Genomic DNA, 139,122 nt, shown 5'->3' with positions numbered 1-139,122 from the left:
GCAGTGTGGTCCTGGGGCCTGTGTGCTCATCCATGTGCCCACCTGGGGGCATCCACCAGGTCACCATCAATGAGAGCCTCCTGGCCCCACTCAACGTGGAGCTGGACCCCGAGATCCAGAAAGTGCGTGCGCAGGAGCGGGAGCAGATCAAGGCACTGAACGACAAGTTTGCCTCCTTCATTGACAAGGTGGGTCTCACAGGAGGATAAGATGGTCTGGTGAGATGTGAGTGATTCCTTGCTGCCTGGGAGTGCCCAGGGCACTGTGGGTGGAAAGGTTGCTGCTGGACCTCAGGAAGGGCTCCCTGATCAGAACAGGAAGAACAGAACTGTGAGCTGGGTAGCACAGAGGAAGAAATGAATGTGTTGCTTTCTTTGGGGATTTTACAGTGAAGGATGGGAAATTGGCCAAAGGGTAGCCCTACCTTGAGAAAGAAGCCATGGAACTCCGGAGGGCAGCTGCATGCATCTCTAGCTCTTTAAAGAAGATAAAAGGCTGACAGAATCAACACTATTCGGAGGGAAGGGCTCATGGTGCAGAAGAAACACCTAGCTGAGACTTAGGAAGTATCTCTTGGTCAGGCAAGAGAAGAATGTGTGGAATCTCCATCTTCAGTGAGTTTTCAGCGATTGGTTTTGTCCAAAAAGTTATGGAATGAGCACTTGTAAAGGATCTAGTTTGCCTGGAATTTCATGAGTGGAGAGTCAGGACTGGAGCCAACAACTTTAGAAAAATCTGTATTATCTGGGGAGGTAGTGGTGTTTGTCCACGGGACACGGTGTCACCCACTGGGGTTCCAGGTGCGGTTCCTGGAGCAGCAGAACCAGGTGCTGGAGACCAAGTGGGCGCTGCTGCAGCAGCTGGACCTGAGCAACTGCAAGAACCACCTGGAGCCCATCCTCGAGCGCTACATCGGCAACCTGCGGAAGCAGCTGGAGGCGCTGTCCGGGGACAGGGTGAGGCTGGACTCGGGGCTGAGGAGCGTGCGGGACGTGGTGGAGGACTACAAGAAGAGGTGAGTGGGAACCATCAAAGGTCATGGGTCATGGTCCCAGGGCTCCTGCACTCACTCAATCTCTGTGCCACTTATTGGGAAGGGAGGGAGCGAGCACCAGGGTCAGGGGCTCACAGCCCCACCTCTGGCTGCGGGGGAAGGACCCCACCTGTCTGGAGAGGACTTCCTATCTGGGTGATAGGAGGGAGTTCTGTGTTTGTTGATCCACTGATTGGTTCAGCAGCCAGTTTGAGGCACCTGCATCTCCTAGGATCCAGAGAGTGGGATGGAAATGAGGCAAGTCAGGGTCAGAGGACGGCCACCATCAGCCTCTGCACTGCTCGCCTCCAGGAGGTCCTGCGAGACCCTGCATCTCGAGCACTTGCCTGGCTAGGGGGAAGAGGTGGTCACTTGGCCGAAGGAGCAGAGGCCTCTATTATCTTCTCTCCTTGCCGACAGGTATGAGGTGGAGATTAATCGGCGCACAGCAGCTGAGAATGAGTTTGTGGTACTCAAGAAGGTAATGGAGAAAAGAGCCTATGGGCTTTGGTCTCTCTTGCACCCCCATCCTAACCAGCCCTGCTCAAGACCCCAGCCCCAGTCTCCTGGGGAGGGGCTGGTACCTAAAAGGGGAGGGAGTCATATTCCGGCCTCTAGAAGTTGGAGAGGCAGGACACACACCCAGGAAATGGATAGTGACAGACAGGAGAGAATTCTGGTCTGGGAATCAGGAAAATCTGGTCCAGCTTGACCTTCCTGTGTGACTTGAGGAAACCCACTCTACCTCTCTGAGCTTTGTTTTCTCCAGGTGTAACACAGGAAGAGCTGGTCTTCTCCTTTCCTTATTCCCAAAGATGCAGTGAATCTAAGAGAAAAGCAGTATTGAGGGATTGTATTCATCAACATGCTTCCTTCTGTGTGCAAAAATTAGGAAATCAGACAGCTTTGGGGGCAGGGGCAGCCAAGCTGATGGGATGAGGACTGTATTGACTGATGGCTCTGGGTGCCTCTTGGCAGGATGCAGATGCGGCCTACACAGTCACGATGGAGCTTCAGGCCAAAGTGGACTCTCTGGACAAAGATGTCAAGTTGCTCAAGTGCCTGTACGATGCGGTGAGGACACTCCTACCCCTCCCACACCCTGCCCTTTCCATCTGAGGGCTTCACCTGGCTCTTCCAGGGAGACACCAGCAGGAGGGGTTTAGGATAAAGAGAATGAAAGATGACTTGATGGAAGGGTGCATAATTGTGCACTAGGAGACCATGGGAGTGTAGGATTCTGGTCCCCAGAGGCCATACACACAGGAGACAATCCTCTCGGGGCCACATTAATGACCTTGCCCTCAGGCAGGAAAGAATGAACCATGACATCCAAGCACAGATTCTTGATTCTGTGAATTGTAGGCAGTTTGTCCCACAGCCTGCTGCCCATTTGGGGGTGTATGCTGCCGTGTGAGCCTCTACCTCAGCTCCGACAGACAGATCTCCAGTGGGCACTTCTTTTCCCCACTTTGGCCAATTCTGCCAGGGGTCACAGGCCCAGAAGACTGATGGGCAGAGAAAGGAGGCGGGGAGACCTTGACTCTGTCCTCACCTCTCAACTCAGGAGATGGCCCAGATCCAGACTCACACCAGTGAGACCTCCATCATCCTGTCCATGGACAACAACCGGGACCTGGACCTGGACAGCATCATCACCGAGGTCCGCGCCCAGTACGAGAAGATCGCCCTGAAGAGCAAGGCCGAGGCCGAGGCGCTGTACCAGACCAAGGTGGGCACCGGGTGGGTCTCCCTCCTCCACCAGCCCTCCTTTCCTGGGACAGGACTGCTCCACCAGTGAGTGTGAGAGATCCCTAAGTAGATGTGTTGAATGAAAGAAGGGTTATAACCAATGCTTTAACGACATTCTGCTCAAAAAGGATTCTTGGCAGAGACTGGTATCAAAGATAAATCATAAAACTGGTACAGATGGGCATTTCCAACAGAGGGGACAGGCAATCTTCTGATGGAGGAAAAAAGGGAGGTGTTCCTGCTATAAAACAGGGAATAGGGTCATGTCACCATGGGCAGGAGAGTACCAAATATGGAGGCGAAAGGCTGCAGGTGACCTGGGATGGGGCAGGGAGTGAAGACGAGGATGCTGTGAGCTTTCCTCTGACCAGCATGGGAGGACTTCCAAGAGGGAAAAATGGAATTCTAGGAGTCTTCTGGGGAACAGGAGTTACCCTTTGAAGTAAAACCCCTCTGGGCTGTCACAGAGCAGACCCTTTACGTGGGCACTCCCCAGGGCTTCACACCTTCCTGGACATGGCCATTAAATCCCGCCAACAGCAAGGATCACAGGTTCCTTGGTCCCCTGTCTGTGGCTGTGTCATCCCCTCTCCTCTGGAGGACTGGTCCAGGGAGAGGGGAAGATCTGAGCTGTAAGTCCTGAGCCGACAATCCCAGCACCCTCTAGGGTACATGAGGTCTTTGGCCCAGACCCTCCGAGAAAGGGCTACAGAAGGATGGAAGTTTCATGGGCCCAGAGACCTCATCTATCTTGCCCACTGCTGTATCTCCAGTACTTGGAGCAGAACCTGGTCTTTAAAATATGCCTCTGTAAAGAGGTGTTAAATCAGTCAAGCGAGTCAGAATTCTTCTAATGTTTTCAGAAGTGTTCAATAAATGTGAATTGCTTCTTCCCTTGATCCACCGTAGGAAAGACTGTAGGCAGGGAGATGAGAAAGGAGGGTAGGCCCAGCAAATAGGTTCTACTTAGAGAGACAGGTGGGTTTCTTGGGCAGAATCAGCACCAAACAGCTGGAAGGATGCCCAGATCCTGGCTCCATGACCTGCTCCAGGGCCACCTCCTCGGCTCGTTCCACTGGTGGAAGTATTTGATCAGGACCCTTCCCCTACCTCGGGTGGGTGGGAGTGGGAGGAATACCTGTCTCCTCATCCACTTTCTATTTCTGGGAAACCAGATCCAGCAGCTGCAGCAGGCAGCCGGTTGGCATGGTGATGACCTCAAACACACCAAGAACGAGATGTCGGAGCTGAACCGGCTCATCCAGAGGATCCGGTGTGAGATAGCAAATGTGAAGAAGCAGGTGCGCAGCCACCCCGCGGAGACCACCGAGGCTCAGTTTCGCCCTCTGTGATGGAGAAACTGGAGCCCTCCCTTAGCAAAAAGCAAATCTCCCCCTCCTGGCTTGGGAACCCCTGGGCCACCCACAGCCCCTCTTCCCCACCCCTGCGGTCAGAGCTGGCACCCTGCTAAGAATTGGAGGGGCCTCAAGCTGATTTCATCTGACTCTGACTGTTTAGCTTAGGAAACTGGGCTGGAGAGGGAAAGGGACTTGCCCAGGGTCCCCAGCTGGTTATTAACAGAGCCAGGGTTAGGCTTCAGACGTCCTCTTTCTTTTTACCATCTTTCTCAGACTTTGGGTGCAACAAACCTGCCCCATGCCCCCTTCAGTTGTGCCCCTCTGAGGTTGGGACCCACGCCTCCTTCTCCCACTGGACACTCAACATATGCGCAGGGTGTGGGGCGTCCGTTTGGGACCACATTAAGTTCCTGCCCTCCTGGTCCTGGTGGCCAGTGAGGATGCCTGCAGATGCAGCTGTCTTGGGTCCCCTGCCTTGCCCTGTGGAGCATTGCCTTTCTGCCTGGTGGGGGGGGGGGGGTCCTGTCTTACTTACCATCTGGTTGGTACTTGCCATCCCAGTGCTGCTAGATGCTCGTTAGAACCCAAAGGCTCTGTCTGAGGTTGTGGGTATAATTTCAGACCCTCAACCTCCTGCTCTAAGGGAAACATCCCTTACTCATTAGACCAGACCTGAGGAGCATTTAGACAGACTCTCCCTGCAGAGTGCTGGAACAGTCCAGAGCCACTCACTCTTGGTGCTAATGAGTAGGAGGTGTCCCCTCTGCAAGATGTCCTACAGGCAGGAATCCAACCACAGTGGTGCCTCGCCGTGCTGTCTGATCCTTGGTGGCGTCCTAGCTGGGGTCTCAGTATGGTTCTCCAGGACCTGGTAGACTTGGAACCTACAGTCCATTGGTGGCCTCCAATGGGGCCTTCCATGGGGATTCTGCTACCTAACCTATAAGATCTAAAAATTATTTTATGTTCCGATGATCTCCTCGTTCTTTGCTTTTTAGTGCTCCAACCTGGAGACAGCCATCGCCAACGCCGAGCAGCTGGGGGGACAACGCCCTGAAGGATGCCCGGGCCAAGCTCGATGAGCTGGAGGCCGCCCTGCTCCAGGGCAAGGAGGAGATGGCCCGGCTGCTGAAGGAGTACCAGGAGCTCATGAGCCTGAAGCTGGCCCTGGACATGGAGATCGCCACCTATCGCAAGCTGCTGGAGGGCGAGGAGTGCCGGTGAGGGGGAAGAGGAAGGGGAATGCTGGGTGCCAAGGGAGAAGGGGCTGTAGGTGGCTCTCCAATGGGCTGAGGGGCCATTTGGGAGGCAAAAGGTGAAAGACAGCAGTGCTGGTGACATGAACACGGAAGGGATGCTTTGACTGTTGAGCTCAGTTGCAACTTCCTACAAGGGGAGGTCAGACACGAACCATGAAGCACAGGAGGTTGGGTGGTGGAGTGAAAAGAGCCAGTGGGGTCAGATGGATCTGGGTTTCATGACTGGCTTTGCCATATACCAGCTGTATGGTCCTGGTCTCTGTGCCTCTATTAGCTCATCCATAAATTGGGGATTATAATCTCCATCTTGTGGATTGTTGGAAGGAGAATTCAAATGATAGGCATATAAAAGCAGGAGCCCATAATATTTAGCAGAATCTAGACACTTCCCTGTGGGTTTATCTTTCTCTAATTTTTGGAATTACAGGATGTCTGGTGAGAATCCCTCCTCTGTGAGCATCTGTGAGTATGCCTGGAAAACAGGTTGGGTTGGGGATCCCAGCTGGATGGGAAAGCTGGGGACCCTAGGAAAAGGCGATGCCACCTCCACTCATTGTCTCCGCCCATTCAGGAGCTTCTGGCACTGTCTTGTGAAGGTTCTCTGACTTCAAAGGAAGCCCATTTGCCTTTTGTCCCAGGGAAGCAGTGCCTGAGGTCATGCACACACCATTTCCTTCCTGTCTTCCTTCTGGGCTCATCATCATCTTGGGCTTGGGAGCCAGATGGCTTTAGAATCTCCAGGAGGGCAGAGACCGTGTCTGTCCTGTGCGGTCCTCATCTCACAGAGCCGGCCATATAACTGGGTATTGATCCACCTTTGTGGTGTTTCTTGACTGCTGAGGGCTGCTGTGGGATGAGGCGGTGGCTCACTGACTGACACTGCCCCCCTCCTTCCCCTGTTCTTGGCTCTCCCTCCCCAGCTGTCATCAGCAGCAGTACCAGCGGCTTTGGCTACCACCCTGGCTCCTCGGAGAGCGTCGACCTTGGGGCCAGCGCCACGGTGGGCAGCTCCGGCAGTACCCGAGGCGGGCAGACCAGGGCCAAAGGAGCACGAGCGGGAGACCCCGAGGACTCCCAAGGCGAAAGCGCCCCAGTCACCGGCCCGGCCAGGATAGCCACTCCGTAAGCCCCACGTCCCCACTCACCTCAGCACCTGGGAGAAGAGACGCTCCTGCTGCCGCCCTGCCTGAAGATGTCTGCCACGCCCACCCCTCCCTCCGAGTCCTGGGACCGCTCGGCCACCTGCACACACCATGGCTTGTCTCCCTGTCAAGTTCTGATTGGCGCCATCACCTCCCCATTTCCTCTGGTCCCGTGCGGACTTTGTGACTGCCCCTCTCCCCTGCTGCCTTCAGCTGGTAGGAGGCTTTGGGGCACAGGCTGTAATTACTTCCTTGGCCCTGGGAAGCTGTGATCATCCCTGGAGAGAGAGAAGAGGAGGGAGGACAGGGAGAAGGAGGGGTGGGGCAGGAGAGTCGGGGTAGTTTCGTTCTGTGCTTCGGTGGAGTCAGCAGTGGTGCACAGGCTTACTTCCGGTGAGCCCGGAGACGTGCAACCAAGAGGTGACAGCTGCTCCTCTATGTTAAGCTCCCATTACATGCCAGGCTCCCTGTTTCCACGGCCTCTAATTCTCACCCAATCCTGCAAAGTAGACGCAATCAGCATCCTTGGGACAGATGAGAAGCCCCAGCCTCTGAGAGGCCGCAGAGCTTGCCCCCATCACTCACTGTCTGCCAGGGTCAGGAGTAGAGCCCAGGAAGGGCCGACTCCAGGGTTATGCGCTTTCCATGGCACACTCGCGCCTCTTTAACAAAGGGAATGTCAGATTCATGGTTCTTCTGATGAGGGTAGCTGACTTAGGTTGCCTTTCTGTTAGTGGGTATGTGGTTTCTCTTTGGGCCTCTCTCTGGGGCTGTGTCCTGTAGAAGCTTCTGATTCTCAATTCCTGTTGCCAGAAGCTGTGTTCAGTGAAGGGAGTTTAATCTGTCTCTGGTGGTACCGCCCAGTCCAGAAGTCCTAGCTCTTGTTGTAAATGTTTCTAAGAATGGCAACACTCAGTTCCTCCTTTGCTTGAGTGAAGAACTCTGAATTTCTGCTGCGTATTCAATAAACTGCCCTGGAGTAATGTGAGAGGTGCGATCCTGTCAATGTGTCAATCTCTCCCAATTGCCCAACCCCTGATTGTGATGTGCCCCACCCAGAACATGCGCACAAGCCTTTCGGGGAGCCAAGAGGCAGACCAGAGCATGGAGGCTGCTCTGGAGGTGATCTTAGCCTGATAGGAGAAATGGACAAGTATGCAAAGCCGCACACTCATACAAATCAGGGAAGGGCAGCCCAGTGCGGCAGTGCTGAGAAATGATGGAATGGAGAAGCTAAGCAAGGAAGGCTTCCTGGAGGGGGAGGCATTTAATCAAATAACTAGAAAGGTGGGCATATAGACTCCTGGAGTCAGAATTTAAATCATACCTCACAATGGGTTTGGGCACAGGTTTTGTGGGCTTGTTTTGGGGGGTGGAGGGAAGGTGGGAGGTCTCAGATTTTCTGAAGTTGGAAGTAGAGTTTGGCCAGCAGAATTCAGCCCTCTTGTCAGCTTTCTGATCAGTCTTATGGTAAGGGTGTGACCAGAGATACTTTCCCCTGCAGTCCTCAGGGCAACGAGGTGGGGTCTTGTAAGGGCAGGGCCTCTGGTCCCAAGCTGCCACCTCCATTGACCTCACTGTGCCTTTTAAGTATTAAGGTGTGAAATCTGTGTCCGTCAGGATATAATAAACCTCGGGAAGCACAAGAGCCCAGGAGTATGGAGGGATTCCTGCCCAAATGCCTCCTTCTGATGTCACTGCTGTCATCACTGTAGGTACTAGGAATAGTGCCTCGGGGTCATGGGGGTTCCGTGGCTGCTCCACCACTAACCAGTCGCCTGTCATGCTCAGAGCGAACCAGTGCTTCTCAACCTTGTGGGTCATGGACCCTTTTGAGGTCTGATGAAAGCTACGGACTTTTCCTCCTGAAAAGTCTACAGAATATGTCTGTCTGCATGTTCAGAAGTTCACAGACCCCTGAAGCCCATCTGTGGACCCCCTGGGTCTCGTACACCAGGACAAGCTACCCCTAAGGCCTTCCAAGCACTGATGCTCTGCCTTTCCCAAAAGACCAAATTCCTAGTGATCCAGTAAGAGGGGCTGGGGTGAGGGGGTGAGTGGGACCCATACCCTGAAATAATCTTTAGAGGAATCTGTGACCCATCAGTGGATGGTCTCCCCCAGGGTCCCAGTGCAGGCATCCCTTGACTGCTGGGCTTGAGGCCTGAGTGCTGCGCCCAGCCCCGGGTGCGTGGTGAGCAACCCAGAGACTGCGGGATGTGCTTTGGGGGATGGAGGTTACATGTCCTGTGCTGGGGTGTTGAGGAGGGCAGAGGGCAGCCCCCTTTATGCAGCTTATCCGCCTGAGAGATGGGGAGTCTTTGTCATCTGGGGCTTAATTAGGATCCTGAGAATTGTGCAGGGTGCCTGTGCTCTTGCTTTAGGACTCAGCTTGGAGGTTCCTTTGAAGCCCAAGACAGAAATCATGGAGGTGGGACCAGTGGCGATCAACTTCAGGTCTGTGGGTCAGACTTCAGTGCACAGGGCAAAGAGACCGGAAGGAATGGGCACGTGTGGCAGTGTTGGTAGGAGAGCAGCCCAGGGCAGTGAGGGAGCCCCACACTGTCTACGAGGGTAAGCATCTGCTTCCCTTGCTCTGTGTAGACCTCCAGTGAAGATCCCTCTGGGAGCTGAGTCATCTGGCTGGATGATGCTCATGCCCATCTGGTTCTTGTGCATCCACTGCCATTCACATCTTTTGTTATTGGACAACTTTTACTCTTCCTTTGAGATTCTGTTCAGGTATTCACTCTACGTGGAAGATTTCCTGAACCCCCAGGCTGAGCTGAGTGCTTATCTTCTAGGATCTTGCAGTGCGCAATGTTCACCTCCACCGTAATACTTCCACAGGTGATTGGGATGATCTCTGTGTGTGACTGATTCCATCACTACCAGATTTGGGGGCCCCAAAGGCAAGGACTGCTCTTATTCTTTGCCGGGCTTAGCAATTTGTAAGCACATAAAAGAGCTTCATCAAACAGACACATGCAGAGCATGATGTTCCTAGAATCTTTCTATCCAGCACAAATGTGTTTAAAAGATTTTGGGGGGTTAAATCCATACATCTATGGCCATTTTGACAAGAATACCAAGACCATTCAATGGAGGAAAAAACAATCTCTTCAATAAATAGTCCTGGGACAAATGGATTTCCACATACAAAAGAATGAAGTTGGACTCCTATTTCACACCATATACAAAAATTAACTCAAATTGGATTAACAACCTAAATCTAAGAGCTAAAACCATAAAACTCTTAAAAGGAAATGTAGAGGTGAATCCTCATGATCTGGGATTTGGCAGTGGATTCTTAGATATGGCACCAAAAGCCCAGGAAACAAAAGAGAAAATGGAGAAACTAGATTTCATCAAAATTAAAGATCGCTGTACATCAAAGGGCATTGCCAAGAAAGCTGACAAGGTAACTTACAGAATGAGAGAAAGTATTTGCAAATCATATATCTGATTAGGGTCTAGTACCTAAAACACATAAATAACTCTTACAACTCAATAACAAAAAGACAGACAACCCAATTTTAAAATGAGCAGAGGAATTTAAGGGACCTTCCTTCAGAGAAGATACACAAAAGGCCGACAAGCAGACGAAAAGATGCTCAACGTGATTAGTCATCAGGGAAATGCAAATCCAGACCTCAAAGCTGTGCTGCTTCACGCCCATTAGGATGGCGGCAATAAAAAAATAATGGAAAATAAAAAGTGCTGGTGAGGTGTGGAGAAACTGGAACCTTCGTACAGGAGGGAATGTAAAATGGTTCAGCCACTGTGGAAAATGGTTGGGCAGTTCCTCTGAAAGTTAAACATAGAAATATCATATAACAGAGCAATTTTACTCCTAGGTCTATATCCAAAAGAGTTGAAAACAGGTGCTTAAACATATATATGTATGTGCATGTCCATAGCAGCACTGTTCACGATAGCCAAAAGTGGAAATAGCCTCTGTGGTCTGAACATGTGTGTCTCCCCAGAATTCATGTGTTAAAATCCCACCCCCAGAGATGATGGTATTAGGAGGTGGGGCCTTCGGGAGGCGCTTATGTCACGAGGGCGGATGCTAAAGAGAACTGGCAGTCACAATGTCTGTGCCCTGTCTCCTGGAACCTCCTCCGCTCTTTCCTGCCCCTCCTCCCTGCACCTCTCCTTCCGCCTTTGACCTTTCCATTTCCTGATCTTTGTGAACATTCCAAGCTTAGTTCCAAGCGTGGTATAGAGTAAGGCTTTAACTGACTCATCCATGTTCATTGGTAGAGAAAGTCACACTGAAACGGATGCTCTGAACTTGAGAAGTGACCTTGTCCATCCTCCTGCCTGTGGGAAGTGATAATCTTTCCGGCGCAGCTAAGTAGAACCTCTCCTGCTTTCATGGTCTCAGGGACGTTGAATGAGTGAATGAATTTGATTCTGTCAGTTGGTTTCCAGCTGGGAGTCACCACATCCCCCAAGGCTATTATTCTAAAAGAATATAATAAAAACAGGACAACTGACTCTTGCTAGTTGCCCCTAATGGAGAGGAATGGAGACATGGACGTCTGAGGGCCATAGCTAATCCAAGGTGGGGCCCAGCGTCAGGTGGACTGTCATCAGAAACCAGGGACTCTCGCATAGACACATGCTCATCCACTCAAGTGGATGGCCCAAGTCTACAGAAGGCACTCAAAATACTTAACAACTGGTACAATCAGGCACGAACCCATCACAGTAGGTGTCAGCTACAGACAACCAGGACAGCTATACTAGTCCCTACCGGGTGGACAACATCCTGCTCACGTCTGTGTTCACAGTCACTGGCACACAGATGTGCACCCCCACATGGCCTCTGACACGTGTGGGAGCACATCTGTCGGCTGGCCAGCAGAACTCACAGTTCATACCACAAGCCCCAACCTCAGAGGGACCTGTTTGATAACTTTAGGCTGGAGGGATGCGCACAGCTCCTGGGCGATAGGGTTGTGTGCAGAAAGCTGCAGCTGACCCAGGCAGGGCTGAGGGGAGGTCTCTTAGCGGAGGGGTGTCTTGGTTTGTCTTTTTAAAGATATCTTTAATAAAGTTTTTTTTTTATTGAAGTGTAGTTGATTTACAATGTTGGTTTCAGGTGTATAGCAAAGTGATTCAGTTATACCTATACACACATACATATTTTTTTAGATTCTTTTCCATTATATGTTATTACAATAAATTGAATATAGTTCCCTGTGTTATATAGCAGGTCCTTGTTGCTTATCTATTTCATATATAGTAATGTGTATCTGCTAATCTCCAATGCCTAATTTATCCCTCCCCACCATTCCCCTTTGGTAACCATAGTTTGTTTTCTATGTCCATGAGTCTGTTTTTGGCTTGTAAACAGAATTTGTATCATTTTTTTAAGATTCCACATATAAATGAGATCATATGATATTTGTCTTTCTCGGTCAGACTTCATTCAGCATGATAACCTCTAGGTCCATCCATGTTGCTGCAAATGGCATTATTTCCTTCTTTTTATGGCTGAGTAATATTCCATTGAATATATATATCACATCTTCTTTATCCATTCATCTATCAACGGACATTTAGGTTGCTTCCATGCCATGGCTATTGTAAATAGAGCTGCTGTGAACACTGGGTGCATGTGCCTTTTTGAATTATAGTTTTCTCTGGACATATGCTTAGGAGTGGGGTTGCTGGATCATATGGTAAGTCTATCTTTAGTTTTTTAAGGAACCTCCATACTGTCCTCCACAGTGGCTGCACCAGTTTACATTCACACCAACAGTGTAGGAGGGTTCGGTTTTTTGGTTTGTCTTAAAGAAAAGAACAAGTCTGGGACACCAGCCCAGAGCATGTCATCAGGGAAAAGCATGATGCATGTGAGAAACATGCAATGGTCTTACGAGCACTCCTCACCCAAGCCCTGAAATTGCCTTCAATTGAGCAATTGTCTTCAAAAGAGCAAAGCAGGCTGTGAAGGGGAGTGGGGGTCAGATCCGCTGGCTGGAGGGCCTGGGGCAGGAAGAATAGTGTGGGAAGAGCAAGTCTGTGCTGGGGAGCTCAGTTTTCTACCCTGTGGTTCAGGTGTCGGAGGGAATGGGAACCGGGCTGTGGGAGGCTAGAGTCGGCTGTGTACACCTGGAACAGGGCAGGCACCTGCACTGGACATTCACACACAAGAAAGCCAGGACCGGGTGGAGGCTGAGGATGCAGATTGCAGTCAGGCTGCCTGGGTTGGACTCTGGTTCAAATCCTGGTTCCGCTGCTCACTAGCTGAATGAATGCGAGTAAGTTACTTAACTTCCTTGTGCCTCAATATCTTCATCTGTAAAATGGGGATAATAACAGTACCTGCCTCACAGGGCTGTTGTGAGGATTAAATGAGTTCATATATGTGTAGTGCTCAGAGCAGTGCCTGGCAGAGCTCGCACTGTGTGTTAGCTGTTATTATTATTATTATTACTGTTATTATCACTATTATTATTTACCAGGTGCCTCCCATTCACCTCAGGGAGTAGGTGGAGTGGATGTTAGTACCCTCCTTCTTAGAGATGTTGAAACAGAGGCTTAGGAAGTTGGAAGACCTGCCCATGGTCACACGGCAGGACCGGAACCTGGGTCCTCAGAGTCCCAAGTCCACATACTTCGCCAGAGGCTTGGGGTGGGGCTAGAGGAAGGAGATGGCCAGAAAAGCTCAAAGGGGATGGTCCCGGCCACGGAGCTGAGCGAGGAGAAAATGAGGGGGATGGGGTTACCCTGGCAGCCAAACGGCAGGATGGGAGAAGAGCCGAGTGGCCGGCAAGACAGCCTTCCTCCCACCTTTATATCCCAGCTCCTCTGGTGAGGTCACCTTTGGCCTTGCCAGCTGCAAACCTGCTGACAGCTGTCCTTCCCCCGATGCGTAGCTTTGATTGTGGCCAAGTCCCCCTAGGAACTGCGCACCGTCCAGCTGGCTTGGGGGTACGTGCCCTGCCCGCCCGAAATTACAGGAGGATGTAGGGGGATGAGGAGGGGGAATTGTGGGGGATTCACAGACAACAGGCTCATTTCCTGGGTCCATCTGCTGAGGAGGGCTGGCTGGGCCTGAGCTGATGTCATCCAAACAGACTAGCTCATTCTCTCTAATTTTGGAGACAATTACTTACTCAGAGAACCACCTGCCCTTCTCTCCGTGCCTGCAGCCTCTCTGCATGACCTCTCACTCCCAACTCCTACCCACATGGCAGCTAGATTCTGCTTTCTCAAACATGTATCACTCAGGCTCTGTCTGGCTCCAGAGTCCTCAATGGTTCCCTATTGCTCTCCCTGTCGTATGTGCAGCTTGGGATCTAGGATCCCTCTACCCCTTTACTCATAATTACTCCACCCTGAAGGGTCTTTTCCTCACAGATGCCCTTCCTCCTGCCAGCCTGGGCTGCTTTCACCATTCCTCACTGCCAGTCTACCCAAGTCTTTTTCACTTTAAAGACTGGAATCCAAACCCCCTCCTCCAGGCAGCCCTTGTGGATTCAATGTCCCTGGTCTTGCCTCTCCTTTGTGCGTTCCCTTTGCCTCTCACCCAGCAATTACTCTCGGGTTGTACCAGATTTTCTCACCCTTCCCTCTCTGAGACCTCCTCTGGAGACTTATCAGACCCCAGAACAATGAGAAGGGGGAGTCAGTGGGTCCTGTTGGAGGCCGTGGAGCCACACAAACGTGCCAAACTGATCATTGTCCAGAAGTAAACACAAAACTACAAAGAAAGCGACAGATTGTGTAAATGGAATAAAACATTTTGGCCATAAAACCAAGGGCCATACAAATGTAATTTATTTGACAAGGAATTTAAATTTTCCTTGAATCTTCAAGCTAGATATTCCTGATAACTTGAGGATGTGATTCTCTGATCTGACACACTTCGTCCCACCAATTCACAGGTGGGTTAAACTGCAGCTCAGAGATGCCCGTACCTGGCCAAGCATCGCTCAGAATCGGATTCCCACCTCAAAAAGGTGGGCGACCCTGGTACTGTGGAGGGCGTCAGGGAAGATGAAGCTGGAATGTGGGACATTGTAGATCACACCCTCTGAGAGGTCTCCCAAAGCTGGGGGCTCTGTTTCCTCCTGCCCCTATGTCTCCCCAGGTCTCAGTTAAAGTGAGGGCAGGACCTTTGGAACCTTGGTGACCTGCCACCCTGTCCTGGTTTTCTTCAATCCCTCCCTTCCTCCCTCTTTTCCTCCAGGAAAAACACAAGCACCCCAGGAGCCCCACCTGGGCCCACCCTTCCTGTGGGTGGCCCAGAAGGCCTCTCCTTCCTCTGCTACCATTATCCTCATCAACAACATTGGGTGTTTCATTCCTAATGGTCACTGTCTAATTACCTAGTTTATGCTAAGGTGTTAATGACTTGTTCATAGCTTGATGAGAGGTTTTTCCCAAGGATACCTGTGTTTGGACAGATCCAGAAAGCTCTCTGAGGGCAGAATAATTTGTCTTGCCTCCCTCAGCACTTGGTGGGGGTTCAGTGAGTTTTTGATAAAAGGATCAATTCCAACCCACTTCATGTTTGAAAAGGGCTTCCTGCCGAGTCTTGTATGTGGGAAGTACTTAATAGACAGTGTCTATTAGTGTTTCGAATGGTGAATTTTCCATGATCATAGGTGGTCTGAGTGGAGACATTCCTTGAGCTTGGGACCTCTGGGAACACCAGCCCTTCCTGGTCCCCCAACAGCAGGTGTCACTGTATGGGACTGATCTAGACACCCTCTGCCAGAGGAGAGGAAGGAGGGAGAGGAGAGGACAGGCCGATTCCTAAATTCTACTTTATGCTCTCCTTTTGGTCATTGATAACATTTATGGAACACTGAATATGTACCAGGAACTTACCAAGGCTTTACACGAATTAACACCCGTAATCGTCACAGCTACCCCACGTGGAGATATTATCCCAGTTAGAATTGGGAAGCTGAGGCTTAAAGAGGTTACGCACCACTGGGTGGTGGAATTCAGACCCTTAGAACCAGCTCCCGGAGCCTGGGTTCCTGCCTGGTGCCATTCGAGGTGGATGCAGACCCAGGAGCTTCCCCAAAAGGCACCAGCCCTGCCGTTTCGCTGCTGCTCCAACAACTGTCAGTCCTCTCGCACCTGGGAAGGGATGTCCAGAGGCTGGTCACGGGCCCTGAGGGAAGCTATGGAAGGAGGAGTCGAGTGGGGGACATGGAACCCTCACCCAGGCCCCTGGCCCTAGGGAACATGGCTGCCTCCACACAGGTGTCAGTGGACAGAGGGGTTCAGGGCACCGGGAGGACATGGGGCTAAGTCCACGGTTTAAGCAGGATGTTGAAAGAGCAGAAGAATTTGGGTCAGAAGAGACGGGATGAGAAGGTGCTCTAGGCTGAGTAATAATATTTTGGCAAAGTTTTGGAGGTATTTGAAGATGAGGCCCATGGGTGACCTGGCCTTGGCCGGAGTAAGGCGCACATCAAACACACAGCCAGCAAAGCCATCGAGGGGACCATGTGAGGACAGGGTTCTACGAGCTGTGACAGCCTTTGGTGCTATAGCACAAGCTCCTGTGTCCCCGGCACTGGGCACAATGACTGGCACACAGTAAGTGCTCCCAGAGGTTTACGGAGGGAGAAGGGGAGGGAGGGAGGCATGCAGTAGGTGGAGGCTGATCTGGGACCCTTCCACTCTCCCCATAAAGGAAGCTGAGATGACATGTGACGCAGCCTTCAGAGGAAGCTCGTGGGAGCTGCCCACAGAGTCACATGCCAAGAACACACTAGGGGCTGAGGGAGATGGGAGAGTCAGACCGGGGAAATGATGACCTGGGAAGACCTCCGGGAAGAGGGCAGGACAGGGGAGCAGCGGAGCAAGAAGGAGACAGGGAGAATGGACAGAAGATGGAGAGGAGGGATGAGGCTGGATGGAGACAGGAGAGGGGAGAGAGAGAAGTGAGGGAAAGAAATGCTGGTGAATCAAGAAGACAAATCGGCAGGGGGAAGGCTGGGGAGGAGCGCAGGGGAGGGGGAAGGAAGGGATTCCAGGTTAACCCCCTAAACAAAGTGAGAGAGGACACACCAGCCTGGCCCCAGATTCCCCTCCATCCTGTGGTCACACTCAACCCACCCACAGGGCCCCAGCAGAGATCTCTGGGCAACGGCAGTCTCTAGGAGGAGAGCTGGCCGTGGGCAGAACAGGGGCCACAGCAGCAGCGACGATCATCGGGGAGCACTGGGGTCCACTGCGGGAGCCAGTGACCCAGCAGGGAGGGGACGGCAGGCAGTCTGGGAAGGGATCACAGGACTGTTTGGAGCAGGAGGCACCGTGCTCACCGGGCCACCCTTCTTGGCCAGACCTGCACTCCTGGGGAGGCCCCAGCCCGCCTGAGTTCTTGGCTTGCCTGGGTCCACAGGGATGTGACGAGTCCAGTCTCATCTTCTAAAGACACAGCTTTATTCAAACTCTAAACAGGTAGTTCCTGTCCTCAAGTTGCTCCTGGTCTTATTAGCAAACACACATTGGAGGAAAGACAGAAAGAATGACATGGACCCCCTAGATGGCTTCGCCTGAAACCCCAGGCCCTGGGTGAGCCCCTCTCTGCTGTATCTGCGCCTCCTCCCAGTTGACTCCGGGAATTTCTCAGCTACCTGCCCAACTCTGTCCTCCTCTTCTCTTCTTCATTCTGGCCAGTGCTAGCAGGGCTGGATGTCACTTGTCCCTTGAGTAGCCTCTAGCCTGCCTTAGAATGGGAATTGGGAAGAGATAAAGTTTGGCGATCCCACTTCCTGGAGAACTTGCAGAAGCACCAAGGTCCCCTGTGTCCTCAGCTGGCTCTCGCCTGGGATGCTTATGACCCAGGGAGAGAGAGGGCCACTCCATCCCTAATAGCCACCCCAAGAGGGCTGCTGTCCTCTGTGGGTTAGGAGAAGAGGCCAGCAGTGGGGTGTGTCTCCAGGAGGCCTGGGGGAGGGGTGAGCAGCTGAATGAATGGCCCTTCTCCAGGAGACAGGAAGACACAGCTGTGGCTGCAGCCCTCACACACTCTACCCAGCAGCCGGCCCTGTCCAGGGCAGTTCATCCTCTCCTGGACCCCCAAGAGGAAGCCCACAACCGAGAGAAGTTTCATCAGGAGAGGGATGGTGACAAGCCAGTGACATCCCCCTGGAGAGGCTGGGGCCTGGGGCAAATTACCCTGTAACAGCAGGTTAATTAATTAGATAAGACCCAAATTACATGAGCAAGGCTTGCAAGGCCAGCAATTTGAAGGTTTCGTGTTGTCTCAGAGGTGGAGAGGCTTGATCTCTGGCTCAGCACAGAGAAAATGACTTCTTGCTCCCAGGCAAGCCAAACCCACGAATTAAGCTCTTGACTGGCCAGCCACGAGCCCCAGTGCCCAGCACATATAAAGGAGGGCACCTGCCAGTCCTCACTGCAACCTGCAGAACCGTGTGGGAGTTTGCCTTCGTCCCTCCTGCGTCTGAGCTCCGTCTCCACTGGAAGCATGAGCCGCCAATTCACCTGCAAGTCGGGAGCTGCTGCCAAGGGGGGCTTCAGCGGCTGCTCGGCTGTGCTCTCGGGGGGCAGCTCGTCCTCCTACAGGGTAGGGGGCAAAGGGCTCAGCGGGGGCTTCGGAAGCCGGAGCCTGTACAACCTGGGCGGCGTCCGGAGCATCACCCTCAACCTGGCCAGCGGCAGCGGGAAGAGCGGAGGGTATGGATTTGGCCGGGGCCGGGCCAGCGGCTTTGCTGGCAGCATGTTTGGCAGTGTGGCCCTGGGACCTGTGTGCCCGACTGTGTGCCCGCCTGGAGGCATCCACCAGGTCACCGTCAATGAGAGCCTCCTGGCCCCGCTCAACGTGGAGCTGGACCCCGAGATCCAGAAAGTGCGGGCGCAGGAGCGGGAGCAGATCAAGGCTCTGAACAACAAGTTCGCCTCCTTCATCGATAAGGTGGGTCTGCTAGGACCTGGGGGAACTGTGCACAGCCCTTCTCTTTTCTTCTTGAACACAAACTTTTGTTGCAGCAGAAGGGATTGGGTTAGAAATGAGGAGGCACTTACGGTGGACAAGGCAGATACTTTCTATCCTCAGAGTGACTTATGTAAGATTCCCTGTGTAGTCTTTCTTGTGAGAAGACAGAGGTAGGTCAGTTTCTACTGGCAGGAGCTCCAGAGAGAAGGCCCCTGCTTCTTACTCTTGAGGGCTGGCTTGCCGCCATAGCTAAGCTGGGGCCCATGCAGGCTGGCTACTGAAAAAGCCAGCCACGGGGATCTGTTCCAGAGTGACCAGGGAAGCTGTCCTCCTCCCAGTATGTTGCAGGCTGATCTTGTCCACTAGTCATTTGACTGCTGGATTGGAAGCATCAGTGTATGGTCTTCATGGGTGGCTTGGCCACTGGCATTAGTTCTGTTCAGCTAAGGACTCCCACGAGAGGCAGAACAGTGTGATGGAGAAGAGGTCTCCACAGTGCCCCAAAGTCAGACCTGCCTTTGACTGCGGCCCCATCACTTACCAGCTGTGTGACTCTGGTAGCTAAGCTGGCCACATACCAAGCTGTGTGATTGTGGGGAGAGGCATTCATCCCGTCTGTGCCCGTGTTTCCTCATATCTACAGTGGAGATAATAATCTACCTCTAGGGCTCATTGTCAGGTTCATGAAAGGAAATGCATATGAAGATCTTGGCATAACACCTGACACAGGCTAAGTACTCCTCAGACGGCAGTCATTGTGATTATCATTTTTATCTCTGAGAGCTAGGGGAGGGGTGTTGAGAAGGAGAGGAATCAAAGGGTCTGGAAGAGGTCTCACAGGTTCTTGACTTTCGGTGATAAGAAATAATTGCTCTCATTTTGCGGGTCAGCAAAAGAGTGGAGGTAATGCCGTGCCCAAGGTCATCTCGTAGAGAAGGGCAGGTGAGGTTGGACACTCAGCCTCCTGCTTCCAGACCCAGTACTGGGGACTGGAAAGCTACGCTGACTACATGACAGTCAGGCACCAAGAATGGGTCAGCCCAGGACATGGCTTATTTTGAGATGGTCAGTGGCCGTCAGACCCCTGCCCCCCCAGCTCCAGACTCCTGCTCAGAGGATTCCCTGCTGGCCCTGAACGGTCTCTGCAGCCTCTTACCTCTAAGCTTTTTCACATCTAGAAGATCACAGTGTTCTGAGGTTTGGAGTCTGGAAGGATACGAGAGAACTGACCTTTGGCTGGGCTGGTCGAACCTCATTAAGAAGTAAAGTCTGGAGACATGGAAAGAAAGACAAACAAGAAGACAGTCACTTCTGTGGAAACGGTGGTCTGCCTTGGGTCGGGGGAAGCAGGCTCAAAGGCCTGGAGAGTTCCCAAATAATTTTAGTCTCTAGAGGAGGACAATCCCATAAACCGAGGCAGCCAGAGAAGATGGGTGCATCCTGTCTGCATCTGGATGTGGAGTCCTAATGTGTACTGCGGTGTCCTGGGTGCAGGGTTTTCTCTGTGGTCAATGCTAAGTCTTATGGACAGACATGGAAAAAGTCAGGACTGGTTAAACCAAACCTAATACTGGTTGATCTCCTGGAGGCAGGCTGTTTGGTGGCCAATCCCATCTCAGCACTGAATTCCAGACAGGTTTTTGATGTCTTGTGTTTTAACTTTAAGGAAAACAACCTTATTTAAACAGTAGCTGTGCCCATGGAGGATTAAGGGAAATCATATTTTTAAATTGACAACCCCCCAATCAAAGATCTACCCTCTCTAGTGAGTTTCCTGGCCCAGTGAGGCCACATAGCATGGGGAGGTCTGTCCGTCCGTCTTGCTCCATGTGCCATGCTTGCTCTAGGGAAGATGGTTCTGAGGAGAAGGACTAGGAAAGAAGGAAGAGGCCATAGCAAAGATGGACTTGGGGCCCAATGCAGGAATTTAGGATACTCAGAAGCTCTTGAACTATTGAGCCTGGCTGAGCTTGAGATGTTATAAAATGAAGAGCAGACTCCCTCCTTCAGAATGGTCAGCCTTTCCAAAGATGGACCCAGCCCGACTCTGCCCTGGCATTTTCAGGCCCACTCCTGACCTGGGCTGGTTTGGTCATGGTGGGTTCCAAGTGACCAGATGCATGGGTGATGGAGATACACGTCTGGGTTTAGTTCTGACCTCAACCAATTATTAAACCGTTGGACCTTGGAAAGAGGCTCAACTTCTCTCTGCCTCAGTTTCCTTTCCATGAAGCAGGATTAACAATTTGCCCACCTCAGGTGGCTGTTGTGAGGGGTAAAGGAGAAGACACAGAGAGAGCTCTTTGCCCAGCCCCCAGGGAGTGACAGGTGTGACTGTTTCCGTGGGGCTCAGCACTGATGGTTGTTGAGTTCCAGGTGCGGTTCCTGGAGCAGCAGAACCAGGTTCTGGAGACCAAGTGGGAGCTGCTGCAGCAGCTGGACCTGAACAACTGCAAGAACAACCTGGAGCCCATCCTCGAGAGCTACATCGGCAACCTGCGGAAGCAGCTGGAGGCGCTGTCCGGGGACAGGGTGAGGCTGGACTCGGAGCTGAGGAGCGTGCGGGACGTGGTGGAGGACTACAAGAAGAGGTGAGCGGGGACCCCCTGTAACTGCATGACTGCCCCGTGCCTCTGAGCTCATCTTGCAGGAGTGGGCCCCTTGGGGCACCGGAAGCTCCCCCAGTTTAAAGTTTTTGGAGGTGGGGGCAGTGTTCCTCATACCAAGCCGAATCATCACCCCCCCCCCCCCCAAAACACTGGAACTTGCTCCCTGCTCCTACAGCCTGGCACTTGGGACAAATGTGAGATTTCCCACAGGACATTTGCACCACATGCTCCTTCCTCATTTTTGAGGCTGGATCTTTTACAGTCTCCTTCCAAATTTGATGATCACATCCCTTCCTCCTGGAAGTCTTCCTTGCCTGGTTGGCCCCACTGGCCTTGGACTCTGCAGCCCCTCAGCACCTGTGCCCTCTGACAGACACACTGCCCTTGCTCAGGGTCTTCCTGGGCAAACGAGAGTTCCCAGTGAGATGTATTAACTGACCGAGTCCCAATATTCCCACAGGTACGAAGAAGAAATCAACAGGCGGACGGCTGCAGAGAACGAGTTTGTGCTGCTCAAGAAGGTGAGGGGTAGGCAGGCCCTGGTCTGGGGCTGGTCCAGGACCAGGAGGAGCTGAGCCTGCTGGTGTGCTCTCCTCTCAAAGAAGGTGACCCGATCCAGAAATAGCAAGAGGAAGGCAGGGGAAGACCACAATGTAGGACTATCCAGGGAAGGGACTAAAATGGCAGAGAGGATAAAGGCATCCTTGAAAATTTAATAAGAATGGGGTTGACTGCAGTGAGGAACAACAGAGGAGGACACACAGGGTCTTCCTCTGCAGCCTTGGAGCCTTGCTCGGATGTCATAGGGATGACTGACAGCTTCCCTTCCTTAGAGGGGGACATGTCCCTGCTGCGGAGGGAGCCCATTCTTAGGATGGGGCAGGGCTGGGGCTTTTGCTCTGTCCTCCCCTTTTCCATGAGCTTCCCAAAGAGAAGAGGTGGCTATTTCCCCATTCAGGGGACCCAGGTTGGGGTGCATGTTGCCTTCTTGGCTGCACCAGCAGTGATCTGGGGATGGTGGGGGCATCTTTCAGGACGTGGATGCGGCTTATGCCAATAAGGTGGAGCTGCAGGCCAAGGTGGACTCCATGGACCAGGAGATCAAATTCTTCAAGTGTCTCTATGAAGCTGTAAGTCTGTCTCTCCACCCATCCCTCTGAGGGTGGTCAGTGGGGAAAATTCTATTCTGGGGCTGGGAGGGTCACCCGGTACCTCAGGGAGGCTTACCTGCTCAGCTGTTCATCTCCATTTCGACCCTGAGAGGCTCCTCATCTCCACCCTCTGGGTGAGAAGGAAATGGCCCAGGTCCTGGCTTTATGGTGATGGAAATCTGTCTGGGGCCCAGAAGGAACTGACTTTGCTCAGGGAGCAACAGCCTTGGTTTGGAGCCTCTAAATTGGCACCACCAGGATTTGCTCACCTTGCTTGGGGGAGGTTGCAGGCCTCTGACAGTCAAGTCCCAAGACCGTCCCTGTTTCCCCTGTAGGAGATCGCTCAGATCCAGTCCCACATCAGCGACATGTCTGTCATCCTGTCCATGGACAACAACCGGGACCTGAACCTGGACAGCATCATTGATGAGGTCCGTGCCCAGTACGAGGAGATCGCCCTGAAGAGCAAGGCCGAGGCTGAGGCGCTGTACCAGACCAAGGTGAGCTGGACTAAAGGCCTGCCAGGAAGGGTGGCGACCTCAGCTGGCATGAGGGATGGTGCTGATCATTCCCAGAGTGGAGGCAGTGTCCAGTTACATGTCCAGCGTGGCCTGCCCACATGGCATTACCAGCCCCGAGCCACCATGCATGCCCACCACATGGGACCCATCCATGACTCTGTGCTTTGGGTCTCCAGTTCCAGGAGCTGCAGCTGGCGGCCGGCCGGCATGGGGACGACCTCAAAAACACCAAGAACGAGATCTCGGAGCTCACTCGGCTCATCCAGAGGATCCGCTCAGAGATTGAGAATGTGAAGAAGCAGGTGAGGTGACCAAATGCCCGTGGCCTCGGGCAGGCAGGCACAAGTGGAGAGGGGAGGGGCGGGCCGAGGACGTCAGCCTCCCAGATCTCTACCCATGAGAGGAAAGGAGCCAAAGGGATCACTGTATCAAACCCTTATAGCAAGGGTCCCTGGGGCACCTCATCCGCTGTTCACCCCAAGGATCTCTGCTTTGAAGCCCCCTCCCCCAGAAAGCCTTCTCTCATCACCCAGAGTGAGCTAGGACCACATCCCTCTGCCCTTGCTGACACGATCAATGTGCTCTCCCAGCACCCATGCCTCCCCTGCACTTGTCACGCTTCTGTAACTGCCCAGCACCTGCCTTTCCTTCTTCCACTGGACTGGAGGGAGGCAGGGAGCTGGCTGATTTTCTCCCATTGTTTTCCCAGCATCTAGTACAGGGCCTGGCACATACTAGCTGCTTAATAAACATTTTCTGATTAAATTGTTACAGAGAAGGAAACTGAGGCTCAGAGAGGTTGAGTGGGTTGCATAGCAATAAGTGGCAGAGTGTGATCTGAACCAAGGTCTCTTAGCTCCCAGTCCAGTGCTTTTTCCACTCTCCCATGGGTTTTAACTCTCCATAGCTCTGGGACCTTGGGCAAGTTACTTGTCCCTACTGCATTGGGTGTTGTTAGGACTGGATGAGCTAAGGTATATAAAGGGCATGTGTAGGGCTGAGCATAGTGTCAGGTGTATGGTAAGCACTTGGGAAATAATAGTTGGTCCTAGAGAATCGCCTTCCCGGTGCCCTTGTCTGTGGTCCCAAGCATCGGGGCAGTCCCTGTCATGCCTGTGACACCGTATCCCAGTGATCTCTCCTCCTAGGCTTTAAACAGCTCAAGAGCAGAAGGTCAAGTTTACTTTTCCTCATTTTGTGCCCTTAGCACAAGGTGGCCAGGTAAATGAATTTGTAATGAACTAAAGTGGTGCTAAGCTGACCATCATCTCAGGAGGGCAGGATGTACTACTGTTCATCACCACCAAAGTCTAAACCCAAGGGAGTGGAGATAAAGCTAAGGAAGGGGCTCCAATCTAGAAGAGGATCAGGGGGTCGGAACGGTGGAGGTGGGCATCTCTGCCCCAGAATTTCAAAGAATGAGTAGGATTTGGATGTGCATGACTCCAATGAGCCCTTCCAGTTTCCAACTTCTCCAATTCCCCATTTAGGCTTCCAATCTGGAGACGGCCATTGCTGACGCTGAGCAGCGGGGGGACAATGCCCTGAAGGATGCCCGGGCCAAGCTGGATGAGCTGGAGGCTGCCCTGCACCAGGGCAAGGAGGAGCTGGCTCGGATGCTGCGCGAGTACCAGGAGCTCATGAGCCTGAAGCTGGCCTTGGACATGGAGATCGCCACCTACCGCAAGCTGCTGGAGAGCGAGGAGTGCCGGTGAGGGGGGAAGCTCTGGCAGGAAGGCTCCAAGGGTTTGGGAAGGATCAAAACTCATCAGAAAAGAAGAGTTTTAGGGAAGAGAATGAGTAATGATGCTAGAAATAATAACAGTAATTAATAATACCTACCCAGCTGTGAGTGCTTACTTCATACCAGGCAGTGTGCTATGTGGATTGGCTCATTTATTCCTCATGACTTCCCTGTGTGGACCTGGGCACATTCCCACCCTCCATTCCTCCATCTCTCCCCGCCCCAGAAAAACCCATTACTATATTAGGCCTTTTTGTCCTATCTTCCTTACCTGTCCAGGTACAAGATGAGCTTGTTGGAGATGTCCCAGAGAAGCCACTCCAACTCCCCAATGTTCTAGGAAGAAGGAAGGGCTCAGTGGCTGGGCCTGACCCTTGGGAGGTGTACATGCCACCCCCACACTGTGCTCCTAGGAGAACAACTGTTTTACTTCAATTATTGCCTGGTTACCCCAAAGATTCAGGGGGCCCCACAGTTTCTCAGGCTCTGCTTGTGCCAAAGAAGCCCTGAAATTTTCATGGGTTCCCACTGAGTTCAGAAACCCACTTAGGCTGGTGGGGGCACTCACTCTGAGGTTAATAGACTGTGGGTTGGATAACTGTTTGCTCTTATTTTATTTCTCCCCTAACAGGATGTCAGGAGAATTTCCCTCCCCCGTCAGCATCTGTAAGTACTTGTACGCTTGGACCTAAAACTGTGGAATCTGTGGACCGTAGAGGGCCTTAGTTACACCTTGTGTGTGTAGATGAGCAATCTAAGGACCAGAGAGGGAAAAACTTTGCCTGAGATCACACAGCCAGATGGCAGAGGCATGGCCAGCAATCAGGCCTCCTGATTCTCAACCCAGGGCTCCTTCCCCCTTATGACTCGGTCTCCCTGTTTCCAGGGGATGGCAGCCACAAGGATATTATCTTGGGGATGGGAAATCAAAGGGCACGGTGCAAGAAAAGAGCATGGGTGTGTGTGAGGCTTGGGGAACCAGACCTGTGATCAGACCTGGGCTGGGGAATTAATGAATGGGGTACCTCGGAGGTCAAGTTGACAGTGTTAGCTCTCTGGGTATCTCAGCAAGGCTAAGAATTCAATCAGAGCTTCTGAAAGATGCCATCTGTAGAACAGCTGGCAGGACGGAGAGGTCAGACGGTGGGAAGTTTAGAAAAAAAAAGGCTAATAGAAGAGGAAGGAGTGTCCAGCATGACAGGCAGGTCTATCGGTACCTGGACCAAAGAGATGGACTTCTGCGAGTTAAGAATGAGCTAGATTGGGTACAAGCTGGGCAAGGCAAGGGCAGGGCGTGGGGGAAGCTGTCTCCGAGATATTTTCCCCAATGGGGAGGGGCTTGGCTATGACCAGATCCCCCATCCAACCCACTGTTTCAAGAAGAGCCCCATCTTTCCAAGGGGCAAGGTGGCCTCCTCTGGCCCTGCCCCCTGCTCTGCCTGTGGGGAGCTGACCCTGCTCTCTCCCCTGCAGCCATCATCAGCAGCACCAGCGGCAGCGCTGGCTACGGCTTCCGGCCCAGCTCGGTCAGCGGAGGCTATGTGGCCAACAGCAGCAGCTGCATCTCCGGAGTGTGCAGTGTCCGCGGTGGGGAGGGCCGGAGCCGGAGCAGCACCAGCGACTCCAAGGATGCCCTGGGGAAGGGCTCCAGCCTGAGCGCCCCCTCCAAGAAGGCCAGTCGGTAGAGAGGGCTGCCCCATGCCCCTCCGCCATCCCTGTGTCCCTGCATCTGGCTCCCCCAGCCACTGTCAGCCCTACCCCAACCCTGCCAGCCCTGCTCTTGTACCTCTGGTGCTGGACTTGGCCACCCAGTCCTCCCAACCTGTGTCTTCCCCAGCCTGGATGGGTGTGGACGACTAAGCTTGGTGAAATTCCTCCCTGCACCCGCTGGTGTTTGCCTCCTTGGCTGTGGTCCCCTAGCCATGCCACCAGAGCAGCCCCTGGCTCCCAGCCTTCTGTCCTCTGCACAGCTTCTGGCTCAGTTGCTAATTACTCTGTCTGGCTCCATGGATCTCAGACCGAGACCCCCTTTCACACTGGGGCGTTTGTCCCAGCTCCTGCCCTGTGAGGGGAGCTGGTTCTGTGTTCAGGAAAAAGAGGGCTGGAGGGTAAATGACCAGGCGAGGCCATCCGCACCCCACCCTGGCTGTCTCACGGCTCATTCTGAGAGGACCAAGTGCAACCCAGGGTCTCTTTCTCCCCTCTCCTGCTTCCACAAGCAGAGAAGAGGAGGCCCGTTCCTTTCTCCTTTCTTCTTAAAGGCCCTCCCACTGCATCCTCAATAAACAGCAGAGTCTGATGGCTTGGTCTCTGAGTAATCAAGGTGTGCACGTGTACCTCAGTTCAGCTGCTCACATGAGCAGGTATCACACAGCCACCCGGACACACACAGAACAGCGCTGCGTGTCGCCTGTGCACCCCATATTTCAAGGGTAATCTTCTCTGTAAGGCAGAAAAAGAAGCTTTCAGAACACACACGGCAGAGGGGCTGCGAATACCATTGGGGCTGCAGGGAGATGAAGTGCGGAGCAGAGTTTGAGAAGAGGGATGGAGAAAGGGTGGGGAGAGAGGAAAGGAAAAGCATGGAGAGGTGTGTGTGAGGTCTCGTTTGTGACTTTCAACAGAAGTGTTACCTGTGTCCACTGGCAGAAGGGGTCCTGCTCCCAACAGGAACCCTGGCCTCTTTATAAGAACTAGATCTTTCCTAGAGGAAAGGTAGGGGCTTGATGGACAGGTGTCTGCATTTATTCCACTTGCTCCTCACTTTCACAGATCTGGCCTCCTTGGGGGGGTCACCCCAGATGGGTGGAGCTATGGGGGACCCCATACACTGGACCCTTCTGCTAGAAAATCTAAGGGAACAACTTCTTGGAACCTGAGGCTAGACTGAGGAGGAGTGAGTTGGGGGTGGGGCAGGCTGTGAAATTTAGTGATGATGCAGTTAGCCAGTCCTGCCCTATGGTGAGGAGAGGTGTGAGGACAGATGGACAGATTCCCCAGCAACCAGCCGTGAGCCAGCAAACCTCAGCCAGGAAGTCCTTGGAGGCCCGAGGGGTTTCCAGCAATGGAGGTGGAGGGGCAGCCACTATGTTACATGAATCTATGTGGTCATTGGATTGTGGTTGCCAAGAGCAGTGGTTCTTTACATCAGTTGAAAAATAACCTGGAAACTTCAAAACATACTGATACCTGAGCCTCTCCTCCAAGCTGATTAAGTCAGGCTACTGGGGTGGGGCCCACGTTTCATTGGTATCTTCTGAAGGCTAGTGAAGGAATTCTAAGGAGCCACTGGCCTAGAGTGTGGATCCAGGATCCAGAGGGGAGGAAGGGCTGATGGATTAGTAATGCCTGCCATGGCCACGGGTGGAGGGAGTGGTGGCACACGATTCCCTCTCTTGTTGGTGCCCACATGTGGCTTTGCAGTTACCAAGTACATTCACACCCATTGTCTAAACAGTGCTGAGAGTGACGGAAGGGTGCTACTGCTCTTTTACAGACAAAAAGATTGTTTATCAGGTCACCCATCTATCAACAAGCACCCTGGGCTAGAGAAGACCCCAAAGGTGCCCTGTGGCTTGCCTGCCTAATTTTAGGGGGCTGAGGTGGAGAGTGGGGGCAGGGCTCTGGCTCCAGCATGTGAGTGGACAGGAGCTTGTCCTTGGCAGTGCTGCCACCTGCCTGCTCCTCCCTCCTGGCAGGTTCCAGGAGGACATCTACTGCAGGGTGAATGTGGAAGAGGGCTCAGTGATGCCCTGGTTCCTCGCACAGCTCCCGCGTCCTGATGTGTGGGGCCCTCTGTATTTGCAGCAGGGGCCTCTCTATTTCACCAGTGAAGGAACTGAGACCCAGGGAGGAACAGGGATCTTGTCTAAGTTCACCTAGGTTGTCAGGGGCAGAGCCAGGCTAAGACCCCAAAGTCCTGTGCTCTTTCCAACACACCCATGGCAGGATGGCACTGTTCTCCAATACGGGCGAGGGGTCCTGCCCGAGGTGGGCAGGTTAGGGACCTGTGTAGTCTCGGGAGCAGAGGGGCTGCTGGACAGTCAGACAGAGGCAAGCACTTGGCAACATTCAGTGGCATCAGTGGGGTGGAGGGGTGCAGGTGGGCCTGTATCACATCAGGGGGGCAGAGGGAGGAGGCAGCATGAGGTGTGGTAGGAGGTAGGGCAGAGCTGTCTGGGGAAGCCAGAAGGTATACTGTGTACAGCCAGTCAGTTCTTCCCCAATCAGGCCTCTGCTCCCTCTATCCAGTTCCTTCCCTCTGCCTGGGAGGAGCAGAGGGAAGGGACAGGGTCTCTGGAGGCATCTGAGGCAGAGGAAGAGATGCTGGTTCACACGGTGGTAGGGATGAGGCCCATGGTCCTTCCTACCCTCAGAGTGTGGAGGAGCCTTCAGTCGGAGGGTGGAGGTGGAGGTCCAGTTGGAAGGGCTGTGCAGGAGACCTGCTTCCAGGGGTCGCATCGGGGCTGGCCCTGGGAGTCTCGACTGAGCCGGTCCTGATCTCTGCCTGGACGACACGGGCCTGTGGGTGACCTCTGGGTTAACAAGGGCTTCATTTCCCTCTGCTGCTGAGCCGCTTCCATCCCTACCCCCGCCCCCAGGATCACACCTCATGCCCATTTCCCACTCACATATGCTGAAACTGAACCTCAAAGGGGTACATGACGGTGCCTGGCCCAAGCCGCTGACCCCAAATCCACTGCTTCTGGGCTATTACTACCTGTCATAACAATTCCTGCTGGATGCCCAAAGCCAGCTGGTATGAGCGCCAACAGGGCAGAGGCTGCTCATGTGCACCCAGAGTGTGAAGAGTCAGGGTGTTCCTCGTGCTGCTGTGTGCGGAGAGCTGGCCTGTTAGCCTAGGGCTGGGCTTCCTGCCACTTTGCAGAAGGGGACCAGCAGGACTGGGCCTCGGACACATCCGTGTTCCTGTCCACGGGCAATAAGCAGGTGGTGGACCTGGCTGCATCATCCCAGTAGGAGAACATGGTCCGGGGGAGGGAGGCCCAGGCCCTGTAAGACCAGGGGGGCCCCCACAGTGCTCTCTGGCTGGGCTCCCTCTGCCTTCTGAGAACTCCAGGACAAAGGTCAGTAGTACTAAAATCCAGGCTTAAAAGACACTAGGCAGGAAGATTAATAAAAATTGGGCAGGAAATTCACTGAAACGGGATCTCCCTTGACCTTCTCAGTGGGATTCTATGGGTTTGGGCTTGGAATGAATTCCTGGGGTGATTGCTAGAGGTATTGAGTCCCTGGAGCCAAGAGAGGGTGAAAGTAAGGGATGGGACCTGGGGAAGCCGAGGACAAGGGCAAAGTGGGGGGCCTGTGCATTGAGGACTGGCGGAAACCATACTCAAGATGGGGTGGGCTGCTTTAAGAGATAGGGTGTTTGCCATTATAAGAGATACTCAAGAACAAACTCCGATGTTATAGAGCACTTGAGAGTTGGATGGACAGTTTGATTAGACCAACGCTTCTCACGCTTTCACTGGCGTATCAGTCTTCTGGGAGTCTTGCTAAAATGCACCTTATGTTTCAGCAGGACCAGCTGGGGCCCAAGAGTCTGCACTTCAACCAAGCTTGTAGATCAGGTTGATGCTGCTGGTCCTTGAACTTCACTTTGAGTGGCATTCAAGGTCCCATCTAACCTGACAGAATTAAATTCTATGAAAACTGAACTATTTCTGCTCCAACTTGGCTACTAAGTCCCAGCAGGAGATTTTACTGAGAGAGCCAAGCCCAGAGGGAAGGGATGAAGGGCATTTATATCCAGAGCAGTGTCCAGATTTGGACTCTGTTTTCCTTCAGCTTCTTCACTGGAAATTTGTTAAGTTTCCGTACAGTGTAAGTTTCATCTGGGCAGTTGGGCATTTCCCCGAGGGGCTGGGACTCTTCTCAGGGAGAGGAGAGAGGACAAGAATCACCAGGGGCCACCTTGGAGGCTGCCCACCATAGTGACGGCGGGTAGTTGAGGAATAAGAGGGATAAGCACATAAGTGTCCAGGAAGACACTGGGGTTTCTAGCTTAGGTGATGGGCAGTAACACCATTTACAGGGAAAGGGAATATAGGAAGAGGATTGGGTTCTGAAAGGAAGATGTGGAGTTCAGGCTTGGAGAAGCCGAGTTGGAGGTGCCTGTAGTATTGTCAAGGGGAGATGGTCAGTAAGTTATTGGATTTTTTCAAAAAAAGGTCAGGGCTGGGATTCAGATTTGGCAATCAGAATTGGGGGCCAGAAGGCACACCCAGAGAGATCATTACAGGGTCTAGAACAGAGCCCTGGGGCAAAGGGAAAGGAGACTGGGGAGGAGTAGTCAGAGAGAGAGGCGGAGAACAGGAGAGGGCATTTGGGAATCAAGAAAGGAAAAATTCTTAGGGTGAAGAAATGGATCGAGAGGGACTAATCTGCAGAAAGGCCAAGAAAGGGCAAGATCCAAAAGGTGGCTTTGGGTCTAATGATGAGGGTGGGAGGGGACCTCGCCCAAGTGGGCTCCGGCAAGAGTAAGGCAGAAGGCCTATTGAAATGGGAGTGGGATGGGTCAGAGTCACCTTGACCATGAAGGGAAAAACAGAGATGCGGCAGGAGGTAGAGAGTAATGAGTGCACACAGTGCATATTTAGAGTCTCCAGGAACGTGATCAGTGGAGAAAGAGGTTCAAATTCCAGCCAACATAGGAAGGTCTTGGAATAAGGGAGTAGCGATGGGATCAAGGGACCACAGAGGGCAGGATGAGCTCTGAAAGGGACATGGGGATGGAGAGCTGAGAAAGCTCATACCTAAGAGCCTAGTTTTTTTGTGTCAAATAAAAGGCATGGCCATGTGCTGAGCGATGGTGTGGGGGTGGGGCATGCGCATAAGCAGAGGGTGAGGGGCAGGAAGGGAGCTGATCCCAGGGGTGGAAGGGCATTGTGATGAGCCTCAAGTCCTGGCCCCACATCTGTCCCCATTTACTGCCTTCCTCACATCGAAGTGATGTTCTGTGGAGTGGATGCAGGAGAAAGAGAAAGCAAGTCATAGTCCCTGCAGTCAGGAAGCTTCTGGTCCTACAGGCAAGAGGAGCCACTCGGGAAGGGTACAAGTACAGGAAAAACTGGTGCAGATGAATAAAGTGTGAGATGCACTCGCTCGTAGAGGCTGAGCCCAGAGTGGGAGCCACAGAACGCTACGGGGCACAGAGCTGTGTTGCATTCTGACTAAAGGGCCAGATCAGGGCCCAAGACATGTTAAATGGGCTCCCACAGTGGGAAGGGGGTGAGCAGGGGAGGCCCACCTGACACCCAGTCTCTGAGACTGCAGAGAGGAACTGAAATATCAGATCAATCACCAAGTGTGATGGAGATGCTGGAGCATCTCTTGGGCTGGAGACTGGCCCAAGGCAGCCCTGGAAACAGCTAGAAAGCTCCACTGGATAGAATGGCTTGTGCAAGAGGGAGCTTGGAGTGGGCACGAGGGGCAAGAACAGGGCTGGGGGCCATCTCAGGGGTAGAGGTGCTGTGGTTGGCCACGATTATGGGAGAAGAGGAGAGAGAGGAGTGTATTCCTTTCCTCAAATGCAGATAGTGAAGGCCTATGATACTTGGCAAGTGTCCCTTGCCTTCTGAAACCTTGTCTCTGCTCCCCTACCCACCTTACTCATCCCTTCCATCACCTCCCCCAAAACGAGTGACAGGGACTGAATTGTCTTCACCTTTATACTCCTGTACCTGGCACGTCATTTGCACTAAGCAAGATCTGGTGGACTGCCCATCCCCCAACCCCCACAGGCTGCCACTGTGGCTACTGATGGGAGCCGGTTCTTGGGACACCCCGCTGGAAGCCCCTGCAGCAAAAAGGCCAGACATAGCAGCAGCCCAGCTGGGGGACTCTCAGGGGCTGTTGGGAGTCAGGCTGGCTGTAGACGGGGATGTTGGCACCCTCAGGACATCTCTAGAGGGCAAGGAGAGTAAAAACGGGTCCCCCACCGCACCTGCAGATCCTGCTGAGGGGCTGAAACTTCCTGACCTTGACCTCAGCTCCTTTTTTTCATCTGTGAAGCCTCATCCCCCAGACCCTTTCCTGTACTTCAGGCCCAGAGTACCAGGTGGAGCTCCAAGGGGAGGGACTGGAAATTGATGTTCATGGAGCTCCTACTGTGGACCAGAGTCTCCCTGGGCTGGGAACCTCTCTCTGAGGCAGGTGTTGTTATTCCTGAGATAGACATGCTAAATCCTGGGCCGCAGAGCCAGTACTTGGAGCCAGGATTCCATGAGCCCTGTCTCTCCAAAGCCCACACTCTTTCCACATCACCATCCCGCCTCCTGGTGTGGGAACTGCCTGCCTCTGCCCACCCAGCTGCTGTGTGTTCGTTCCCACCCTACCCTGACATCCCGCGGGCTCCCTGCCCATTCCCTATTGGAACTTTCATCATATTCCATCATCTGAAGCCTGATGTCTCTGGGTTCCTAGGTACTGGGCTAGGTTCCCTTGTCACTTCCTGGTTGCCATGTAACCTGTCTCAGTTTTACAAACTGCAGGCTTCCTGCAGAGGCTACGGCCCTGTTGTCACCTGTCAATCATAGAAGCCCATCCCCTCAGTGATAGAGGTCAACAAGGCAGTACCTTTATCAAGCTCCTCTTGAAGTCCTAGTCTCCAGCACTAGAGGGGGCCAGGGCAGTGGGGTGGTGCTGGCCCTGGAGCAGGAGCAGGAAGGGTTGAGGAGAGAGGCTGAGAGGAGGTGGGCTAAGTGTAAGGGAGCAGGGGTGCTTTTGGAGGGAATGGGGCTGAAGCAGACTGGGGCGGGCAGTTTATCCGGAGAAGCTGGCAGGGCTCTGTGAGCAGAAGCATCAAAATGAAATCCTAGACCAGCTAGAAGGATCTGGAGATGCATGAAGGAGACGGCCTGGCCATGCAAGTTGGCTTTTCTGGGCACTGTCCTTTGTCCAGACATCAGCATGATGGCCTGTCCATCCAGCAGAAGATGGCCACCACCTCTGCAATCACCCCTGACAAAGGCATCTCCACTTTTACTGAGCACCTTCTGGGGAGACTCGAGTCCTCATGTCCTTAGAAAAGTTCTGCTTCGTGTCTGACCATCCCCCCCACCCCAGCCACACTGGACTCTGACTCCTTACCACGCATGTGTTACCTTGCCCAGCAATGAAGACTATTTCTTGTCTGCCTCACCCACCAGCTGCCTCTCAGGGCTGGAGATTTTCGGGTCCTATAGCCTGACCCTGCTGGTCCAAATCTCTAGGTTCCCTCATTCAGCTGTGGGTTTACCAACACCAGCTTGAGGAGAGGTGATGTTTCCAAGTCTAGGTGTTACCCTTTCTCTGCCTTAATTATTTCTGTTCTCCCCATTCTAGACTGAATCCGATCACTGTCCACTGTCAGCGCTAGCAGAAGAGGAAGAAAAAGTCATCCAAAAGTGAAGACCAGGCCACAAAGCAGCTAATTCAGAAGCATAGATGATCCAAGGATTATTTTCATCACAAGAAATTAAAAAAATATATTTGTCCTCTAGAGACTCACTCTCCTCACTGGGTCCTGATTTTTTTTGTTTGCTTGTTTGCTTGTTTGCTTTTTTGCTTGTTTGAATAGTCTTGGAATCCAGCCAAGCCAGGGAAGAGGGGCCTCAAGGTTGCCGTAGAAAATCCTCAAGACAAATAAAAGGTGGATGAATCATGGCTCTGATGGCCCGAGGGATGGCTGGGACAAGGATGGATGGTGGGAAGATTCCTGTTCGGTCCCCCACCTCCCCACCTCGAGTAAGCAAATTGACTGTCAGGCAAAGGGGGCCCATGCAGGCTGAGGCAGGTTTGAAAATGAGAGTTGGTGGAGACATCGCATTCTCTGAAGCCAGAAAGACTGGGGTGTTCCTTCCTCAGCTGGCAGGAGGGCCCAGACGTCTCTCTGACGCCCCTTTCTCCATAGTCAGGGCAGAAGGAGGTTGAGCCCTACCCTTTGAGGTTCCTCTGTATTTTCTCAGCAGCTTAGGTGCACTTGGTTAATTCCCCCGCCCCCTGCCCAGAGGAAGTGTGTGGTGAGGCAGCGCCAAGCAAGCCAGGATGCGCCAGGCCCAGGGTCCACGACCAAGCAGCGTTTCAAATCAGATGCTAGGGCTGCCAGCCTCTTCTGTTGCCAAAATGGGACATAAAACAGACAACAGTGACCATCTCCTGCCTTCATCATTTCATAAAAGAAAGGGCCAATTTAATAGGAGGGAGGACACACTCTCAGAACAAGTCCAGTCCTCGAGGTTAAATGAAGTCAGCCCCCCGAGAAATGTACAGCATGGCACTGACTTTTCTCCCTTAGCTCCGGACCAAAGAAAGCTGCTCCCAGAGCAGGCTCTGCCTCGGCATGTGTGGCGCAACAGCTTCCTGTCTCAGGTCCTCATCCAAACAATGAGAATAAAGCCACTCTGTCAACTACACGACAATGAGAAAATCATCAAAAGGAACAACAAAGGGGGAGCCTGTGGGAAAACAGCCTGAGATGAGGGATAAAGGAGAGATGATGATGGTGATCCTGCAGAGGTGGTGCTGCGGGGCCCGGGGCGCGGGCGCTGGTCCCAGACTCCGCCCTGGGGGCTTCGCTCTTAGCAAGTGCATCATCTCCTGTGTCTGCTTTCTTTTCAGCAAAAACCGGAATCATAATAACCATCTCTTGACATTGTTGTGGTTGAGACATAAAATGCTGGGCCCATGATAACTGTTAACTATTATTATTATTGTTACTGTTACTATTAGAGACAGTGATAGCCAGGAAACCACGGGTAATTTTTAGGGGTACCCTGGGACTCTGATCCTAATTTGATTTCCTAGCAGCAGGAGTGCTTGTCCCCTCCTCTCTTGGCCTTGTCCCCTAGACTGATGTATTTGCGCCCACGTTTCTGAAACTGCCTCTCCTGGGGAACTAGCCCAGGTGTTCAGAAACCATGGCTTCCTTCTCAGTTTCTCCCCATCAGAATGGAGCTTTTGCCCCTGGGCTTTTCCCCAAACCAAACCCACGGAATCTCCTCCTAAAACCCTGCCTGGCTCCTGACGCGTATATGCTGCCGCGTTTGTGGTTTACTTTAAGCAGGAGTTGCTACTTTACCCTCAAGGGCCCCTTGGCCTATTCGTTAGTTGTCTCGGTGGAGGTCTTTTCCTCTGAGATCCCTGGTGGGCACAGCCTGGGAGGTGCAGTGTTTTCCTCTGCGGATTTCAGGACAGAACTGTCCCAAGGCGAGCTCTGTTGTCAATGATGGTGGGAAGAAGACGCCTGCAGAGTCGTGTCCCCAGCGCTCTGAACACCACTCACCCGCACCGCTCTTCTCTGCGACTCAGCCACCCCTCTGCCTTGCTCTTTTCCTTTCTTTTTCTTTTTTTTCCGAGACAGGTCTGGGAACTGCCACCTTTCATCCCTGAGGGCCAGGTGTGTCAGGAGTCACTGCCAACGCTGACTTCCAGCTGTGAGGGTCTCAGGGCAAGAGCAGGCAGGCAGGGCTCGGGCTAAGTGCCAAGGCCGGGAACAGAATCTCCGTGGCACCGTGATTGACTATTCAGAGCTGGTGTCGGGAAACTGGGGTGTGGGCCAGGATGGGCAAGAGGAGAATAGGCTGAAAAGAGGCATCCTGAGTGGAACAAAGCGGGGCCTGGGGAAGGGTCCTATGGCTGAGAACTACTTATTTACAAAGTGAAGGATGGGGAGGGGCAGCTAGTGCCACAAAGGGCAGGACCTGGTGCAGGAGGGTCGTAGACAGTGGTGTGCTGGTAAATGTCTACATAGCTTTTTGAAAAAAGTGTGTATACGTAAATATCCAGATACACACATGCATGTATGTGCATATGTACACACGTACATCATGTTTAACTGATATAAAAGCTGTGTAGCACACAGTTTACAAATAATAATAAAATATACAGTACTCTTTTATTAATTGATGTAAGGTCAGGTACAATATGCAAACAGAACAAAAACGCTGAGTAAGAAGGAAATTTGCCAGCTTGACTATGTGAGCTGGGACATCGGTCTTCTCCCTAGAACTGGAATTTATACCATTGCTTCGTTTAGTTCTCCGGCCTTCAAACACAGACTGGAACTACACCACTGGCTCATCTGGGTCTCCAGCTTGGCAACTGCAGATCTTGAAACTTCTCAGTCCCCCTAATCACATGAGCCAATGCTTTATAGTAATACACGTGTGTGTGCGTATAGGTATAATACATTGAGGTCCCATCTGGCACAGGGCTGTGCTGGAGAGCTGGTTCCGGGCGGGGGTGGGGATGGGGACTAGAATGAACACAGTATGATTCCAGCCTCAGAGGTCTTGTGACCTAAGGGAGGTACAGAGACCTACAGAGACAGTATGTGCAAGCTATAATGGTGCCCTGGTGGTTGTGGACCCACAGGTGGAGAGGTTAAGGGCCATTTGTCTCTCTCTTGAGGTCACTTCGTCATTTTGCCCTCAGTTTCCTTGTCTCTTAAATCAAAGGGCTGGGCTCAGTGAATGGCCAGATCCCCTTCCAGCTCTCCAGGTGCTTCTCACAGGATGAGTTGGGGTGATAGCTTCCTGGATGCAGTGACATTTAAACTAGCCTTTAAAAAGTGGCTTTCTCAGCGCATAAAGACATGAAAAAAGGGACTCCTAGGTGCCCTTATCCTACAGTATAAGGAAGGGAGAGCAAAGAAAGTAAGTACCAGAGTTTTAGTTTTATCTAGCAAGATACAAGAGGTACCTGAGGTTTAGAGAGGTTAAGTAACTTGCCCAAAGTCACACAGCTAGCAGGTGGGAAATCAGACCCCTGTAACTTGACATAGATAAGGATATATGTAATCTATGCATTCATGTCCAAGCTCACACACGTATATAATTATCCCACTTAGCAACTTGCTTCTAGATGTTTGGGTCTAGGATAATCACTGATGAAAATGAACCTAAAATCTTTCACTTTATATAAAGATGCTTGGGTCCAAGACTCTCAAAAAGGCATCCTCAGAAAAGGGCACGGAACATGGGGAGAATACTAGGAAATGCCTAAGGAAAAACAGTGAAAACATCTGATGAGATAATTATCTTATATTAGCCTCTGAGAGGAACTGGGTATTTGGACACCTTGGCTTTGCTGTTGCCACTGCGGAGACGCCAGCAGCTTCCCTGTGCATCCCAACCCTTAGCCAGGGACCTGAAGTGTCAAACAGAGTACAGTCTGGAGTTCTCTTGAGAGCCCCAGGCAGTTCCCAGGCACCCAGGTAGCCCCGATCCCTTCCACACACTAAGCCAAATCTTCCACTTCCAAAATGTCCCTATGCTGGTGGCCCAGGAGCTGGTGGAGATGATCTTATTCCTACTGAAATGTGCAGGCTTTGAGTCCCCAACAGACAGACCAGCAGGTCAGGCTCAAATGGAACATTCTTGACTCCGCAGAGTTCCAGGTCAGAATGTTGCAGCAGAGAGCACTCCCAGCTCCCGCCTGCCGCCTGCCCCGTTCTCTTTCCAGCCCTGGCTCTGTCCTCACTGCAAGGACCTCATGTAAACCCCAGTCTATACTTCCAAGCTCCAACCATAACCTGCAAGCAGCCTGAAAGAGTGCCCAACTGCAAGGCAGTCTGTGTTCCAAGGATGCCCTGCAAAGAGGCGTGCACAGGCCTGGATGTGGGCTGGGGCTACTGGGCAGGAGTTCTGGAGTCTTAGTTATTTAAGCTGGTCTAGAAGGGGAGTCTGGCTACAGATGGCGGAGCTCGTCCCTGTGGCCCTGCAGACTCCTTACTCTGTGGGGAGCAGGGCCCATTAAAGACCAAGTATAAGGTGCTCCTGGACACAGGATCCACACTCGGGACACTGACTGGAGCCGAACCAGGCACCTAGGCTAAGCCCTGGGTGTCAAAGGACAGGAGGATGAAGAAGGCCAAGGGGCTGTGCTGAGCCCATCAAGGAGATGGAAAATTAATACTGAGAGAATACCTTCTTTGAAGGTAGAAAAATGATCATAGCTATTGTCTTTTGAGGGCTTCCTGGGTGTCAGGCCACAGGCAAGGCTCTTTAAGGATGTTTCCATAGTAAATCATCATCAACAACTCCACTGGCACCTCCATTTTATATGAATGAGGAAGTCTTGGGCCAGAGAAACTATGAGATGTGCTTAGGGTCACCAGGCAGAAGTGGCCTCCACACTCTCCTACCCTGCTGGGGAGCAGTGTGTGGGAGAGGGGACAGGAAATTCACTGTCCCCCTTGTGTCTGCTCCAGGATCTGGCTCTGTCTTCAGGAACCAAGTCTGAATCATTGGTATTGGGAGAGATGTTCCAGAGAAACTGCAGACTCTGTGTGGGACCAATGATACAGGTCTGGGAGGGCCAACGGTGAGGCTGGAGCCAGCACTGTGGACTGGGTGGGACAGCCAGACAAGGTCAAGGCCATGCAAGGGCCAGAATGTCCACGTGTCAGGGCTGTCCTTAGTAGGTGGCCAGTGTTATGGTCATGAGCCTGGTGCTCTGGGGAGGGGGCAAATCCCTGGGGGTGAGAAACTTTTCAGGAATTTCTCCTGGGTCCTGCCTGAGGCCATCGAGGGTACTTCTCAGCATCTCTAGCAGGTGTTACTTGTCTCAGGTAGGGTGGGCTTGGGCCCCTCAGCCACCACCCCTCCACCTCCCTGAAACTTATCTGGGCCGAACTGCCCAAGCCTTGGTTGTTTTGACTGCCTGGTCAGAAGCTCCCACTAGCTACACTCACCTTCTCGCCCTCTAAGGGCTGTAATTTGGCTTTCTAAGTGCTCATTTGTGGTTTGCAGACACTCTATGGTGTAATTACAGAAGTGGACTCTCCACCTCCCTGACTCTGGGTCAGCTGTACCTGTTGGCGTCACAGCTGGATGTTCTGAAAACGTGAAGTGGCCCAGGCATTGCCTCCGCCCCGTCTCTCCTAAGTGCCACAGAGGGAGGGTCACTCACTGCTCGACAGGAGATGAGACCTAAGAGCAGAGAGCAAGGCCTGGCTTTATGGCTGTAGGACGGACTCAGGGAGCCAGGAAACAGAGGGGAGGGTCTATTCCTGCTCCTGAGGCCCTTGGAAGGAGGAAACCACAGGCATGTTAGGGAGGAGTCTGGGGCAGAGGCTGGAGGAGGGGGATGAGGTGAGTGGAGAGGGACCCTGGAACACATGATGTGTTAAGGCTGCGCTTCCAAAGCAGAGACAGCTAGTGCCGCGGGCACACAGAATCATTTCAGGCTGTTTCGTAGTCCTGGCCTTATTTTGATGTGTATTAGAAGAGATGTCATTCAGTAGTTAACAAAGTTGCCTTATAATATAAATATGCTAGGTAAACAAGCAAACCAGTAAAGAAAAAGTATTAAAAGAAAATAACAATGCAGGTGGTTTGGAGATGGGCAAAATCCTGACGGTGGCTTGAATGACTATAGTTTGGGAAACGTTTAAGGAGACATATATAAATTATTAGAGAGGAGCAAACAGGTGGCTGGAGAGGCCAGAAATCGCAGCCCAGGGTTGGGTTGGCCATGGGGGCTACAGTCAGCTCCCAAGGCTGTGAGAAGCGCAGGGCCTGGCAAGCCACTGCAGTGTAGACAGCTTGGGATATAACCAGATTATTCCCCCCTGGGAGTCAGTGTCCTCTGAGTCAGAGAGGGAGGAGTGATTAAGTAATGACCCCAAAATAAAAAAATTTGCCAAAGGGAAAGTGAAATTGATCTTCCGTGTAGCTCCACAGAGCAGAACCGGAAGTTGGAGGGAGGCTGATTTCCGCTCACAATGAGGATGAACTCTCTTCTAATGAGACCTGTCTGAAATGGGCCAGTAGGTCTGGGGACAGGAGTCCCCTCACTGACCCCCAGTGGGGCTGGGGAAGGGTGCCCTCTCTGGTCCCTCCAGGCAAGTACAGTGTGACTTTCCAACAAAGGAAGGTGGGAGGGAGACCACCAAGATTCTCAGGGGCAGGTGGAGGACAGAGTCAGTCAGGTAGCTGCTGGCTGTTGTTCCCGGGTGCCTGAGGGGAGATGCTTGACAGGCCGGTTGCAGGCCAGTTCTGGTTGCTGTCAAACCTGATAGAAGGGGTTCCCTCCTCAGCCCTCAGGAGATTTTTGAAGGCAGACCCTGCCTCAGCCATGCCAGGATTCCTGTCCACGGAAAACAACCACAGCCTGGATCTGCACACATCAGATTGAAGAACGTGGCCAATCTGCCGTCCAGCCTGAGGCCCAGCTGGAATCGGGTACCAGACTGAGGCAGCTAACTGATGGTGCTGCAGGCTTTCGGAGGTGCCTACCCAGCTGACTCACCAGGTGAGGCCCAATTTGGGAATGTGAACCCGATGCTTGGGTGTTGGAATGTCCGTGCTGGGTCGGCTTCCACACGCAGCCAACTCAAGACAGAGCCTTCTCTGCTCCTTCTACTTCCAGTGGGGCTGCCTTCACCTGGGAGGAGCCATAATCCAGCTGCTCAGTCCCCCGCAGGGATGGGGGAGGCGGGCAGAGGTTGTGGGAATCCTCACGAGGGTGTAGGTCAAGGGGAGGGCAGAATTCCCTAGCAGCCTGGAGCTATTTTCAGGGGAAGGGCTGTCTTACACTTGGGCTCCCAGCTGAGTTCATTATGAGATAGACCTATCGGGCAAGCCCCCGTTCTCCTCCAAGACTACATCTCTGTCCAAATTCTAACACAAAGGCACTCTCTGTCCTCACTAACCAGGAAGGCTGTGGGGCTTTGGGCAGGTGGACAGAGCCCATACCACTTGGGGAAAGCCCTCTGGGAACTGTCTGGGGAAAGAGTGTCCACCGCCTCCCTCTCAAGGAGCTGGACCATGGGGAAAGGCCAGCATTTGTTCACCAGGCCAGCGTCTTCAGGGAGACACTGATGGTGGTGTCATCTTCCGGGGCAGATCCATTTTTATCAGCTTGGTAGAGACTCTTTCTGACAGTCTGCCATCTTGCTTTTCTTGGCCTCACCAGTGTGGAGACCTAGAGGTGGCAGGGGATGGAGGGAGAGACCAAGGTGGACAAAGGCAGCAATGGGGAAGGTTAACCGGCCAGGAAGTGGGCCACTTGAGTTGCTGAGAGACCAATAGTCTCAAAAAGACAGGACAGAGCCTGGTGAGATGGAGTATTCTTCACCAAGCAGCCTGTGCCCACCCTAGGAGGCCAGGCCTCTCGAGCAGGCATGGCTTACTGGCTCACTCTCATCAAATAGCAAGCAAAGGATGGGTCTATTCCAATCGAGTTCTTCCCACCCTCAGCTGTGAGACCCACACGCATCAGTCTGCACCAGGCACTGCCCCTGCTGGGCCCTGGGCAAGGGGATGTGGAGGGGTTGGAGGGAAAGTAGGTACTGAGGAAGGTGGGCTTGGGGACCCAATGCACACTGAACTCCAAACTGAGACCAGTGGACAAAATGCACACAGACCCTGGGGCGGAAAATCACGCATCCAGCAAAGGACCCCCAGTAGATGGTGACTAGCCTGTTAGCTATTGTCCCATAGACCCAGTCCATTGCCTGGTGGTACAACTTGTGGATTGGACAAGTAAATGAAGTAACAGGAGAGACTGGGCAGTGGACGGATTTTGGAGGGAAGCTGTGAGGAACAAAATGCAGCAAGAGGAGTGGGCAGGCAGGGCTGGGTGGAGAGGGCAGGGAAGAGATCTTAAAGTTGGGAAAGGGTAACCTGGATGGAGAGGATAAAGAGTAGGTTCCCTTCCTTGGTCAAAACAGAATCTGGAGAGTAATGTGTATTTATTTCCTGTTGCTGTTCTCACAAACTACCAAAACCACAAATTTGTTAACTCATAGTTCTGGAGATGAAGGACTGAAATGAGCAGCAGTGTGGGCAGGGCTGCATGTCTTCTGGAGGTTCTAAGGGATAATCTGTTTCCTTGTCTTTTCCACCTTCTAGAGGTGCCCACATTCCTTGGCTCACAGCCTCTTTCCTCCCTTCTTCAGAATCAGCAATGGTAGTCAGGTTTTTCTTAGGTGATATCACCCTAACTTCCCCTCTTCCACATTTAAGGGCCCTTGGGATTACATTGAACCCACTTAGATAGATAATCTAGGGTAATGTCCCAATTTTAACGGCAGCTGATTAACAATCTTCATTCCTTCTGCAGCCTTAATTTCCCTTTTTCCTGTAGAGTATGTATTCACCAGTTCTGGGGATCAGGGTGGGGACATCTTTGGGCGCCATTGTTCTGTCCACCACAGGTGGTAGGAAGGATGCTGAGGGAAGGGCACTCAGAAGAACGCATTGGTGAGTTTAAGGCCAGTGAGAAGCTACTTCATGTCCTTGAGCAAAAGAAGGCCACGCTTCACCAAGGGACTGGCAATAACCTCGGTTCACAGGGTTAATGTGAGATCATTTTCCAGACTCAGAACACTGGAGCCATGTTCTGTCTGAGGTCTTGCAGACCATAACGTGTTATTGTTATCTGCTGAGGGCAGTGTGCCAACCTTCAGGAGGCCATGGCTGGCGCCAGAGTAAGAGGCCCCAGCCCTCAGGGATGCCCAAGTCAGCTGGCAGCTGGAGGTTGCCCAAGAGGCTAGATAGGTCGTGACATTCTGGCTGCAAGGCATAGAGAGCCATTGAGTGTCTCCCCAGCTCTGAATGGTGGAGCTGCCCCTTCTGGGGAGGCCTGGAGGCTGAGGAGGCCGATGGGTGAAACGAGTCCTTGGGGCAGACTCAGGAACAAGTTGGGACTCCTGGGCTGCTGACGAGGGAAGCAGGGTATGGTAAGGGCAAGGGGCAGGTCACCATGAAAGGAGCTTTTGTTCACTCCTTGGCATATACCCTGCCTGGGGAGGCGATGGATCAGTGGAGAACGTTTGGGCCTCAGAGATCCAGAGAACTGGGAAGTTCCATCTTGCGGGGCATCCTAGCATTGATGGCCTGAGTGGTGCCTTCAGAATTTCTTCGTGGTTAGGGCTTGGGGTTTAGGGGCTGTGCTCTAGAGAGTCAGCGGAATTGCTAGGGGGCACACTGCTTTCATTTAGGTGCTATGTTTATCTGGGGAGGCTTTGGTGTGTGGGCCGCTGATGGAGCTTCTCAGGGTCCCCTGGGTACCACCACTTGTGTACTGGTGGAGAACACAGCTCTAGGACAGCCAGGCTTGGGGTCAGCTCTCAAGTGTGACACTTATTGGCTGTGTGGCCTTCGATGAGATACATTTCCTTTCTGAGATTCAGAAAATGGGGATAGTCACAATGCTTTGTCACCTATTACATTTATTACGTAACATACACAATATACACCTATTATGTTTATTATGTAATACGTTTATTATGTCTATTATGTTTATTATGTGAATGGTAAGGAAGACAATGCACGTTAAGTCTTAGCACAACATCAGGCACAGAGCAGGACTCCAATAGCCATTCACTTCAAAGAGGGGCTGGAAGAAATCAGGCCCAGTGTCACCCAAAAAAATGAGGCCACCTCTCTGAATGAAATGGGTTCATTTCTTTTCTGAGCAGGGCAACCTCATGGAAGGAATTGGTATAATCCTGTAAGGCCACTGGGAAGCTTGGCCCATCCCAAAGGATTAAAAATGCCAAATAACCCCCAGGCTGGGTCACCCCATTTCATCCCCTCCATTGCACCCAGAGCAGAGCTCTGCAGGGCCCTGTCTGGGTGTCTTGGCCATAGGGAGTTTTGGGGTTAGGGGAGGTGAGAAATGGAAGGAAAAGCTGAAGGCTGACCCAAGGCACTAGACCACACGTGAGGTCACGTTGTCAGACACATCTGGGCCCTCGGGAAGAGACTGCCCCAGAGGCACGTGAGCCTTTTCTCTGCGTCTGGTGCCAGGGAAGTAGGCCGAGGAACCGCAGTAGGCGAGAAGCAGGAACACTGTATAGGGTGACCCCAGTCCACTGGAGCCTTGCCCGGGGTCCCAGCTGCTTCACCCCAGGTTCTGACAGTCCAGAGAGGGGAGGGGCCTCCCCAAGGATCCATCCTCTTCCTCTCCCTCTGGGTTGCTGGAAGATGCTGAGAACACTGACTGCCAAGTGGCATCTAAGGCCTTCTGAGTTGCTGCCCTCCCAGGCCGGCTGGAGACCAGGGCCCCTGCTGAAGGCCTCTTCAGGGTCAAGGCAGGCTTGTGGGCTGACAATCTATCAACGAAGGTGAAGACAAGGGCTTTTGGAGCCATACTTGCTCAGATTCCTATCTAGGGCTGTCACTTACCAGCTACTTAATCTCTCTAGGCCTCAGTTTCCTCATCTGTAAAATAGGGATAATTAACAATAGGCCCATCTCACAGGGTCGTGAGGATTAAGTGAACTGAAACATCCAGAGCGAAGCCTGGCGCACACTCAGTGCTGTGGAAGTATGGCTGTTGCTGCTGGCTTTTGTCATGCCACAGAGCACGTCCTGGGCACTGACCCATCCCATGTTTTCAGCTATTTTGGGATCATGGAAAGTCTAGAGTTTCAGAGAGGCACCCCATCTAGCAATTATCAGACTTGTCTCTCCCTGGAAGAGACTGCCTGAAAAAGCATCTGGGTCTTTGCCTCACATTTTGTGGGAAGTCAGGACAGAGAGATAGAGAGACACAGAGACAGAGAGAGACAGAGACAGAGCCAGCACTCAGCGTAACTGCCCATCTTAGCATGAAAGCAGGGGGTGGGTAGGCCCTGGGGTAGGGGTGGAAATGGATCCCCTGGCTGGAGAGCAGAGCTGAGGCTGAACGGCCATGGGAACCCAGGGATAGGGGAGTGGAATGCTGGGCCCTTGAGGCTGTTTCAGAGGATATGGCTTGAGTAGAGCCAGTGGAGAATGCGGTGGGGCCCTGAACACAGGCAAACAGAGTGATGTGTGAATTCTCACTTGATGGGAGTAGGGGGTGGGGAGAGGGACAGGACAGAAAGGGGTTTCCAGCAACCAATCCTCTCCCATCTACATTCAGCCTCTGGGACCTGGTGGCCTGGCTCAGGCAAGGGCCCTGGGGAAGGGCCGTGGGGCTGACTTTGGTTGAGGCTGGTCTCACCCTGGAAAGGCTGGGTCTGTGCCAGAAGCTCTCGGGGCTCTGGACGGGGGTGGGGTGGGAAGCAGTAAAACCACCCAGAAGCTGCCACCTGTCAGTGCCCTCAGTATACACAGGCCTCCCTTCACACAGGGCTGGGGGAGTGTCCTCCGAAGGACGCCGAGACACACGAGGCTCTTGCTGGGTCCCTGGCAGGGTAGCGATGGGGCGAGGGCAGCGCGGGGGACAGGCCCCGACCTGGTCCTGACTATGCCTGCAGCTTACTGAGGGATTTGGGGTCAGATCTTCCCTCTCTGAACTTAGCTTCCTTCCCTCTGAATGGGTTGCTGGTGTGCATCTGGGCATGGAAGGCATGGGGAGACTGGCGGTAGAAATCACAGTCAGAAAACTCCCATAGGAAAGTCTGGCCAAGGCTCACCTGGCATGGCTGGTGGGAACTGAGTTTTCCAGAAACCAAGTCGAGCAGGATTCCCTAATCCTGCCTTGGCACAGCCACCCCTGTCACCAGGCAGGTGTGGGTTAATCATCCTGGGCCTGGCAGGACCCAGGCTTGTCCTTAGATCCTGTGTTTCTCCCCCACTAGCCTGTCCCATTTACCGCTGTAAACCCCGCTGCAGCCCTGTGCGTGGCGACTTAAATTGCTCAAAAGACACATACTGGATGAAGAAATGATCAGATGATTAATACAAGTGTTCTGAGTTCTTCCTTTTCTCTGGTGCCTTCGATGCTGTGTCTCTCTTGGAAAAGCGAACCTATTTCCAGGAGCCCTGGATGGTGTCTGGTGGTCCCAGTGGACAGTGAGCGGGGCCAGCGGTCTGTGTGCCTGTGGGATATGAAGGAGCCAGGAGCACGTGCAGAGGGTGTGGCTGGGCCTGGAAGGTGTCCTTTTGCCTCCAGGACTGTCCAGACTCCTGGTGTGTTTCCAGAGACCCTCCCTGGGAGGGAGACCGTCTCCAGCCTCCGTACTGCCATCTCTTTGCTTTCCTCCCTTTGTGTCATCACTGTCTGTACTGACTCACGCCCCAGTGATTGGAGTTCACCACCTGGGAAAGCCAGATGGAAACAATACTGTCCCCTGTGCCTTGCCCTACCTCTTCAAGAGGAGGAAGCCATGTGCCAAGCAGACTCTCCGGGAGGGCAGCTCCCGTCTCTACCTCCATCTTCTCATCCTTGGATGTCGCTACAATGCTGGGAGTAGAAAAGAACAGGGCGAAAGAAACCAAACCAAACCAAAGCAAAACAACCATGGAGCAGGTTAAGGATGTAAAAAAGCTCCCTTGCGTGCCTCTGACCCCATAAGGTTAGACACTTGTGTAAATGAATCGCGTCCCTGCCTCTCCGTTATAGAGAAAGTCTGCAAATTCCCAGAGTACTAGACACGCCCACACCCACATGTAAGGATCAAAGCACATGCCAAGAAAACGGTAAAAGCCTTTCTTTGTTTATTTGCAATTTTAGATTCATAGATGCAAAGTTTGTAGGACGGTGTCTGACACATGGTAAGTCCTTTGTAAGTATTGATTTAAAAAATAGAATAATGAAACCGCCCTCTATGAGAAAGCAAAGAACAGAGGGTTTTGCTCTGTATCCTTTTTTGAGTCCCTCTGACTAATTAAAGTATTTGTTGATTTCCAGCCCATAGTTTCAATCAACCGAGGGAGACTTTCAAAGACTTCGGTATGCCATTGGCAAAACACCCTTCCAAGGAGGGAAGAACATTCCCCAGACTTGCAGGGACCTGTTGGAGGGAAGCTGAGAGTTCTGTTCTGAGGCTCTGGCCCCACAAGTGCCAATTGCCCGCCCCATCTGAGGGGCGGGGGCCCAGGCTGCTCCCCACAGCCCCCTGCATGTTTGCCCCACCCTTCCTGCCAACCCCAGCCAGCTCAAAATGACAATTCCAGCTCCCACAGCCCCCTCCAGTGAGCTCAGGCCCCTTTCGGGGTCCCAAGAATTCAGGGGCTGGATTAGGACCAAGATGCAACCCAGAGTGGGGCCATGAGCTTTTGTTCCTATGCTGTGACCTGCAGTGTCTGTGAAGGCTTTGCATGACGAAAGTCGACTTCAAGGGCCCCTTGCCACCAAACAATAGCAGCAGGGTGCCGTCTTCAAATCCACTGCAAAGCCAAGGCAGAGTGGTTCCTTTACTACTGGAGGTTTGCATTCTCAGACGTGGGGGCTGAGAGTCCTAGAGAGGCAGGGTGGGGTCGCAGGTCCCATGGCATCTGCAGCCAGACGGAACAGCATGAGGGGTGGGGTGGATCCTGCTCCCCCGTCCACAGAGAGGCCAGTCTCCTCTGTACCCCTGCAGTTCTGTGACTCCAGCTAGATTAGTGCTGGGACCCAGAGTTCCTGCTGGCTTTGGGTGGAGGCAGGAGAATTCTGCCCTCAGTTCCTCCCTGGGGCTAGGGCTTTGTGAGGAGTTGCGAGGGGAGGGCTGGCTCTCGGCTCTGTCCACCCTTCCCCATCCTGCTGGCTCTGGCTGCGCACTCCCAGATGAGGCTGCCAACCATCATCCAGTGAATAGGTGACTCATGCCTCAACTATCGCTCCCCACTTTTTGTGCTGAGTATGCATGGGGTAGGAGGTCGGCAAAGACCAGGACACTGTAGCTTTCTTTCTTTCCTGGAGGGGAACGTGCCTGCTGGGGCACAGCATGGGGAGAGAGGAATGAAGGGAAGTTCAAGGAATGAAGAGTCATGAACTCTGTTCTCAGAGGTTGCCCAGGCTGAAGGAGACAAGAGATCTGCTCTCTAGACAGAGACCCAGGGACAGAAGCAGGTGGACAGGACCCTAAGACTCAGCATGGGGCTGGGGAGGACCCCCCACAAAGACCCAGGGAAGGAGCAGGGGGAAATGACCTTACGTCTGTCAATTCAACTCAAAACTGTTTGCTGAGTACTTCCGGTGCATACGACTGGGCTGAGTGCGGAGATGCCAGGGTGAGTCAGATGCGCTCCCTAACCAGGGGCAGTTGACCATCTGGGGAGACCTAGAGGGTGTGTGCAAAACCATCTCCCATTAAATATGTCCGTTCCATCACCTTCTAAGGAAGTTACACAGGTTGTGGTGGGGGCTCCGAGGAAAGAGCCCTGGACTGGTATCACGAGATTTGCCTAACCCTTGTCCCCTGGACATCTGGACCAGTTCTACTCCTTGCCTGGTTTGTGAGGTTCAACCCTGTTGATGAAATGCTGCCCATATTCTAGGCCCCCACATCTCACAAAGGAGGCCAAGGCAGTGGCCCCATCCTCCTGTGACATGGAGACCAGCAGGGCCAGGTGTTGCATCTCCCTCCACCCTGTGCTCGTCTTCTGCTGATGAGGAAAATGATGCCTGGAGAAGCTAATTAACATGTCCTGCCAAGCCTTGGTAACTCCCTCTGTGGATGCCTGGCAGAAAAGCTCGGTGAGCTCCATGTAATCTCTCTTTTCCTGCCACAGTGAAATTCCAGGCTGGGGTGGGACTCTCTCGCACTGGAGTGGGGCTGGTGCCTGGCTCCCTGGGGGGGCATCTCCACTATATGGGGCTGTCCAGGTCTGGCATTGTGGGAGAGGCTGCCCTGCCTGCTTAACGGAGAGTTCCCACAGAGAGAGCCCTTTTCCCCCAGCGAGGCACCCAAACACTCCTGGCCACAGTGACTTGCCACCCACACCCTTTTGGTCCCTGGCATCTGAATCCAAACTTGGCACACTCTAGCCATTCTTAGACTGGCCAGAATGCATTCCAGTTCCACTGAGTCCTCCTTCCTGGGAGGAGGAGGCTTAGGGAGAAAAGAATGTCCCAGTGTCTGAGGAGGGGCGGGGCTTCCATAGGGCAGTGGGGACTAGACCCGGGATGTGCCTGTTGGGGGAACATACCATGATGGTGACCTTCCAGAGGAGAGAGAGGACTTGTAGTTGGAGTCCCCAGACATCTGCTTCAGGCTTGGATCTGTTCTGGCAAGGGCTGAGGGTCCACCAATATGTCTCAGGGCCCCCAAGACACTCACATCTGCTCCCTGAGAGGCAACAAAGTGTGAAATTGGCAAGCTCAGTGAAATTTATCTCTGAGTGTCTCAGGAATTCTCCAGGTAGGGAATCAACCAAACCTCATTGCCCAAGACCCATAAGGCCAGCTCTGGCCATCAACCTGTCTGTCTGTCTGGATTTACCTGTCCACCGCTTTCTCACCACAGCCTCCAGTGAGCAATCACCTCTCAGCTGATCCCCAATAGCTTCGAGTCATTTTCCCACAGCCGTGCCTTCCCTGTGGCCAACCACAGACCCTGACTAGTGATTCCTAAGCTGGGGCTGGGTCCTCATTTCTTTACTCTTGAGAACATTGCCCATCGGCCCCAAGGCTTCAAGCCCATTTCCCACCCTACCTGTACTTCCAGCCCCTGCCCAGAGGTGCCCCTCCCCACCTCACAGCTCTTCATGGGTCCTGCTTCTGTTTTGGGGAGGCAGAGATGTGGCCCAACTCAGGTCTGCAGCCAAAAAGAGGGGATGTAATTTAAAACAGACACTTGATAAAATTCAGCCAGACCCTTTCTCTGCCGTTGGGTGCCATAACCCACCCAGATGAGCTTTGCAGAGGGGTCTTACTGGGAGGCAGACTGGGGGGGCTTCCTAAAACAACTGTGGTAGATTGTTAGGCCAGCTGCCCGGTCCCCCAAACCTGCCCCTTCTAGTCTCTCCGGCAGGACAATCCGTAGATTTAGAATTCCTTTTCCAATCCCCTGGCCCTGAAGGAGAGCTGAGCTGGAGTTTAGAGAAAGCACAGCAATCCCGCTGCTTGGAACAGGGAGGTTCGCCGTTATAACAGGCCGGCCGATTCTCGACATGTTCCTGATGAGATTAGAAGCTCCTGCAGGTATGTGTTTGTGGCAGCCTTCAGCCTGTATCAACAGATACAATGACTCATTTCTTCCCCAGTGGAATAACTGAGGGCTTGCTGGAACATACCTGGGGGGCGGGGAGCGGGCAGAGCAACTCCCCCCCCGAAGAGAGACATGACTGCCAGGCGGAGTCTCAGGACTTTTGGGGAGGGATTGATTGCACGGGGTCCCTGGGTTTGCTAAGCCCCTTCGGGGTCCTGCCTGGGGCCAAAGAGCAAGGGAAATGTTCAAATGCAGCAGAAAATGCTGAATTTGAAGGAACTGTGGCCAGATAGGGCTGCCCCTGCAGAGAGCAAAGTGGGATAGACCAGGGCTGGGGGTGTCCCACGTTCTCTGTTTCTGGAGCTTAGGGCTTGGGGAGTCTTTCTGGACCAAACCTTGCAGGAGAATCTGCCCAGCGGGCTCTGGAATAACTGTGCCTCCCCCAAGAAAGGAAACTTTGCAGTAAAGGATGGAAATCTATTTTCTCCCTATAGCACATAGCTGAAATATCAAGCCACGGCTGGCTTTTCAAGTACTGAAATCCCCACAGCAACCTCTCATAGAAAAGGGAGAAGAGCAGATCACTGCCAGTGGGGGACTCGCTTTGCCCCCCATTCGTGGACAGTGTACACCGGGCTGGGATGCTTGGCAACATCCCTAGTCCTGTAAGGATCCCTCAGGATATTGCCCAAATGCCCCTTTGCTTCCTGGCACCCTTTTCTGGGCTCCTCACAGCTCTGGGCCCCGGTGGTAAAGAGAAACTTGCTAGCAGCATCGCCGTCTTGCTGCCAAGACATCAGGGCTGCAAGGCAAGGTTATCCCTACCTGAGCAGAGCCTGCCAGGAAGAAGGCATTCGCACCCCACACCACCGCGCAGGTGTGCCGGTGAGCTCACAGCTGCCCCCCAGGCATGCCCAGCCCACTTAATCATTCACAGTTCAACAGCTCTCCCGCCCAACCCAGTTCTAGAGGATAAAAGAGGGGCTTGCGGTGCCTGGGTAACAGAGCCACCTTCTGCGTCTTGCTGTGCTCTGTTCTCTCCTGCGCCTCCCTACTGCCAGTATCTAGTCATCTTGCTCCACTAGGAACAAGCCATCATGTCTCGCCAGTCAAGTGTGTCCTTCCGGAGCGGGGGCAGCCGTAGCTTCAGCACTGCCTCCGCCATCACCCCGTCTATCTCCCGCACCAGTTTCACCACAGTGTCCCGGTCCGGGGGCGGCGGTGGCGGCGGCTTTGGCAGGGTCAGCCTCGGGGGCGCTTGTGGAGCGGGAGGCTTTGGCAGCCGGAGCCTCTACAACCTGGGGAGCTCCAAGAGGATCTCCTTCAGCGCTGGTGGTGGGGGCTTCAGGAGCCGGTTCGGAGCTGGTGCTGGAGGCGGCTATGGCTTTGGAGGTGGAGCTGGGAGTGGATTTGGTTTTGGCGGTGGAGCTGGTGGTGGCTTTGGGCTCGGTGGTGGCGCTGGCTTTGGAGGTGGCTTTGGTGGCCCTGGCTTCCCCGTCTGTCCCCCTGGAGGCATCCAAGAAGTCACCGTCAACCAGAGTCTTCTGACTCCCCTCAACCTGCAAATCGACCCCGCCATCCAGCGGGTGAGGACCGAGGAGCGGGAGCAGATCAAGACACTCAATAACAAGTTTGCCTCCTTCATCGACAAGGTGAGACATGATTCTTTGTGAAAAACCACTGTGAAAGTGGAATTAGTGCCAAAGAAAGTGGGAAGAGGGAGGTCCTCTGACTTTGCTGGTATCTTCCTGGTTTGCTGTTGTGAGTTTCTATTTGTCTCTGTGTCCTGGATTTGTGGGCCACTTTCTTAATTAGACTGGCAGTTTGGAAGAGAGGGTCTTACTTCTTTCCCTTCAGAGATTACCCCCCTAAAGACTCCTTGATTACTATTTGGGCAGAGAGATGAATCGTGTGCTCCATGTAACGGGGCTGATTACAGAGGAAGGCAGATGAGTTCATTGGGCAGCAGCCCAAGTGCCTTCTCAGCCACCACTGCACTGGGCCACTCTCCACCCAGCTGTGCCCAGTGCTGTTTGTGCCCTGGATAAATGTCCTGTCTCCCCTAGAATAGTGAGGTTAGGCGCTTCACTTTGGATCTCCCATCCTGGGGCCCAGGTCCAGGCACTGCCCGTGGGAAGGCTTAGGGGGACAGCATGAGATGGAAGGATAACTGGGAAACTGACCATTGAATCCTGAAATCCAAGGTCCTGTGTCTTCAATCCTCCAGGTGCGGTTCCTGGAGCAGCAGAACAAGGTCCTGGACACCAAGTGGACCCTGCTGCAGGAACAGGGCACCAAGACCGTGAGGCAGAACCTGGAGCCTCTGTTTGAGCAATACATCAACAACCTCAGGAGGCAGCTGGACGGCATCCTGGGGGAGAGAGGCCGCCTGGACTCGGAGCTGAGGAACATGCAGGACCTGGTGGAGGACTTCAAGAACAAGTGAGTTGCGATGGAGTGGAAAGAGGGGTGGGTCTTGGCACCAGATGTACTTGGTAACCAGATTACTGCTTATGCTTCCCCCAGGGGCTGAAAACATATACCTTCCATGGACACTAGAGTACTGAAAAAAAAAAGCAGGTTCATGTTAGAAAGTTATAGCTGCAAGCTCAGTCCCTCTGCAAGGCATTTAGCCACTGGCCAGAGCAACAATCTCCATGCCCTTTGTACTACTTGGTGCGAAAAGCAGTCATATAATCCTTGTTTTGGGAGACTTTCCTCCCCAGTACACTCAAAATATGCAACATGGGCTTTTTGATGGATTCCCCCCAGAGCAGGACTTGATGACACAACCTAACTTAGTGGCTCGAATAATTTCTTTAGTCCTTATGAACTAGCAGTTGGGCTGCTAGTTTTTTTTTTCAAAGACTATAAAAAGCATTACAGAAATTGACTAGACGTGGAGTGGGGAGAAATAACACAGTTTCTCTATAGAAATGTTCTTGAAGCAACCGAATTGTAGCAATAATAGAATGATTATCTGATAGACAATTGCAGAGAAAACAGTATCCTAACGGGTAAGAACCTTGCCCAGGGGCTCACGCTCCCAGTGTGCCCTCCCTCTCTGTCTGTATGTTTCAAGAAGCCCCTTGTAGTGGAAAGGCAGGCTCACAGTTGATTTTTTATGCAGTAAAGACCCCAGGCTTCACCTGGCCATCATCCTTTGCTAAGCACTTCCCATCCTTTGTGCCACCAGGTATGAGGATGAAATCAACAAGCGCACCACCGCTGAGAATGAGTTTGTGATGCTGAAAAAGGTGCGTGGGTAGCAGAGATCCTGTCGCCCGTGGTTACACTTACTTAAGGTGCTGTTCATTTAAGTCAGGGTGGAAGTGGGGAGTGGAGCCAACCATCCCTGTTGCCCTAGGACGTGGACGCCGCTTACATGAACAAAGTGGAGCTAGAGGCCAAGGTCGATGCACTGATGGATGAGATCAACTTCATGAAGATGTTCTTTGACGCGGTAAGAAATGCTCCCTGTGCAGGAGCCCGAATGATGGTCACTGGGACACCACCAGGGATTAGGGTCTCCAGGATTAAGGATTGTCAGTGGTTCCTAAGCTATGGACACATCTCTGTCTTTCTGACTTCTTTAATACTATCAATGCTTTATTAACTAATAAAGCCTTTTTTTTTAAAGTCAAATTTAAAGCAAAAAACCTCCTCGATAATCATTTTGCAGAATGAGATTTAGAGTGAGTTATTAGAGGCCCTGGTATACCTTTCTTGGCCACCTCCCTTTTCTGGAGAACCACCCTCTCTCGGTTTACTCCCACAGCAGCAGACCACACAACTAGATTGTTTTAAAGTAAGATTCGAGTCTGAGAGTTTACATGGTAGGGGTTTCTTGAGGTTCAGAGGGGTTTAAGTCTTTTTAAAAAAATAGGCTTAGTAATGATTTGGATTATTTATTAACTTACCTGAGTTTTTTATGTTGGAATTATTTTTTTTTCTCAACTTGACATAGCACAATGAGGAGATTTGAATGGACCTGACATTAAATAATACAGAAGCAATTAACTGACTTCATTTTTTTCTTTCTAATTTTAATTTTAATTTTTTGGATTTACAATGTTGTGTTAGTTTCTGGTGTACAGTATAGTGATTCAGTTATACACATATACATGTATATACATATTCTTTTTCAGATTCTCTTCTATTATAGGTATTATAAGATATTGAATGTAGCTCCCTGTGCTATATAGTAAGACCTTGTTGTTTATCTAGAATCAGATGACTGACTTCGAGTCTTCCCCTGCAGGAGCTGTCCCAGATGCAGACGCACGTCTCAGACACGTCCGTGGTTCTGTCCATGGACAACAACCGCTCCCTGGACCTGGACAGCATCATTGCTGAGGTCAAGGCCCAGTACGAGGAGATCGCCAACCGCAGCCGGACAGAAGCCGAGTCCTGGTACCAGACCAAGGTGGGTGCCGTGGCAAATGTGTCCCGAGTGAGGGATGGACACAGGTCTAGGATCCCAGGCCATGACCAAATGTAAAGGATGGGGCTCCTGAAACCTGCTGAGGCCTATTAGGATGAGTTATGGGAACAGACCTGTATGAATCTACCACATAAATTCAAGAACCTTAAGAGAATCTCACTGAATTTCACAGCAGTGTCTCTAGAAAAGCAAAGGCACTAAAGAGGAGATTATCTAAGACCAGCCCCAGGCCCCAGATAACGACACCGCTTGCCACCTCTTGGTAGCTCGTGCCCACGAACTTGGGAAAGTGTTTCCATCCTCATCTAAATGGAATCTTTCCTCTTTTCCGGTGGTGCCAGTACGAGGAGCTGCAGCAGACAGCGGGCCGGCACGGCGATGATCTCCGTAACACCAAGCATGAGATCTCCGAGATGAACAGGATGATCCAGAGGCTGAGAGCCGAGATCGACAACGTCAAGAAGCAGGTAGCGAGAGAAGGCAGGGAAGGCACCTGTGCTCTGAAAGGCAGACCTGTTTTGTTTCATTTTACTTTTTCTAAACACACAACACATACACACAGAGAGCTGGTGCGGGTCCTGGCGTTCTAATGTTCCACCATCCACACTGACCAGGACAAATGTCTTGGCTTCTCTCTGGAAGCTCAGAAAGAGACACCCCAGGCCCAGCCCAGCCTCTAGAGTGGCCCCACTCTGCCTTGCTTCCCCTCCAGTGCGCCAACCTGCAGAACGCCATCGCTGATGCCGAGCAGCGTGGGGAGCTGGCCCTCAAAGATGCCAGGAACAAGCTGGCCGAGCTGGAGGACGCCCTGCAGAAGGCCAAGCAGGACATGGCCCGGCTGCTGCGCGAGTATCAGGAGCTCATGAACACCAAGCTGGCCCTGGACGTAGAGATCGCCACCTACCGCAAGCTGCTGGAGGGCGAGGAGTGCAGGTGCGTGACAAGATTGACACCATGAGCCCAGGATGGCCTCACAGTTGATAAAGTGTAGCTTATCCTCCACTACAGGGTATAAAACACACGCACGGGGGGGCCACTATCTTGTACATGATCGTTATGCATCATTAATCCAATGATCCAATCCAATCCAATCTGACACCTGGACATACAGCTGACCTACGCGATGTGACCTCAACTCACTTTTCTGACCCTGTTCCCACCACCAGTATTCTTGGGTGCTTCCTCTCCTTCAAACAACTAAGCAACTCAACAAATGCCTTCCCCATCCTACAAGTACTTCTTTCAGGGAGCCTTTCATAATTATTCCAGCTGAGTTAAATTCACCTGCCTTTGGATTCCCAAACTCTGTTTTATTCAATCTTCTGACACTGCTCCCGCCTGCTCCCTGTTAGAAGTATTTCTGTCCACATCCAGTCTTCTCACAGAATGTAAGCACCTACGAGGCAAAAACGACTTCATACATATTCGTAGCTCCCACAGACTCTTACTCATGCTTTCCCTATAATGGGTGGAGGAGAGTGTGAATGATAATTTTCTTCTGCTAACCTGTTTCTAGGCCAAGTCCTCTTCCTTGGGAAGTGTCTCCAGAGAGCTATCTCTTTCTCTGATTTAAGCAGTTTTTCAGGCATGCAGGCTCCTTGCTCACAGGACGAACTCTAAACATGAGTTACCCACTCAGGCCTATGCTGTCTTTGGGGGCGTCTTTAACTCATTTCCATTTTTTTCCTTTCAGACTGAGTGGAGAAGGTGTCGGACCGGTCAACATCTGTAAGTAACTTTGAACAGACATTAACCGTGATGATACAGGGGGTATTTTGTGCCAAGTCAGAATCCTGCTGTTTCTAGATACCAGACACTCCTAGCCCCAAAATGGTTATTTAAGACACAGTGAGAAGCAGGTGATGGGGAAAGAATACAGGTTGAGACAGGAATCAACGTGGCTCCTAAAGTGTAGGCTCCGTGTATGACACATCCTGGACCCTGTCCCCCTGCCTTGCTCCTCCTCCCGTCCCCAAGGACTTAGCACTGTCCCTTACCTACTATGTTTACCAACTTTTTATTAGGGACCGTTGTTAAGTGACTTAGCGCTTCTGAGCGTCATCTGCTACTGTGTCAGAGGGGCCGGGTACAGTGCTAACACCAGCAGGATCAAATAGATTAGATGCGTTGGATCCATCTGACAGACTGGGCTCACCAAGTGTTCCTTCCTTTCTCCGCAGCCGTTGTCACGAACACCGTCTCTTCTGGCTACGGTGGTGGCAGTGGCTTTGGTGGTGGCCTCGGTGGCGGTCTGGGCGGTGGTCTTGGCGGAGGCGGCGGCGGGAGCTACTACTCCAGCAGCAGCGGGGGCGTGGGCCTAGGCGGCGGGCTCAGCGTTGGGGGTTCTGGCTTCAGCGCAAGCAGTGGCCGAAGCCTGGGCTTTGGCAGCGGCGGGGGCAGCGGCTCCAGCGTCAAATTTGTCTCCACCACCTCCTCCTCCCGGAAGAGCTTCAAGAGCTAAGAGCCTGTAGCAAGTCACTGTCTCCCAAATGCAGGAGCCAGCCGCGGTGACTGCCTCTTCTGGGGAGTGGCCCAAGCCAAGTCTTCTCTTTTTCTGGAGTGTAGTCAACCAAGTCTGTCACAGACCCACATTCTTTGGTTTCCAGAACGCTCAACCCCCAGTCTCTAGCCTCCTCTGTCGCGATTCTGTGCTCTGCTTCAAATCAGCTTTGGGTCTCCACAGCCTGATCCTTGGTGACAGAAGAATCCAAAGTTTTCCAGTATCTAAACCATTAAAACAGAGTCCCCACCCCAATCCCATCTGGTCTGACTACCTCCAGAGTGTGTTCAATAAAGTGCTTTTATAATATAAGCTGTTGGACAGAACTGTTTTTTTTTTAAGATCTACAACCAGCCTAGGGACCCTGGTGGGTCCATCTGTCCAGGTGTGATTGGGTCACTTGATGATTCACAGGGAGACAGAGTGGCTGTGGAGGGGAACGGGCCATCGTGGGTGGTCCAGAGACTCCAGGAGGTGTGAGAGTGGTTGCGATGCCTCTAGAATGAGGAAGTCTTTGGAAAGCATGAAGGGCAGCGTTCCGTTGTGTTGCAATTTGGACAGATTGGAGAGCCGTTCATTGGAGGGAAGCCCATTCAAGGTGGATTAGTTTGCAAGTAACTGCATAATGGGCTCAAGTCAAATTTGTAAATAAGGAATATGTTGCCTTGAGACCCCAAATAGGCCTAAAAGATATTAGGCCTGTGCTAGTAATGTGGGTGCTGAAAGGGTCAATATCTGATAGTTTCTTAACAGTGTTGAGGATGGAGTGGCCCTCGGATTAGCAAATCACTTCAGGAATTTAACGAAGGTGGCTGAAGCTTGCACTATGTGTGAGACAATGGCCCTTCCTCTTTTTGTGAGCTCCTTTGTGAGTCTTTGTTGGCCCTGAACGAGTGTGTTTAATGAAACTTTTCAAAGGGGGATTCATCAATGTAATAGCTTTGGAGAAAGTCTGATGCATTTAAGATTTTTTTTTCATTTTTCAGTTTTATTAGGTAGAATTGTTACAATTTGACTGCACATATACAATATGTTGCATGTAAATACATATGCACAATATACTGCACATATTTTTAAATTTACATATATGTACTGTTCATTGTTTCTAAGAACGGTTAGAGCTTTAGCTTTTTACACTTACAGTTATCAAAGGAATAAAGCCAACTGCAAAATAAGAATTAACTCAAAAAGATACATACACCCCACTATTAACAGCAACATTCTTTATAATTGCCAAGATACAGAAGCATCCTAAGTGCACATCAATAGATGAATGGATAAAGGTGATGTAGCATATATATATATATATATATATAGTGGAACACAACTCACCCATAAGAAAGAAGGATATTTTTGCAATTTGTGGCCCTTCATTCACTGTTTTCTTCTTCTCTTCACTTCAAAAACCAGAATTTTATAACTGGCATTGATGCGTTTAAGATTTTGCCTGCAGAAATTGTGCGTGATGGCAGGGTTGCTGAGGTACTCCATGAGTGTCTGGTTAAAGATGTATCGTGCCCCTTCGGAGGTGAAAGCAAACTGATGGAGAGGCTGTTGCAATGGGCACTGACAGAATATTATTAGCTAAATCTGTAAGAGCAAAATATTTACCAGTTGCTGATTGGATCGAGCCAGCAATTTCAACAATATTGGGTAGGGAGCATTAATGGGTTGACCATGGCATTAGGGTTGTGGTAATTCACTGTGTGTCACCTTTATTCTTTCCAAGTTTAAAAATAGGCCAAATTGGGTTGTTGGATGGAGAAATAGTGAGCATAATAAGCCTTTCTCTTATTTGGAGGAATATATCCCCTAAAATGGGTTTCAGTCTTTGAAGGCACTGTTTTAATTTACATTGGGGCATATTAACTATTTTAACTGGAGGAAGGCCCATGGAGTCCCATTTGGTCAAGCCAATTTGTAAGTGTCAAGGATTTAACTTAATTTTAATTTGTTACTTATTGGGTCAGAGTATTCATGACCACTGTGAGATATATTAAGAGGGCTGTAAATGGTATGATCATGTGAAATTTAGGCAAATCAGTAATTCTGATAATTGAGGTGAGGCATGCCTGTTTGTTCTCTAGTTTTTGTTCAATAACAAATATGCATATGAAAAGATGCCCACATCATATTTCATTAGGGAAAATGGAACTTAAAACAATGAGATACCACTACGCACCTACTAGAATAGTACAAATCCAAGACTCTGGGAACACCAAATGCTGACCAGGATGCAGAGTAACAAAAACTCTCATTCATTGTTGATGGGAATGCAAAATGATGCAGCCACATTGGAGACAGCTTGGCAGTTTCTTGCAAAACTAAGCATACTCTTACTATACAATCCAGCAGTTGTGCTCCTTAATATTTATTCAAATGAGCTGAAAAGTTATGTCCACACAAAACCTGCACACAATGTTTATAGCAGCATAGATTCACTGACTATAAAAAATGTACTCCTCTGGTGTGGGATGTTGATGGCAGGGAAGGCTACATGTGTGAGGGGGCAGGGAGTATATGGGAACTACATATGTTCAATTTTGCTGTGAACTTAAAACTGCTCTAAAAATTAAAGCATATTTAAAAGAATGATTCGACTATTTTAGACAACTAATATACGGTTACTTGTGTTTGTATGTGTGTGTGTGTGTGTGAAAGAGAGAGAGAGAAGTGGAATTTACTATGGCTTTTGGTAGATACACAAGAGATGTGCCTGGCTGTACATTTCCTTTTGATGCAACAATTATATTCCTAGGTGTTTATTTAAGCAAAAAGAAAATACTTGTTGACAAAAAGACTAAGTATGCTCATAACCGTTTTATGGAAGTTAACCTCAAAATGGAAATGTTTTAGGAACCCATCAGTCAGAATGGCTAAAGAAATGTGGTTTATTCCTACAATGGTATCTTACTCAGCGATAAAAAAGAATGAACTACTGCTATTTACGACAATCTGGATGAATCTCAAAAACATTTTGCTGACTGAAAAAACCAGACATACACAAGTGTATACATATATTTATAAATATGTAAGTATAAGCTGTATGATTCCATTTATATAAAATTCTAAAATAAACAATTCAAGGTGGAAAAATCAAACACAGTGATTGCTTGGGGCAGTGGGATTAAAAGGAAAAAGCACAAAGGAATTTTCTGAAGGAATGGAAGTGTTCTACATCTTGATGTTATGTGGATTACAGAAGTGTGCAAATTTGTCAAAACTGAACACTACAGTTAAGATCTGTGCATTTCACTGTATAGAAATAATATGCCAATAAACAAAAACATTTAAGAGAAAGAATATCTCACATTTCATGTTTCTATAGTGGAAATTGGAAAGAAAAAAGTAAATTGGGAATGGAATCTAGATTGACCAAATTAACAATTTCTGCCACAGGGTCCAAACTTTGCTAGCCATCTTGAATGTTCTTCTGGTCCTATTGAAAAAAATCCAAGCTGTTTCCCAGAAGTGGCTGAGGGATGAGCAGAGGAAGACAGGGAGGAAGTTAAATGTATCAGACCCCCCTAAGGCCTCCTTCCCAACATTAGTTCTAGAGTATCAACGATCTGTCACTAATTCCAACCTTAGGCTTAAAGTAAGATTATAAAGGATTAACAAATGGAAGTAGCCACTGACTGCCAAGATGTCTCAGAGGAGACAGTTCGAGGCACATTTGCTCTCTAGGCCATTCAGAAGATTTTGAGATGAATTTTTTGGGTAGGAATTACTCCAGATCATCCTGAATTGGGGCGGGGGGGGGGGTGGAATTACCCAGTACATTCGTGATTAACCAATATTTCCCTTTTACTGAAATAAAGGGAGTTCAACCAGAAGACGAATGTAATAGGACATCATTCCACAAGGCTGATTACTAAGTAATGTGCTTTTGAAAGTTTCAGTATTTTCTGAACTACTCCATGCATCACAGCAGGCCACGCTTTCCGCTCCGAAGTTGGTGCCACTGTCTCCATCCTTCACACGTGTGGCTGCACGTATTTCTCTTTCAATGGGTGCTCCCCAGGGACAGGACTGGGTCTGTGGGATTCCCTCTGAACGGCATCGTCCTGCACTGGGACTTGATGATTAGGCACTTGGCCTTAAGCTTTTGATGGAATGTGATAATAGCCTAATAGCCTGTTCCTTGTTCTCATCTGTCAGCTCCACCCAGGGATGCAGAAAGACAAGGTAAATCCTCTTGAGGCAGACTTTCCATGGGCTCAGGCTCCAGGGGACTCCTCCTGCCTTTCTCCTTGCTGGGAAACTGGGAAAAATGCAAGAAGTACACATTAATCCCTGGGCCCTAGAATGAAGACTTTCTTCGCTCCCCAGCCATCAGACACAGCAGCAGACTGGATGGAGGCTTTCCCGGCAGAGAGGAGCGGCCAGGCTCCGCAGCCTGGCAGAGAAGAGACTGGCTGTCACCGAAGTTACTCACGCTGCTTTGCTTCAGTTTCTCTCACATAGTCGCCTGAGCTATCACCCTTTGTTTTAATTTTATGAAGGTCTGGTTTCCCTGCCCTGCTCCTCTGGGAAAATATAACTTCCTTGGGCTCCACCTTGGGACACAATTCAGCATCGCTAGGGAGATTTCATCTGAAAGGTCAATTCTGTAACCATCCGGTGGGTCCTCATTGCCAAAGAACATACCCCTGTTCTGGGTGCAAAAGCAGGGGTAGAGGGTGGAGGACCGGACCCCAGAGGAGGAAAGCCGCACAGCGTAGCCCAAGGCAGCAGCCTGAAAGTGGGCTAGGGAACACAGGGTCCCTCCCACACCCAGACCAAGAAAGATAGAGAAAATCACGAGCAAATGAATCAAGTGCAAACTTGACCTTTTAAGAGTGGTGGGAAAGAGTGGAATCAGAAATGAATCTGCCACGGGGGTCCCTCCCTCTGATCCCCCCTCCACTGTCTCAGGAGCCCTCATCATCTCTCATGAGCCCTCTTTGTGACCTTGCTCATGGTCAGGGTCCCTGGAACTGGTTCCCAGGACATCATTCCCTGGCAGGTGGTAACAGATTTGGGGAATAAAAAGATATGTATATATCTTATATATTAGATATAATATATTATAGAATATATATATATTTACATTGAGAGAAACTTTTAAAACTAGCAATAGGAAAAATACTTGTGTCAGGAAATGAAGCATGGTACTTTACATCGCTGATGCCATCTGGTGCACATACCAAACTTTAGGACTGGGTATTATGTTGAAGTTAAACCATACTCTGATAGGCTAAATGGCTGACTGTGAGGTTCCTGCTGACATTGAACCATATACTTCATTCGGGGATGAGTGTGCTCCCACCTTGGAAAAGATCTACAGTCAGTACTAAAAGAGGAACTGATCTGCTCACCTGTGCTGGATGATAGAAGACCATCCCTGTGTGCATGGTGCAGGGGACAGGTGAGGACCCAGACGAGGGTGACACAGGGGAGCCAGACTCTACAGGCGAGAGAGAGAGCAGCCTGTCAGGCTCCCTCCAAGGACTCAGATCCTCCCTCACTTGGGCAAGGAGCTGCATTCGCCCCGGAGCAGAGCTCTTCCCCATCCTGCTGCTCGGAGTGCCAGCAAGCTTGCAGATCGTACTTCTCATCTTGTTCTCCTGCCTTCTGTGGCTCTGCGTGGCCTCCGGGAGTCAGGGCAAACCTCTACATGTGGCTTCTGGTCCTTATTAATGTGGCACCAACCCGCAAGACTGTTTCTCTCACTCTCCACCCCTAACACACACGAGCTGTGCCTGAAGCTCCTTGTGGGTCCCTGAACACACCAAGCCTCCCCATACTTCCATTACAATGATGACATAATGAAGTTTTCTCATCTTCATTGAGAACTTATGCACAGACACTGTGCTTAGACCTTTGCAGTAATTATTTCGTGTAATCCTCACAACACTGTGAGGAAGGGACAATTTTCATCTCACCACCCCTCTTTACAGTTCTAAGAATGAGTAATTGCATAAAGACACAGGGGAGCCTGACTGTGAGCCTGAGCGTGTTTCCAGAGCCCCTTGCTCTTCACCAGAGTTTGGCAAACTTCTTCTTTTTTCTCATTTCTTTTTATTTATTTATTTTTTCTTGTTATGAATTGTTTCTTTTTTTTAACATTTTTTATTGATTTATAATCACTTTACAATGTTGTGTCAAATTCCAGTGTTCAGCACAATTTTTCAGTCATTCATGGACATATACACACTCATTGTCACGGCAACCTTTTTCTTTAAAGGACCATCTAAAACACCTTTTAGGTTTTGCAAGCCACATGCTCTCTGTTGCAACTACTACTCAACTCTGTCATGGCCATGTGAAAGCAGCCACACACACTGGACACTGACATGGACACAGGACATTGGACAAATGCATGCTGCCCCCACCTGACTTCTAACCCTTCCTACCCCTCCTGGCCTCATCCCTGCCAAACCTAAAGACTCTATCTCAAGAGAGCTGATCAGAACACTGTTCCATGGGAAGGAATGCCTCTTTCCCAGAAGTGGGTGGAAGCACATTTCTTGGTCAAGCATTGAGCAATCAGGGTGGAGGAAGGGAAGCTGCTTCCATTGTCTCGAGTAGGTATCTCTTCCCTGCCAGATGCTGAGTTAGCACTCCTTTGGACAGGGAATGCCCTGCCTCCCTGGATGCTGTGCCCCCCACCAAATGCTGGAGAGATGGGACTGCTTCTCAGACAGTTGCAAGAGCTTTCCTTAGGCTCGTCATCAACGTGGGAGTTTGTCTTTCCTCCCCTGGTTGTACATTTAACCAGATGTTCTCCTAAAACCACATGCCTGTAATTGCTCTCAGCGTCCCTTTGGCTCAGGACTAGAAAAAAGAAAGCTCGTTCCCCTCTACACCAAGTGCTGTGCTCACTTCACAGCCTTCCCTCCCTTCAAGAAGGCATATGGGGATTTGAGATTTCAAGCATGAGATTAGAAATACAAGTTTAGGATTTCCTTGTGATATCATCACACTTGTAAAGACACATTTTTTATGATTCACTGCTGATATATGTCCTTCCACTTTCTGTACACAGTCCATTAAGACGTCTGATTCTTGATTCTCAAGAAATGTCAGAATCTGTGTGAATCAAAATTCAGTGAATCCCCTCAATGACTTTTGACCTACTCATTTTAGATTCTTTACATTAAGTTCCAAGTGAACATTCCAAAAGACCAAGAGAAAGACATCTATGAATTTCATTTGATAAAAAAAAAAACCTATATGATCATTGGCCCAGGGGGAAAGCAAACATTGGGGAGGGGGTGCAGGCATGGGTAAAATCCCCGAGGAGGGGTCAGATCTCTGCACAGAGTGGGCTTGGCTGATCTCCTACCTGATCATGAAACTGTCAGTTGGGCAGCTTATCACACAGGACAGAGTTGATCTTATCCTGTAAAAATGCAACTCCTTTGTCCCTCTTGCCCTTCAAAGTAGAGTCATGTCTCCAAAGTGGCCAGCATTCCCATGGCCAGGCCACCAGGAAGGCGACCAGGAGCTCCAGAAGGACACGCTCAAACAGGGTGAAAAAACAGCGCAGGCCACTTCTTGCTCAGGCCACGGGGCAAATGCTCACAAGCCCTCAGAGACAGTCGCCCCTGATGGGAAGGGTGGTGCTGGTGGAGGAGACAACATATGTGGGAAGGGGGCACACAGAAGAGTGTCTGAGTAAGCAGAAGGACAGGACAATTATCACAGATCAGCTCCTTGTCTCCTTTGTTTGGGAACATGACTAACTCATGACTTCAGAGAATTTACCTCCAGTCTTATTGTGTTGGGATCAAGTCAGGGCTAGAAGCCAGAATTTCTCCATGACTAAAAGAAGCCAAAGAAGCAATATTCATACTTTATACCTTTCCAGGGGCCGGGGGTGATCTCACTGTTTGTAAAGCCCAGCCCTTCCCAACCTGCAAGCTCACCTTCTAGGACTGAGCCCAGCCCCTTTTCTCCATATATAAGCACTTACCTGGAAGCTCCTCACACACATCTGCTCCTCTCAGCTCTACCTTCCAGCCTCTCACACCTTCCTCAGCCTTCTAGTCTTCAGAACCATGTCTTGCAGATCCACCGTGAGGAGCCAAAGCACCAGCCGCCGGGGCTTCAGCGCCGGCTCAGCCCGAGTCCCTGGGGTCTGCCGCTCTGGCTTCAGCAGCGTGTCGGTGTCCCGCTCCAGGGGCGGTGGTGGCCTGGCTGGAGTGTGTGGAGGGGCTGGCTTTGGCAGCCGCAGCCTCTATAACCTGGGGGGCACCAAGAGGATCTCCATCAGTGGTGGATACGGCAGCAGATACGGAGGTGGCTTTGGCTTTGGCTTTGGAGGTGGAGTTGGGAGTGGATACGGTTTTGGTGGTGCAGCTGGGCTCGGTGGTGGAGCTGGCTTTGCTGGTGGCTATGGGGGCGCTGGCTTCCCTGTGCTCCCTCCTGGAGGCATCCAAGAGGTCACCGTCAACCAGAGTCTCCTCACTCCTCTGAACCTGGAAATCGACCCCACCATCCAGAGAGTGAGAACTGAGGAGCGGGAGCAGATCAAGACCCTCAACAACAAGTTTGCCTCCTTCATCGACAAGGTGAGCCAGGAGCACCTGCCCTCCACTGGGATTTCAGACTCCCCAAACTAGGGAACCAAGAAATGCCCTACCAGAGGGAGATGCGGGAGAGAGGGAGGAGGGGACTCAGGCTAACTTTCCACTTGGATGCAGGGCTAGCTCCATTTGGACCACAGGCAGAATGAGACTGAAATCATTTAGAACTACTGATCCCTCCCATGTCTCTCATTCCTGCCAGAAAGAATTCTCAACTGTTGATAACCTTGACCCAAAGAAAAGGGAATGAGAATTGAATGGGTTAGCATAACCTTGTAAGGGCTTACGAAACTAAAAAGGGAATTACAGTGGAAAATATTTTAGAGCCCAGGGAAGTGGGACAGAGGGATGCAATGGGAAGACGGAAAGCAGAAAAGTATATTCTAGCTGGATTAGGAACTAAAAGACTCAGAAACATGTATATAAGTCCATAGAAACACTCAACTTGTAGAACCAGATCATGACCATGAAGGGAATTTGTTTAGAGGAGACGTATGCACAGAATGGGAAGTTTGATGAACTCCAATCATTAATAGGGTTAAAATTGAATCATGAGATTCTAAACATTTGACATGACTTTAACTGAGGTACTCTTTTAAAAAAGACTCTGCAATATATCAGAAAAACACTATTTTAAACTACATTTGTGATTCTCTTTATCAAGAGGATGAGATAAAATGTTGAAAGACACTGACAGGCTCCATCAATTAGTGGGAGGTAATAGCTCAAAGCTCCATGGGGGAATTTGGTTGGTGAGATCTGTGTGCTGTAAAGGAAAAGGGTTCAGGGGAGCAGAACCATCACCCTGAGCCTCTGTACATGAACTGGAGTCACCCAATACCATGGGGACCACCCACATCTGCTTGGGGACCTGTCAACTCACATCTCTGTCTCCCTTCTTCATCTGGAAAATAACCATCTTGTCTTCCTCCAGGTGCGGTTCCTGGAGCAGCAGAACAAGGTCCTGGACACCAAGTGGACCCTGCTGCAGGAACAGGGCACCAAGACCGTGAGGCAGAACCTGGAGCCTCTGTTTGAGCAGTACATCAACAACCTCAGGAGGCAGCTGGACAGCATCCTGGGGGAGAGAGGCCGCCTGGACTCGGAGCTGAGGAGCATGCAGGACCAGGTGGAGGACTTCAAGAACAAGTGAGTTAAAAGAGAGAAATGGGCTCCGTTTCCTGAAGCCCACACTTCAAGTCCATTGGAAGAGCAGGTCCAGATGAGGGCATGATTGCTAGTAAACCATGACCACGGAAATGAAATCACAGTTCTTGCCTAAACACAAACCCCCCAGAACAAAAGGGTCTTGTAGGCTGATGAGGAGAGAAAAGAAGTAAACAATTTAGAGACCACAAAATACATCTTTTAGGCACACTGGCAGGAACGCTCCATTTGGATATCTCATTATGAAAAGTTGGGATCCCAGGCTGCTTTGTGTGTATCCCTTTCTCGACTGGCTGATTATGTTTTATCCTTTCTAATTCCAGGTATGAAGATGAAATCAACAAGCGCACAGCAGCAGAGAATGAATTTGTGAAACTGAAAAAGGTGAGCTGAGTAAGATCAGGGGCTCATAATTCTTTTAGGAGAGGACCCTGGGTTCCTGCCCATATCTGAGAAAGGTGTAAGTAGGGAGACTGAAAGGTGGTGCAGACTGGGAAGGAGGGCTCATCTGACTGTAGTCTGCTGGCTTATTCTCCAGGATGTGGATGCTGCCTACATGAACAAGGTTGAACTACAAGCCAAGGCAGATAACCTCACAGATGAGATCAACTTCCTAAGAGCCTTTTATGAAGCAGTAAGCATCTTCTTCACCCTATTTTATTCACTGGTATAAGATTGTGCAAAGGGTGGAAATCTTGGGCTTGGGTACGTCTGTAAACATCGCAGGAAAAGATGGTCTGACGACCTCATGTTCTGCAGGAACTGGCTCAGATGCAAACCCACATCTCAGACACTTCTGTGGTCCTCTCCATGGACAACAACCGCAGCCTGGACCTGGACAGCATCATCAGCGAAGTCAAGGCCCAATACGAGGAGATTGCTCAAAGGAGCCGGGCTGAGGCTGAGTCCTGGTACCAGTCGAAGGTGAGCAGTGTGGGGGCGGCAAATGAAGAATCCCTCTTGCGTTTTCCCTGAACACCAGCAAAGCTACAGACATCACTGGGGAAATCTATTTCTAGGAAGCTGGAGTCCTTTCACAGAATGTGTCCCCTGCATTAACAGAGTAGCCCTTTACAGTATTTATGTCCGACTCTAGTAAGTCAAGAACCTGATGAAGGACGAAAGCTACTGCACATAAGGACCTCGTGCTCTTTGCTTCAGCTTCACCCTGATGCTTGTTCTCAGAAACCGTACAGAACATAGCTGGTCCTGAAGGGAACCAGGCAGTCAGTGGTCCCAACCAGGGTGATCTGTGATGGGTGTACAGTATCAAAGACCTTGTACCTTCAATAATGGGAAAATACCTTGTGGAGAAACCATTAGTTTCAGTTTGTTAAATGCTTGATGAGTGTGACAGTCGTCATTGTCACATGAAGCCAACGTACACCCCCTTCTCTCCCTCTGGTTTATAGTATGAGGAGCTGCAGGTGACGGCAGGCAGACACGGGGACGACCTGCGCAACACCAGGCAGGAGATCTCTGAGATCAACCGCATGGTCCAGAGGCTGAGATCTGAGATCGACCACGTCAAGAAGCAGGTATGGTGGGGACCATGGAGGAGAAACACATCTTCCCTTCCTAGGCGACAAGGCAGTCATCAACCATCATTTGGGAAGTTCCTGTGTGCAGAGGGAACAAGCAGGGAGGGGAGGACATGCAGTTCCTACCCTTAGTGCGTTCCTACAGGTTAGAGAGATGGATCCCAGCCCAGGAGCATGAAACAAACTTACAACAGGACCAATTCCAACAGTCAGCGATGTAAAAATATGGTCTAGAGGCGTGGAGAAGAGATTACATAAAAGGAATGATTGCTCTGGGAATTAAGACACAACTTGGTAAAGAAAAGGCAGGACAGAGAGTGTGAGAAAGATTGTTGCAAATCTGCTCAGTTAATGTGAAAAAGAAACAGAAAAGACAGAACAAATGAATCTTGTCCAAAAATGTGAGGTGGAACAAAGGCAAGGTCTCAGCAGTTTAATGTGAAATCACCTCACCAGAATGTCTTTGATTTGTTTAATTCAGTATGCATCCACGTGAACGTATCCAAAAATCAACATTCAAAACAAGCCCATTGGTCCGTTTCTTCTGATGTCCCCTGGTCTTGTGTCTGCTGTAGTATCTCCAGGTTCTGCCAGCCCAGTTCTCACTCAGGGTGGTTAACACAAAGTGCATAGGTTTTCCAAGTGGATCCTAGACTAGATAAGATTTGCAGAATGGAAAAATTCTGGACAAAATTGTCAGAGCGCCTTTCCCATGAAATCTGGGCTCTAGAACTCTTCCTCACTCGGAAAGGAGAACCATGGTTAGTCTCCCCTGGGGATCAGGTTGCAAGTTCATCTGCCCACCTTCCCCTTCCAGTGCGCCAACCTGCAGTCCGCCATCGCTGACGCTGAGCAGCGTGGGGAGCTGGCCCTCAAGGACGCCAAGAACAAGCTGGTCGACCTGGAGGACGCCCTCCAGAAGGCCAAACAGGACATGGCCCGGCTGCTGAAGGAGTACCAGGAGCTGATGAACGTCAAGCTGGCCCTGGACGTGGAGATCGCCACCTACAGGAAGCTGCTGGAGGGCGAGGAGTGCAGGTGAGTACCTCACAACCTCCCCCAGCATCTGGGTCCAGCTCCAAGATGTCCAGCCAATGAGCTCACGTTTCAGGGGCTCTAGTTGTGGCCAGAATGCTCCCCTCAGAAAACCACTTGAAAGGCACTTTCCCCATGGACTCTCCTCACGGGGAGGCTTCCCACCCTGGTCCAGCTGTGGCTCTCTGAGGTCTCATGATGGCCGTGTCTCCTCTCTCCTAGGCTGAGTGGGGAAGGCGTTGGACCAGTCAACATCTGTAAGTACCTTTGCTTGCCTCCCTCCCTTGCCCTTGTGCTCTTCTGACTGGACTCAGTCTCGCAGAACGAGTCACCATGTCTCATTGTGACCTTGTCCCCCTCCCTCCACAGCTGTGGTGCAGTCCACCGTCTCCAGCGGCTATGGCGGTGCCAGCGGTGGCAGTGGTGGCTTAAGCCTGGGCGGAGGCAGTGGCTACTCCTACAGCAGCGGCGGTCACAGCCTTGGAGGTGGCTTCAGTTCTGGCAGTGGCAGAGCCTTGGGAAGTGGCCTCAGCTCTGCCGGGGGCAGCAGCTCCACCATCAAATACACCACCACCTCCTCCAGCAAGAAGAGCTACAGGCACTGAAGCCCTTCCTTCAGCCTTGGTCCCACAGTGTCTCTGGGCCCCTCAGCTGCCCTCTCCTCCAGTTGCTTTCTCTCTCCTGCTTCCTTCTTCTCTTCCTTCTTGAATTAGAACTGAAAGTTCTGAGTGCCCTCATCTCTCTGCCAATACCTGCTCCACCTGAGGTTCCCAAACTCACCATCGGGAAGGTCATTGCCGGGGTCCTACTCCAGAACAGGGCAAGTCCCCCTTGCTTTCCACTGGTTCAGGAGTTCTGCCTCTTGCAGGGTTGGGTTCTTCTTTGCAGTGATCATGAAAGCACAAGTGACTAGTTCTCTGATGTGCAGGGTCTGTATCCCTGTGATGTTTCCTCATCTCTTTGCTCAATTCTAATTGCTAAATAAAGCAGATTTATAATATAATGCATGGTTTCGGATTGCCTTGCTTGTTGCCATTGGTTCTTGAAGTTTTCACCTGACAAATGCCTTTTTAGGAATGAAGGATGCTCCCCACCCCCCAGTGCTTCACATCTCTCCTTTAGGGAACTCTAACAGACAGTAGTTTGGCATTCTGATGTTCAGGAATTCTCCTAGGTCAGTTTGGCGAATGGAGTGGGAAGAATCTGGTCCGTCATCATGGTAAAGGCTGCTTTTACCGCCGGTATCAGGTCTGAGCTGTTTAGTATCTCTGACTTGGTCTCTAAGACTCTGCCTTTTCCTGCCCCAGGGGTGAAACATAATCCCTAGAAAACCATACTACAGTCCAATTATATCAGAAGAACATTGCTACACAGTAAGATATTTGATTGATACTTAAAATTGCCTCATGACCAAGAAACTGGTCTCATCATATGTATCAGGAATAATTACAATGAACATACTCCTGAACTGGAATTATGCCTCTAGAGATGTATCCTGCAGAAAGAGTAAAACGCAGGAAGTTGTACTTCATGGATGTGAATCCCATAATCTTTCAACAGGGAAAAATTGGATACATTGGTCAAATTCAGGATCTAAAGACTCAGGCACAAAATGCAGGTGCTGATTTTTTGAAGTGTGGAGGCAAAATAAGAAAGGAAATGCCCTCCTTTGTACACCACAAGCCTCTCACATAGACTCAAGGAAGTTGAGTCCATGTTGCTCAAGAAATGGTCCCTGCATCCTCCCTCATGTGTGCCCTGGCCCATTTTGGCTTTGACAAATGGGTAATGGAACACTCAGGATGCAGGTCAACTTCTTTCTGAGAGCCAGGCATTGTTTCCAGTCTCTGTTTGGTCCATTCTCTGATCCCAGGCTATTTCTCTGAAGAACCCTGTCTAACACCTTTAGGAATGAGTTTCCTACTTAGAAATGAAGGGGAGATGACTGATTCTAGGAAAAGGGTGGAATATACATATAAGATGATCCTAGAGCATCTTTGAGTGCTAAAAAATAAGGAAATACTCAAAAAACCCACTGAAAGAGCTGATAGTAGACAAATTGGAACAATTTGAGTCATAGATAGATAGATAGGTAGGTAGATAGATAGGTAGATAGATTGATAGGTAGGTAGATAGATAGATAGATAGATAGATAGATAGATAGATAGATAATGTATTGGATTATACTCCAAAGCATAAAATAATATTCATGGCCCAGAATAACATGATAAGTGATTGAATAAGCTAATTAACAAGGGATGATTGAAAATTCTCATGAAGAAGAATTCTGTTCAGTGACAGAGATGCTCCCAAATCAAAGAAAGGATGAATAACTTCTCCCCCCAACTGTGGGCTGTGCATAGTGACTTCCTAAGAGTAAAGCATAAAAAGTGAGTAAATGAGTAACTTTACAGTAGAGAAATCTATCAAACACATCCTCAGCCAGGTAACCAAGGGTAACAGCAACAGTGATGACATGCTGACAGCAGGTACCCCGGATAGGATGTAGTGAGAACAGCGCTTCTCCTTAGTGATTTTCCTCCCAAACGCCATAACCCCAAAGTAATCCTGAGAAAACACTAGACAAAGCCCAGCTGTGGCCATCTACAAAATACCCTTGAGCAGAGCTCCTCGAAATTTCAAGGTCATCAAAACAAGGAAAATCTGACAAACTGTGTTAGCCAAGAGGAGCCAAGGAGACATAACGACTGAATGTAAAGTGGTACTGTGGATGAGATTCTGGGACAGAAAAAAAGAATATTGGGTAAAAGGTAAGGAAATCTAAATGAAGTATGAAATAGTTTAATAATAATATGTTTATACTGGCTCTTTAATTGTGACAAATGTAACAAATGTGAGGTATTAATAATAGGGGAAATGGGTGTGTAAGGTATACAGGACCTCTCTGTATTGTATTCACAGCTTTTTGTAAATCTGAAACTATTCTAAAATAAAAAGTTTATTACAAAAACGCTTAAGGTGTGGAGCTCAAAGTAACATCTGCATTTTTAACTAAACTAATTTTGTACACCAAATTATAAAACAAGTGCAGCCGAGAAAGAGACAGAGTGACAAAGAAACAGAGACAGACAATTGGAGAGACAGAGACAGAGAAGTAATCGAGGGACCAATGCTACAATAGTAACATTGGTTATATCAAGTTGGTGTTAACTCAAGTAAACTGCATTTCTTATTAGTGTGTACTTCCTACAATTATTGATGTTGAATATGCATTACTTTCATCATTAAAATGTTATTTCAAAAGAGAAAGGATGTCCCCTGATGATGTCGGAATTGTAGGACATAGACGAAATGTGGTTACACTCTTTGATACTGAGGGAAAAAAGATTCTATCTCTAGATTTAAGGCCCATGAGAATAAAACGTTTGGATTGCATTCCTTTACCCACTGAGGACTGAATAAGAAGAAATAGATTTTTGTTAGCTATCTGGATTGTGGTAGTGGGTTCAGTGGTGCATACATCTATCAAAATTTATCAAAGTGTACATCTTAAATATGTGGTGTTTATTGTACAGGAACCATACCACAATAAATGTGTTAAAAATTAAAAATAAAAAAGAAAGAAATAGATTTCTTTTGCAACAGCATTGACTTGTTTTTGAGGCAAGGAAGGACTCAGCAGTACCAATGGTCAGTAGATACTGAATTTGACTCCTAAGGAGGCTGGACAGTCGCCTTCTCCAGTATGGAGTCCATGTATCTGGAAAATATAGGGAATACATCTTTTTAATAACACCCTCAAATAGAAGAACTTTTTGCCAGGTAGAGGTCATATCCATAGTTCACCTTATCTGAATCCACTGTGATCCAGGATGATCACTTGTGAGCCATACAACATGGATTCAGGCTGCATTGGCTAGACTCCCCAGCACAACCCAATGCATGGAATCACAGCTCGTGGTGGGGGCAGGGGTGCAGCACAGTCAGGGGAGAGAATGCTTCAGTAGGTGCTGAGAGAAGGTTCCTCATCTCTTCCCTGCTCCATGCCCCAGCAGGCATCACTACAGCCTCCCTACAGAGCCTACTCTTCATTGTAAGAAAAGCTGACAGTAGATTCCAGGATGGGAGAAGAAAGGAGTTGAGGCGTCCATCTCTGACAGCAACTGGATCCCTTGGTCCATGACTTTTGCTGGGCAGTCCTTTCTCCTCAATGCTTCACTTCCTGGACTCCAGGGCTTTCCCTTTGGTACTAGAAAGTGAGGAGGGCAGGAAAACCACCCTCTTTGGGTCTTGGAGGTATGTGTCCACTCATATGTGCCATTTCCTCCAACACTCTACCGCCCCCAATCTCCTCGTGCAACTGTAGCAGCCCCTTCTTTAAGGCCACTGTCATCTGTATATGTACTCCCTCACTTCTCCATCAGTTGTAATAACAAAAGAACTTTCTTTCCTGCTCTTTTGGAAGCTGCCAGCCTGGAGTTTATCTGAATTCTCATGAAAGTTTTCCTTCATCACCTTTTTCTAACTCTCCATCTCCCTTGCCTATTTGATTTTCTTCATAGTACTGAGAGGAAGTAGCCACAAAGAAATCAGAAACTGCATTTAGGAGACCTATTTTAACAGGAATAAGTATTGTTATTTTGATGCTGTCATAGATATACTGTAAGATAAAGCAAATACGTAATATTTTATGTCATTCGGAGCCAAGCTTTTCAGAGTAAGTAAAATTACAACCATCCTGTATTCTTCTATTTAAAATGGAAATATCAGTATAACCTGATTTGGAGGATTTTTAAAACATATTTTTATATTTTTCCCTTACTCTGTCCATTGAAAAGATTTCAAAGCAAGAACAACCCAGTATCAATGATGCCCTGGCATGCAAATTCTACCTTATGAATATCATTTCCCAATAAAAGGAACCAGAGCCATTCAGAGAAATGACTGATTCCATGTCTGCTGCAAGATAAGTACAAGGTAACTTTGAGACATTTCATCCTGAAATACAAGGAAGTTTTCAAAGCCAAATGGGGTCCTGTCAAAAGGGAGAGAAGTCAATCTGAAGAGCTCCCATTGCCCCAAAATGGGACAATTTTAGCACCCAAAGGATTAATGACTGCAATGGACTGAAACATATCAAATATATTTTTTAAACTTTGAATTTTTAATTATACAAAAACAAAATAACCAAACAAAAAACTTGCTGGAGTCCCAACCCACTATTGTGAAAACTGCAAAATAAAGGGAAAGAATCAAGCACTTACTCTGCCTTTCCTGTATGAATGAAATATACATTAGGTTACTTAAAACATATACAATGAAGAGTCCTTCTTTACAGATGACTCCAGTTGGTAAACACAGAAGCAGGATGTTCAATTAATATCACCATTTTGAAACCCCTAATGAAACAGGAAATCTGGGAATTGATCAATGAATATTAAAATATTAGATGACAATTTTACTGTGCACTTTTTAATGGAGGGATAAGGCAGAAACTACAGATATACCCGCATCAGTCTTAAATCACTAAAATTGGACAACTAGTATTATATACCTCATGATATAAGGCCATAGGGAGTCCACAGCACCAGCTAGTACATAATCTTGCTGGAAACAATGGAACTAAATGTTATCAACTTCAATAACAACTTACAGTACATAGGAAAACTGTATAGAAGAAGTTATCTGGCACCAAGAGGAAATAATGAGTCAAATCCAGAATGTAGATATTCTATCAAAAAAGCAATTTCTCCCCAAATCAATGTATATAACCAAAAAAGAAAGAGTTTGTTACGGAATGGAAGAACCTTAAGAAGCAATGGTCAAATACAATATGTGAACATACGTAGAGTGTTGCTTCAAGCAAACCAGCATGAAAAGACAACTTTGAGATAATCAGAGAAATGTGACCAGTAAGTGGGTATTAATAGATTTCATTAAGAAATGACTGTTGGATAAAGAATTTCAGAGACAAGCAAAAACTAGAAGAGTTTAGGAACACTAAACCCATGCTAAAAGAGATATTGACAGGTCTACTCTAAATAGAAAAGAAGCAGGATGCTACAAAAATGAGAAACTCATAACTGGAAAGGTGATAACTATCATGAACTAAAAATAGAATAAACACAAAATTGTAAAAGAAGACATCTAAATCATTAAGAGTAGGAGAGAGAAGCAAGAAAATATAAAGTATTTTTTTCTTTTTTAAATTTTTTATTCTCGGTAGGATGGGTTTGAGCTTATATTGCTATCTGTTTAATACAAACAGTTATAGTAATGGGTTAATAGACTTAGAAAAAGAGTAGCCACAAGCCAAAAACTTACAAGTGAGTCACAAAAACTAAATAAAATCCATGATAATACAAAGGAAAATTACCAAACCACAAAAGGAAGAAGAAAGGAACAAAGAGAAAATACCAAAATCAACTGCAAAAATAAGTTCAAAATGGCAATAAACACACATCTATCATTAATTACTGTAAATGTTAATGGGCTAAATGCTCCAATCAAAAGACAGAGTGGCAGACTGGATAATAAAGCAAGAACCTTCAATATGCTGCATACAAGAGACCCACTTTAGGGAGAAGGACACATATAGATTGAGAGTGAAAGGATGGAAAAGGATATTCCATGCAAATGGAAAAGCCAAAAAAGCAGGTGTAGCAGGACTGATTTCAGACAAAATAGACTTTAAAACAAAGGCCATAAAGAAAGATAAAGAAGGACATTTTATAATGATTAAAGGAGTAATACAAGATGAGAATATTACACTCATTAATATATATGCACCCAATATAGCTGCACCTAAATACATAAAACAATTACGAACAGAGATAAAGGGGGAAATTGATGGAAATACAATCATTGTCGGAGATTTTAACACTGCATTAACATCACTAGACAGATCTTCCAGACAGAAAATAAATAAGGCAACAGAGGAATTAAATGATACAATAGAAAAATTAGATTTGGTGGATATTTTCAGAGCATTACACCCCCCCCCAATAGGATATACATTCTTTTCAAGTGCACATGGAACATTTTCTAGGATTAATCATGTACTTGGGCACATAAGAAGCCTCAACAATTTTAAGAAGACAGGAATTATCTCAAGCATCTTTACTGACCACAATGCCATGAAACTAGAAATCAACTACAGAGAAACAAAGGAGAAAAAAAGGAAAGCATGGAGATTAAACAACATGCTATTAAAAAACCAATGGTGGGTCGATGATGAAATCAAAGATGAAATTAAAAAATACTTTGAGACAAATGAAAATGAAAACACAGCCACACAAAATCTATGGGACACAGCAAAGGCAGTACTAAGAGGGAAGCTTATGGTGATACAGGCCTTCCTCAAAAATGAAGAATAATCTCAAATAAACAGTCTAGTCCACCAGCTAAAAGAATCAGAAAAAGAAGAGCAAAAAACCCCAAAAGTCAGCAGAAGAAAGGAAATAATAAAGATCAAGGAGGAAATAAATAAAATAGAGATTAAAAAAACAATAGAAAAATTCAATCAAACCAAAAGCTGGTTTTTTGAAAGAGCAAATAAAATCGACAAACCTCTGGCCAAACTCACAAAGAACAAAAAAGAGAGAGCACAAACAAGCAAAATAGGAAAGGAAAATGGAGAAATTACAACAAATAACATAGAAATACAGAATATTATGAAAAACTATATGGAACCAAAATGGATAACCTAGAGGAAATGGACAAGTTTCTGGAAACATACAGTCCACCAAGACTGAATCAAGAAGAAACTGACCACTTGAACAAACTGATCACTAGAAATGAAATTGAATTAGTAATAAAAAACATCCCTACAAATAAAAGTCCAAGACCGGACAGATTCACGGGGGAATTCTACCAAACATACAAAGAAGAACTCATACCAGTCCTTCTCAAACTGTTCCAGAAGTTTGAAAAGGAAGAAATATTCCCGAACTCATTCTATGAAGCCACCATCACCCTGATACCAAAACCAGGCAAAGACACCATCAAGAAAGAGAATTACAGACCAATATCACTGAGGAACATAGATGCAAAAATCCTCACCAAAATATTAGCAAACAGAATCCAACAACACATAAAAAAGATTATACATCATGACCAAATGAGGTTCATCCAGGGACACAAGGGCGGTTTAACATACGCAAATCAATCAGTGTAATACATCACATCAACAAGAGAAAGGACAAAAACCACATGATCATCTCAATAGATGCAGAAAAAGCATTTTAGAAAATTCAACAGCCATTTATGATAAAAACTCTCACTAAAGTGGGTAGAGAGGGAACATATCTCAACATAATAAAAGCTATATATGACAAACATACAGCCAGCATAGTACTCAACAGTGAAACACTGAAAAGCTTCCCACTCAAATCTGGGACAAGACAAGGATGCCCACTGTCACCACTCCTATTCAACATAGTCTTGGAAGTCATAGCTACAGCAATCAGGCAAGAGAGAGAAATCAGAGGGATCCAAATTGGAAAAGAAGAGGAAAAGTGTCACTATATGCCAACGACATGTTACTATATATAGAAAACCCTAAAAGGTCCACACAAAAACTACTACAGTTGATCGAAGAATTCAGCAAGGTAGCAGGTCACAATATTAATGTTCAAAAACCAGTTGCATTTCTTTACACTAACAATGAATCAACAGAAAAAGAAAGTAAAGAAACAATCCCCTTTAAAATAGCACCCAAAGTAATAAAATACCTAGGAATAAACCTATCCAAGGAGGTGAAAGAATTATACACAGAAAACTATAAACCATTGATGAAGGAAATTAAAGAAGACTTTAAAAAATGGAAAGATATCCCATGCTCTTGGATTGGAAGAATCAATATTGTTAAAATGGTCACACTGCCCAAGGCAATCTACAGATTTAATACAATCCCTATCCAATTACCCAGGACATATTTCACAGAACTAGAACAAATCATAATAAAATTCATATGGAACCATCAAAGACCTAGAATTGCCAAAGCATTACTGAAGAGAAAGAAAGAGGCTGGAGGAATAACTCTCCCAGACTTCAAACAATACTATAGAGCTACAGTCATCAAGACAGCATGGTATTGCTACAAAAACAGACATATAGACCAATGGAACAGAATAGAGAGCCCAGAAATGAACCCACAAACTTTTGGTCAACTAATCTTTTACAAAGGAGGCAAGGATATACAATGGAATAAAGACAGTCTCTTCAGCAAATGGTGTTGGGAAAACTGGACAGCAGCATGTAAATCAGTGAAGCTAGAAAACTCCCTTACACCATACACAAAAATAAACTCAAAATGCATCAAAGACTTAAACATAAGACAAGATACAGTAAACCTCCTAGAAGAAAATATTGGCAAAACATTATCTGACATACAGCTCAAAAGTGTTCTCCTAGAGCAGTCTACCCAAGCAATAGAAATAAAAGCAAGAATAAAAAATAGGACCTAATGAAACTTACAAGCTCTACACTGGAATTTGACACAACATTGTAAAATGATTACAAATCAATAAAAAATGTTTTAAAAAACTCAAAATGGGTCAAATACTTAACCATAAGACAAGATACAATAAACCTCCTGGAGGAAAATACAAGCAAAACATTATCTGACGTACATCTCAAACGTGTTCTTCTGGGGCAGTCTACCCCAAGCAATAGAAATGGAGGCAAGAATAAACAAATGAGACCTAGTTAAACTTGCAGGCTTCTGCACAGCAAAGGAAACCATAAGTAAAATAAAAAGACAACCTACAGAATGGGAGAAAATTTTTGCAAATGAAACCAACAAAGGCTTGATCTCCAGAATATGTAAGCAGCTCATACGACTTAATAAGAAAAAAACAAACAACCCAATCCAAAAATGGGTGGAAGACCTAAACAAGCAAATCTCCAAGGAAGAAATACAAATGATCAATAGGCACAAGAAAAAATGTTCAATATCACTAATTATCAGAGAAATGCAAATCAAAACTACAATGAGGTATCACCTCACACCAGTCAGAATGGCCATCATTCAAAAGTCCACAAATGACAAATGCTGGAGAGGCTGTGGAGCAAAGGGAACCCTCCTACACTGCTGGTGGGAATGCAGTTTGGTGCAGCCACTGTGGAAAACAGTATGGAGATTCCTCAAAAGACTAGGAATAAACTTACCATATGACCCAGGAATCCCGCTCCTGGTCATATATCCAGAAGGAACCCTACTTCAAAATGACACCTGCACCCCAATGTTCATAGCAGCACTATTTACAATAGCCAAGACACAGAAACAGTGTAAATGTCCATCAACGGATGACTGGATAAAGGAGATGTGGTATATTTATACAATGGAATACTACTCAGCCATAAAAACTGACAACATAATGCCATTTGCAGCAACATGGATGCTCCTGGAGAATGTCATTCTAGGTGAAGTAAGCCAGAAAGAGAAAGAAAAATACCGTATGAGATCACTCATATGTGGAATATAAAAAAAAAAAGATCATAAATACAAAACAGAAACAGACTCATAGACATACATACAAACTTTTGGTTGCCAAGGAGGTGGGGGGAGGGAAGGGACAGACTGGGAGTTTGAAATTTGTAGATACTGACAGGCATATGTAGAATAGATAAACAAGATTATTCTGTATAGCACAGGGAAATATATACAAGATCTTGTGGTAGCTCACAGCGAAAAAAAATGTGACAATGAATATATGTATGTGCATGTATAACTGAAAAATTGTGCTCTACACTGGAATTTAAATATCAAACTAATGAATTAAATTAGAATTTCCACATTTGTTAGGAAAATTCAGAGAGAAGATGCCTTCAGTGCAGATCTCAGAAAACTCCCATGAAAAACACTCTCAAACAAACGAAAACTAAACAACATTGTAAAATGACTATAACTCAATAAAAAAAGTTTTAAAAAATTTTAACAGCAAAAAAAAAAAAAAGGATGATAGGGAAGTGGACTGGCCTAGAAGTGGGTACAAGAGGTGATGGGAGCCTCAACAGCTTGAGCCGGTGTGACTTCTGGCTTGCCAAAACTGCAGCATCCCCCTGTATTAGGGGAGAAGACCCCATGTGAAAATTTAGTTTCATTGAGAGCATCTAGGAAAAACCAAGAAATGCAACTGGATGATGTGATTTGGGGCTGCTGAAGTAGAGGATGGAAGAGAGCAAATTTGGAGTCTCAGTGCTTAAGGGTCAAAGAGTACATAGGTGTGATAGACAAAGACCAGGTGTGTGACAGCTCTGTGGTGTGTGACTTCAGGCATGGATGGTGTATGTTATCAACCCAGGTCCTTGGACCCTTTAATCAATAAAAATTGATAAGAGGCCAGATGAGAAATTCACACCAAGCTTTTACTGGGACTCGTGCTATGACAGGAGGAAGGGAAAACAAGAAACAGGTGCCCTTACTAGCTTCAGAAGAGGTGGGAGCTGGTTCCTCAAATGGGGTGAGGGTAGGGGCAGAATGGTGGGTTGGGCAGGAGGTGGAGCTTAGGGGATCTGCCCACCCTCTTGGTGGTGCACTGTGCCAGGATCATGCACAGTACCCTGGCTTCTGTTCTTGGCACCTCAGAACTGGCAATAGATTTGTGGAGACTTTTGTCCAGGTACAAGCACTGCAGTGAAGAGTCCCAGTCCCAGCCTATCTCATTTACTGTGTACTTGGCACCTGTAGAGCACTTCACTCATGTTTTCACTTTTTAGTCTCTCAAGAATCCTATTTTGAAAGTTACATTTTACAGATGGGTTGACTGAGGGCAAAAGAGATTATGTAACATGTCAGAAGTTAGGCAGCTAGGGTTTGAATCAATCTAGAGCTGTTGCAATGAAGCAAAGAGTAACTTCATAAATTAACTTTCAGCTTATTCTTCAAAAAGTAAAGTGATTTTTTGATGTGTTCTGATGATTATATTTTGCTCAATAATGAATAAAATTATGTTTTTCCACAGGGAAAAAAAATAAATGACTGTCGGTTATGATAGAAAACTGTTACATAGTTAGATTAAAAAATCATTATTACTTAGGCATGCATGAAAATATTTACAAGTGACATGACTTGATGCTTTGATTCTTCTAAGATACATCAACAAAAGAAGTAGGAGAATTAGATGAAACAATAATGACAAATGCTGATAACTGTTTAATCTGGGTACGTGGTGTGGTTTATATCCTATTCTTTAATTGTATTCATTTGATTTTCAATGATACATATTTTGATTAAACAATAAAGTAGGTTATTACACTAAAGAGAGCACAAATACATTTTAGGATTAAATTTCTGGTGACGGTAAATATGATGTCTCATAGAAAACTTTCAGGCGACTGCCAACATGACTCAGGGAAGGGAGAGGCCCTGAGGACAATGACGTGTCATTGAATCAAACAGTTTCCATGAAGTATGAGAGAGGAATGTTAATATTTCTAATTTAATTTATTAGTTTGATATTTAAATACTTTGTATTTTAAATATTAATAGGTGGATGGGAGACCTCTTAAATTTAACCAGCGAAGGAAAGGAAGGCATTTCTCTGCAGAGATTACCTAAAAACATACAAGGAGAACAAGAAACAAAAGTAACCTCTACCTTCAACCACCAAAAGGAAAAAATATCTTAAAATCCCTCAATCAAAAAAACAAAAACAAGAAGAAGGAGGAGGAGGAGGAGAAGGGGAAGGAGAAGGGGAGGAGGAGGAAGAGGAAGAAGAAGAGGAAGAGGAAGAAGAGGAAGAGGAGGAAGAGGAAGAAGAAGAAAGAAGCAGGAGAAGGAGGAGGAGGAGGAGAAGAAGAAGAAGAAATCATCTCAGAGAGAAAGAGCAATACAAATACAGTTGTTAAGAAAATTCAGAAAGAAAATGCCTTCAGTGCAGATCTCAGAAAACCCCCAAGAAAAACACTCTCAAACAAACAAACAAAAACTAAACAACATGGTAACCACGGAGAGACAGCACACAGAGCTAACCCTGAGGTTCTCCTACTGCCAGGCACTACTGCCAGGCACTGCTACTCAGGAACCTCCTACTATGTCAATGTAAAGGACATGTCCTCAGGTGCAAATCTGGTTTGCAACAGCCAAAAGTGGGTGTGTGGGCTGCAGGCAGGAAGAAATTTTCCCTGTTTGCTGTGAAATTTCAAGACAGTGGAGACAGGGTTGAATAAGGAATCCGAGGCAAGGCCTATTGGCAGCACATTGTTGGTGAAGCAAAAACAGCTGAGACTGAATTGTGAGCCACATTGCCATGATCGTCCTTGGCTTGGTCAAATTAAAATTAAAAGACGTATTCACACACCCTGTGTCATAGTAAGTCCTGTCAGCCTGATGTGGCCTGGCCCCTCCTCCTAGAATTCTGTCTGCCCAAGGCAGTCCAGGAAGAGCTCACCTCCCTCAAAGGCAAGCCCTTGTTAGAAAGGAACCATTCCAGGACCCACAATGGATACTTTAAATTTAAAAAACGCAAGGAGCCATTAAAAAAAGGGAATGAAATAATGCCATTTTCAGCAACATGGATGGACCCAGAGACAATCATATTAAGTGAAGTAAGTCAAACAGAGAAAGACAAATATCATATAATATCACTGATATATGGAATCTGAAAAAAAAAAAGGATACAATTCTATTTACAAATCAAAATAGACTCACAGACATAGAAAACAAACTATGGTTACTAAAGGGGAAAGGGAGGGATAAATTAGTGGTTTGGGATTAACAGATACACATTACTATACATAAAATAGATAAACAACAAGGACCTACTGTAGAGCACAGGGAACTACATTCAATTTCTTGTAATAACATATAATGGAAAAGAATCTGAAAAGAAAAAATATATATGTATGTATATGTATAACCGAATCATTTTGCTGTACACCTGAAAGTTACATTGAGGGGGAAATATTGCTGATCACAACCAGGGACACAAGCAAAACTGGAGAAAACAGCAGTTACGAAACTGCGATCATAGAGTGTTACACAATATGAAGAGAAAACACAGATGTTGGGAGACAGTGTAAATCTACCACAGGTATAATTGCAAAAGAGAATACATGTTTGTGTTTTATTAATATGTATATGCATAAAATATATATGTTTCAACAATGTGGACTGGCTCTCTACATATATCCGCCCCCATCTCTCTCTCTCACTCTCTCTCATACACACACACATAAACAAGCATCAGTGACTATGGAATTAGAAAACTCCAAGTTGACAACTTTGTGGGACAAATAACCTGGTTTTTTTTCACAAATAAAAACCAAAGAAAAAAGTGATGATGGATTAAAGGATTTAAATGACTTTAAAGACATAGTATTTAAAAGACGTATTACCCAAATACCATACATATGGGCACTTACATGGATCCTAATGTGTGTGACCAAAATATAAAATACAAAAAAACACAAACAGCTTTATTTGCAGATTTAACAGACACTTCCTGATGTAAATGAGCACATAAAAATTTCAGACATAAAAATGTATTTTGGTTAATTTTTTAAGTCTGTCATTTAAACACCAATATAAAACTATATACCAATGAAATAATATGATCTCTGGGATTTGCTTTCAAATATCTTAGGGTCAACAGGGAAATGGGTGGGAGTATAGAAGAAATAAGGCTGACCATGAGAAGGTGATGTTTATAAAGCTCAGTGATAGGTACACAGAGGCCCATTATGTTGCTATCCTCATCTACCTGTGTGAAATTTAAATGAAAGAAAAAGTCATATTTCAATTTCGTTATCTATGAAGAAGACTAATAATCTTGGGCTGAGACACATGAAATGGATTATTTTCAACTCCAGTATCGCAGCTGGAAGAAACACCAGGTGGAGAAGAGAGTCTTGGAGCAGTTACACACACCAGTGTAACCTGTGGGACCTTTGTCTGAGACAATGACTAATTGCTCTCTCATGAATTGAGAATAGTCTCATTGTACTAAGATCAGTAAAAGCTGGAAGGCAAGAGAAATTTTCCCTGACTAATGGAGCCAAAAATGCCATCTTCATATTTCATAACTTTTCTAATAATCCAGATGTGATCTCACTGTTTGTAAAGCCCAGCCCTTCCCAACCTGCAAGCTCACCTTCCAGGACTGAGCCCAGCCCCTTTTCTCTGTATATAAGCGGTTACCTGGAAGCTCCCTGCACACATCTGCTCCTCTCAGCTCTACCTTCCAGCCTCTCACATCTTCCTAAGCCTTCTCGTCTTCAGAACCATGTCTTGCAGATCCACCGTGAGGAGCCAAAGCACCAGCCGCCGGGGCTTCAGTGCCGGCTCAGCCCGAGTCCCTGGGGTCTGCCGCTCTGGCTTCAGCAGCGTGTCGGTGTCCCGCTCCAGGGGCGGTGGTGGCCTGGCTGGAGTGTGTGGAGGGGCTGGCTTTGGCAGCCGCAGCCTCTATAACCTGGGGGGCACCAAGAGGATCTCCATCAGTGGTGGATACGGCAGCAGATACGGAGGTGGCTTTGGCTTTGGCTTTGGAGGTGGAGTTGGGAGTGGATACGGTTTTGGTGGTGCAGCTGGGCTCGGTGGTGGAGCTGGCTTTGCTGGTGGCTATGGGGGCGCTGGCTTCCCTGTGTGCCCCCCTGGAGGCATCCAAGAGGTCACCGTCAACCAGAGTCTCCTCACTCCTCTGAACCTGGAAATCGACCCCACCATCCAGAGAGTGAGAACTGAGGAGCGGGAGCAGATCAAGACCCTCAACAACAAGTTTGCCTCCTTCATTGACAAGGTGAGCCAGGAGCACTTTCCCTCTACCGGGATTTCAGACTCCCCAAACTAGGGAACCAAGAAATGCCCTATCTGGGGGGGGGTAGATGTGGGAGAGAGGGAGGAGGGGACTCAGGCTAGCTCCCCAGTGGGATGCAGGGCTGGCTCCATGTGGACCACAGGCAGAAGTTGACTGAAATCATTTAGAACTACTGATCCCTCCCATGTCTCTCATTCCTGCCAGAAAGAATTCTCAACTGTTGATAACCTTGACCCAAAGAAAAGGGAATGAGAATTGAATGGGTTAGCATGAACTTCTGTGGGGTTTAAGAAATTAAAAAGGGAATTACAATGGAAAATGTTTTAGAACCCCAGGGAGTGAGGTGAGGTTAGAAAATACAACAGAAAAGGAAATAGCAGCTGGATTAGGAATTAAGACTCAGAAACAAGCACATAAGTCCATAGAAATATTCAACTTGTAGAACCAGATCATGACCATGAAGGGATTTTGATTAGAGGAGACATATGCACTGAATGGGAAGTTTGATGAACTCCAATCATTAATAGGATTAAAAGTGAATAATAAGATTCTAAACATTTGACATCAATTTAACTGAGGTATTCTCTTGAAAAAAAATACTCCTTGTACATACCAGAAAACACTATTTTAAAAACATTTGCATTTTGCTTATCAAGAGGAAGAGAGAACAAATGTTGAAAGTTACTCACTGACAAGTTCCATCATTTAGTGGGAGGGAATAGCTCAGAGTTCCATGGCGAATTTGGTTGGTGAGATCTGTGTGCTGTAAAGGAAAAGGGTTTGGGGGAGCAGAACCGTCACCCTGAGCCTCTGTACATGCACTGGAGTCACCCAGTACCATGGGGACCACCCACATCTGCTTGGGGACCTGTCAACTCACATCTCTGTCTCCCTTCTTCATCTGGAAAATAACCATCTTGTCTTCCTCCAGGTGCGGTTCCTGGAGCAGCAGAACAAGGTCCTGGACACCAAGTGGACCCTGCTGCAGGAACAGGGCACCAAGACCGTGAGGCAGAGCCTGGAGCCTTTGTTTGAGCAGTACATCAACAACCTCAGGAGGCAGCTGGACAGCATCCTGGGGGAGAGAGGCCGCCTGGACTCGGAGCTGAGAAGCATGCAGGACCAGGTGGAGGACTTCAAGAACAAGTGAGTTAAAAGAGAGAAATGGGCTCTGTTTCCTGAAGCCCACACTTCAAGTCCATTGGAAGAGCAGGTCCAGATGAGGGCATGATTGCTAGTAAACCATGACCACGGAAATGAAATCACAGTTCTTGCCTAAACACAAACCCCCCAGAACAAAAGGGTCTTGTAGGCTGATGAGGAGAGAAAAGAAGTAAACAATTTAGAGACCACAAAATACATCTTTTAGGCACACTGGCAGGAACGCTCCATTTGGATATCTCATTATGAAAAGTTAGGATCCCAGGCTGCTTTGTGTGTATCCCTTTCTCGACTGGCTGATTATGTTTTATCCTTTCTAATTCCAGGTATGAAGATGAAATCAACAAGCGCACAGCAGCAGAGAATGAATTTGTGAAACTGAAAAAGGTGAGCTGAGTAAGATCAGGGGCTCATAATTCTTTTAGGAGAGGACCCTGGGTTCCTGCCCATATCTGAGAAAGGTGTAAGTAGGGAGACTGAAAGGTGGTGCAGACTGGGAAGGAGGGCTCATCTGACTGTAGTCTGCTGGCTTATTCTCCAGGATGTGGATGCTGCCTACATGAACAAGGTTGAACTACAAGCCAAGGCAGATAACCTCACAGATGAGATCAACTTCCTAAGAGCCTTTTATGAAGCAGTAAGCATCTTCTTCACCCTATTTTATTCACTGGTATAAGATTGTGCAAAGGGTGGAAATCTTGGGCTTGGGTACGTCTGTAAACATCGCAGGAAAAGATGGTCTGACGACCTCATGTTCTGCAGGAACTGGCTCAGATGCAAACCCACATCTCAGACACTTCTGTGGTCCTCTCCATGGACAACAACCGCAGCCTGGACCTGGACAGCATCATCAGCGAAGTCAAGGCCCAATACGAGGAGATTGCTCAAAGGAGCCGGGCTGAGGCTGAGTCCTGGTACCAGTCGAAGGTGAGCAGTGTGGGGGCGGCAAATGAAGAATCCCTCGTGCGTTTTCCCTGAACACCAGCAAAGCTACAGACATCACTGGGGAAATCTATTTCTAGGAAGCTGGAGTCCTTTCACAGAATGTGTCCCCTGCATTAACAGAGTAGCCCTTTACAGTATTTATGTCCGACTCTAGTAAGTCAAGAACCTGATGAAGGACGAAAGCTACTGCACATAAGGACCTCGTGCTCTTTGCTTCAGCTTCACCCTGATGCTTGTTCTCAGAAACCGTACAGAACATAGCTGGTCCTGAAGGGAACCAGGCAGTCAGTGGTCCCAACCAGGGTGATCTGTGATGGGTGTACAGTATCAAAGACCTTGTACCTTCAATAATGGGAAAATACCTTGTGGAGAAACCATTAGTTTCAGTTTGTTAAATGCTTGATGAGTGTGACAGTCGTCATTGTCACATGAAGCCAACGTACACCCCCTTCTCTCCCTCTGGTTTATAGTATGAGGAGCTGCAGGTGACGGCAGGCAGACACGGGGACGACCTGCGCAACACCAGGCAGGAGATCTCTGAGATCAACCGCATGGTCCAGAGGCTGAGATCTGAGATCGACCACGTCAAGAAGCAGGTATGGTGGGGACCATGGAGGAGAAACACATCTTCCCTTCCCAGGCGACAAGGCAGTCATCAACCATCATTTGGGAAGTTCCTGTGTGCAGAGGGGACAGCAGGGAGGGGAGGACATGCAATTCTTACCTTTAGTGAGTTCCTACAGGTCAGAGAGATGGATCAAAATCCAGCAAGAACAGGACAAAGATGAGTGTAGTTCAAATATATGATATTGAAGGAATGCAAGATGTCAATAGTGTGATGTGAAATCATCACTTCATTGAGAATGCTTATTATTTTCTGCATGTCAGAGTGCATCCACGTGAACTTATCCAAACTGTCAACATTCAAAACAAGCCCGTGTCATCCATGTCCCCTGATCTGCCACCAGCCTAGTCCTCACTCAGGGTGGTTCACAGAAAGGTGCGTACGTTTTCCAAGTGGCTCCTAGACTAGATAAGATTTGCAGAATGGGAAAAGCCTGGACAAAATGGTCAGAGCACCTTTCCCATGAAATCTGGGCTCTAGAACTCTTCCTCACTCGGAAAGGAGAACCATGGTTAGTCTCCCCTGGGGATCAGGTTGCAAGTTCATCTGCCCACCTTCCCCTTCCAGTGCGCCAACCTGCAGTCCGCCATCGCTGACGCTGAGCAGCGTGGGGAGCTGGCCCTCAAGGACGCCAAGAACAAGCTGGTCGACCTGGAGGACGCCCTCCAGAAGGCCAAACAGGACATGGCCCGGCTGCTGAAGGAGTACCAGGAGCTGATGAACGTCAAGCTGGCCCTGGACGTGGAGATCGCCACCTACAGGAAGCTGCTGGAGGGCGAGGAGTGCAGGTGGGTACCTCACAACCTCCCCCAGCATCTGGGTCCAGCTCCAAGATGTCCAGCCAATGAGCTCACGTTTCAGGGGCTCTAGTTGTGGCCAGAATGCTCCCCTCAGAAAACCACTTGAAAGGCACTTTCCCCATGGACTCTCCCCACGGGGAGGCTTCCCACCCTGGTCCAGCTGTGGCTCTCTGAGGTCTCATGATGGCCGTGTCTCCTCTCTCCTAGGCTGAGTGGGGAAGGCGTTGGACCAGTCAACATCTGTAAGTACCTTTGCTTGCCTCCCTCCCTTGCCCTTGTGCTCTTCTGACTGGACTCAGTCTGGCAGAACGAGTCACCATGTCTCATTGTGACCTTGTCCCCCTCCCTCCACAGCCGTGGTGCAGTCCACCGTCTCCAGCGGCTATGGCGGTGCCAGCGGTGGCAGCGGTGGCTTAAGCCTGGGCGGAGGCAGTGGCTACTCCTACAGCAGTGGTGGTCACAGCCTTGGAGGTGGCTTCAGTTCTGGCAGTGGCAGAGCCTTGGGAAGTGGCCTCAGCTCTGCCGGGGGCAGCAGCTCCACCATCAAATACACCACCACCACCTCCTCCAGCAGGAAGAGCTACAGGCACTGAAGTCCTGGCTTCAGCCTTGGTCCCACAGTGTCTCTGGGCCCCTCTCAGCTGTCCTCTCCTCCAATTGCTTTCTCTCTCCTGCTTCCTTCTTCTCTTCCTTCTTGAATTAGAACTGAAAGTTCTGAGTGCCCTCATCTCTCTGCCAATACCTGCTCCACCTGAGGTTCCCAAACTCACCATCGGGAAGGTCATTGCCAGGGTCCTACTCCAGAACAGGGCAAGTCCCCCTTGCTTCCCACTGGCCCAGGAGTTCCCCATCTTACAGGGTCTGGGCCCTCCCTTGCAGTGATCATTGAAAGCACAAGTGACTAGTTCTCTGATGTGCAGGGTCTGTATCCCTGTGATGTTTCCTCATCTCTTTGCTCAATTCTAATTGCTAAATAAAGCAGATTTATAATATAATGCATGGTTGTATTGCCTTGATTTGTCATCAGTGACTTTTGAGCTTTTCATTGGACAAATGCAGCTCATGTATTAAAGATGCTCCCAATCCCCAGATACTTCTGCCCCATCCTTAAGAGTGGTACAAAAGCCAGTGGCTTGGCATCCTAACTCTCAGATCTCCTTCCCCAATAAGAATTCATCTAAATGTCTGGCAAGTGGAATGGGAGGAATATGGTCCACTATCACTATATATTCTGTTTTTGATTGCCGGTACCAGGTAGCTGTGGCTTACTTGTCTTTCTCCCTCGTGTAAGACCATTTCACCACACACCCCAGGGATCAATCTTAAATGCCCAGTTGGGGAATCATGTGTCTGGTCAATCAGAGCAAAAGAATATTTAACCAAAGAATAAAGTATTTGATTTTTACTTAGAATGGACTTTACGATCAAGAAACTTGCCTGTCAAGGTGTATCTAGAAGAATTCAAGTGTGCATACTTCTGAATGGCAATTCTATTTCTAGAAATGCATCCTGAGGAAATAGAACAAATGCAGAAAGGTGTCCATATGTGGATGTGGATCCCAACAATCTTCTCAGGAGGGAAAAATTGAAAACACTCCTCTCCTCTCTGGTGTGCCCAGACCTGGTCTGAGTTTTCTGAATGAGTAATGAGAACTTGGGATATGGTACCATGCTCATCATTTTCTTGTGCTGTCTTTTGGCCACCCCAGTCCCTGTTTCCTCATAAGTGATCATTACCTCCCTTGCCTCCAGGCTCTTACACAAGAGAAAATTTATTGGATTCAATAATTTAGAGAGGGAGCTTCTGGATCCTGTTGTATCAGTATCCTACTATGCTCACTTCTTAAGAGTTCCCCAGCAGAGTGGGCAGCCTCTCAGTTTGTACTCCTCACTCTCTGCCCAGAACTTCCCCAAAGGCAGGTATATGATTAGTGGGTTCTGAAATCTAAGTCCACTTAATAACCATATTATTATATATCCATGAAAAATAATGAAAAGAAAGTAACTGACCAGGAAAAATATATAGAATATAGCAATGAACAAAAAAGCAGGTTGCAAAATATATGGTTTAATCTAATTCAAATCTTACGGTGTGAGTGTGGATAGCAAAATGGCAGCCTAGAAATCTCCAAGCTCTCCTTCTGCCCAAGAAACTTGGAAAAAATAACCAGAAGCTATTGGAGCAAACTTTGTAGGAGCTCTGGAAAACAGTCAAAAGTTTACAACAACCAAGCAAATGTCCAATCAAGAAAATCCATCTTCAAAATTACTGCAAAGCTCTGTGACAATTTTCCTAGTACTTGCCCTCCCTTCTACGTAGTGCAGCTGTGGTCTTGAGCAGGCAGCAGCCTTGTTCCTGAACTCTTTCCCAACTTCCTTCCCAGCCTCCAGTTTCCGGTCCCAATCCCTTTGCTCCCTTCTCCCATGCTCCACCCGCACCAGCACATACACCTTGAACCAAAAAGAGCAGATGCAGACTATTTGCAAATTACTGTGAAAGTCTCTTCAAACCCATCTGGGGGATTCCTGAAGAAATGATGCAAGGTTCTCACCTTTGTTTCATATAAATCCAAATGCAGGCAGGAAAAGCAGCAGGGACAGCTCATAAAAACTACAAGGCAGACTACAAACCCACAGAGTCCTGGGGCAAGAGATTATGGGAGAAGATATACATTAGACCTCTGACTACCTACATTGTAGAGACTAAGCTGGAGTGAGAATCTTTGGGGAATGAGGACATTCAAAAGCAGCTGTGTGCATGAGAAATTTAGAAAATTGTGCCTAGGTCCAGGCAAGACTCATGCCCAGAAAAGTCTTGAGAAGGTCTTAAGCATTCACCTCATGCTGATTTCTAGATTCAGAGCAAGTGATGGATTGTCCCATCTCAAGGGCAATATGCAAATACGAGGAGAGGTGGTTGTTCTCAGTTTGTTATTTGGCTTTTTTATTTTGTTTTGTTTCAGATCCTGGTATACAAGGAAATCTTCATCAAAACAGTAGCTGAACACGAGCTAAAGGAGCAGCTGGTTGCTGAGGTCTCACTGCATGTGGGCATTTGTTGACTCATTTAGCACAACTAAATCAATGTGACAGACAGGTCCTTAGGTGCAAATCCAAGAGTCCCTTGTATGCAACAGTCAGAAGTGGGAATATGACCTGAGGCAGGATCCCATTAGTCATGAAGTTTCTAGAAACTGTGAAGTAGAATTGAATAACAAATCAGCAGCTCACTCCCCAGAATACTTTACGCAAACGACTAGTCAAGGAGTTCACCTCATTCAAAGGCGAGTACTGGGATTTCAAAATTTGTAGATGCTGACAGGCATATGCAGAATAGATAAACAAGATTATACTGTATAGCACAGAGAAATATTTACAGGATCTTGTGGTAGCTCACAGTGAAAGAAAGTGACAATGAACATATGTATGTTCATGTATAACTGAAAAATTGTGCTCTACACTGGAATTTGGCACAACACTGTAAAATGACTACAACTCAATAAAAAAAAATGTTAAAAAATAAAAAGTTGAGTATTGGTCAGAAGGGAATCATTTCAGGACCCACAAAAGATAACACACATTCAAAAATGAAATGAACAGGGAAAACAAAAGGCAGATCAAGGTCACTCAACAGAACAAAGTCACTATAAAACATTGCCAAAAATTAATGAAATAAACTCTCTGTAAAATTAGAGAAGAAAAAACATATTATGAGACAATAAGAGATAAAACATGACTTACAAAAGTCAGATATGAGGCAGAGAGAAAAATAAAGCCACTATAGAAATAAAGGCCAAACTTATGTCAGTACAAAGGGCAATAGACATGCTGAATGCATAAAAAAGGGCAAATGAAAAATTACCAAGAAAAGAGAACTGAGGGGTCATAGATGGAATTAACTGCGAGTTAAAGGAGAGTCAAGAGGATATATAGGTAAAGATTCAACACAAGCATAATTGAAACACCTAAAGGAAAAGAGTAGATTCACACACACGCACACACGCGCGCACACACACACACACACGCACGCACTCATAGACACAAACGGTGCCCTCCAAAGGGCAGAAATATCTTTAGTTAGGTGGCTGGGGATTTGCCCTGAGATTTATTTTGATAGACAAACATGTCTTATTTAGTCATATTTTAAATATATAACTATAATATAAAGATATAAAGAATGAAATCTTGGCAATTGTGACATGGGTGGGCCTCTAGGGCATCATGCTAAGTGAAACCAGTCAGACAGAGAAAGACAAGTGCTGTATACTCTCTCTTATACTTGGAATCTAAAATAACAAATACATTTTCAAAAATTTAAAAACTAAGCTCATAGATACAGAGATCAGATTGGTGGTTGCCCGAGGTGTTGGGTGTGGGAGGTGTGAGAAATAGGTGAACAGAAATACAATCCTATTGCTGTTAGGATGGATAACATCAGAATAATTGAGGATACCAAGGCATGGGGCAACTGGGACACTAACACACTGCTGGTGGAAATGCAAAATGGTGCGTCCTCTTTGCAATATGTATGTGTGTGAATGTGTGTGTATGTACGTGTGTGTGTGTAACAATATTCAGTCTTATATGCTTTCAATGACATCTACTTCTGGAAAAGCTTAAATACATTAAATAAACTTATTACCCTTCCAGATTTAAGTACCAGATAGGAAAATAGAGGAGAGAGTAACATATGGAATGATACGAGAGGATGCAATCACAAAACCCAAAGAGTGAAAAACTCTACTCGGACAATTAACCTAGTTTATTTAACAAATAAATTGCCAAAAAAAAAAAAAAGATGAAGGGTTAAATGATGTAAAGGATATATTATTTGAAGAACACAGCACCTGAATAAACATGTATGGACTTTATTTGTATTCTGAATTGAACAAATTATAAACATAACTAAGAATACAGGGAAATTTGGATGTCCACTAAACTTCATGATGTTAAAGAATTATTGTTAAATTTTTTAGATATAAAAATAGAATTTTTGTCATTTTCTAAAGAGTCTACCATTTAGACATAAATGCTGAATTATTTACTGATGAAGTCATGTGGTCTTTCCTCTGGAATTTCCTTTCAAGTAATTTAAGGTGGATAAAGAAAGTAGGTGGAGTTATGGATGAAATAAAGCCAGTCTTGAGATAGTAATTGCAAAATCTGGGTGGTTAGCATTCATCATAATAGGCAAATAAGAGTCTATTATGTTGTTCTTATACTGTTATATCTGTTCAAAACTTTACATAACCAGAAAACAAGGCAAATTTAACGTTTGTCATCATTGGGAAAATGGTGATCTTGCATTTAGGGCATAAGCAATAGATTGCTCTTAGATATGCAAGGTCTCAGCTGTTACCAAAGATCAGATTGGAGTTATGGATGAAGAAAAGCTGGCCTTGAGATACTAGTTGTGAAATCTGGTGATGGGCATGTACATTCTGACACACAAGTAACATATATTGAACCTGTGTTTGGGACAGAGTCTAACTCCTAGCCTCAGTGATTTGAAAATCATCTTATTGTATTGAATCAATCAAAAATCAAAAGCAGGAGAATTTTTCCCTGGCTAAAGGAAGACAAAAATGCATTCTTCATATTTTATATCTTTTCTAATAAGCTAGGTATGATCTCACTGTTTCCGAAGCCCAGCTCTTCCTAACCTGCAAGCTCACCTTCCAGGACTGAGCCCAGAACATTTATCCCTACACAATGGCTGCTGAAAGCTCATCTCATATTTTAACTCCTCTCAGCTCTGCCCTCCAGCCTCTCACATCTTCCTCAGCCTTCTCGTTTTCAGAACCATGTCTTGCAGATCCACCGTGAGGAGCCAAAACACCAGCCGCCGGGGCTTCAGTGCCGGCTCAGCCCGAGTCCCTGGGGTCTGCCGCTCTGGCTTCAGCAGCGTGTCGGTGTCCCGCTCCAGGGGCGGTGGTGGCCTGGCTGGAGTGTGTGGAGGAGCTGGCTTTGGCAAGTCGCAGCCTCTATGGCCTGGGGGGCACCAAGAGGATCTCCATCGAAGGGGGCAGTTCTGCCATCAGTGGCGGATACGGCAGCAGATTCGGAGGTGGCTTTGGCTTTGGCTTTGGAGGTGGAGCTGGGAGTGGATACGGTTTTGGTGGTGCAGCTGGGCTCGGTGGTGGAGCTGGCTTTGCTGGTGGCTATGGGGGCGCTGGCTTCCCTGTGTGCCCCCCTGGAGGCATCCAAGAGGTCACCGTCAACCAGAGTCTCCTCACTCCTCTGACTCTGGAAATCGACCCCACCATCCAGCGAGTGAGAACTGAGAAGCGGCAGCAGATCAAGACCCTTAACAACAAGTTTGCCTCCTTCATCGACAAGGTGAGCCAGGACCACCTGCCCTCCACTAGGATTTCAGACTCCCCAAACTAAGGAAACCAAGAAATGCCCTACTAGGGGGAGGTGCGGGAGACAGGAAGGAGGGGACTCAGGCTAGCTCTCCACTTGGATGCAGGACTGGCTCCATTTGGACCACAGGCAGAAGGTGATGGAAATCATTTAGGACAACTGAGTCCCTTAAATGCCTCTTATTCTTGTCTAGGAAGATCTCTCAACTCTTGATAATCCTGGAGCAAAGAAAAGGAAATAAGAGAATGGAATGGGTTAACATTTACCACTGAAGGGTCTACAATGGGATACAAAAGCCAATCACAATCTGCTCTGAGGCACTGGCCTACCTTTCCAGCAACAAGAAAAAAAGAAAGGAAGGAAGAAAGGAAGGAAGGAAGGAAGGAAGGAAGGAAGGAAGGAAGAAAAGAGAAGAAAAGGAAAAGAAAACCATTTTTCATCCTTATGAGAAAAAGAAACATTTGAGATGTACAAATAACTAAAATCTGTTTTAAAAAAGAATTTATTCTAGAAACAGAGTATGACCATCTATCAAAAATTTTTTAGAAGAAGCACATGCTTAGAAGTAGTACACACACTAAATGGGAGTTCAGATTAGAATCTAATCATTATGTAACATTTGGCATCCCTTTTACTGAAATCTTCTGGAAAAAATGAAGCTCTGTACAATATATCAGATAAAAACAATTTTAAATTACATTTTTGATTCTGCTTGTCAAGAGAAAGAGAGGAAGTAATGAAAAATCCCTGATAAGCACAATAACTTACAGGGCAGGAACAGCTCAAAGGTCTGTGGGGGAATTTCATCAGTGAGATCTGCTGGTGGAGAAGAAAAAAGATCATGGGAACACACCCCCCAGTCTAAGTCTCTGTACATTCTCTTAGTAGCCCAGCACCATGGACACCACCCCAGCCTGCTGGGAAACCTAGCAATACAGACACCTTTCTTTCTGTGTCTGGCAAGACACCTAGTGGATCCTGCTGCAGGAGCGGGATCCGAGCCCATGAGGCTGACCCTGGAGCCCACAGTTAAGCAGTACATCAACAACCTCAGGAGGTAGAAGGAATCTCTTCTCTTCCTTAGTGGCCACCTGGACTCGAAGCTCAGGCACACACAAAGTCTGGTGGAGGATTTCAAGGACAAGTGAGTTACAGGAGAAAAATTAACTCAGTTTTCTGAAGCCCACACTTCAAGTCTATTGAGTGACTAGGCCCAGTTGTGGGCATGATTGCTTAGGAAAAAATTTCTGGTGGACATTAAAATTATAAATTGTTGCCTAAGAAGAACTGGAATGACAAATATGGGCAATGGACTTCATTATCAAGTACACCCTAGGGGAGAGGATGAGAGAGCAGTCACATCCCAGGCTCCTTGGACTGATAGTTTGATTCAAGAGTTATCCATTAATAAAAAATTGTGGGTCAAGAAAAACTCTTTCAAAATCCTTTACTCACTGGCTCAAGCACCTCTCCTCATCCTTTCCTTCTAGATATAAAGGAGAAATCAATATGCCTGCAGCACACAGAATGCATCTGTAACCCTGCAGAAGGTGACCTGATCAATGTTTGGTGTCCCAGTCCCTTTGTTGAAGGCTGGAAAAGCCCACACCTGGGAGGAGAAGATACTGGGTAAGTTGGGAGTGGGGGTCAGCTGACTCCAAGTTGTTCCTCCTTTCCTAAGATGTGGATGCTGCACAGATGAGACTAAACTGTCCACCAAGATAAATACCCTTGGTGATCAGATAGATTCCTGCTTTGAGATGGTGAGCATCTCACCTTGTCTGATCATTGATTTGTTTATTTTTCTGCTTAAGAGTCTGAGTGGATAGAATATTGGGGAGTTGGATCTCATAGATGTATCACTGGAATCAGACATACTAACAATCCATATCTTATAGGAGTGTTCTCAGATGCAGTCCCGTAGCTCAGACATTTCTGTGGTCCTCTCCACGGACAACAATCGTAACCTGGACCTGGACAGCATCACTTCTGAGGTCAAAGGCCTATACGAGAAGATTGCTCACATGAGGCAGGCTGAGGCCAGATCCTCACACCAGAGCAAGGTGAGAAGTCACCAGCAACAGGGGAGGAATTCTGTGCCCTTCCCAAATGGTTACACTCGCCTGCACCAGCCTACTGCAGCTTTTTGAGGGGAGTCTGAAATACAAAGACAATGGATAATTTCATAGGAGATTCGTCATTGCTCAGTTCTTGTAGACAATGAAAGAATTTACAATTAAGCCTACTGAGTGAAAAGAAAAAAGGAGTTTAATGATACTGCACTACTGAGTTTTGCCTTCAACCTCTTCCTGATTGTGAATCCCATAGATACCATGAAAGAACATCACTAGTTTATTGAAAAACTAGGTGCTCGGTGATGGTACTGAACCATTCAATGGTTCTGCAGCAAACAATCTTGTGCCAGCTACTTTTTCCAGAGGAGATGTAACATCGTTTGGTATCAGACGTCTGGGAATTGAAAGGCATTCTGGATATATGGAAGCCCCCACACACTGCCTCTCCCCCCGTGCACACTGCTTCTCTATCCTTCTGGACTGCAGTATAAGGATCTGCAGGTCAAGGTAGACAGACAAAAGGATGACCTGTATACCACCAAGCAAGAGACTGCTGAGCTCAACCACAGGATCTGGAGACCGATCTGAGATAAACCACCGCCACGTGCAGCCCACCGTCTCCGGTGGCTATGGCGGTGCCAGCGGTGCCAGCGGTGTCGGCAGTGGCTACTCCCGCAGCAGCAACAGTCACAGCCTTGCAGGTGGCTTCAGTTCCAGGAATGGCAGAGCCTTAGGAAGTGGCCTCAGCTCCACCAGGGGCAGCAGTTTCACCATTAAGTACACAGCCACCTCCTCCTCCAGCAGGAAGAGCTACAAGCACTGAAGTCTTCCTGTTGGTGCTTGGTCCAACATTGTCTCAGTCCCCTTGTCCAGCTGCATCCCCTCTCCTCAGGTTGCTGCTTCTCTCTTACCTCCAGCTTCTCTTGGTCTGTGAGTTAGAGCTGAAGTTGCTAAATCCTCACATCCTCTGTCCCTGCTGGCTTCACCGGAGCTTCCATTACTCACCATCCGAAGATCAACAATCAGCATCTCAAGATGTGTAGATCCCTTTTGCTGTTCCCAACTTTTTATCAGTTATATCAGTCTGCCACGATTCTGGGAAGAAGATGACTTTGCCCTTCCTGAAAACTGAAGCTCAGTCTGAATCATGCTAATAGAATAGGGAATCTTCCCTTTAATTTTCACTGTCCGGCCCATTATCGCTAAGACTCAGGAGTTCGCCATAGAGTGAGTAAGTTATCCTCCCCAGCAGTGTCCCAAATCAGTACTGACACTACCCTCTCATGTGCATTTATTTCCCTGCTCTATTTGCTTTCTTTTGTTGTGTTGAATAAAGCAGATTTCTAATATAAAGATTCTGTGTCAGTTTGTACTGCTGATCACGTGCTGGTTCTGAAATTTTCTCATCCCACGCACTGATTCTCATCTTTGGAGAACTACCTCTCAGCCCCACTGACAGCCTACCCGGCTTCACACTCAACTCTGTCAGTCAACAGCATGCGATACTCAGTTATCCTGTGGGTGGATGACTACCAGCAAGCATTCAGCCCTCTGCTCCTTGGGGCTATTTCTCAAAATGGAGTCCTTGAAAAAGCATTGGGAAAGAAAGGGAAGCCAGGGTCCTGGAAGCTGGGTCAGTATGATCTGATAACCGAGGGGTTTTGTTTTTCTACCTCCATCATTTGGTGGCTTGATCCCCACCCTGATCTCTGAGACTCCCTCAGAGATCCCCCCTCCACAGCCCCGACCCACCACTAGGAAACCACAGTACTGATCCCACAGAACAGAGGCCATTTGGCAGGAAGGCAAAATGCTTGATTCTGCTCTATGATAATACAGATTTTTGCCACAAAACTGTTGCTTTGATACATCTGAGATGTATCAGTCCAACCAATTGGTACGGATAGGAACATCCCCAGATCCTGGGGGATGGAGTTAAAGCCACGCAGTACTAAATGAGTTGGAATGGATATCCTTTTACCCCAAGATAGTTGGGTACCACTGAGGAACTCCTCTTGACAAATGCTGGTAAAAATTCATAAAACTGTATTCCTAAAAACAGTGGATTGTACCATCTGTAAATTATATTCCATAATTTTGAAACAAAATGAAGCTGTCAAAAAAGTCAATGTGATAAATTAATAAAACCTCCGAACAGTGTTGTTTAGAGATTCTGTTTTGAAGTGCCATTGGCAAAAGATGAGACTGAAAGATAGTCCATGTTGACAGATGACACTCAGATTAGCATGGAGGTGGTCCTGGGTGAAAATATTCTCCTTTTGTGATGAGATAGCCAAATACCATTTTCAGTGTAAATTTTTATACAAATTTTGACAAGCAAAACAGATGTTAGAGGTTCATTATATTTTTCCCAGATATCAGTGTCAGGGTTATAATTTTGACTTTTAGGCAGAAACAGACTCTCTACATTTTTAGCCATGTTTACCCAAGCTTATTCTAGAATCTGGTTCCTCAGGCTTTCCATATCAGGTCCTGTCCTGATAGCACAAAGCAAGGAAAAAATCCATAAGACCAACAACACTCAATTCAGTTATAATACTTTTTGCTAATGTGAAGCTACGGTAGAGACCCTCTGCCCCGGTTACGAATCAAGTTGCAGTCTAGCCTTATTCCACGGTTGTCCACAAGTGGGCTAGAGCAGGTCACTAGACAGAAGCTTCAGGGATGGAGGAGACCTCTGAGGTTTGGTGACCTTCCTACTCTGCTATCACACAGCTGTAGGGTTTGACATCAAGGGCATGATGGAAGCAGAGTTTAGGAACTGCCAGGCTGTACAAAATCCCAAAAGCTGGTAGGGAAACTGCCCAGTGAGCCAGGCTCAGACTCTGGTTCTCCCTCCCCATGTGAGAAACTCCATGACAGCAGGTGACTTATAGGCCTCCCTCCCTACCCTGGAGTGAGGGCCGGATGATTCCCCAGTTCTGTGGAGGCCAACTACATGCCAGCAGCCTGACAGTCCCAGCAGGCGTTACTATGTCAGTTGCCTGTGAATAGGGCCACCTGACAAAACAGAGGATGCCTAATTAAATTTGAATTTCACATAAACAGCAAAAATATTTTCGCCTAAGTAAGTCCCAAATATTTTATGGAACCCACCTATACAAAAAGAAATTGTTGTTTATCTGAATTTAAAATTGAACTGCACAGCTTATATTTCTATTTGTTAACTAGGGCAATCCGACCTATGAACTACAGACATATCTGAACTACTGGCATTAAATTACAGACAAGGGCACTGCTGGCTGGGCTGCCACTCCGAACTTCTATTGTGAAGGGGCAGACTACAGGCAAGGACAAACCTAAGATCTTTCCCTCCACGCCAGCCCCTCCCTGCTACCTGAGGCACAGCCCCAGGCTACAGCTACTCCCTGCCCCTACACAGCCCTGGGCTCCTCTGGGGGTTCTCGCAGTTCCGTGTCATCATCAGTGATTCCTAATATCCATGGCTTCGTGCGTTTCTACAATTTCTCAGGCTTGATCCTGGGGGAAGGAGACAGCAATACAGCCAGCTGGCCATTTTGGCCAGAACTTGAGCCATAGACTGTTGATTATGTGTGTGATTTATTAAAGGATGTTAATGTGAAGAAAAGGGTGACAGCAAATACATAAGTCAAAATATTAGTGATTGATTCTGAGAAGTGGGAGTTTGGGTAAATGTGATTTTACCTTTTGTACCTTTTTGCTCCATACAATATATCCTCATTTGCCCCCACTGAAATACGACTTTAATTACATGCTGAAATTCACACAATTTCTCTTCTGTTCCATTCAGCTCTTTGTGTGATCACACTGCTGTCATTACTAAGGCTTTCCATTCCTTGACGGTTTCTGATACAGCGATTTCTACTTGTTGCTTGTTTTCAATGTCTTCTGGTTATCCTCGTGCATTTTGTTTTGTGGCTGCTGTTGCTATTTGGTTTCCCTAGGTATCTTAATGGTCTTTGCCTTGTGAATTAGAACCCTTTCTTTCTGTCATATTTTTTTAAATTGAAGTACAACCAGTTAGAATGTGTCAATTTCTGGTGTACAGCACAATGTCCCAGTCATGCATATATACACATATATTTGTTTTCTTATTCTTTTCCATTAAAGGTTATTACAAGATATTGAACATAGTTCCCTGTACTATATAGAAGAAACTTTTTAAAAATCTGTTTTTATATATAGTGGCTAACATTTGTAAATCTCAAACTCCCAAATTTATCCCTTCCCACCCCCTTTTCCCAGTAACCATGAGATTGTTTTACTATGTCTGTGAGTCTGCTTCTGTTTTATAGGAGTTAACAGTGTCCTTTTTTTTTCTTTCTTTTTTTAAAGATTCTACATATTTTCTAATCACTGAAAGGTAGTGCGTGAGAGTTTCTGATTTATGTAGCCAACCACCCTGCTAAACTTTATCCCAGCTATGATTCAGTGACAAGAAAGAGGCAGAGCCAAGATCCAAGGACTGATCTGCCTCCTTTCATAATCTGCACTCTTCCCAGGTCTAGGGAGGTGCCAACTCGCCCACGGACTCTTGGCTCCATCACCTCCCTCTCTGACCATGTGGAGAGGTGCAGGTGTGGACAAGGAGGGACTGTGACCTGGCATCCCCCACTGCTGCAGCCCTTCCTGGCTTGCTTGCCCTCTGGTGGAGATGCCATTGGGCTGGGGTGCTAAGAGCAGACACAGGAGTGGATTCCTCACCTCAAATGGGCATCTGCTGGATCATGACATCAGCTGGTGACATACCCAGCACCAAGGGCAAACGCCAAGCGGTGTTGCCCTTGAGCTTGAGAATCCAGCCCACACTAGGAGGAAGAGGAGTGACTGCCTCTGCCCAACTTGGCACAGCATCCTGCTCTCTCCTCCTCCAGCCTGGACTCCACCCAAGCTTTATTGTGTCTTCCCTCCTCCTGAGAGCCCTTATCAGTCTCTGCAGCCTTATTTTTCCTAGTCTGACTTCTCGCTTATTCCTTGGTCATAAGGGAGTGACGAGTGGGATGTGACCTTCTTTAGCCTGTATGACACTTGTCTCAAAGCATGTTTTCCAAACCTCATTATATGCTCACATATACCCTGTGTCACAGCAACCCAGCAAAGTCACTCTGCAATGCAGTGAAAAGTCACCTGCGGCATAGCTACCTTCTGGACACTGCAGGTAATTTAAAGGTAGGTAGATGCTTTGTTTAGCACTGATTGAATTCAACTGAATTATGTGCCTACTCTTGGAAAAAATCTCTCTCACCTGGCAGAGTCAGAACTACACCCATAAACACACACACACACACACAGACACACACACATCCCACGTAAATGGAGGCAAAGGTGATGTGTGCCAAGTATGAAGGTAGGTGAGCAACAGCAGGTCCAACTTCAGAGAGGCTGAGCGAGTGTCAATGCCTGCAAGTGAAGGGAAATTTTAAAAGATGTAGGGCAACCACATTTTAGAACTAAATGCAGAGAATATAGATACCTAAATAAACTTATCAAGATAGAGCGTAGAGGTGCTTATCTCATGGAGACATCACATGCTCCAGGAAAACGAAACAAAACAAAACCAACAAAAAGATCTCCATTCATTGCAGAGTCATACCCTCTAAATCATTCCAGAAAGAATCTCCAGAAATGTCACAGCTTCTCTGGAGAGAGGATTTTTCCCGTTTAACATTAGTCCATAAGAACCCTTTGATACTGAGTTGAATTCTCCTTGCTGAGGTTTAAGGGTTTTCCCTGGTGGCTACAGATCGGCCTCCGAGCATAATGCCGTTCACCTCTCCACACACCTTCCATTTCCCAATTCGCTTGTCATTTTCATTTGTTCAACCTGGGCTCATTCCAGGTTGGCGGACTCTTGCTTAATAAACCAGTGCTTGGGGAAAATGGAAAGCACTTTGAAGCATTCCTTTAAAAGGAATTAGTGTCTCTCATTGGCCAGATGGGAGCATATTCAGAATATCCATGGGGGTTAATCACACAGAGAGCCCTGATGCAGGGTCATATACCATTTCAGCCCTTTTCCTGAAAGGAAGGTGGGAGCAGTGCTCTGGCCGCTCGCTGTAACCTGCATCACAGACATGGCGCTGGTCCCTTCTGTGGAAACTATTTCTTCCCATCAGATTCCAGACATAGACCTGGTTTTGCAGAGGGCTTTTTCCTGGAAGCCCTCCTGGGAGGCTGTGTGTCAGTCAATCACACTGCAGGTGATAAGGAGAGCTGGCCAACTGGAAGAGTCGTCTGCTGAATCCTTCCAAGAGGTGAATTCTTTTGCAATAATGAGTCATGGGTCTTAATTTTTCATGCCTGTGTGTCTGGGCTTTTGAATATTTACCTTCTTAAAGCAAAGCACCGAGAGCTACCTGTTCTCTAGTTACCTTGAGTCAATTGCTCCCAGCTTAATGGCTCTCGGTTTCCCAACACCATGGTCATTGTCACCATCCTCATCATCAGTGTGTGCTCACTCGGTACCTGCAGGTCAGCAGGGTGTCAGACAGTCCAGAAAGAGGCAGGGACTCCGAGACCAAAGCTGGATGCCCCAGGGGCCCAGCCCTCCAGAGGATAGTGGAAAACATAGCCCCACACCCAGAAGATCCCCCCAGTGGAAATACCCAGGTAAACAGTGCATTACCGAGATGTCTCAGACAGGAACGCAGCTTTACAGACAAGGTGGGTGTGCATTCAGCAGATCAGCACAATCCCATCTCAAGGCTCTGTGGACGGAGTCACTCTGTGATATATCAGTGAGAAATGGCAAACCACGCCGGCTCCCCCGCCTCTCCTCCCATGCTCAGGAGGCTGCGTCCTCTTGCGTGAGCCTGAACGGTGGCCCTTGGAGGTTCGTCTGCAGCCCTCAGCAGCCATCCTGGGATCAGTCATGCTGCTCACTGTCTGAATTTCACATTTTAAAATTCAGTTTTATGCCACTTTATATGACTTAGTGTCTCATATATATCCGTTTGATCTTCCTAACAGCCCAGCAAGCCCCCGGGGGTGGACATGGTGCAGAGCAGCTGCCTGTTACCTAGCAGGGATTGGGTTGGTATGGGCACCAGCCCTGTGCTAGGGGACAGGGGACAAGAGTCCAAGTTCCAGCTTTACTCTCAACTTCTCATGGGACTCTGGGCCTCACTCTCCTCATCCCCAAAAAAGGGACCTCTGTAACGTGCACTTCGTGAACTTTTCTGGAGCTGAGGCAAAGAGCAAGCACCTGGGGTCCAGACCCAAGGTCACAGCCTGGCCTCCTGGACACCCGGCGGGTGTGTCACAGCTCCAGGTGCCAGTCCCATGCCTACTTCTATACGTTCGGTGACATTGTATCATCATGGCCCATTTCCTGGATATAGGGGTGGTGACGGGGCCCCCTTCACTATCCCAGGGACTAGCGCATTGTAAGTCCCACAGACATTGGCTGAAAGAAGAAATGAACAAATGCATCTTGCCTGAAGGCTCAGGTCAGAGTAACTGGGGCTGAGAGAATGAGATTAGAAAGCAGGAGGGAGGAAAACCTTTCCACGATGTCCACATTCATGAGACACTGAGGCAGGGCACGCCCAGCACAGGGGGTGAGGCTGACACTTCCGGCTGCTGCTTCCCAGCTGATGACACACACTCTCACCCTCTGCAGCAGCCCCTGAGCCCAGGAACGAGCCAATGGGATGGCATAAAGAGCCTCCCTGGTGCTCGAGTATCGCCCGGCCCACCCAGCCGGCGCCCACAGGCTGTGGCGACTTGCCATGTTTACGTCGCCGGGGTTTCTAGGTATTGTGTTTCTCTGTTCCCAGACGGTCCAGGAAGAGCCACCCCGGCGTCCCATTCCTCCCCAACTCTCCTCTCCCAGCAATGGTCCTGTTCAGCAGCACCAACCAGAGGGACTTGGTGAAGTGCCCCACTTCTGGGGACAAGGGAGGTCATTAAAGTGGCCAGAGGTTGATGGCCAAGACACACCAGATGCTTCCAGTTGCTTACTGTGGGGGCACACTGTGAGGGCCCTCGAGACACTGGCATCGTCCCACCCCCTCCCTCCGGGAAGAACCCCATCTGTGCTTCCCAGGCGACAGGGGCTTTTCTCAGCAGACTCTAATGATGTGAGTGGGGCTCAGAGCAAATGAGGTGTCAGAGCGGTTGGGAGCTCCGACTGGGCTTCCAATGGCCACGTGGTTCCTGCTCTGGGTTTCTTCCTCTCTGAGGCTCCTTCAGCTCTAAAGATTGACTCTGTTCCTTCGCTTCACCTCTCCATCCAGACACACCCAGTCGGCACCACATTCACATGTAGATGATCGTTTTGTGAATGTTCTTAAGATGTGTGTGTCCGTGTGTCTGTGTGCTTCATGCGTCCACATCCATCAGGTGTATCTCAAACTCCTGATCGTGGAGGACAGGGGCTGCTCCATCTTGCTTCTGTTAAGCACACATTTGAATGGAAAGAGCATCTCACTTTGCTGCTAAAATTGACGAAGGGGACTTGAGGGCTTCCCGCCCACCTGTCCCAGGCTCTGCACTCGCCCATTGAATCTGGGCCCAAGTGAGAGGCCAGGTTTCAGTGGAAGGGAGCAGCCCAGGTGAGGGCTGCTACATGCCAGTGCACGTCCCAAGTCCTCAATCTTGGTGGTTACTTGAGGTCAACTGGCACGTTGAAAGAGGAATTGTTGGCACTGGATGTGGGAGCAGAGGGGGCTGTGAGGTGGAGGGTCTGACCCCTGTAGAGGCAGGCTGGGTGGTGCCTGTTAGAGACACCAAGTCGGCTGCCCTGGCATGAATGGTCAAGGTTGAAGAGTGTTTCTGGTGGGATATCTCAGGTGCCATCACAACAGAATTACCTTCTCTACACCCAGCCCCTGGGAGTTGTAAGCTGGGAGACCCAGGTTGTGACTGTATCTACCAACGACCTCAGCCTCCTTTCTCTCTCAGTGTAAGCTCCAGGAGGGAAGGGGTTGGTCTGCTTTGCTCACTACTGTATCTGCTGTGGCTGGAACAGGGAGGCATATAGAAGGTGCTAGTAGGTATTAGCTACGGGCAGGACTCTCCGAGACAGTAGGAGGGGGCAGTCGAGGAGGGATCTAGCATATTGAAGGATTGGGGGTGAGGGGAGGGGGCCTGGGTCCTCAGATGCTGTGCCCAGGGACCCTGGCTCTGTGCATTAGGCCAGCCTGCTCTAGGGGATGACCTGATCCCCTGTGCCCCCTCCACCCTGCCCTCCTCTGGCCCCAGCCTGGTTGGAAAGCTCCTTGGTGCGTCCCACACACTTAGAAGGCAGGTCTCCAGGCCATCCTCCCCTCCTCCCCAACCTCAAGCCCTGGTTACCACCCTGGCCCAGTAGCCTTGAAATCCACCAAAGCCAAGGGCCTCAGGGTCCCTCTGAGATGGGAGAGGCCATCCTAAGCAGAAGGTGCCCGGAACGGGGAAATGGAGGAGTTTGGCCTTCCCAGCCTTGGTCACCAGAGCGCATACCAGGCTTTGGAATCCACCACACCTCAAACCTCAAGAAGACTCCTCCCAGACAAACGCAACAATACAGGGTTGGAGAGACTCAGGAGATTTGGAGAACAAAGAGGGATGCGTTAATAAGGCTCTTCCTGAAGTTAGACTGCCTGTGCTGGGTGAATTCTCCCACCCTATGTAGGTGTGAGGAGGCAGGGCAGGGGAAAGGACGCACCCCAACCCTCAGAGGTGACCCCTGACCATCAGGAAGCCAAACAGGTGGGAAAGGATGCCAATGTGCAAGCCAAGCACAGGCCTGCTCAGGGAACAAGGGTGAAGGTCCTCGGCACAATTTATTTGAGAAGGCTTCTCAGGGGAGAGTTCAAAGCAGAATTCTAAAGGAGGTTAAAATCAAAACAAAAAACCTCATTGGCAGGAAGGAAAGCAAGGGTGTTCACAGTCTCTAAGTTTTGTTTTTTTTTTTAATTATTTATTTTGGGGTGTGGGGGGGTTAGGTTTATTTAATTAATTATTATTTTTTTTTAATGGAGGTATTGGAGATTGAACCCAGGACCTCCTGCATGCTAAGCACATGCTCTACTATTGAGATTTACCCACTCCCCAGTTTGGGGGTTTTAAAGGCTGTTGGAGAGGCCAGGGTGTCCTAGGCATTCATGGAGACATCATCCACCAGGGTAAAGGTCACCACAAAGGTCAAAGGTCATAGAAGAGGAAGTGAAGGAGGAAGAGAGGTAAGACTTAACTATTTCTATCTGCTTCAGCAAAGTCAGCAAGTAAGACCATTTGCCTTTGGAAGGAGGAGTCCAGGTGGAAATTTTAGAGAGAGGAAGGAGGGAAGGAAGGAAGTGGGCAGCCTCAACCAAGAGGTGAGGGCTGAGGGGAATAAGTGGAAATGAGACGAGATGCTGGTGCCTGGAATGGGGCTCCCAGGAGAGGGCTTGTGAAAGAAAGGCGTGACCCAGGAGGGAAGGCAGCCTGGAGCAGCTTCCACACGGGGAGCTCGGGGGCCCCCATTCCCGTGGACACGCCAGCTCAGGCACTCCCAGCCTCAACTCTGCCCCAGCTCTTGTTCCACAGAGAGCTCTGAAGAGTTTATTCAGCACGGTTCAGGAAACAAGTGTCCCCTCTTCTGGGAGAATTATCATGCCATGAGCACAGAAAACAAAGACAATGATTCTTTCCACCTCAGACGCACGCACCACCCCAGGGAGGACCTGGACACATTGGCAACCAGGTGAGAGAACTCCTGTGCTCCTCCTGGCCTGTATCAACAAAAGCGATGATTCACGGGTTCCCTGTGGAAACTGAGACTCTCAAACAATCTCTCAATGGAGAAGAGGCCCACCCCCTGGCCTCAGTCCCAAGGAGGAAATAGTCCAGAGAACAGAGAATGCCGCTCCAAGGGCTAAGCTGCCATTCCAGGCAGGTGAGCCGCTGCCAACCCATCAGTTGTCCCTGCAAAAGGACACCTGTATGGAGAGACCCCGGGATCGAGTTCTGCTTCTCTCTAGCTTGGCAATGATGGTCAGCTTCACTTACCATTCAGGGACTCAGTTTCCTCATCCACAAAACAGAGACTGAATCCATTTCAGCTCCTCTCTCACTCTCCCATTCTTCAAACCCACTGCAGGAAGCAAGAAGGCAGCAAAGGAGAGGGTTCAGAGAAGAGGGAACCCTCCTACACTGTTGGTGGGAATGTAGTTTGGTGCAGTCACTATGGAAAACAGTATGGAGATTCCTTTAAAAACTAAAAATTGACTTAACCCTATGATCCAGCAATCCCACTCCTGGGCATATATCCAGAGAAAACTCTTAACTCAAAAAGACACCTGAACCCCAATATTCATAGCAGCACTATTTACAGTAGCCAAGACAAGGAAGCAACCTAAATGTCCATCAACAGATGACTAGATAAAGAAGATGTGATATAGAATACTACTCAGCCATAAAAAAGAATGAAATAATGCTATTTGCGGCAACATGGATGGACCTAGAGATTATCATACTAAGTGACAAAGATAAATACAGTATGATAACACTTATATGTGTAACCTGAAAAATTGAAGCAAATGAGCTTATTTACAAAACAGAAACAGACTTAACAGACATAGAAAACAAACTATGGTTCCCAAAGGGGAGGGGTAAATTAGGAGTTTGGGATTAGCAGATACAAACTACTATGTGTAAAATAGATAAAGAACAATGTCCTTCTGTATAGCACAGGAAAACTATATTTAATATTTTGTAATAACCTACAATGAAAAAGAATATATATATATATGTATGTACGTACAACTGAATCACTATGTTGTACACTAGAAACTAACACAACATTATAAATCAACTAAATGTCAATTTTAAAATAGAAATTAGCAAGATCAAAGAAGATCTAACAATTTCTCTGTCTGACTCTCCCCCGCCCCTGTGGTGGGGTCGGGGAGGTGAGATGCAGAAGAAAGGGAGTGAGGAGCCTTGGAGATGCCTTATCAGCTTAGACTGATGGGGGCTGGAAGGCATGGTCAACAGGACTAACAGGGCAACAAAGAACAAGTCCTCTACTCAGTGCAGACACTGGAGCTCTTTTGATGGATGATGGAAGGGTTGGAATCCCTGGCCATCAACAGGAGGAGGGGCTGGTCAGGCAGATTCTGGAACAAGGCAGCCTCGAACAGAGCCAGAAGGCAGTGCTTTACCGTGTACCACCTTTTCATAAGTTATTCAGAGTGCTTCTATTTTGTTTTCCCAACAGGACCATGAGCCTGTTATGAAAGAAAAAGGATGTGTATTGTGCTTCTTCCAAATCCGCACAGGACTTGCTGCAGGACGGACACCCTGCTGGTGCATCCTGTACACACGCGGGATGGTATCAGGAGAGAAGACTCAACAAACATTTGGCTCGGCATTTATGCATCCTCTGCATTGCAAAATTTGTTTGCCCACTCGAGCAGTCATCGCAAACCCCACTTTCCAGACACCCAAATCGAGGCCCAGAGAACTTTCATGACTGGGCTCGTGGTTCACCACTAGGAAGCAACAGGACTGGGATTCCAACCCATCTTCCCAGGGGGAGGGTATAGCTCAAGTGGCAGAGCACTTGCTTAGTATGCATGAGGTCCTGGGTTCGATCTTAACCCCAGTACCTCCTCCAAAAATAAATAAACCTATTACCACCCCAAAAAATTATTTAAAAATTAAAAAAAAAAAACACAAGCTCATCTTCCCACTCTCACGACTTTTCCCCACGTGAGCAGGGGGCCTGGCCTTGATAGTCACGCTGTACTGGAGTAGACAGGACATATGCGTGGGCACAAACACACCCAGAATGTCATGTGTGACCCACACAATAGAGATGGCTGCTTCCGAATAAAATAAAGGGGCAATCAAAACAGAGTGGATTCCTAAGACAGATGGGTATTGAGCAGGATTTTCAAGATCCAGAGGGACAGGTTGGGCAGGAGGGGGTGGGTTCGGTGGAGGGGTGGTGGGAGGAATGCGGAATAATTGCTGGGAAAGTGCTCGGGGGTAAGATGCGCACCTAAGGAACAGGAAGGGACAGGGAGAGTGAGCCGCAGTCACTGGGGTTGACACAAGGTGTTTGCACAGGAGGGAGCTGGTCCCAGGCCTAAGAAAGCGGTTTAGAAATGAGGCAGTGTTTTCTGAGTCCATTACAAGATGTGTAACTAGGACATGACTGCCAGCAATTAATGTGCCTCTCATTCATCTGCTGATCAAGTTGTGACTGGAAAAGCATTTCCACGTGGGGGAGGGATGCCAGGGAACCAACCAGAGGCTTTTACACCACTTCCAGAGGGGAGCTGAGTGTGGGTTCAGGGCTGGCAGACGCCGAGGGGATGCCATCAGAGGCCTGCACGAGCATGCCCCGCCCCTTCTGGAGGCCCATAAAAGCCCAGGGGGCTCCCCAGCTGCCCTGTCTTCACTCTCCCACTCAACACGAACCGGCATCAGGAGCCCTCCTCGCCAACCTTTCGCAGCCACCATGTCCAGGCAGTCCTCCATCACCTTCCAGGCCAGCAGCCGCAGGAGCTTCAGCACAGGCTCGGCCACCATCCCAGCCACCGGGCGTGCCCGCTTCAGCTCTGTCTCTGTGGCCCGCTCCCCGGGGACCAGTGGGGGGCTGGGAAGGACCAGCGGCGCGAGGGCTGGCTTTGGGAGTCGCAGCCTCTATAACCTTGGGGGGACAAAGCGGGTCTCCATTGGTGGGTGTGGCAGCAGCTTCCGAAGTGGCTTTGGTGGCCGAGCAAGCGGCGGGTTCAGGGTGGGCGGTGGATTTGGCTGTGGGGGCCCTGGCTTCTCCGTCTGCCCCTCTGGAGGCATCCAAGAGGTCACTGTCAACCAGAGTCTCCTCATGCCTCTGAACCTGGAAATCGACCCAACCATCCAGCGGGTGCGGAAAGAGGAGCGTGAACAGATCAAGACCCTCAACAACAAGTTCGCCTCCTTCATCGACAAGGTGAGCTGGGGGCTGCATCTGGTCCATGGGGGTGGGGTGGCTGGAACTCTTGGAGTCCCGATGGTCCAACATTCCTGTGGAAAAAGCGCATCCGCTCAACAAACATCTCCTGAGGGCAGAGGCATTTGCGGGGGTAGGGGCAGCCTGCCCCACAGGACTTGTGGGAATTTCCCCTCATCCTCCTGGGGACCCTTGCTGGCTGGTTCAGTCAACACCAAGAGAGGAGTGGAGTTGTTGAGTCCACTGGGCAAACCAACCTAACCCAGAGCAGACTGTGTAGACATGCTCATCCAGGGATGGAGGCTCCCTATCAAGGCCTCCAAGCCCCACTGCACTAGCTCTATGGAGCCCCAGAGAACATCAGGGGAACCTCGAGGGCTTTCCCACTTTGACTTGGAGTTGGCAGTTACATCATTGGCAGATCAGTATCAGATGAAAAGCGTACTTTTCTTCTCTCCCATCTTACTTGGGAATGGCTGGCTCTGCCTCCCCGGTTTCTCAAGACTTTCTTCTCTTCCTTCCCCATCCAGGTGCGGTTCCTGGAGCAGCAGAACAAGGTCTTGGAGACCAAGTGGAGCCTCCTGCAGGAGCAGGGCTCCAAGACCATGAGGCAGAACCTGGAGCCTTTCTTTGAGGCCTACATCAACGACCTCCGGCGGCAGGTGGACAGCATCACCACTGAGAGGGGCAGGCTGGATGCTGAGCTGAGGAGCATGCAGGATGTCGTGGAAGATTTCAAAGTCAGGTGAGTGTGAGTCCCTTCTGGTCACATTCAGTCATCCCAGGATCCCTCTTCGTTAGGACCAGAGGGGTGCAAAGGAGGAAATGCCCATGTCAGGGAGGTTTGGAACTTGCCGTCATTATCCCATGAGATGAAGACAGCATGGTGTGGGATAACAAGGGGACTCTCATCTCATGCATCACTATTAACAAGAAGCCCATTCTTAACTCTGCATGACCGAGAAGGGATATCTGCGTCATCTAACAAAACATTGCTGCTCTGCAAAGCAATGTGTTAGTTTACAGTTAGCATATTATTTAACTCCATTGGCCATGAGTTCTGTTACTGAGATGCTTACATTTCTGAGATGCACCTGAGAGTATAAACCAGGCAGTCTGATCCTCCTTGAGGAGGCAAATTTGACTGGCTGTCATCCAGGCTGCAGAACGTGAGGTATCCAACAGAAAGGATGGTCCTCGCCGATCCCTTAGCCGGCTCGCCCTGAGTTTCTGAGTTAGAGCAACACCTGCTTACTGAAAGCACACTATTTAAATGGTTGCCCTGAGGTTTAGCAAAAACATATCAAAATTAACTGGAACAGCGTCCTAAACAGACACAGTCTACCCCCATGGTCCAGCAGGCACCTGAGGCAGCAAAAGTTTTTAAAGATTGGAGGTATGCATCTCTAAGAAGATGGAGTTGCCCAAGTACTTCTTTCTCTTCCCATCAGCTCCAGGCTCACCTTCTAGTCTTACAAAAGAAAAAAGAAAAAAAAAATCTGGCGGAAGAAATTATTCCCCTTTTATAGAGGAAGGAATAGTGGTTAGGTGAATCACCCAAAGTCACACGCAGGTCAGCAGAAGAGCTGGGGAGGATTTGAGGTGTCTTAACTCTTGCTAAGGTTCAATCAAGCCCTTGCTCAATGACATGCCCCCTCTCTGCGCTTACAGGTATGACGATGAAATTAACAAGCGCACGGCCGCCGAGAATGAGTTTGTGTCTCTGAAGAAGGTGGGTGGAAACGTCTCCCAAAGTAGAAGATTCAAAACTGAATCTTGAAGTGTGAGATGACCCACCCTTGGGCCACCCAAAAACAGGGACAGCAACCTTGAGACTAGCTAGAAAAATCAAACCTGCCAAAACGCTCCCTTCACATTTATGGCCTCAGTGACCCTGTTTGGGTTTCTGTTAGCCCAGGGAACTCAAGCCAGCAGTTCCCAGCAATCACCCATCCCCAATTCCAAACCCCAGAGTTGCTCAGATCTAATCTAGAAGGGCTGGGAAGGAGTCTGCCCAGATTCTTTTGGACATGCTGCCTGGGGCCAGGGTCTCAGAGGGGCATCCTGTGCTATCATTCCAGGACGTGGATGCCTCCTACATGAACAAGGTGGAGCTGGAGTCCAAGGTCAACTGTCTGACTGATGAGATCCACTTCTTCCGGATGCTCTTTGAGGCAGTAAGAGCCTACAAGTGTTCTGGAGGGTAGCAAGGAGGGAGTGCTGGTTCCAAATCCCAGGCTATTGGGTAACATTCCCAAAGACTCAAGACCCATCTCTCCCTTCCCCCTCTCAGGAAAGTTCAAAAAAGCAAGCTGCCTCTCAGTTCATTAGTCAGGTGCTTCTTGGCCTTTGAAGATGTCTCATTCTGGGCACTGCCACTCTGAGGCAGAGACCTGGGTCTGTGGAAGAGGACGAGGGGTAGGGGGTGATGAAGTCACACTGTGCTGGGGCAGCAGGGTCCTAAAAATCACCCTGAAGAAAACTTTAATGCTGGCATATGAATCACATATTTCATATTCAACTTGATATAATTTGGATTCAGAGAACATTTACCTTCCTTCCACACTCAGGGTAAAAACACAGAGGGGAGCTTTGAGAAGGGACGCTGGGGACACACTCCCATCACACTGATCTGTGACTCAGTCTCCTCAGGGTTTGGCATGGGAGCCCCTAAATGGCTGGCATGAGAACTGGAAGAATCCCTGCCAGGGATGCCAAGGAAGGGATTCCTGGCTTAGATGGGTGGTCAACCGCCTGATTTCAGGACCCCTTCTTCTTTATGCTGGGTTGACACTGAGTTTACTGGCTCTGCAGGAGCTGTCCCAGATCCAGACCCACATCAGCGATACATCTGTGGTCCTCTCCATGGACAACAACCGCAGCCTGGACCTGGACAGCATCATCGCCGAGGTCAAAGCGCAGTACGAGGACATCGCCAACCACAGCCGGGCCGAGGCTGAATCTTGGTACCAAACCAAGGTGAGTATGAGCACCTCCGTGAGAGGCTCCAAAGCTAGTTCTCTGAAGCCCCAGATCATCATCTAACCACTATCCATAAGCCCCAGGAAGCGTGACCATTTCTGTTTCTTTCAACTTGGCAGAAGAGTCTTTGATGCTATGAAAACTTAGCTTGAAATGCGCATGGAAACCTGGATACACATGCACACTGATATGTGGTCAGTCAATGCTGGGTGCTCAAATGGACACCACTCCCTTACTAAGTGGTTGGGGGCTGGGTGAGACTCTGAAACAACCAAGAAACAGTCATAAAGCTGTTTCTAAAGGGCGTGTTTATTCAATATATATTTATGGAGCTCTTGCAACATGCTAAGCAGGGTTCCAGAGTTGTGAATGAATAAACTGCAAAAAAAACCCAAGGTCTGGGAGGCCATGAAGTGAATGAACAGTCACAGACGGGAAGAAGACAGCATTAATAAAACGCTTCCAAGAAAAGGTGGACTTTCAGTCTGTCTTGGAAGCAGCAAGGGACGAAAGATCGCCAAGGACTAGGGAGAGGTTTCAGGCTGAGCAAGCAGCCCTGTGGGGCTGGAAGGTAGACACGAGCACTTTGCTGAGCAAGAGAATTTGTAGTGAGAAGAGGGAGGTTGGGATGCCCATAGAGAGTTACTGTCCAGAGGTGCAAATGGCCAGAAGGTTTAGGCTTTGGAGGGATGGAGTAGCGTGGATGGTCTAACCCATGAGATCAGTTCTCTGCCAAATGTAGATGATTTTCCAGGGCAGCTGCTCGCCTACAAGCTGGCTCCCTTCCTTGCCCTGCTCTGGGCACTGCCTTAGTCCTTACCACTGCAACCTCCTAGAAAGGAAGCAGGGTGTCAGGTGCCAGGGGTGCACAGGGCAGAGGCAGAGGCAGCCCCTTGACAGTGAGTGGAGGTGGGATGCGCTTTACCACGGGGTAAATGATTCCTTTTGTTGATGAGGCCATTGTTCCCTTTAACTGTGCGTATCTAGAAACTAAGAAGCCGAGCTATTCAGCACTTTCAAAACTGGACAGATCTTCACTCAGGCAGGGGTTCTTCTTCCTTTGAGAAAGGTGTGGGTTCTCTCCAGTCTTAGGAGACAGGATGCATTTATTCCTCCTGAATGAGTATGTCCTGGATCCGCACCATTAGACAGAGAGCCACTGAGATGGAAGATTCTGTTACAAAGTCTTCAGAATGAGGTCCTCTACAGCCTGGGCTCCATCCAACACCATTTCCCTCCATCTCCCTATTTCCCCAGTACTGGCGTCTGGGGGAAAATTCTTGGTCGCAACTGGTCTGGATGTACATCTCATGACCAAGAACTCCCCAATGACAGTTACCAAGCCGCCCCTGATCCCTAGAGCTTTCCACACTCTTTCCTGTCCCAGGGGCTTCACACACAGGCCATTTCCCTTGTCTGGAATAGTCTCCCCTAAGCCAATCGCTTAGGTCACTCCTTCAGCACACGGCTCGAGCATCTCCACCCCTGAAAGGACTTCCCTGACCATCTCCCCCTACTTCCATATCTAGGTCAGATTCTTTTATCACACTCTCATAGGCCCCAGCTCACTTCCTAAGGGACACTTGTCTCAGTCTGGAACTATAAATTCGATAATATGCTGACTTGACTATTGTTTATCTCTCCCAATAAACTATAAAACAAGAAAAGCAGGGGTCTTATTATGCTCTTGTGATATTCCCAGAGCCTGGGACATGGCTGGCAAGTAGATGGGCTCAAGAAATGAGCGAGAGGAGGGGATAGCTCAGTGGTAGAGCGCGTGCTTAGCATGCATGAAGTGCTGGGTTCAATCCCCAGTACCTACATTTAAAATAATAAATACTCCCCTGCCCCTGAAAAAAAGAAAAGAAATGAGCAAGGAAATGTGTGGATGATGAGTGAATGGATGGCCTGCTCGGAGCACTGAGGGCCAGGCTGTGCACACAGGAAGTGCCCACGTCGGCGCTGTACGGGGTGACTGACTCTGCTCTGGTTCTGGTTCTGTCAGTACGAGGAGCTGCAGCAGACAGCGGGCCGGCACGGCGATGATCTCCGCAACACCAGGCATGAGATCTCCGAGATGAACCGGGTGATCCAGAGGCTGAGAGCTGAGATCGACAGCGTCAAGAAGCAGGTAAATTCTGGCAGGACCGACCGCTCCCCACACACTCATTTTTCCCAGGTCAATCTGCCACCCTTATAGGACTCCTACCCAAGAAGCACCACACCTCCAGGGGCTGTCAGTAAACCTCATGGCTTCCTCCTTTCCTTACAGTGCTCCAGCCTGCAAACAGCCATCGCCGACGCAGAACAGCGTGGAGAACTGGCCCTCAAGGATGCTCGGGCCAAGCTGATGGACCTGGAGGAGGCCCTGCAGAAGGCCAAACAGGACATGGCGAGGCTGCTGAGGGAGTACCAGGAGCTGATGAACGTCAAGCTGGCCCTGGACGTGGAGATCGCCACCTACCGCAAGCTGCTAGAGGGCGAGGAGTGCAGGTGAGGGCAGACGCACCAACTCCACCCCCGCTGCCTTGGCATTCTGAGGTTACTGCAGGCCCCTCCTTGCCTGGAAAAAGGAGGAAAATGTAGGTGGAATTGGGCTGTGACAAAGAATACAGATGCAATTTCTTTCCATGTAGTGAATCATTATCAAATTCCCATATTTGAGGTACAAACTACTTTTAGCACCACATAGAAATCTAGGCCCTGATCTGATCGAAACAATTAAATTCTATCAAAGGAGAAATCTGGTTACATGGCAGGTCTGGATGTATGGTATGAAAGACTGGGCTGAGGATAAACTAGGCTTTGGGCTTTGAGGTCTACCACTAACCAGCCATGTAACCTTAGGAAAGTCAGTGTCTCCTCTCTGGTCTTCAATTTCTTCAGTGATGGAAGAGAGAGGCCAGGTCACACGATCCCCAAAGCTCAATGAGAACCTTGTGCTCTGCCAATTACCAGCTGTGTGACCAAGGGCAAATTACTTGACCTCTCCATTCTTCACCTGTAAAGTGGGGATAACCATCGTTTCTATCTCATGTCATTAAGAAGGTTAAAGTGAGGGACTACACATGAAGCTCTGAGAAAATGTACGGGACACAGCAAATGGTCAATAAATGTTAGCCATCTTTCGATTTTGTGGCCAAAGACGTGGGCTTTGGAGTCAAATGCATTTGACTTCAAATCCAGCTTTGTGATCATGAGCAAGTTAATTAACCTCTCTGACCTCCAATTTCTCCATCTGTAAAACCAAGATAATAATACCTCCTTAATGGCATTGTTGAGAGAATTAAGTGGCATAATGTCGGTAACGGGTAGGCAGCCCTCTTTAAGATTCTAAGTGTATGATTATGAATGAATGCCACTTCTGTCCTCAAGATGCTAAAGCAAAATTACTCTAGTTGCTTCAACAATGATAGACTGATTATTGCTATCGTTACACGTATGACTCAGACTCGTCTCCACACCTGTTAATAACCTCAGTGAGTGACAATAGCCCATTGTTGAAAAAGAGATCTTGTTCGATGACAGCCCTGCCTTTCCAACTGACACTAGTGTACGCTTAGTTTTAATTTTCTTAAGGTGACTACCCAGTTTACACCAAAAGTGTGTTTCTGAAATTACAAGTTTTACTCCTATGAACCTCAAACTCCACATTATTTCATTCATTAGTTTATAATTTTTACTACTACTGGTACTTAAATAATTTCAAACCCATGACTTCCACAGTAAAAATAATTAAGGGTTTTTTTTAGCGCATTTAAAACAATTGCCAAAATGCCTTTTCAAATGCTCACAAGCTGCTGGACGCCACAGTAACCTTCCTTCTTCCCCTCCTCCCAATCAGGCTGAGTGGAGAGGGTGTTTCTCCAGTTAACATCTGTGAGTATGACATTTGGAGTGTACGTGCCCGGGGGCTGCCGAGGTGGTGGGCATGCTGGAGGGTGGTGGGGATGCGTGGGGCATTGGAGGGCATTCCCACCGATGGAGTTCATTTTGAGCAGTTTCGAGGCTCTGAATTGGTTAAAAAGAACTGCATTAGGAGAGAATCTTTAATGTCACAATTCTTACCTCTCTGCAAATGAGATGATGCCACAGAGGGAGCAATGGTAAGATTGCTGTAACACCTCCACACTGGTTTGGAAGGACCCTGGCTGCACCTCACCTCCCAGAATTCCACACCTTTCTTGCAGGGGTTGCAAGTCTAGCTCAGAGATGAGTGCTCGCTGCAGGCAGGATATGAAAACTCCCATCTGCCCTCAGCCTTTGGAGGGAGCCTTCGCACTGGGCGCTAGAGCGCTGTCAGTTAGGCGCCCCTTCCTGGAGAAGCCCTGCTGCTCAGCTTAATTTGATAGAGTGTAACTGTAGTTACCAAGGGTTTCCAGGCGGTGGGAGCTTCGTAAAACCTGGCAGTTGGGTGTAGCTACTCAGAAACAGGAGAAGCATTAGTTTGCAAGCTGGTAAGAGCACCAGTCATCACTTACAGAGCTCAGTGCTGGCACCGTGAGGCCAAGAAAGGACTTTTACAGCTCACACTCTGCAAGTGAGTTCATTTCTCTTTATGCGCGATTCACCAAAGCCATTGATTATATTAACCCTAGACTCTAGAAGGCAGATCCCTCTGAACCACCCAGGGGTCCTGCTTCCCTGAGGTCTTTGTCTAGTGGCTCCAGAGACCCTCAAAGCTAATTTTGGGAATGGAGGACATAACCTCTAAAGTTTCCTCTGTCTTGACAGTACCTAAAAGTCTGTATTTCCTAAGGTCACCACAACACAGTATCACAAACTGGGTGGCTTAAACCAACAGAAATGTATTGTCTCTCACAGTTCTGGAGGCCAGAAATCCAAAACTGGGGTGTCAGCAGGGCCCTGCTCTCTCTAAACCTGTAGGGAGAACACTTCCTTGCCTCTTCCCAGCATCTGGTGGTGCTGCCAGTTCCTCCATCACTCCAATCTCTGTCTCTGTGATCATGTGGCCATTCCCCTGCCTCTGTCTTCATGGACATCATCCCTCTTCTAATAAGGACGCTAGTCACACTGGATTGGGGCCCACCCTAATAATTTTATCTTAACCTGATTACATCTCCAAGGTCTTATTTCCAAATAAGGTCACATGACAGGTAGTGAGGATCAGGACTTCAACCCACCCTTTTGGAGGACACAGTTCATCCCATAACAGAGCCCATTTTTCGTTTCAACTTTCCTTCTGAAGAGCCGAAGGGAGGGTACTAGATGTTTAAGGTGATGGGTGGTTACGAAAGTTAGGAAAAGAGCGGGTTGGCGGGAGGAAAGGGGCAGAGCTGGCTGGCCAGCAGGTCACCCGTCAATGGGTCTGTCAAAAATATTCCAGCCCCGCTCTGGGATTCAGAGTATAGAGGGGGGACACAAAGGGAAACCTATGCCGGCCCTACTGTGAGCTTCCAGAAGGAGGAGAGTCACCAGAGCCAGGCCCACAGAGGCAAACGAGGACAGAGTAGCAGGGGAGAGTGCGGGGGAACCAAAGGAGAAGGCAGGTGGACAGCTTCCCAGAGGAGAGAAGTCCCCAGTAGTTCTGGGAGAAAAAGAGAGGCCCCAGGTAGCAGAGAGGAGGCAGGAAGCCGTTCTGGGCTGGGAGAATGCGGGGCGCTGGGGCGCAGGGGAGTCCAGGCTGGGACACAGGGCAGTGACCTCACTAAGGGGGCGGGAGAGCTGGAAGAAGGGAAACCACCCACCCACACCCCGACGGACTTCGGGGCACTGGCCCTGATGCCCCAAATGTCCTTTTTCCTGCCCTTGATCCTGATCACGTCTCCTCTCTTCCGGCAGCTGTGATCACCTCCACCGTCTCCAGTGGCTACGGCGGTGGCAGCGGCATTGGAGGCGGAAGCCTGGGCCTTGGTGGGGGCAGCAGCTTCTCCTTTACCACCAGTGGTGGGCACAGCCTGGGGGCGGGCCTGGGGGGCGCTGGATTCAGTGCCTGTAGCAACCGGGGCGCCGGGGGCAGTGGCTCCAGCGTCAAGTTTGTCTCCACCACGTCCTCCAGCCGGAAAAGCTGCAAGCACTAAGGGCAGCCATGCCGTTCCCTCACCCCTGCCCCAAAGCCCGCTCCGCCAGCTCACCCGGCCTGCCTGCACTGGCCCCCGCTCTCCTAGGTGCTGCTCCCTGCCTCCCTTCCACGAGGCTCAGCTGTGTGCCAGGAAGTCTGGCATCCTGGCTAAACCCCATTCCCCAGCCTAAGCCAGTCTCTGCCCTCTCGACAGTCCCCAGACTGCTCCTGGCATCTACTCTGTGCCAAAGCCTGCTCACTTTCAAAACTCACAGCTCATCTTTCGAAGACTCTCCGTCAGCTCCACCTCACTCCCTCCCTCCCTCCAGATGCAGAGATGGGTAGATGGGTAGTCTGTCTCTCCCAGGCCATCTCCATGTCAGTCCACCTAACTCACGATGCTTAAAAGCTGCCTGCTGGGAGTGAGGGCTCCCTCTCTTCCCCCACAGGAATGTGTCTATTAAATGCATGTGTAATGTGTTTGGTATCCAGCCCTCTGTTTGGAATGGTGATGGAGCACAGAGCAGTTCCCCTCCTCCTCCAGACCTCCTCCCAGGACAGGGAGGGCTCAGAGCACACCAGACCTTCCCCCTTCCCCTCAGAGCTAAGAAGGCTGACTGGGGAGATGGGAGGGGCAGGAGGGCAGAGCACTGGCCAGACTTCCTCCCCAGGCTTCCGCCCACATCCTCCTACCTCTTGTAAGGATGCCTCCTTTGAGAAGCCCAAGCCCCTGGGCAGAAGCTCTGCCCAGCCTCCCCAGTCTGTTTGTCATGCAGGGCAGTGCTGTCCCCTCCCAAAACCAGACTGTGTTCTGAGGCCACTGACGTAGGGTGGGCGGCCCAGCCCTTTGCCAGAGAAGGGTCGATTGTTCCCTGACAGCTTCCAACTTGCAGACCTGAGCAGGGAAATAACAGGCCAGAAGAGGAATTAAAAGTCAGCCCTAGGGGGAACCCTTCCACCCAGCAGACAGGCCATTTAGGCCCATAACTGCAGGCAGCGTGAGACACCCAAGAAGCTCCCACATTCCTGAGTTTACTGTCTCCGGACCCCTCCCATAGGGCGTGAGCCCCTGGCATTGCCCAGAGTGGGGCCAGCCCGTGTGGGCTTGGAGGGAGTGGGGTCAGGACTCAGAACCACATGCAGAAACCAGGGATCCAAAACACAGCAGGCCAGCGTGAAGGAGCAGGAGGTTAAGCGGCAGGGAAGGAAGAGGCCATGAACCAGGATGAGAGAAGATGAATGTAAAACAAGGAGCTAAAATTTGGAAGGGCTGGGAGGGAGACGATGGCAGGAAGGAAAGAAATGACACTGAGAACAGTTGTTAAAGACCCGGGGATGAAGGGTAGAGCGGAAAGGAATTGAGAATGAAATCCTGAATTTTCTCCTTCCCGGGGACAAGCCACCTCCCCTCCATCGGTGTCAGGTACTGCGATCTACTGTCAGTAACCTGCAGTCACACCCCTGGGTCCTAAATGGGCTTCATTGCTCACTAGTCATGTGACCTCCGTCAAGTTTCTTCACTACCCTACGTCTGTCTCAAGCGCTCCATGGGCAAAACAGGAATCATAATAACAGCTAATAACAGCTGCCCTGTGCTGCTGTGTGAGGTTTCAGTGAGAAGATGGGTGTAAAGCAGCTACTTACGGCAGCTGCTCAATAAATGTGGGCAATTATTATTTTGGTCATCCAACCTCACAATGTTATTATAAGAATCAAATAACTTAATGCTTGTGACTGACCTGCACATGGTCTGGCACAGACTAGATCCTCAATAATTTATTCCCCTTGTAAGTGACCATGATGGGGAGGGCAGAACTGAGTGCATGGGTTCCGAGTTCAAGACCTGAGAACAGAGGAGTTGATGGCAAGTCATGGGAGGGTCTGCAGTGTGTGGCTGAGAATCTGGGCTGGCAGGAGGAGGGTAGGCGGGCTTGGGACCCAGGCCTGCCCCAAGTCCACATTCCCAGCCCTGGTCCTGCCCTGGGTGGGGTGTTCCCCGTGACGATGAGAGGGGCAGGAAAATGGGCTGTGGCCAGACATGCCATTGAGATGAACTCAACAGAGTGGTCTTTGATCTTCTCTGGCCAAGCCCAGTTCTTGGAAGGGATAAAAGTTAAGGAGAGGAGGGGAAAGTGAGACTTTGAAGGCTTCTCATCCTTTTGACGTTTTCACTCTTCTAACCCTCTGGCACCAGCGCCCACCATGACTCAACGATCCTCCATCACCATCAAGTCAGGGGGCACTCGGAACTTCAGTGCTTCCTCAGCTAGCCTCCTTCCAGGCTGCCGCACCAATTTCAGCTCTGTCTCCATGTCCCAGGGCAGGAAGAGCTTTGGGGGTGGCTTTGGAGGTGGTTTTGGGACCAGGAGCCTCCATAGCCTTGGGGGTAGTAAGAGGATCTCCATCGGTGGGAGCTACCGCTCTGGCCGGGCCAGCTTCGGAGGTGCTGGCTACGGGCTGGGTCTTGGGGGCATAGGGTACAGGGTAGGGGGAGCCAGCAGTGGCTTTGGATTTGGAGGTGGGATGATGTCTGGCGCTGGAGGCATCCAGGAGGTCACTGTCAACCAGAGCCTCCTGACCCCCCTTCACCTGGAGATCGATCCGTCCCTCCAGCGGGTGCGGAAGGAGGAGCGCGAGCAGATCAAGACCCTCAACAACAAGTTCGCCTCCTTCATCGACAAGGTGAGAGGCCAGTGGGGTCCCTACCAGGAAAGCGGCTGGCGCCCAGGGGGATCTCTGCTTTCTGTGTTCCTCTGAAGTCTTGCGGGTTGAGAAGACTGCCGACAGGGTAGAGGACAAAGTGATTTCTTACTTTGTTGAGATGAGAGAACTGTCCATCTCCAGACTCTAGAGCTGTCTGACCCACAGCAAGAACATTGCCCTCTTGATGGATAGTGATCTTGTACTTGGCTTAAAATTAGACAGCGAAAAAGAATCAGTTTGGAAGGCAGGAGATAAAGGAAGGAAAGGTTACAAGTTCAGCTCACAGAAGTGGGCTGGGGTACGTTTTCCTGCCATTTGACAGAGACAAGGCCTGGGCAGTGTCTCTAGTGATTCAGGTATGTCGGGGTGGTTGGCGGGGGCATGCTCAGTCTTTCAGAATTCCTTTTGGTGGGAGGAGAGGTCTCCCTGCTGTTAGTCTGGTGTCCTAGGGATTTTCCCAGTTCCGGTGAAAGAAACAGTCTAATTTACACCACCTCCAGTTCACATCTGAACCGGTTGGTTTTCCCAGGCAAGAACAAATTCAAGGATCCTGGATCATTCAGGCTCCATATCTGGAGTCTGGAAGAAATAGCGCTAAACCAAAGAAAAAGAAAAAAAAAAAAAAAAAAGGTCAGGGATGGAGGGCAAGTAGCCCAGGATCCATCCTCAGCTCTCCTGCTAGGAGCATCCCTAAATTCTTGGGCCTCAGTTGGGTTGGACAGATGGACTCTAAGGTCCTCTTGCAGATCTAACAGGACATGAAATGCCTCATCATTTGGACCTAGACCTTTGAAAGTATAAAGTTAACCAAAGGTACTGGTGAGGACTTCATCACTCATGCCCCCCAGTCAACCTGGTGTTTGCACCAACAGTTGTGAGATTTCCAGGAGCCCAGTTCTACGGGGAAGGATGTGGGCCCTGCCTTTCCTGGGTTCATCTGGAGGGGTCCTGGGGAATGAGGGGATGGGGCTGGGGAGGACTTGGAGCCAGGACAAGGAAAGAGGAAGTAGGGAGCAGGGAGTGGGGTGCATTTGTTACAGAACCTCTGCAGGTACACTGCCAAAGTCTTGGAGGCTCTGCTTTTTCGTTCTCTGAGGCTGTGTGTCATTCCAGCTACTCCCAACAGAAGGATTTGTTTAGGCAGAAAGGTTTTGTGTATTCCCAAGTCTACCTCCCGGACTGAGGAGCAAATAAATGCAATTCAAGAAAACCAGATTACTAGCACAGGACCACAGGGCTCTAAGAGAGCTGAGAAAAGAAGGGGCTTGCCCAAGGCCATACAGCAGTGAGGGACATGGCTGGGATTGTGCCCAGGCCCCTCAAGACAACTCTAGAGTGACCCATCCCAGCATTCCTGGACTGGTGAGTCCAGATTCTAGATCTGGAAAAATCATGTCAGAAAGAAAATGGATCAAATTTTCTGCCAAGACCCTCCTGCCCATTTAACGGGAAACAAAATCTCAGTAACGTGGTCAAGTATCCTTCCCTTCAGCTACTGCACATCAGCATGGTTTTGTGTATTTAGACAGTTTCCAGCCTCGCTGACCCTACTTCCTGACCCCATCTTCAAACCAAGCCACTGCCTGTCTCCCAGGCTCATTGCACCAACACTGGCTTGGCTTTAAGTTCCAGTCTTCTTCCAGACTCAAGACAAAGAGGAGGAGCCTGACACCTGGACTTTGAGGTCTTGCAGGGCCCCTGCAATGTTGAGGGTCCTGTATCTCAGAGCCCTCCAGGAGACTGATGCTGCAGGAAAGTGCTAACAGTCTCTTATCTCTGGCTGGGGCAGGTGCGGTTCCTGGAACAGCAGAACAAGGTCCTGGAGACCAAATGGAGCCTGTTGCAGGAACATAAGACCACCAGGGCCAACATCGAGCCCATGTTTGAAGCCTACATCAGCAACCTGAGGCGGCAGCTGGACAGCCTGGGTGGAGAGCGCTTGAGGCTGGAGACGGAGCTGAGGAGCATGCAGGACGTGGTGGAGGACTTCAAGATCAAGTGAGTGGGGGCTCAACCCTGAGGCTCCAGGGGAGGCTCTGCTCTCCGGAAGTGCCTAGTCCAGCAGGAAATAGGGCACACACTTAGGGCACGGAGGTGGAATCAGAAAAAGAACTGGAACCCTGAAGTCAAGAACATTGAGGCTTTGGGAAGGGGCTAGGGTTAGAGATGATAACTAACACGGGCACAAAGGGCATGATACATGCGACGTGGTCAGCTCTGCAGATGAGGAAATGTAAGGCTCTGAGATAGCAAATGACTCATCCAAGTTTATACAGGTAGCAACTCATGAGTTATGAACTCATAGAATCTCATACTCACATTTGTTCGTCTCCTTCCCATTGCTGACTTCACAATGTTCATGCATCCACCACGGCCCTGGCTAAGGTTGGGGAATGAAGAAAAAGGAGGCATATTTGCTGCCTTCTCCCTGGAACTTCACACACACACACACACCACTAAATATAATGGTATGTTTCTACTATAGATACGAGTAATTTCTCATTTATATTGTTTTAATTTATTTCTAATGTTCTTGGTCCAAACAAAATAAGTGACTTGATAAGTTTTGGTTGCTGTTTGTATAATGGAGTAAGAATCCAGGTTTTAGAGTTGTGCTAACATGATAGCCACTAGCTACTTAAATTTAAACCAAGTAAAGTTATATAAAATTTTAAATTCAGCCTCTTAATGACACTAGCCACATTTCAAGTGCTTAGGCGCCACATGTGACTAGTGGGTCCCATAGTGGATGCAGATACAGAGCATTTCCATCACCACAGACAGTTCTGTCGAACAGCACTATAGAATAGAGCACCAGATTTAGAAACTTGGTTCAACCACTCACTAGCTCAATGACCTAAAGAAAACTAACCTCTCTAAGCTCCAGTGCCTTTGTCTGCTAAAGGGGATATTAATAGTACCCATCTCATAGAGGAACTGAAACTGTTAAATCAAAACTTGCATATAAAGTTCTTGGTAGGCTGCCCACTGTCTGACACATAGTAAGCTGCTGTTAATACGTGTTAGCTGTTTTATTGTATTGATGATTAGGTATATGTGTGTACGGATGCAAACATAGACAAGAGAAGCAGATGGGTAATTTATAACAGCATGCAAAGGTGGGGTAACAGTGATTCAATCCAAGAGGGCTTCCAGGAGGAGGAGGTAAAAGCTCAAGGTTGAGTGGGGGATCTGTCGAAGAGCCCTCTCCTGGTTAATGGACTGCGACGTTCCAATGGCAGGTGTCTAAGAGCCCTGTGCAGGGCCACATGATTCTTGCCCTCTGGCAGAGGGACTATGAACTGGGAAACACAGGACAATTGCATGAAGTCAGGTAAAGAAAAGATGGTCAGATTTAATGAAAAGACAATTCAAGGAAACAATAAGGCGAGCAAGATCAGTTTCCCAGAGCGCTGGGGAGGAGGCACAGTACTGAAGAGTCAGTGAGTCAGTGGCAGAAAGAGGTTTCTTAGATACTTCTGGACAGTAGAGGCAATAAAAAAGTGGGGGAGATTTTGGATGTATAATCGTGTGGGATAGTACTTTGTAGTTTTAAAAAAATAACGAGAAGCCGATTCATAGGTGGGAAAGAGCCTCTGAGAGGTTAAGGGACCTGCCCTGGGTTATTCAGCTAGTAGGTGGAGGAGACAAGCCCAAACCACAGCCGTCTGGAGCTGCCAAGAGGGTGGGATTGGCTGATGCTTAGAAGGCAGGGTTACCTAAAGCAGATGTGAAACTTCCTTCCCAGAATCAGAGGGTGGGGGACAGTGGGGAGTGGGGTTGCTGCCTAGGGGCAAATTGAAAATGAGGAAACTTGGTGGAGGGGGTAAGTGGGAGGTGTCTTATTAACCTGAAGGCTGCTTCCCAGGCTGCGGGTCAATGGCTGAGAACAGGACAGTGAGGCAATGTGAGGATGCCCCGGGGTGCAGGCGCCAGCCGAGGCCTGGGCCGCCGGCCTTACTGCTCTCTCTTCCCCCTCCCATGGCCCTTGTCTGGCTTGGGGTGAGACCATGGGGTAAGAGGAAGCAGCACAAGCCTTCACGGGACCTCCGTGGAGCAGAGCTGTGAGAAAGCGACCTCACAGGGAATGAGAGGCGGTTCTGTTTTGCTGTTGCTTTGTGTTTGGGTTTTGTTTGCACAGCGTGCATGTTTGATGGATTTGGGATTGGGGGGCCCACGAGAGCTATGCTGTAGCAGCACGTTTTCCAAGTCTTCCCTGGAAACCCACCTACAGCCCCTGCCGTTGGCCCTCACGCCCAGAATCCCCCGCTCCGAACACCCATCCGCTCCTTCATCCTTCCCGCAGGTACGAAGAAGAAATCAACAGGCGCACAGCAGTGGAGAATGAGTTTGTGGTGCTCAAGAAGGTGAGGGGACAGGGATGCTCCCTCCTGACTCTGGGACCCTGGCAGCCCCTTCTGGGAGTGACAGCTGCCACTTAAGCCAGAGGCCCTGTATACATGGCTTCATTTAATTTGCATGATCTTAAAAGCAGGTCTTACTTTAGAAGTGAAAAAACTCAGGCTCAGGGAGGTTAAATCGGTTGCCCAAGGTTACCCAGATCATCAGAAGCGAGTCCAGATCCAGGACACCAAAGTCTGAGCTGTAAATCACTACACCAGTTCTCTCCCCACGTGGGTCTGGTGCAGGGAGAGGCGAAGCAACATGAGCCTTGTGCGGAGCTGAGTCTCCAGGACCTCAGGTCAGGCTTGGGGGACAGGCATGGGACGGGGACCGACTCCAGGAGTTGTGGACCTTCCTGCTCAGTGAGGATGTGCAGAGGGAGGGAGAGAGCCCGCCCCAGAGCTAATCTGGAGGAAGAGGAAAAACAGAGCAGCAGTGTGTGGAGGGGAGGAAGGGGCAGGGTGTGAGGAGGAGGGGAAGCCTCAGGGAGAGGCTGGGAGAGTCAGGAGGCAGCAGAGGACCAGGTTGGGTCGTCTTCACCGTGGGAAGGTGACATGTCTTTCCACGTGGTACCAGCTGATAAGCAGGTGGGCATCCCTGAGTGCCCTGGTCCTCACACAGTTTGGACCCCCTGGACGTTTCACTCCATACACAGCCTGGGATAGGGAAACACTCTCATCCCTGGCAACTAAAGTTCTCCAGCCAAACTCACAGACGGAGGGTCTGGCTAGCCAAGGAAGGGTGGGACACAGAGTGACAGCATGTTCTGTGCCCAGGACGTGGATGCCGCCTACATGAGCAAGGTGGAGCTGGAGGCCAAGGTGGAAGCCTTGATGGATGAGATCAACTTTCTGAGGGCGTTCTACGATGCGGTAAGCCATGCCAGGTGTTCCCCCCAGAAGGGCTGGAGGTTGGGGGCCTCAGCTGGGCATAGAGGCCACCAGCCCCTTCCCAGGCCTCCTTTCTACTCCTCACCCAAGTTGGAATTGATGGAGCAGATGCCACTTCCCCTACCAAAGGAGAACATGAGGTTTCCCAGGGCAGCTGGTGGGTCAGGCAAGGCGAGAAATTCAAGCATGTGCTGTGGGTCAGACAAAAGAACTGCCTGCCGTTGAATGACGTGCAGTTCCATAGAACTGAGCAACCTGGCACCCGGCCCAGCTCAGATGTATTATCTGCTGCTCTTCCTAGAGTGGAGGCAATTACGCAAATCAAGTGGCAATTGATGAGCCCTTGGGTGCTTCTAGAAGCACCCAAAGCAAGTGCCTGGCTCTCCTGTAGACACGTTTTACTGTGAACCTCTGGACACCCGACACTGCCTGGGGCTGCAGGCACAGCACTGGGCAAACACAGTCAAGGCCCTAATGTTCTGGAAGCTTCCATGACGGGAGGGGAGACAGGTGGTACAGGGAATCAAGTCAGGATACCATTTCAGGCATGATAGGGGCGATGGAGAAAATGCCAAGAGGAAGCAGTGGCAGGCAGATGGTGGGTGATAACCTGAAGGAACTGGGGTTCCAGGAATGCCAGGAGGAGGCCCAGGTGGCTGCAGTAGAGATAGAGTGAGGCGGGAGATGGGATGAGCATGTCGGGGGGGTGGGGTGGGGGACAGGATGCACTGTGTGCCACAGGCAAACCTGGTAAGGACAGGTAATCCGCCCTCGGGGTACATGTCCGATGCCCAGCAGAAGTTGGTCATATTCCAGGAGCGGGAACATGGGATCTGCATTCTGTAGACAGCTTCAATGATCATCCCACCCACTCGGGGCAAAAAAGACATCATTTTCTCTGCTCATTTACTTCAGTGCCAGGGTGGTGTTGGCTCCCAATTCCAAACAGCAAGCTTGTGGGCTGAGATCTCCCCACCCCACCCGCTGCCAGCTTGGTCAGCTACCAGGAAAAACTACTTCAGAAAAACAAATTGCAACACAGCAACAATAAAATAATAATTTCTTGAAGCAGGAAGTGCATGAACCAATTGTTAATGAGGAAAGGAGAGGGATATTAGATTTGGGCTTTGGATCAGTGCTTCTCAAATTTTACAGCTCATCAGAATCTTCTAGAAGTCTTGTTAGAACACCAATTCTCAGGAAGTCTAGGGTGGGGCCCAAAATGTTGCATTTCAATCAAGTTCCCAGGTGATGCCGATGTTGCTGCTCTGAGGATCACATTTGGGGAACCACCACCACCCTACATGATCCCAGAAAGTGATCACTGACAAACTAATCGTGGGTTTTCTGTTTCAAAACCCACTTCATGTGTATTTGATGCTCACAGAAATCACGGGAAGCAGCACTCTGACCAGCCCCTCTAGACTCAGAGACGCTAGCCAACCTGCCTGGCAGAGCCAGTCTTTCTGCTGTTTTGAGCTGGTTTCCATTTCCCATCCCTGAGGAGCAGGGAGGAGCAACGTTGGTAAATGGGGCTGGAACACAGCACAGCTTTCTGGCTCTTTCTGACTCAGATTTCTTTCACAAAATGATTACTTTATTTGGTGAGAAAGGCTGCGTTTTCTCAGAACGTGAGACATTGTGGCACTGACAGGTCGCGGCAAGGTGCACTGAGAATGGGAGTAATTTCTGGAGAAATTCCCTTGCTTCTCCCTCTGTGCAGATGAGGCGGCAACAGAGGACGGGCGTAAACCCAGTGACCTCCCTGATGTCCTTCCCAGCCCTTTCAGACCTAAGCAGGCTGGCAGGCAGACAGTGCGAGTGGGGCCCTCTATGCCAGAGCCTGGGGGCTGGTCACAGCCTCCCCTCCAACACACACATGCTCACACATGCACATGCACACACACACCCTGCCTCAGCTCTCCCGTCTCGGCCCCCTCGCAGGAGCTGGCTCAACTTCAGGCCCAGATCTCTGAAACCAATGTGGTCCTGTCCATGGACAACAACCGCAAGCTGGACCTGGACAGCATCATCGCTGAGGTCAAGGCCCAGTATGAGGACATCGCCAACCGCAGCCGGGCCGAGGCTGAGTCCTGGTACCAGATCAAGGTGAGACGTCGAGGTCAAATTTGTGAAACAGTCATAAAGAACCGATATTTCAAAGGCAAATTTAAGAAGAGCCTTGTCCTCCCAGTCTGATGGGGTCAAAGGGATCTGAGTTCAGTTCAGGGCTTACCTTCAGTTCTGAGGACTCTTCAGGCAGCACCGTCAGAACCTGGGGGAACAGCCAGACAAAGGCAGGAGGTGGTCAGACCTTCTGCCACAGGGAGGATGGACATAACTCCACTGCCCTACAGAGGAGAGGTGAGGGACTGCTGGATAGTCCTGGCCACCAGTGCCAGCAGAGTGAGAGAGGGAGGGTGGGAACAAGAGGCAGGTTTTAGCCTCCTGAATCCAGAGAGGAGAACCAGCTGGAGCCAAGGGGCTGGGGCAAAGGCTGGCTAGGGGTCACACAAGGAGAGTTTCCAGGTTAGAGCGAACACGCTGAGCTGGGGAGTCCCTGGGGATATGAGATGTGTTGCCAAGGAAAACAAATAGGAAAGAGCTTTAAAATCCGAGAGTGACAGGCACCCTGGCATGATGCTGAATTTGTGAGAGTGAGCTACGTGGTAGTGAAGAAGAGGAATGAAAGATGGGATACAGGAAGAAGGGTCCGGCTGTAGGGTGGAGCCTGCAGATACGGAGAGTGAGGGGCAGCACCAAGAGGCAGTGGGCTGGACTTGATGGAGAGAGCGGGGTGGGGTGCAGGGGTGCACAGGGACATGCGTCTAAGCAGCACATCGGAAGCCTGCTGAGCCCTGGGAAACCCCCACCTCCTCTCCTCTGGCGTGACCATCCCCGCCTCCTGCTTCCCCTTCCCCGCAGTACGAGGAGCTGCAGCGGTCCGCCGGCCGGCACGGGGACGACCTTCGCTCCACCAAGATGGAGATCTCCGAGCTGAACCGGGTGATGCAGAGGCTGCGCTCTGAGATTGACAACGTGAAGAAGCAGGTAGGGCTGAGCTCCCAGCAGCCACCCCATCCTTCCCTGCTTCTAGGCAGACCTGGCCTGGTTTTAACACAGCCCCGGCAGAGAGAAGCCCCGCACCCCCAGCCGAGTGACCGTCCAGGAATGTAAACGTGCAGTCTCCCCACCCACCGGGGACATCAGGACCTTCCTTCTGAGGTCTGTGCAACGTCAGTTCCTCTAGGAAAGGTGCTGTCCTCTGGAGGTGTGCGTGGCAAAACTCTGACTTGCTTTACTTACCCACAATCCAGAGAAGTTCAGCAATGAAAGGGACCCCAAACCATTTCTCCATCCCCTCTGATCCTCAGCTTATCCAAGGGAAACAGACATGAATCTTAGCTTTCAAGATGATGGAGCCCCCACCTTCTTGGCATGAAATTTCAGAAAATCCTTCCGTATTTTTAACCTAAAGCCCACATCTGACTGCATTCCCTGTGTCCTCCCGGCAGTGTGCCGTGCTCCAGGCCTCCATTCGCCGATGCAGAGCAGCGTGGGGAGCTGGCCCTCAAGGACGCCAAGCACAAGCTGGCCGAGCTGGAGGAGGCCCTGCAGAAGGCCAAGCAGGACATGGCGCAGCAGCTGCGCGAGTACCAGGAGCTGATGAACGTCAAGCTGGCTCTGGACATCGAGATCGCCACCTACCGCAAGCTGCTGGAGGGCGAGGAGTGCCGGTGGGTGACCTTCTCCTCCTATCACGGTTCAGATAGATGCCACCAGAGCACTGGAGCGATGCCACAGAGGCCGAGAGCCCCACGGTGCCAGGCTCCAGATAGAAAGGCCCAGGGCAGAAACACGGTTGAAATGCAGATGCTCCCTGCAGGCAACCTGTGGTTGCAGGCACTCCAATAGCTCCTGGGGCACCCAGGGCAGGGACTAGGGTGAAAGGCTTCAGGGAGAGGTGGCCCTGACTACCTGGAAGGCCATAAGCAGGGCCATTTCTACCCAGGCCTTGTGACAAATGAGGCCACACTCAGAATGAGGTTCAGGGGCTCCATATTTGCCCAGAGATGCCAACCATCTGACGGTCCCTCTAGACCTCGTGAGCATGGGATCCTCTTCCCATTTCTCTATGTATCTTGACCTGATCTCTCTTCTGGATGTCCCCTCCCAGATACACACCAGCTTCCTACAGCTTACGAGATGAATGAAATGCTTGTTAAGCACAGTGCCCGGCACACAGCCAGCCCTCTGTGCTGATAGCTTTAAATACAAAGAACCCAAGGCTCTCTAACTTCTCAGCGAATGAAATGTCTCTTTCTTTCCCCACCTGCAACAGACTCACTGGAGAAGGTGTCGGAACCGTGAATATCTGTGAGTAAATGTCTTGAGATGGCAGGAAAGTGGGCGACAAAACGGAAGCTAAGGGCATCACCAACAAGGATTTGGTGACTAGATTGCGAGCAGGCTGGGGCGAGACATCATTGAGGCCGTTTGGGGGGCTCTGTGGAGACCCCTCTCTCCTTTGGCCCTTCCTCCCAGTGGGCTCGAGAGAGAGTCATGGTGACCCCCCACCCCAGAGGTCCCAGTGACATCATGTGTCCACAGGAACGGACTCCAACCTGGTCTCAGAGGACCCCATTTGTGGGACAGGACTACGCGCAGAGCAATGGGTCCCCCGCCTAAGTGCCTGATTCCTCAGCTAGTTCCCGCAGGAATTCAAACCTGCAGAGCTAGTAAGAGGCTGTTAAACAGCCTAAATCTGAAGACCTGTGTTTAGAATTGAAGCCAATTAATTGAACAAGTAGAGCAGGGAAGCTTGGCCTGAGGTCCCAGGAGGAAAGCCAGGGGGAGTTATCCTGTAGGAGGACCCAGACCAGCAGGCTCAGGTGGCATCTGCGGGGCACTGAGCCCCGGGCTCAGGAAGTGGAGTTCCCTTGGGCGCCATGTGAGTCAGACCACATGAAGGAGGCTGGTAAACCAGGACGGGGGAGGGCTTGAAACCAATGAATACAGGGAACAACGATGCTGCAACTGGAGAGACAGATACTGAGAAGGGAGGTGGAAGAGGTGTCTTCAGATGTTTGGCAGGCTGCGAAGAGCTGCATCTCGGGGCAGTGAGCTCCGATTCCCTGAGAGGATTTGCAACTAAGCCATTGGCTCTCAGTGATGCAGTAGTGGGGATTCCAACCCAGAGGCAGGTTCACCTGGGTGGCCTTCGGGCCCCTCCCATATGGGGGCCTGTGATCCCCACACAGTTTATGGGGCCTCGCATTCCATCCAGCATTAGAGCCCGGGGTAGAGATGAAGGGCAAACAGCACAGAGACCCAAAGCCCTGGGTTCTGGCAGATGTGACCTTGGCATGCTACTTGTACCTGTGCTTCCTCCCCTATAAAATGGGGGTGATCAGAATAAGGGCGTCCTCTCAGGCCTGCGAAGGAGACCAGTGTGGTCACAGCTGGGAGCGTTCTGACACTTGCCATGGGAGTGTGTACATCGAGGCAGCATGTGACAGGGACAGCGAGGGTCCTCGTGGAGCACTGTGGGAGGGAGGCGGCCAGGGTAGGAGACCCGAGCTGAGGAGGAGCCTGCCAGTGTGCTCTGTGTCTTCTCTCCACAGCCGTGGTCTCCTCCTCCGGGGGCTCAGGCTACAGCGGGGGCGGCGGCCTCTGCATGACTGGGGGCAGCTATGGCAGTGGCCTCAGCTACGGGGGCAGCGGCGGCAGCTTCAGCTCCACCAGCGGCCGCGGCATGAGCGGCAGCAGCTCCAGCATGCGCATCATCTCCAAGACCTCGTCCACCAAGAGTTACAGGAGCTAAAGGGCCCCCTGCCCCGCTGCCTGACCCCAAGACCCCCTGATTCCCAGCCCTAAAGCCTGCTGCTTTGCTGACCACCCCCCTGCACAGAATCAACAGGAGGCACAGGGAGCGGGAAGTGGTCTGTGAGTTCCAAGGCCATCTTGTCCATCCCTCTGCCTCCAGACAAGTCCCCACAAAGGTACCTCATTCACTTTTCAGCCAAGAGCCCTCCAGGGTCCACAAGCATCCATTACAACTGCCATGTGCCCAAGACCGGGGCTGGGACATTCTCTTCAGTAGCCTCCTACTGTCTGACCCAGATCCCCTGCAACCACAGTCCTCCCTGGGGCTGCTTATAATAGACCTTGGTGCCCCCAAAGAAGATGAGTGCAGTCCAGGCCAGTGCTTTCCCACCACACACAGAACATCTGCCCTGCAGGATCCCTCAGACCAGGAAATGTTGCAAACCCTGCCCACATATTCCCTCCTCACCTCTGTCCTCCTTGTCCCCACCAGGCACCCAGCCATATCCCCCAATAACTCCCATCATCAGAATATTTGAATGAGAAATCAACATCCTTCAAAATATTACCAGCTCGATTATTCATAGTAGATCAAAATAATGTTATCAAGAACTCCAAAGTTCTCTGTGGCCCGGAGCTACATTACATGAGAGTTCAAAGTCAAATTCCTTCCACATATGCTCCATTTAAGTCAATATTAGAATTTCTGTCCCACAGAGAATGTCCTGATGATGAGGGGGAGGGAAGCAGGCTCACGTGAGGCTGCAGGAAACGCCTGCAAGCCAGCACATCAGGGACCCAGTTAGCCTGTATCAGAACTTGCCCTGGGAAATAGTCCTCCCCTGAAGAAGCCCCTGAGCTCAAGAGTTTTCTCTTTCCTTGGTGCTAGCCACATGTCTCTTCTGGGAAGCTTTCTTTCCTATCCAGCCAGCCCTTTTCACCTCCTCCGTCACCCTCAGTCTCCCTTTCTGTTCATCCTCTACAGCCCCGTGTGTCTCCTCTCTCAGTTCCCCTCCCTTCTTCTCCTCGCCCTTATTTCTCTTTTCTTCCTCCCCTACTCATCCATTGGCAATACATTTCCTGCTCTCAATCTCCCGACCTGTCTTTTTCTATCTCCCTGTCTCTGTAATGTCTAAGATGTGGATTTGCCTGTGCCCAGCCCTGGCCAGAGGCAAAGCTCTTTAAGGCAGTCCGCCAGATTCCCTGCCCACGGGGAGGGCACAGGATAGCAGACCGGGAAGAGAGAGGGAGTTCTTCCTTTGGTGTTTTTCCTTGCTCTGAGAGGGCACGTTGCTCTGCCCCTTGAAGAAGCAGAGGTGGGGTGGCGGTGGAATAAGGATGCGAGGAGGCATAGGGATCTTTTTGAGTGGCCTTTAAGGGTGATTTCCCCACTGAGTCTGAAGAGTTGTAAGCCCTCAAGACACCTGCCATGTACTCAAGACCAAAACACATTCTAAAGGCAATAGAGACAGGCTGCCGTGCTGCTGACCTGAAGACAGGAGAGTTCACGGTTTCAAAAAAAAAAGTCACTCCCGCTCGTCAGTTCAAACCCGTCTGAACTGCCTGCTCCTTGTGCTTGCCCATTCCCTGAAATCACTTCAATAAACTGTCACCGAGCTTTCAAGGTCTTGACTGAGTCTGTGTCCCATCCCACACTCAGAGGACGACCTTGGAAATGGAGTTCTTTGAGAGCAGGGGCCATCCACCCACAACGCTTACTCCAGAGCAGGATGAGAATCCCCTTCCGCTGCCACTGAACAATAGGACCTCCACGCCGCTTCTGCCTCCTGCCCTCACCCGTGGTCTCTCGTCACCCCCTTACCCCTCCAAGCCCCAGTGTTCCCTCCCCAGGACTGGGACCCAAAGTCAAGACGATGTAAAAAGGGGACAATGTGAAATATCACAGTTAGACTGAGAGCTGTCGAGCACAAGAAACATTTGTGTTCCAGTCTCCGAATCCAGAGGTGGGGAAGCCAGGAAACACAATGCAGTATTGACAGCAGACCCCTGATTCCTAACCCCAGCTACTCCCCAGAGCAGTAGGGCATGATGACATCAGAAAGGATGGGGTTGGATCCCAGCCTATCCCGGACAAGCTGTGTGGCTTGGGAGTTACTTAAACACTCTGCTCTTCGCTCTCCCTATCTGTAAAATAAAAACTACGTCATGGTGTTGTCATAAGAACTGAATGAGATAATGGCTGTATAGCTCAGGGTGGTCCCAAAAGTGGCAAGCACCCAATAGATGTTATTATTATCGTTGTTGACTCACTTTTGACCTGGGAAAAGGTCACAGTGTGGAAGGGAAAGACCAGTCAGCCACAGCAGTGGTTTCACTAATGGGACTGATGGAAAGGCGGAGAGGGGACAGAGGGAGGAGGTGTTTCAAGCATCTCCAAAGGGCTGTGACCTGGGTGCCAGGGAGGGAGCCTGTAACCTGCATCTCCCTGAACAATTCCTGAGAGCAATGACCATCCCCAGGGATGCCCCCGGGCAAGAGCAGACTCAGCCTACCTCAGGGAGGCTCAGGACAGGGTGGGAAGACAGGCGAAGGAACCCACCTAATGGCTGACATCAGTGCATCTTTAGGGGGCCTGTTGGGAGATGGAGGGAACACAAAGTGCCCAACCAACTGAGAAGGTATCTTGAGACCAAAGAACGAGGCAGGCAGCTCCATCTAATCAATGGATCAGTTTATTACAGGGTAACTTATTATAGGGTGGGATGGGGTGGACAATGATTTGGAAGCATCCGCAGCTGCATTCTGTACCAACAGGGGACCATTGGGACAATTTTTATAGTTAATCTTGGGGTACTGGGGTAGGTGCTTGGAAACAAGACTTGCATTCCTAAGTCAAGATTTATGAATGTGGGTGGGAGTATAGCTCGGTGGTAAACTGCGTGCTTAGCATGTGCGAGGACCTGGGTTCAATCCCCAGTACCGCCATTAAATAAATAAATAAACAAACCTAATTACCTCCCCCTCAAAACAAACAAACAAACAACCAAACAAACAATTTATGAATGGTTAACTAGTCTCATGAGTGCCAGGAATATGTCAAGGAAGGTCTTCAACATTGTTTGGGGACTAACAGAGCACAGGGGCCACCTGGTCCTAATGATTATTAAACAATATCCATTAACTACAAAACCCTTGATGACAGAGAAGTGACTCACTGCCCAGTACAGTCCTGGGTAAGGTCAGCAGAAGGACAGGAGGGAGTGCACAGGCCCAAGATGGTGTCAGTTATGCTAACAGCCATACAAGGCCCAAAGAGTCCATCCTCTCCCCTCCTCAAGCACAAGGCATCTCCTCTTGAGTCCTCTGCAGCCTTTCTTGGACTAACCTGTCTCTGGAGACAAGAGTCTGTGTCTGGAGCCTTCTACCACAGGAGCGCCAGTGGGACGAGGTTAGCTGAGCCAGAGCCAGGACCCTGCCTGGCCTGAGCAGGGCCAGGGCCCCGTCTGCTGAGGGAGGCTTCTCTCAGCCCAGATCCTTCCTCCTTGGAAGCTCCTAGGACCGCCCATAGCGGGCACCTGGGTCTGGAGCATCTGCAGAAAAACACAGAAACAGCCTTGGGGATACAGAACATCCTCAAGCACCTCCAATTTGGTCTCTAATCCCGGAGCAGCCAGGGTTTATAACTCATGCCCCCATGAAGTGGCATAAAGTCCCGACTCTCCTTTTCCTTGAGGCCGAGCCACTGAATTAGCTGAACGTATCTGTCTGGTTGGCCCCTTTCGTCACCCCCGTAAACAAGGAAGGACAAATAGGATTTTTATGGGGCCCACCAGCATCGACCATTGGCTCCAGCTCTTTGCTCTTTGCTACCCTAATTATCCACCGTGGTACCTAGCAGCTGCCAATATGCCAAGCTCATAAACCTGATTTCATGGTGATCTGGGGTGTGGCCCAGCTCGGCCCTCCATCACCTACCAGATAAAAGGACGGAGGCTGAGCTGACCCGATAACTCGCACCTCCACCCTCCTGCCAGTGCCCCGTCTCTCTGCCCCTCGCCCCCACCATGTCGTGCCGCTCCTTGAAGCAGGGCTCCAGAGGTGGCTTCAGCTCATGCTCAGCTGTCCTCCCCCAGATCATCACCCACTATGCAGTGAGCAAGGGGCCTTGCAGGGTCAGGGGTGGTGGCGGGGGTCTCCGTGCCCTGGGCTGCCTCGGCTCCCGGAGCCTGTGCAATGTGGGCTTCGGGAGGCCCCGGGTCGCCTCCAGGTGTGGCCTGCCTGGCTTCGGGTACCGAGTGGGTGTCGCCTGCGGGCCTCCTGCCTGCATCGCCCCCGTCACCATCAATGAGAGCCTGCTGGTCCCACTGGAGCTGGAGATCGACCCGACTGTGCAGAGGGTGAAAAGGGACGAGAAGGAGCAGATCAAGTGCCTCAATAACCGCTTTGCGGCCTTCATCAACAAGGTAAGGGGCGGGCCCGGGGCTCCAGGGCCGTGGGAGGCAGGAAGCGCCTTGTGTCTGCTCCAGAGGGGCAGGGAGAGTGAGATGGCAGAGAAGCCGCTGTGGATCCACTGGCCTCCCCTGTGCTCCGCGACCCCTAATCGCTGAAAGCTGGTCAGATCAGGCTCAGCACTTGACATTTCTGCTTGCTAGTCCTTTTTTTTAACATGTCATTCTCTCTGAATATTATCTGATAAAATCACAAAGGGGCCTGAGATCAGACTACAAGAGGAAGTTTCAGAGCAATGATAGATACTGAGAGAAGCAACCAAGAGGCAGAGACCTGTCCTCCCTGATGAGCCTTTAATGACAGAGCTGCCTTCTGGGTGTCTGAGCTGGGGTGAGACCCTTGGGCCTGGAGGCAGGGATGGGCACTGTGACCCCAGAATTTGCCATTAGCTTTGGCCTGGGATGAGGAGAAGGTGAAACAGTCAGAGCCAGGGACACAACGGGACTGTGACCAAAGTCTTACATCTGTCATTCCAGAGCCACAGCTCTGAAAGTCTTCAGGGAAGGGTGACATGCTGCCTTTGGAAGGTGCCAAACTGGCCTGTCACCCTCAGCTACCTCTGGGCCTGTCCCCACTCCCCAGGGAGATTCTTGGGGTCAGGATACATGCCAGGGACTAGGTCAGTGTTTCTGGTGACCCCAAGGTTTAGGGCAAAGAGTT

General features: G+C 49.3%; 9 protein-coding genes and 2 long non-coding RNA genes across 12 annotated transcripts in view; 9 read left to right on the top strand and 2 right to left on the bottom strand.

Moving 5' to 3' along the window:
• The window catches only part of KRT74 (keratin 74), a 7,831-nt gene extending 299 nt beyond the window's left edge, over positions 1–7,532 (top strand). The window contains 10 exon segments of the mRNA XM_006182469.3: positions 1–188; positions 801–1,015; positions 1,454–1,514; positions 2,012–2,107; positions 2,601–2,765; positions 3,961–4,086; positions 5,142–5,183; positions 5,185–5,363; positions 5,830–5,864; positions 6,323–7,532. The exon segment at positions 1–188 is cut by the window's left edge and continues 179 nt beyond it. Coding sequence (XP_006182531.3) covers positions 1–188; positions 801–1,015; positions 1,454–1,514; positions 2,012–2,107; positions 2,601–2,765; positions 3,961–4,086; positions 5,142–5,183; positions 5,185–5,363; positions 5,830–5,864; positions 6,323–6,528 — 1,313 coding nt within the window. The 3' untranslated portion in view covers positions 6,529–7,532.
• A 10,407-nt stretch (positions 7,533–17,939) lies between these two features.
• LOC102506137 (keratin, type II cytoskeletal 71) lies at positions 17,940–26,828 on the top strand. Its single transcript, XM_006182470.3, has 9 exons — positions 17,940–18,464; positions 20,862–21,076; positions 21,555–21,615; positions 22,129–22,224; positions 22,581–22,745; positions 22,943–23,068; positions 24,257–24,477; positions 25,142–25,176; positions 25,984–26,828. Exons 1-9 carry the CDS (start codon positions 18,018–18,020, stop codon positions 26,193–26,195), a joined length of 1,578 nt encoding a protein of 525 aa, XP_006182532.1. The 5' UTR covers positions 17,940–18,017; the 3' UTR covers positions 26,196–26,828.
• A 16,911-nt stretch (positions 26,829–43,739) lies between these two features.
• On the bottom strand, positions 43,740–46,851 carry LOC116667594. The gene is made up of 3 exons (XR_004324490.1): positions 46,539–46,851; positions 46,105–46,270; positions 43,740–44,575 (listed from the first exon to the last, which is right to left on the bottom strand). It is a non-coding gene; the product is annotated as an uncharacterized LOC116667594 (long non-coding RNA).
• A 445-nt stretch (positions 46,852–47,296) lies between these two features.
• Positions 47,297–50,453, bottom strand: LOC116667593. 2 transcript variants are annotated; one of them, XR_004324489.1, is made up of 4 exons: positions 50,003–50,453; positions 49,850–49,912; positions 49,305–49,444; positions 47,297–48,436 (listed from the first exon to the last, which is right to left on the bottom strand). It is a non-coding gene; the product is annotated as an uncharacterized LOC116667593 (long non-coding RNA). The 2 variants fall into 2 exon arrangements; XR_004324488.1 differs by having other exon boundaries at positions 49,850–50,453.
• Positions 50,454–51,255: 802 nt separating this feature from the next.
• KRT5 (keratin 5) lies at positions 51,256–57,561 on the top strand. The gene is made up of 9 exons (XM_006182471.3): positions 51,256–51,957; positions 52,533–52,747; positions 53,502–53,562; positions 53,673–53,768; positions 54,567–54,731; positions 55,091–55,216; positions 55,462–55,682; positions 56,443–56,477; positions 56,930–57,561. The coding sequence occupies exons 1-9, from the start codon at positions 51,403–51,405 to the stop codon at positions 57,208–57,210; spliced, it is 1,755 nt and encodes a 584-aa protein (XP_006182533.1). The 5' UTR covers positions 51,256–51,402; the 3' UTR covers positions 57,211–57,561.
• A 7,647-nt stretch (positions 57,562–65,208) lies between these two features.
• LOC102511561 (keratin, type II cytoskeletal 6A) lies at positions 65,209–70,568 on the top strand. Its single transcript, XM_032492908.1, has 9 exons — positions 65,209–65,807; positions 66,757–66,971; positions 67,313–67,373; positions 67,528–67,623; positions 67,749–67,913; positions 68,402–68,527; positions 69,348–69,568; positions 69,788–69,822; positions 69,935–70,568. The coding sequence occupies exons 1-9, from the start codon at positions 65,295–65,297 to the stop codon at positions 70,168–70,170; spliced, it is 1,668 nt and encodes a 555-aa protein (XP_032348799.1). The 5' UTR covers positions 65,209–65,294; the 3' UTR covers positions 70,171–70,568.
• A 14,110-nt stretch (positions 70,569–84,678) lies between these two features.
• On the top strand, positions 84,679–89,810 carry LOC116667592 (keratin, type II cytoskeletal 6A). Its single transcript, XM_032492907.1, has 9 exons — positions 84,679–85,266; positions 86,216–86,430; positions 86,772–86,832; positions 86,987–87,082; positions 87,208–87,372; positions 87,861–87,986; positions 88,583–88,803; positions 89,023–89,057; positions 89,170–89,810. The coding sequence occupies exons 1-9, from the start codon at positions 84,754–84,756 to the stop codon at positions 89,406–89,408; spliced, it is 1,671 nt and encodes a 556-aa protein (XP_032348798.1). The 5' UTR covers positions 84,679–84,753; the 3' UTR covers positions 89,409–89,810.
• Positions 89,811–94,539: 4,729 nt separating this feature from the next.
• Positions 94,540–98,094, top strand: LOC102508582 (keratin, type II cytoskeletal 6A). The gene is given in 5 exon segments (XM_032493875.1): positions 94,540–94,787; positions 94,789–95,154; positions 97,080–97,244; positions 97,743–97,834; positions 97,836–98,094. Coding segments are annotated over 5 exon segments (1,035 nt in total). The 5' UTR covers positions 94,540–94,619; the 3' UTR covers positions 98,080–98,094.
• A 12,514-nt stretch (positions 98,095–110,608) lies between these two features.
• Positions 110,609–120,649, top strand: LOC102508328 (keratin, type II cytoskeletal 75). Its single transcript, XM_006192752.3, has 9 exons — positions 110,609–111,165; positions 111,696–111,910; positions 112,837–112,897; positions 113,247–113,342; positions 113,980–114,144; positions 116,153–116,278; positions 116,420–116,640; positions 117,992–118,026; positions 119,950–120,649. Exons 1-9 carry the CDS (start codon positions 110,692–110,694, stop codon positions 120,186–120,188), a joined length of 1,632 nt encoding a protein of 543 aa, XP_006192814.1. The 5' UTR covers positions 110,609–110,691; the 3' UTR covers positions 120,189–120,649.
• A 1,464-nt stretch (positions 120,650–122,113) lies between these two features.
• Positions 122,114–135,603, top strand: LOC102507831 (keratin, type II cytoskeletal 5). Its single transcript, XM_006192750.3, is given in 10 exon segments — positions 122,114–122,851; positions 124,662–124,870; positions 127,179–127,239; positions 128,053–128,148; positions 130,111–130,275; positions 131,092–131,217; positions 131,682–131,705; positions 131,707–131,903; positions 132,509–132,543; positions 133,791–135,603. Coding segments are annotated over 10 exon segments (1,593 nt in total). The 5' UTR covers positions 122,114–122,371; the 3' UTR covers positions 133,991–135,603.
• Positions 135,604–137,967: 2,364 nt separating this feature from the next.
• Positions 137,968–139,122, top strand: part of KRT82 (keratin 82) — an 11,961-nt gene continuing 10,806 nt past the window's right edge. The window contains exon 1 of the mRNA XM_006192751.3: positions 137,968–138,416. Coding sequence (XP_006192813.1) covers positions 138,018–138,416 — 399 coding nt within the window. The 5' untranslated portion in view covers positions 137,968–138,017. The remainder of the gene's footprint in view (positions 138,417–139,122) is intronic.

This window comes from Camelus ferus, chromosome 12 (assembly GCF_009834535.1).
Source record: "Camelus ferus isolate YT-003-E chromosome 12, BCGSAC_Cfer_1.0, whole genome shotgun sequence".
NCBI lineage: Eukaryota > Metazoa > Chordata > Mammalia > Artiodactyla > Camelidae > Camelus > Camelus ferus.
The sequence above is the reverse complement of the archived record's forward strand: the minus strand, read 5'-3'. Positions and strand labels throughout refer to the sequence as shown.

What these genes read in the sequence shown, in the direction of transcription:
- LOC102506137 (XM_006182470.3), top strand. Translation starts at nt 18,018, where the DNA reads ATGAGCCGCCAATTCACCTGCAAGTCGGGAGCTGCTGCCAAGGGGGGC. An exon ending in TCAAGTGTCTCTATGAAGCT is followed by an intron (nt 22,225 to 22,580) that starts GTAAGTCTGTCT and finishes TTTCCCCTGTAG; the next exon opens with GAGATCGCTCAGATCCAGTC. An exon ending in TTGAGAATGTGAAGAAGCAG is followed by an intron (nt 23,069 to 24,256) that starts GTGAGGTGACCA and finishes TTCCCCATTTAG; the next exon opens with GCTTCCAATCTGGAGACGGC.
- KRT5 (XM_006182471.3), top strand. Translation starts at nt 51,403, where the DNA reads ATGTCTCGCCAGTCAAGTGTGTCCTTCCGGAGCGGGGGCAGCCGTAGC. An exon ending in TGAAGATGTTCTTTGACGCG is followed by an intron (nt 53,769 to 54,566) that starts GTAAGAAATGCT and finishes CTTCCCCTGCAG; the next exon opens with GAGCTGTCCCAGATGCAGAC. An exon ending in TGTCGGACCGGTCAACATCT is followed by an intron (nt 56,478 to 56,929) that starts GTAAGTAACTTT and finishes CTTTCTCCGCAG; the next exon opens with CCGTTGTCACGAACACCGTC.
- LOC102511561 (XM_032492908.1), top strand. Translation starts at nt 65,295, where the DNA reads ATGTCTTGCAGATCCACCGTGAGGAGCCAAAGCACCAGCCGCCGGGGC. An exon ending in AGTCCTGGTACCAGTCGAAG is followed by an intron (nt 67,914 to 68,401) that starts GTGAGCAGTGTG and finishes TCTGGTTTATAG; the next exon opens with TATGAGGAGCTGCAGGTGAC. An exon ending in CTGGAGGGCGAGGAGTGCAG is followed by an intron (nt 69,569 to 69,787) that starts GTGAGTACCTCA and finishes CCTCTCTCCTAG; the next exon opens with GCTGAGTGGGGAAGGCGTTG.
- LOC116667592 (XM_032492907.1), top strand. Translation starts at nt 84,754, where the DNA reads ATGTCTTGCAGATCCACCGTGAGGAGCCAAAGCACCAGCCGCCGGGGC. An exon ending in GTGGAGGACTTCAAGAACAA is followed by an intron (nt 86,431 to 86,771) that starts GTGAGTTAAAAG and finishes TTCTAATTCCAG; the next exon opens with GTATGAAGATGAAATCAACA. An exon ending in CGTTGGACCAGTCAACATCT is followed by an intron (nt 89,058 to 89,169) that starts GTAAGTACCTTT and finishes CTCCCTCCACAG; the next exon opens with CCGTGGTGCAGTCCACCGTC.
- LOC102508328 (XM_006192752.3), top strand. Translation starts at nt 110,692, where the DNA reads ATGTCCAGGCAGTCCTCCATCACCTTCCAGGCCAGCAGCCGCAGGAGC. An exon ending in GTGGAAGATTTCAAAGTCAG is followed by an intron (nt 111,911 to 112,836) that starts GTGAGTGTGAGT and finishes CTGCGCTTACAG; the next exon opens with GTATGACGATGAAATTAACA. An exon ending in AATCTTGGTACCAAACCAAG is followed by an intron (nt 114,145 to 116,152) that starts GTGAGTATGAGC and finishes TGGTTCTGTCAG; the next exon opens with TACGAGGAGCTGCAGCAGAC.